The following is a 144,179-nucleotide window of genomic DNA, read 5'->3' on the forward strand; positions in this document are numbered from 1 at the left end:
GCATGCTTTACTGCATATACAGACTGATTTTGCTGTTGCCGGATGATTTTAATCATCATCTTCTTCTATATAGTATTCAATGTAGGGTCTTCACATACTGATAGCCAATCACCAAAACAGAAATTTAACATATTGCAGTTTACCAATACCTAGATGTAGTGGCTGCATTAGTGTGCTTTATTTTATTTTTTATTTTTTTTTTAGGCCTTTTTTCCCTTTATTTGTACCTGGTGATCCAGTCATTAACACACTTCTTGTCTTAGGGTGCCTCCACTCTAAACGGAAGAATAATAGAGACAATTTTGGACAGCAGCATTGTCAATATGGGAACAGGGTAATGTTAGATATACTAGCAGATTTAGATGGACTTGACTAACACATTAAAGTGGAACTCTAGCTAACACTTTTTAAGCAGCTTCAAAAACTATTAATTGTTTTCCCTTTTGGGAAAATGGTTTTATTTAAAGGAATACAAGCTGATCATTGTAAGCACCCCTGTCAATGTTAAATGGTTTGTCTCCTCCCTCACATCAACACTTTTTCATAACAGGTTAGCTTGTTCAAAAAAAGTTTTAAAACAGACTTGTAGGTAGGACGAGCAGGTAAAAATAAATGAAAAAAGCCTAAAATGATAAAACAAATGCAGCCACCACAGCTAAGAATTGGTAAGCTGCAAAATAATATTTTTTTGTTTTTGGGTTTAATACTAATTTAATGCATTGGTCAATTTTGTTACTGTTGTGTGGTGATCAGCCCTGGCAATCCCAAACAAGCACAATGCCCCCATTCTGTCACCTTGTATTGTCGGCTGCAGTTGCATAGGGCTATGACTGCTTAGTGAGCAGTATTCTATTATTGTAACATTCAAATGTGTTATGCAAGTATAAAAGCCAAAGAGTTGACATTACTGTGTAAAGCCTGTTAAATCCAAGCATCCCTCCCATGTTTCTTAGCCTGAATCAAGATATGCAAGAAACCAATGTCTTCGTATAATGACTTTTAATAATTTAAAAACAATTGTTTGTATTCTTTGTGAATGGGAAAACATAACAAACCTATAGAGGGGTTTTCTCAAATTTGACTGCAAAAGCGGAAATACCCAACTTTTGAACCATGTTACACCAGTATTTTATTATTATTTTTTTTTTCCTAAAAGATTGGCTTTGCCTTTATAAAGTTTTAACCAAAGATTAAAATGTGTAGTACCTAATGTGACCACAAGGTGTCACTTGTGATGTTTCTGTCTGGAGTGGACAGTATAATTATAAATTCCTCTCCGCAGCAACATTGCGATAGTGACATCTAGAGGCCATTTGAAATATTAGGCACAAATAAGACTACATAAATAACCTATCCTGAAATATATGGCACACAGTGTTAATTAAAATACTGTCCTAAGATTGGTATAAAAATCATTCAGCAATGCCTAATATTATACATGATAACATTTTCAACAATAGAGTAAAGCATATTTTTTTTTATATATTTATATATATATATATATATATATATATATATATATATATATATATATATATTTGTCAAAACTATTCTTGCAATCAGTTAACAGGTATTAAGAATAATGAACTGAACTTTTTCAGCATCTCTGTTTTTGTCAGACTGCATAATCTGGAGGGTCATAGGATGTTAATATATAGTGGAGCTAGAGAGTCATTGAAAGGATGAGCAGATGAGGGAGGGCTATTGCCTATTATTGTCTAGCTGCTTATCATTGGCACCTGCCTACAGTACAAGTTCACAGGGAGCAGTGGATGCTCATTCCATCTTCTCTGCTCTGACCTCTTGCACATCTTAAATCCCAAGGACCAGCAGGGAAATGCCAGGACCAGAAATATAGGAAAACCAGATTATGTTCTTTATATCTTAGTGACTTTCAAGAACACTTTTACTATCTGATGAAACTCTTCCTTCTGTACAGCCTTCACTGTTATAGTTTAAAAAGAGTAAGTAAGACTTGTTCTTGATGTTTTTACTTGATAGTCTACAAACAGCATATAGCTGTTAAATAATTGTAATGTGTCATTGATTACTCATTTATTGTCATGTTAGTGAGATATCTATCTATCTATCTATCCTTTGAGGATTTTTTTTTTTTTTTTTTTTTTTTTTTTTAGGAAAAGCTAAAATTTTGAATTAGGGATACAGAATAAATGCAAAACGTTCATTGCCTTTTTATTCTGAATACCAAAATATATATTTTTTCAATTGTTAAAGTAAAATCTGAACTTATCTTGTATTGTCTTTATTTTTTATCATGCTAAAAATATATTGGTAGAGTAATAATATTATTTGCCCTCACTTAATTCAACTTTTATTTCAGCAATTTTATGAAAAAGTATGTTTGTGCATTCTGCATAATGTATATTTTAATTTGCGTTGGATTTGTTTGTTGTGACTGTGCATACTTCAATGTAGAATAAATACAGTGTGGAACCCAGTAAGCGCTGCATGGGGTAGTGTTGGGGTCACTGGAATTGACAAATTCAGTCCCGCTTTATCACACTGAGCATCCTGCCTCTGTAACACTAACAGAAATAGACTTCTAAATTGCTGATTGATTTGCAAAATGTCAGCCTAGCATTTACCATTTTCTATATATATATATATATATATATATATTTTTTTTTTTTTTTTTAGATTTGCAATTCTATTGATACAAATATTTTAAGAGCTTTAGCAAGCTTATGTAAAAGCAGGTTCTTATCCTTCCAGCAGTGCTCAGAAGTCGCTGTCCATTTCTGGATGGTACTGAAACTTTTATTCAGCCTGTTCTAGGTGTTAAGCTTTAGATTCCCGAATGACTTTGCAAACTGTATCACGAGATCCTGATTTTATGTCTGCTATTATTACAAGAGAAGATCAGATTATTTTACAATTAATCTTGGCAGGACTTTAGAGTAAATTCTTCCCAGTACCTGCTGAAGTGGAGACCACTTTTCTTTTTATATATATAAAAAAATGCTTACAGGGTAGACATTTTGGTATTGTTTCTTTCTCACATATCTAGGTTCTTATGTCAGTGCTCTTGGTGTGCAGGTAGGCAACTGTTTAACCCTAACATACATAGTAATTGTTTACATAGAATTCATATTTACAGTTTTAGAGTTGTAAATTTAATTTGTGGAATTTGATAATAAACAGTAGTTATACTACAAAATAGTTGATCAGTGCAAAACTTGTAATTTTCCTCAGTTAAAAAAAAAATCAGTACACCACTGTTAATGTCTGATCATTCAGGAAAGAGAATACTCAGTTATCTCAAAGATTAAATACAATTTTGCTAGTCCCTCTTTTTTTTTCTTCTTTTTTTTTTTTTAGATGTTTTATTTATTATTTAGATTTTTTTAGATGTTATATTTATTATGAATTATTTTCATTTCATAACTATGTAGACATAATACAGTTTTAATGTTGCAGTTATATATCATACTCTTTTTTTGTACCTTCAGTCATGCAATGCCTAAAGCCTAAATTTATTTATTTTTAAATGCCAAACTGAAATATTTCACTCATGATGACCAGTGTATTAAAAGAGACTCCAGAGAAAGGCAGAGTAAACGGAACATTATTTTGCCCCTGTACAAATCATTAGTCAGACCTCATCTGGAATATGTAGTTCAGTTTTGGGCACCAGTTCTCAAAAAGCAATGAACTGGAGAAAGTGCAGAGAAGGGCAACCAAACTGATAAGAGGCATGAGGTAGATCAGATATGACAAAAGAGTAGATTTAGAACTTAATTTATAGAGAAGAGGTAATTAAGGGGGATATAATCAACATATATAAACAAATAAATGTTCTATATAGTGAACTCGGTTTAGAGTTTTTCACTTTTAGATCATTACAAAGGACAAGGGACACTTTTTACCTCTGGAGGAAAAGAGATTTATCTTCCACATACAGAAAGGCTTCTTCACAGTAAGAGCTGTAAAAACGTGAAACAGACTCCCTCAAAAACTAGTCCTGGTCAATTTAGTAGGTTGTTTTAAACATAGATGGATTAATTCCTAAATGCACAAAATATAATTGGATACTAACATTTATAGGTATTAGCACAAAGGATAGTTGATCCTGAGAATATTTTATTGCCCCCAGAGGATCAGGCAGAATTCTTTTCCCTACTGGATCACATTGGATCATACTTTATTGTTTTTCTTTTTTGTCTTCCTCTGGATCAACTGTGGGTATAGAATTGTGTATATGCATGTGTTATTTTTTCCTATTAGTTGTGCTAGATGGACTTTTTGTCTTTTTTCAATTATGTATAAAACACGTGTTATTTTTACATTTAATTACATCTTGCTTTCAGATATAGGCTGTCAGTGTGGCATACATGTAATTTGCTAGAACGGCTGGCATGTGTGTTGTGGTGCTAAGTCCTCTGGGCAATACAGCTCAAATTGCAAAATTCACAGCAGCATTGCTAGTGTAAAAGTGGTACCAAGTGAGCTTAAGTAATGGTATAATGGTATATACAAATGACACCTCAAGCTTAGCATATGCCAAAACTGTTGTCTGACCTCTTACTCAAAAAGCATATTTATAAAATGCACAGTCTACAATATGCAGGCTAACATTTCAGGGGTAATATAGGCTTTCTACTTTTTTGCATTTTTGAATATATATATATATATATATATATATATATATATATAAATATAAATAATATTCATTAACGGTGAGCCGCATGTAATGCAATTGTTTAGTGTCCGTGTTTCATCATTCACCAGACTCCACATACTGCTCTCTGTATATCCTACAGATAAAGAGGATGGAGTACCTTTTTTATGCTTCTTTTTATTGAAAATTCCATGTTACACAGAACTGAGAACAACAGTTTTGGGCAACATTGCATTTCATCAATTTCACAAGTAATCAAAAATACTAAAAACACATTTTATATCTATTCACACCAGAGCTGAAAGAACTCCCACAGCCTTGACTCATTACAGTGTTATATTATGGCTGTGGGTGTTCTTCCGGTGCTTCAGTAGTTCTTTATAGTGGCAAAATCCAAGCAATATTAGGTTGAAAATGGAATCTGTAACCGCTTTATAGAAAATGGAGAAAATCTTAGATTTTTGCTCTTGATGGCTTTCTGCTGGACTGTGGTAATCTAATGCATTTTTTATTGAAAAATGTCTACTCTAATGCCCTGTACACATAGTCGGACATTCCGACCACAAAATCCATTGGATTTTGGTCGAAACTTGTGTTGCATACACACGGTCAGACAAAGTTGTCGGAAAATCCGATCGTTCAGGTGACGTTCGTTGCATATGATGGGACTACGTAGAGGCTAGTAGCCAATAGCTTTGGTCTCGTAATTTAATCTGAACATGCGTGGCACTTTGTCCGTCGGAATTCTCTACAAACGATCGGAAAAAGTCTGATCGGAAAGTCCAATAGAGCCCACACACGATCGGATTTTCCGACACCATAATCCGATCGGACCTTTAACGTTGGAATTTCCAAACGTGTGTACAGGGCATAAGTGTTTGACTACTTTAGGGCAGCACAGTGGTGTAGTGGGTAGCGCTCTCACCTAGTAGTAAAAAGGGTCGCTGGTTTGAATCCTAACTACGACACTACCTGCCTGGAGTTTGCATGTTCTTCCTGTGCCTGTGTGGGTTTCCTCTGGGTACTCCAGTTTCCTCCCACACTCCAAAGACATACTGATAGGTTAATTGGCTTCTGTCCAAAATTGGCCCTAGTATATTAATGTGAGTTGGAGGACCTTGGATTGTGGGCTTCTTGGGTGTGGGGACCAATGTGTGTGTGGTGTGCTGTGTAAATTGACAGCAATATATGGGGACCTTAAATTCTATATATTATATATATTGGAGGAGCATCTTGATGAGACGCAATGTGCAGGGAGAGGGACAATTGTGGACACTCACTTAGGTTGAACTGGATGGACTGGTGTCTTTATTCAATATGTAAATATGCTGTGCAATGTTTTTAAACTATGCAAGCTTGGTCCGATGTGGAAACATATATAGGGAATGCAGTTCAAAAATACCATTTACTATAAGCCATCTATCTATGTATGACAGGTTATCATGAGATTTGGTAATGACAAATGAGCGAGTGGGTATGCAGACCTGAGGTTTACCAGATATCTAGTTGAACAGATACAGTTACAGGATAAATATATCTAATGATACATGCAAAACTAATCAAGAAATACATTGACATGCAAATGAAAGGAGTTACTGGGATGATGCTAAAATTATAAGGGTACATGCTTTACAACTTTACTGTCTAATCCTATATATAGTTTTAAAAATAGGTTAGTGGATTAAAAAATGCATTTTATTTTAATTAATTGGAATTATTCAATGTGACAGATGAGTAACTAAAAGAGTAATGCCACTGAATATCCAAAAATCATAAGCATGTATGATGATTTTTTTTTTTTTAGATCTAAAGATCAATGGCCCTTCAAGTTCATGGCTAGTGCAAACCATTGCTTTTTGTGTCTTGTTTTTATTTTTTGTAATATTATTGTATTTCCTTTCTCTGTAAAATTTGTGACATTTTTTTATGTTATTCCAAGCTAAACTGTTAATTTGTATTGTATGTATTGCATTTTCCTTTTTCGTAGTCTTCAATTTGTGGACTCTTCCAACACCACTGGATAACTGCAACAGAATCTCATGATTAAAGCTAGACCACCAGTGGGACAAATGTCTTCAGTGGTTGCACCAGCTAAAGAAACCAATGCAATGGGACCTAAAGATGTTGAACTTATACTTGTAAAGGAACAAAATGGAGTCCAGTTCACTAACTCGACACTGGTTAATCCATCCCAGACCAATACTGAAAATGAAGAAAGAGAGACCTGGAGTAAGAAGATTGATTTCCTTCTTTCTGTTATTGGGTTTGCAGTGGACTTAGCTAATGTTTGGAGGTTTCCATACCTGTGTTACAAAAATGGAGGAGGTAAGTTATTATTATTAATACAACAGATGAAGACATAGATAAAACTAACTGTGAATAAATGTATCTGCAAAAAAAGTTGAAGTTCTATTGCTCCATTAGCCAACCATTATAGGTTGTTCTTTTGAGCTATGCAGTGTGACACAAATTAAAGTCTGCAAACTCTTGTGTCACCTTCTAACCTTCTCTTTTAAGAGAAAGGGGAAAGGGTTATAACCCCTTTAAGGGTTTTTATTCTGGCTGTGTTCTTTTCAGTTATGGCACAGATAAATAAAGAAGGAATTTGGGACTTTAAATGAGACTAATTGAGATTGTGGAGATGGATTGGTAAAAGGACATATTTAATAACATGAAAAGATGCATATCAATAATACAAAACAAGTAAAAATTATTGATCATAAATGTATAAAGAATAAATATAATTAATCTAATATGGCACTAAACATGACAGGAAGAGGCAAATATGCCAGTCCTGGATACTTACCTATGATGAAATATAGTGGAGTATAGTGAGTGTGGGGTCAGGGCCAGAAGGGTAGTCTGTTCCGGGAGCTGAGGTAATTGGAGCCACGTGCTCATCGGGGCAGATCTATAGAGAATACATATAAATAATCTAATATGGCTCTAAACATGACAGGAAGAGGCAAATATGCCAGTCCTGGATACTTACATATGATGAAATATAGTGGAGTATAGTGAGTGTGGGGCCAGGGCCAAAAGGGTAGTCTGTCCCGGGAGCTGAGGTAATTGGAGCCACGTGCCAGCAGGGCGCACAAACAGAGCTTACCCAGAACACAGACAGCCAGTCTTCACAGTGGGTTTAAATGATGGACACGTGGTGACTGTCAGAGAGCCTAAGATAAATGAATAGGGTTTCAATGAACTACATGATGTTCATGAGAAAATCCAGTGATCCAAGATAAAAGATGACCAGTTGAAATGGTGAAGATAGTGATAAGTCAGTGAACGTAATGATATACCAAAAACACAGTTTAGCAAGAATAGGAATATAAAGAGAAATGTGTAGAGACATCAGGGATAGTCCCACATCACCAAGACCAGTTGGAGAGAGAAAAAAGTGACTGGCTAACCAAGAAATATGAGGGGTGATTATGGCACAGACAGCAATAAAAGCCCTTTCTGAGTAGAGCACCAAAGGGTTAGAAATTGGTCTGCCATGTTTTGCTGCTCATGTCCACATTGGGGAAATATTTGTATCTATGCCATAGTGGTCACTAGTCATCATGAAGGTAGCAAAAAAAAAAACCTGACAGAAGACCTTGTACTAAGATGGGAGTTCTGACAAGATGTCATTCACGTCAATGTTTTTTTCTTTTACCACTGAAGGCCAGCACTGAGAGTCTTGCTTCCTACAATGCATCACACACTTAGTTTTTGGTAGATGTTAGCACCCAGTCATTATGTTCTACAAAGGATTTTATTTCTCTATTTTATTTTAAACAAACAATACCATGGCAGAATCAATACTGTTTTTGAGTAGAGATATTTGTCTCTGTCTGTGAACAATTAACTATGCTGAGATACTGGGAGTATAAGCTGCCAATCCTTCAATCCTTACTTAACATTTTTTACTTGTGATTATTATATAACACTTGAGCAAATGCATGTATGTATTTGTATTATTTCATGTAATCTTTAAAACAAACATGCAACCTTATACCTTAACTGAAGGTATGTCTCATGTCTTATATTTTTAGGCGCTTTCTTGGTACCATATTTGTTTTTCATGATTATTGCTGGCATGCCTCTTTTCTATATGGAGTTGGCTATTGGACAGTTTAATCGAGAGGGAGCTGCTGGAGTGTGGAAGATATGCCCTATATTTAAAGGTAAATATTTTTAAAAACTTCACATTGCATTACATGCAATAGGTAATCCAACTATTTAAATATCACTGCCAATCCAAGTATTAAATATAATATATTACAGTCCAGAATTTCTGCTTTTATCCTCATGGTTGTACACCTTTATAATAAATATATTTTATATTTGGTTCTTACAAAATAAAAAGGAGAATTGTTAAGGAAAAGGTGCTTATTGGTGTCCTGAATTATAGCATGTTATAAGCATCCTCCTACTGGAAACCATTGAAGTTCAACAAGGTGGATATTCCCCCACCCTGCTTTGTAAATGATATTGAATGAATGAGAAAAAGTTTGAAAGTACATCTCCCAATATAAACATCCTCTGGGAGTAAACAGATAACATTTACAACCAATGGTTTTTGACATGGGTTGGTATAAATACCAGGAAGCATTTGGCGAGTTTATTTGTTTCACACATTATGGAGTGCTCTATACTTTTTTGTTTTTGCACTTTTTTATTGGTCACTACTGATGAAGCCACTGTAGTGGTGAAACATGTTGAGTTATGGCAGAAGCACACACAAATCCATAACTTCCCTTCAAAACTAGCCTCTCTTGTACATGTTCAACCCGGTTGCTGGCCATAGTAGTCCGCCCCCACGCTCCATTGAGAACATAGAAGAATGTCAGCTGCACTCCACTTAGCAGTATTTTTAATAGTCAATAAATTGACTGCATACAGTGAATTCTCCACCCAAAACCAGCCTTCCTTGACGCGTTTCACCGCTCCTGGCTTGCTCACTAAGATAGAGGAAGTCCTACCAATTTATTGAATAGTAAACAAAAATACCTCAAGAAGAGCTAAGTGGAGGGTGATGGACATTCTTTTATGTTGAGTTATGGGTCATGTTTGTCCATGTAATAAAGGAAGAAATAGTACTATAAAAGGGTAAGTAACCAGTGTGTTTAGAGTCCTCCAATATCCTCTACTCACTCCCTTGTGAAGGATTAAAGAAAAAGAGTAAAGTGCTATAATAAAATTACATCTAATTACACAAGTACTCCCTCCCACTTGGAGACTTGACTCACAACCACCTTTAGAACACCTTATTACACGACACGATGTATGTCACGCAAGCCATAGCATTTATTTTTAAATCTAATTCCACAATGGAGTGATTAAATGTTGGCACTGGCGAATCCACTGCCACATACACACCACCCAATCACCGCACAGCTGACTGCACATTCTATATAAGAAAAGGTAATGCATGAGGAGAGAGTAGCTTGTGTCCCTTTTCCATCCTTTGTACAATAATAAATATCAGTGAGCAAATCTTCAGAATTTGTATGATGGCTGCCAATTAGGTGTTTTTTAAGAAAAATTTACAATTCAAAGGTTATCAAAATTTAGGTATGGGGAATGGTTAGAACCCTGTCAGGTTTTTATTGCTGTGTCCCTACTGAAGAGATTCTCTCTCTCTATTTGTTCTGATCACCATTGTCACTGAGACTGAATGCAAGGGAAAATGTTTAATTCAAAACCTGAATAGGATAGAAATCTTCTAATAGAAACAATACCTCTAAGAGGAGATGTCCCTCTCTTTGGAGAGATTTCCTCTCACATTCTGTTATGGCTAAAAGACAGGAAGCATAGAGAAATCTCTCAAAGGCAGGGGTTTTCATTTTTCCCCAGTCTATCTAACACAAGGAAAAAATATTGGCTTAGATATACTGTAGGTTTTAGGCAGACCAGGGGTAGTTATGTAGTCTGCATGTCCGATTTTGACCCCAAGAAAAGCCAATTAACCTCTTTTTAAAAAAGCAGTATACATACATACACACAGTAGCAAGGCGGTTGGGCCTTAATGCCCCGCCACCTCATATATGTGTTGCTGCCTTGTTCTGTTGTACCATTGGTGTGTCCAGGACTTTGACTGAGCTGTTACCGACAGCTCACTGTCAACTATCAACAATTGTCTCTTACATTTCTAAACATTACCAGACTTTAGGAATTAACCACTTTCAGACCGGACCATTTTGTTGGCTTAAGACCAGACCACTTTTTGCGATTTGGCACTTCGTCGCTTTAACTGACAATTGCGTTGTCATCCAACGTGGCTCCCAAACAAAATTGACATCCTTTTTAGAGCTTTCTTTTGGTGGTATTTGATCACCCCTGCAGTTTTTATTTTTTGCGCTATAAACAAAAAAGAGTGACAATTTTGAAAAAAAATGATTATTTTTTACATTTTGCTATAATAAATATCCCCCAAAAATATATAAAAAAAAGTTTTTCCTCAGTTTGGGTCGATACGTATTCTTCTACATATTTTTGGTAAAAACAAAACACAATAAGCGATTATTGATTGGTTTGCGCAAAATTCATAGCGTTTACAAACTAGGGGATAGTTTTATGGCATTTTTATTAATAATTTTTTTTTTACTAGTAGTGGCGGTGATCAGCTATTTTTATTGTGACTGCGACATTATGGCGGACACATCGGACATTTTTGACATATTTTTGGGACCATTGTCATTTATACAGCAATCAGTTCTATACAAATGCACTGATTCCTGTGTAAATGACACTGGCAGTGAAGGGGTTAACCGGGGGGTGGCAGTGTAGGGGTTAAGTGTGTCCTAGGGGCATGTTACTAACTCTGGGGGGCTGGGCTGTGTGTTAGTGAACACTGATCCCTGTTTTAATAACAGGGAGTAGAGATTAGTGTCACTTATTGCTAAGCAGAATGGGGATGCTGTTTACTTTCGCATCTCCCCGTTTAGCCTCCCCGTGAGACAATCGCAGGTATCCCGCGGCGATCGAGTCCGCGGGACATGCGACTGGACTCACGGGGTCCCGATGGCACGGTGGAATTCTTAAAGGGGCGTACCTGTATGCCCATATGCCTGTCCGTGCCATTTTGCCGACGTACATCATTCGGGAAGTGGTTCTAAAGACTAAACATTTGTTACCTTAAAGAGAAAGTAGACCTTCCTGCATTCTTTGTATCTATAAGTAAGGCTAGAATAAGGCTTACCTATAGGTATTATAAATATCTCCTAAACGTGCGCTATTAAGGAGATATTCACTGTATACTGTGACAATGATGTCATCGGCGCATGAGCTCTGAAGGAACAGCTGCCCATGCCATTTCTTCAAAAGCCTGTGCTGTGATCAGTGGCTCCTGTGTGCATGCGCAGGAGTGACGTCACGTGTCTCCGGCCAGTCACGCAGCCGGAGTCCGCAGACCCGGAAGAGGCTTCCAATGGGGGTACTGGACAGAGAGGATAGGCCAGGAGTGCAAGCAGGGAACCTAAGAAGAGGAATTTTTGGGCAGCTCTGTGCAATTTCATTGAACAGAGCAGGTAAGTATAGATATGTTATTTTTTTTCCCTTTACAATCACTTTAACTTTATGTTTATGATACTATCAGTATACGGTACATCACTAGAGGGATCTAAGGAGTTTTCGTAAAACTCTCATTAAAAGTTAACTGTCCGAAGATGTTGCAGTAGTGTAAAAATTGCCAACAGCAAGACAATTTTATATGGAAATTTTGGGGCCAAATTGGCTAAATACAAAAAACACAGGTAGGGTTTTACTACAAGAAATAAGGTACTGCAGAGGATAAAGCAGTGTACAATTTTCCAGCAGCAGGATAATTTTACAAAGAAATTTTAGGGCCAAATTTGTTAGAGCCACGGGTAGTGTTTTGCTACAAGAAATAATATACTGCAGAGGATACAGCAGTGAAAAATTGTCCAGATATGGGACATTTTTATTCAGGGATAATAGACCCAACTGATGTATACCTAACTTTTATTTTATTTCTGGTGATAGGGAAGAGCTTTGAATGTAAGTGATCTAATGTAATGAGATTTAGGTGCACACTGTTCTTGTCCTTTTGTTATGGACAGTACAGCAGCTAAAAGTCACCAATGACTTTAATTCAACCACAAAATACAATTAAAGACAAACAACTCAACAATATTAATAGCAAAAAAGGAGCAAAAGTGTTGATTATCAAAAGAGCTAGCAATGAGAATTAAAGTACAGTTTTTAACTGACTCTTATGTTTTTATAAGCAATTTATCAGCTTTGCCCTTTTCATACAGCAGCCTCCCATACAATATATAATTCCAATTGGCTACTTTGTCCCCCCCCCCCCCCACCCTATAGTGAGAGGGCTAGCACATGAAAAAGCCTCCATTGTTAGCCCTTCTACATCAGCTGACCTAAGTTCAAAGGATCTTGCAGTGCAATCATGTTACAGTGAATTAGGACAGCCACATTCCTGCATTAGTTCACTGGGACTAATAATCTCAAACAGAATGGGTTTGCCTGAAACCCATGGTAGACCTGAACATAAAATTCATCCCTACTCACCCCTAAGACTATCAATATTTCTGTATTTTTAATTGTAATGAAATCTAAACCCAAATTCATTGTGAACATTGTGTAAAATTGGGAAACCTTCAAAATTGAAAACTGAGGATGCAGTCCTGCCAAATGCAATTTGAAAAGTCTGGTGACTCTAGAGGCAATGGATTATAAAAAAAGAAAAACACACTTTATTTTCTCTAAATTTGTTGGTTTACAATTGTAGGGTTCCGAATTTTCATTTTCCAAATAAAGCTGTGCTTAACCTAACAAAATTAAACATTAATAAATGTAAAATTTTTTAGAGCCAGCCGGCTCAAACACAGCAGCCTGTCCTTCAGGGAAGTACACGGTGGCGTCAGCACATCGCTCCGCATGATTTAGTACTGTGTGTATCTCATAAAATCTGTTTTATGGTTTAGATGAACAGTGCAGTTTTTCCATTTTTTATGAATTCGAATTTTTCATACTTGTTGCCTGATTTTTTTTCCCCCCCAAAAAATACCTTTTGTCTTTGTTTTGCAGGTGTTGGCTTTACAGTCATTCTGATATCATTATATGTGGGATTTTTTTACAACGTGATCATTGCTTGGGCATTGTATTATCTTTTTTCCTCATTTACATCAGAGCTTCCATGGATTCACTGCAACAATTCATGGAATAGTCCCAACTGTTCTGAGACAAAATATGATTTCAATGGCTCAGGCTACTCTTCTTTCAATGACACTTCCAAGGTCACTCCAGCTGCAGAATACTTTGAGTAAGTACTGAACAGTTACTCATCAAGGCATTGATGGTCTGTGAGTAAATAACAGCACTGGAAAATTTGTGTTTTCTAACCAGATTTGGTTTATTATCTAATGCAAAAAAAGGGTAGGGCAGCACTATAAAATGTAAACTAGTTCAAATACAATATGTATGAGTCCATATGAAATTGGGAACAACTACGAAAATATAATATTCAAAATTAATACCACAGTCCTTCACCCGAGGTGCGCTCTATGTGAATTATTCTTTCAAATTCTTCTTGTGACTAGTGCTCATCTGCCACCAGGTGAAAAACATGCTCACCTCTAATAAAAATAGGCTCATCTGGATCCTCCAATGGCTATTAATCTCCCAGGATAATAGACCTCCAGGCTGATCCCCTCAGACTTTGGATGGTAACACCTTCTCCTTCAACTTGTCTGGCATCCACCATATATTAAATAGGACAAAAGGGCAACAACATAGTGCTCTCTATATAAAACCTCTTAATTTATCCCCCACTTATTAAAACACAAGAAAGACAATCAAAAATCACTTTAAAACAAATCAGTCAGTCAGCTTACAACTACCCTCATTTATCCTGGGAGATTAATAGCCAGTGGAGGACACAGATGAGCCCATTTTTAATGTATTGGAGGTGTGCAGATTTTTTACCTGGTGGCAGATGAGCACAATTCACAAGAATAATTTGAAAGAATGAACCACATATAGAGCACTATCGGGACTGTGTTATTCATTTTGAAAATTGTATTTTTGTAGTTGTTCACATATTGTATATGAGCGTTTAATTGTTTTAGTTTTGGCTGCATGGATTGAATTAGTATTGATTTTATTCGATTTGGTTATTGCCGATATAAAATCCAACGCATAACTGCTGTTCCTTTGTATAATCAAATCGTAGTTTTATATTTAGGTCCTAAACACAGGCTTTATTTAAAGGGCCAGTCCACCCAAAATGGAGAATTTTGGTTTTGGTAGACGGTGGAGAGTTAACCAACTAGACAGTGTTCTTCATATATCGTAAATCTTGGGGTCTCAGTTAGTGAGACACCTTTACTTTGGTTCCTAAATCTGCACACCTTCTTTGGCCATTATTAGAGGTTCCCAGTTTTCGTTTTGGATTTTTACCATTTAGGTAAAATTATTGAGGATACAAGAAGAGATCTTGTAACAGTGATAAATGGGGACACTCAAAACTTCATGATGGGCATGAAAGAAGTCAGAAATTGTAGTAGGAAGATATTGCAGTTTGAGAATGCAAAACATAATAGAAACTGGGGCTGACTCAGCCATGCATACTTCGACTAAAATATTATAAACCCTTTACTGACTAACCCTTTACCATGTAAATTTTATTCTGCAGATTACCTGACCCTATATACATGAAAATGTTATGCTATAGAACAGGGATATGCAATTAGCGGACCTCCAGCTGTTGTAGAACTACAAGTCCCATGAGGCATTGCAAGACTCAGACAGCCACAAGCATGACACCCAGAGTCAGAGGCATGATGGGACTTGTAGTTTTGAAACAGCTGAAGGTCCGCTAATTGCATAGCCATGCTATAGAATGTCATATTCAGCAATCAATCACAAAGCCCTTACTAACCTTCGAAATGCCTGATCCCTAACCATTACATCACCCACACCTGTATATTCCTAATGGACCAGAGCAATTTGATCATCTCAGCTACGGGACTATTGATTTGGCAAGTACTTTGTCTTACTTATGGAAAAAAAGTAAAATATATTTTTTTCTTTCAGGATCATTAAGTCTTTCTTTTGGCAGTGCTGTCTTATAAAAACGATTTTATTTCTTGTGCAATGTAGAGCCAAAAAGACATAACAGAATGAAATGTCCTTTTTATTGTTTCACCAGTGATAGTTTTAAAACAACTTGTGTTACTATAGATAAAAATTGCACATTATTCAAAAATTTCTCCCATTTATAGTGACTACTATGTTATAATGTTTTTGGTCCATAGCAAAGTTTACTTATTTAAAAATGAAATATAGGCAAAAAGTTTTTTTTTTTTAATATAGAAACTTTACTTGTAAGGTTGCTTCAACCAATATTATGTGCAAATGTAAAGATACTCCTTTGATTTGCACCTCAAAGAAATAGCATAAATACAGTGTAAAAATAATATTGAATTTCGATGCTGCCTGGCTGGGAACATTGGGGGGATTTACTAAAGCTTGTGCACACAGAATCTGGTGACGCTGTACAGAGTAACCAATCAGCTTTTATTGTCAAAGCTTAATTGAACAGGCTGAAGTTAGAAGCTGATTGGTTACTATGCACATCTGTACCAAATTTTGTGTGCATCAGTTTTAGTAAATTTCCCTCATAGTTTACATAATTTAGATATTTTTCACAGTAACCGCTGCTGTGACTCCTGAAACACAAAGGGGGTTATTTACTAAAGGAAAACCCACTTTGCACTGCAAGTGCACTTGAAAGTACAGTCACTGAGAGGGACATGCAAGGAAAATAAAAAACAGCATTTTAGCTTGCACATGATTGGATGATAAAATCAGCAGAGCTTCCCCTCATTTCAGATCTTCCCTTTAGATCTACAGTGACTGCACTTCCAAGCGCACTTGGTAAATCAACCCCAAAGTTTCATTTTGACAGCTGGCATCTCAATAATAGCAGTAGAATGGCTGCTTTTAGTGAATAGGAACGTGTGGGGCTTAATCACTTTTGTGTTGCACTGCAAAGTAATGCATAAAGCAAGCATTAGCATGTTGCAGTGCTATTCATTTTCAATGTCACACCAATGTACTAAGGCAATGCAGTTGCAACTACAATGCATATTTGTTGTAGTGCACTACTGGATGATGGTGCACTGCGTCAAAAGGAAATTCTGCATGTACTTTTTCTGTCCATTCTGGTGCATTGGCAGCCCAATCTAAATGACTAAACAAGAAAGACTCGCCGCACCAAGTGAGATATAGTAGCCTACTGGAAGTGGTGGGTGCCTACCCCGGCTTGTCTTCTTAGACAATGAATAAAAATAAATGGTTGCACACCACAGTGATAATCCACAATCCTTTATTGGACATCCCAAGTAACACCACAGGACCAGAATGCCCGGTAGATGCATCTACCAGGCATTCTAGTCCTGTGTTGTTACTTGGGATGTCCAATAAAGGATCTTGGATCATTACTGTGGTGTGCAGCCATTTCTTTATTTCCAATCCAATCTAAATGACTGGGCTGCCTTAGCACAACACGTGGTAATGTAGGACACAACACACAAGAAGGCAAAAGTATAAATGGACCCTTACTCCCAAAGTCACCAACAGGTACCTCTTAGTTCTAGTCTGGGAGTGTGGAGTTAAGATCCTTAGGCCGCGTACACACGCGGGGACTGTTCGCTCAACTTTGTCCGCTGAACAGTGTTTCGGCGGACAGTCCGCTCGTGTGTGGGCTTTCAGCGGACAGTTTCAGCGGACAGTCTGCTGAACAAAGTTTTTCGGAAATTCCGAAAAACTGTCCGCTGAAACTCTGTTTCAGCGAACAGTCCCCTCGTGTGTAGGCTTGTTCGTCAAACTAAGTTCCGCGCATGCTCAGAAAGGATTTACACGCCAAAGTTTGCATTGCAGTGTATAGGACGTCGTATTTTTCGTCCCGTCGTACGTGCCGTTCACGTCATCGCGCACGGTTTCAGCGGACTGTTCGTTCGTCGTGTGTGGGCAAGTCCGTCCATGCTAATTTTGAGCGGACTGTCCGCTGAAACTGTTTGACAGACAAAGTTGAACGAACAGTCCCCGCGTGTGTACGCGGCCTAACTGTATTGCTAGTTGTAAATGGGTATTATCAGGCTTCAGCAAGCTTATTAGTATGATTGATAAAGTCCGCTAAAGCCTGTCAATGGACTGTTTAAATCTACAGCCATTATTCCCATTGTCATCTGTACACAGCTGAAGTAGAACTAAAAGGTGCTTCAAAACATCGAGAAAGCTTTAAAAATGCTGTCTGAGGTATTCAAAACCTTTTAAAGTTTTATTTTTTTAAGATAAGGTTAACACGTGGCTAAACACACACGTGTTTGAGGCCTAATGTTATTTTGTGTTATTGAAATTATTATTTATGCAGTTAATATGGATCAGTGGTTTATAAAGCATGGAAACGACTTTAGTAAAGATAAGTAGAACCCTATAAGAAGCTTTTGAAAATTACAATATGATGTTCTGTATGGTAGCCAGTTGCCCTTTCAAAGCTGAATATGCAGACAAAAAAATTCTCTCTGAGAGATGTTATGTGTATAGTAAAAATCATTAGGAAAATGAGGCAAAAGATATGATATTTATTCTCTGTATTTTGAAATTCTCCAAATAGTTTCCTGTCATGTAAAAATGTTCATTAATGTTGCTGGTACAACTGAGAATTTGCAGTGCACTAGTTTTGTGACAACTACAGTAAATGTCTCAGACCAATAATCAGCCAGTCAGCATGGTTCCCAACCAAATGAACACTGTGACAAATTAGCATGGTGACCACAGAAATTGTGTTACCAAATTAGCTGCATACAAACTTCTCTCTCATAAAATGTTAGTATCCCTCTTTGCCCATAGCAGAGCCTTTTCCTTTACGTTATGTCAATTTGCTTATTTATGACCTGAAACTGCAAACTTCTCCATTCTGGGCAACATAAGATTCCTGCTTTCCATTGACTTCTGTTTATCTTGTTCACCTTCAGCTGTTGACATTTAATATCTGCCTTGACTGTATTCCTATTTCTTTGTAAAGGTGATGAGAAAATAATAACAATACCCTTTCAAGATATACTAAAGCTTTTATTTATTCAAAAATATAAGGCAGTTACTCCATGTTTTTAACACCAAAGCTAGTTTGCCTATGTTAATCACACATGGGGTCTGTTTAAAAATAATAATAATAATAAAAAAAAAAAAAAAAAAAAAAATATATATATATATATATATATATATATATATATATATATATATATATATATATATATATACAGTATCTGACAAAAGTGAGTACACCCCTCACATTTTTGTAAATATTTTATTATATCTTTTCATGTGACAACACTGAAGAAATGAGCCTTTGCTACAATGTAAAGTAGTGAGTGTACAGCTTGGATAACAGTGTAAATTTGCTGTTCCCTCCCCACTGGGGAGGGAAAATAGCTAATTGGGCCCAATCTGGACATTTTCACTTAGGGGTGTACTCACTTTTGTTGCCAGCAGTTTAGACATTAATGGCTGTGTGTTGAGTTTTTTTGAGGGTTCAGCAAATTCACACTGTTATACAAGCTGTACACTCACTACTTTACATTGTAGCAAAGTGTCATTTTTTTCAGTGTTGTCACATGAAGAGATATAATAAAATATTTATGATAATGTGAGGGGTGTACACACTTTGTGAAATAATGTGCACACACACATATATATATATATATATATATATATATATATATATATAATATATACACAGCTATTTGTCCATTGAATCTGCTTGTACATTTGTTCTGTGTAAATTGTTCAAAAATAAATGTTTTTGAAGGCAGTTTTCTCCTCTGAGAGTGTCCTTTGATTATGGCCATTAGTCAAACACCACATCACAGCCACTAGATGGAGCAGAGGAGCAACGAATGTACTGTATATACATCTTTTTAACAAGAGATACAATGTAACAATACTAGGGAACGCTAGAGGGAATTATCAAATAAATACTGCCCATGATAAAATAATGATCATTTAAAGATGAAAACAACCTAACCATACATTTTTTCCCTATTTGAACACAAGTACATGCATAAAATAAGTATGTATCTGGATGTTTAATATAGACATTTTACCAGTGTTATTTTTGAAAAAATTACATGCGTGGATTTTTAGGAACTGGAATCGTGGGCCTTATATCTAAGCTATAGTAGTTGCGTTTGACATCTGGTCTTTCATGCTGAGACGATATCCTTTTGTTGTGCTAATCCTCTCTTGCAGCAGATGTTGCAGCTGTCGGGTTTTGATGTGTAGCTGCCACTTGTTTACCATCATGTCTGAGTTAGAAAGGTGGAGAAAGTCTTTTGAGGTATTAATGTTTTTTTCTCATTTTTGGCTGAAAGGTGTTTTGGCTTGATAGCCACTAAATATGTTGGTTTTGTGGCTGTATCTGCCAAAGTGAAAGAGCAATTAAGAGAACCTCTTTTAGTGAACTGAAAACAGTGCTGGAAAATGCGACACAGGTCAAAAACACACACACACACACACACACATATATATATATATATATATATATATATATATATATATATATATAAGTTTATTGGTCAAAACCCTTTTTCAGACTCAAGCTAACAGGGTATTAGGCAGTAGTCTCAAATTAATATTGTTTTAACTCTGTTATAAAGATAACCTCCACATAAACCCTTGTAATATGTACTTATAATCTGATATTTACAATACATGTACAATGACCAATTAAAGAGGAACTACAGTCGGCTCACATAATGAAAACATCTTTGCCATTCTGAAGCTTCCCTCCCATTACTTTGCATATTATTTTATATATACTGTGATTCTGTACTTGCCAAGTATGCTGCAGAAATCTCCCTCCACTAAGTCTGGCTGCAACTATTTTAACTGTGGGCAGCTGAATCTGCTGCCTGTTCACTTTCTGGATTTACACAGACACAAGTCCAGCTCTGCAGCCCTGCAGCTCTCATTGGCCCTCGTATGACTCATCACCCCTCTCTTCCTGGTAAACTCTCACGAGAAAGGCATTTTACCAGAAAAAGAAACAGGAAGTGGGATGTATAAGGTATTTACTGGCAGAATTTTTTTTTTACTATCCAAAGTTAAAACAACAAGGGCAGATTTAATAGATGGAAAGATGAAAAAATGACTAAAGTTCCGCTTTAAATATGCATTGCTAGTAGAATGTCGACGAAGCTTATTAGAACGTATAATAAACAACACTGGGAAGGAATTTAGGTCCCTGGTGTGAGAAGTAATGGTCTCATATGTTGCTATAATCTATATCTTTGAAATTCAGAGCTTAACCAAGGCTTAAAGCAGTGTTAAACTCAAAGACAAAAATTTAATATATTGCAGCTTTCTAGTCATTAGATGTGGTAGCTGCATTTGTTTTCTTTTGTTTTAGGCTGTTCTCCTTTGTTTTCACTTGGTAATCTAGCCAGTAATATGCCTTCTTTATTAGGATGCCTGCAATCTGGATGGAGGAGCAACAGAGACAAAAAAGGAAGGCGCACTGACCTAGTGCATTACCATAAAAAGAGCTTTATTGAAAACAGAACAAATAGCAAAATGGCTACTCACAAACGAGTATTGATCAAAGGCAAAATCAATACAATTGGATCCATCCCACCGAACATCGACATATCAACATGTCGATGTTCGGTGCGATGGATCCAATTTTATTGATTTTGTCTTTGATCAATACTCGTTTGTGAGTAGCCATTTTGCTATTTGTTCTGTTTTTAATAAAGCTCTTTTTATGGTAATGCACTAGGTCAGTGCGCCTTCCTTTTTTTGTTTTGTTTTTCTCCAGTATTTGAACACCCAATGTTCTAAAGGAGGGCTGCAAGACCTTGTTGACACTATCATCTTATACTGTCGGTATCACACTTCAAAGACCAAGACACCTGAGCACAGGAGAAGTTGTTGTTTTTTTTGAAGCAACAGAGACACCTTTGGGCAGCAGCATTGTCAGGCTAGCGGGAGGGGAGTGTTAGATGTACTAGAAAATAAACACATTAACAAGTTGAACCTGAACTCCAGCTAAGACTTTTTTAAGCAGTTATAGAAATAGTTTTGTTCCTTTTGGTATGAAGGTTTTACATATATAAATAAAAGCTGATTATTGTAAGCATACCGTAAATGGTTTGTTTCAACCCTCCAACTGCTAAATCTGCAGGACAGTTTTTTTTTTTTTTAAACATACCAGACTTACTGGCCAGATCACCAGGTGAAAGTAAAAGAAAGAGAGCCTAAAAATAAAATCAATGCAGCCATCACATCTAAGGTGTGATGAGCTACAATATAATAAATGTTTGCTTTGGGGTTTAATACCACTTTAACTGTGCCTACTAGAGGGGGTTTTGGAAACCCAACATTATTGATACTGATTTCTGATCATCATTCAAGTGTAAATTATGTACCGTCTTTGCATAGTAACGCTTCCTAGGTTTTTGTAAAATCCAATTATACCTACTTAGGTGCTCAAAGCTCAATTAAAGCCTAACATCTTCTACTTGTCAGGTTTCATACCAAGCCAAAGAGCTCAGTGGTCCGGTGCTCCAGCAGTCTGGATATTCAGCAGTCTGACACTCCCCATACATGGTGCTCCATTCAAAAATGCTGCCCAATGAGCATGGATGTTGTTGATTGGACCCTAAAAGTGATTTACTCAGATATTGTTTTGGCAGCATTTATTTTTGTATTTTTTACATACCTGCCATACTCCACTAGGTGGAATTGCTAAAGTTATGTCCTGTCCAGCTATATATTTTTCCAGCTATATTTCATGAAATAGACAAAGGGCAATGATCTTACCCTCCTCTAGATGCATATCCATATATTTTTCAATATTAAAGAAGTGCTAAATTCCCCTGTATTGGGGTGAGCTATCACCATAGTGTGCAAGGATGCACAGCATCATGGCACACTTCCATTTGATTCCACCACCATATTGCCCTATGCTTTTTCCGGGTCCTGCATCGGTTCTCTCCAGTCATTGGATGGTTGCTGTTAATGTAACTTCTGTTCATGGACACAGGAGAAACAGTGCAGTAAAACTTTGAGCCTGGTATTTATGATGCAGCTGCCCCAAGTAGCATGTTCATGACATTCTGGGCCCAGAAAAAATGAGTTTAGTGATACTAGCTGTCATTCAAATTGGAAGACCTAGGACACCTAGTGGCCAAAAAGAAGTACAGCAGAGGGGCAGCTCCAGACTGAAGGTGAGTATTAAAGCAAAATCTGCTTTAAAATACCACTTTTCTTTTATCTGCACTTTACCTATAGACAAACGATCTCCCTTAATTGTTGTATACACAACTTATGTACTAGATATTTAATTATTAAATACAGAGATTTTATAGATTAGCCACTAAAGAAAGTTCTCTTTGGTACATAGATTGTACCTTTTCTTAAAGTGGACCTGATATCAAAAAGTCAAAATATGCTTTAGGGAACATCTAGAACTATTACTTGTGCCTAAGTAGTAGCCTGAAAAGATTTAGTTTTAGTCTTAAATTCCTCCTGGAATTGATTGGCTGCCTCCACACAGGCACAGTGTGGAAAAAGGTATGGCTATTAAGTATTGGGGGAAAGATCAGCTGCAGGGGGCCTATAGGCAACACTGGTTACTAGTAGGGATGAGCTTCGTGTTCGAGTTGAATGTAAGTTTGACCTGAACAACGGCTGTTCGATTGTTTGCCGAAGATCGAATATTATGAGCCTTCGCGCCAAATTTGAGTGGCGCATCACAGCCCATAATGCACTGCGTCATCACAGTGGTGCGCTGGCTGATGATTGGCCAAGCATGCCCTAAGACCTGCATGCTTTGGCCAATCACAGCGCCGTAAGCAAACAGAGCCATAATTGGCCAAAGGCAGGGTGACTTTGGCCAATTATGGCTCAGGGGGTTAAGTACATACCCCACACTATATAAGGCCGCCTGCATGTTGACCCTGTGTAGTGTCTTGCTGGCGTTATAGAGCGATAGATAGAGAAAGAGAGTGTGTCATTTCATTTACTTTGAGCAGGCAGTTTATTCAGTTAGGTAGATCTCACTGTAGACTTTTCATGCTGCACTGTTTCTAATCTACTTCAGGCAGGCAGTTGATCCAGTTTAGCTAGATTTCACTGCAGACCGTTCCTATTGTTCTGTTCCTAATATACTACAGGCAGGCAGTTCATTCAGTTAGCTGCAGTATATTCAGTACTGCATTCTGTGCAGCTAGATCTCGCTGCAGACCGTTCCTATTGTTCTGTTCCTCATATACTACAGGTAGGCAGTTCTTCAGTTAGCTGCAGTATATATTGAGTACTGTATCCTGTGCAGCTAGATCTCACTGCAGACCATTCCTGTTGTTCTGTTCCTAATAAACTACAGGCAGGCAGTTCATTCAGTTAGCTGCAGTATAATCAGTATATTGTATCCAGTTTAGCTAGATCTTGCTGCAGACCCCTCCTGTTATTCTGTTCCTAATATACTACAGGCAGGCAGTTCATTCAGTTAGCTGCAGTATATTCAGTACTGTATCCTGTGCAGCTAGATCTTACTGCAGACCTTCCTGTTGTTATTCTCCTAATATACTACAGGCAGGCAGTTCTTCAGTTAGCTGCAGTATATATTGAGTACTGTATCCTGTGCAGCTAGATCTCACTGCAGACCATTCCTGTTGTTCTGTCCCTAATATACTACAGGCAGGCAGTTGATTCAGTTAGCTGCAGTATATTCAATACTGTACCCCTGTGCAGCTAGATTTCACTGCAGACTGTTCCTGTTGTTCTCTTCCTAATATACTACAGGCAGGCAGTTGATTCTGTTAGCTGCAGTATATTCAGTACTGTATGCTGTGCAGCTAGATCTCACTGCAGACCGTTCATGTTGTTCTGTGGATAATGACGACCGCACTCCGATGCTAAAACGATGCTTTATTCAAATAATATTTAGGACACAGCAAATGACATCACGAAAGATGCTAACAGCTGACACGTTTCGCACTAAGGCTAGTGCTTACTCATAGCTGGAACCAGAGTTCTGTCATTATCCACATTATCTGCATGCTGTGGCTCGTGCCCGGATCCCTTCACCTGGAGCAATTATCTCTGAGTTCCCAGGACCTGCCTTCGAGCGGTGGTGTATATCGTTCCTGTTGTTCTGTTCTGTATATTCAGTATTGTATCCTGTGCAGCTAGATCTCACTGCAGACCGTTCTTGTTGTTCTCCTCTTAATATAGTACAGGCAGGCAGTTGATTCAGTTATCTGAATTGATGATTGTCGTTGATGGCTCCAATATAAGCCCTATGCCCCAAATAAGCCCTAGTTAAAGTCATTGTAGGTCTTATTTTCAGGGTAGGGCTTATTTTCGGGGAAACAGGGTAGGGCTTATATGGGGGGTAGGGCTTATATTGCAGCCATCACGACATTCACGATAGGTCTTATTTTCGGGGAAACAGGGTGTATAGCAGCTACATCTCACTGCAGGCCATTCCTGTACCTATTCAAATACGTTACAAATAAATCAAATACAGTATGTTTGGAAGGCCAACAAGGAGAGACAGATGCTCACAGGCACCTAAAGAGGGGCAAGCAGTCTCTGTGTCTACAGCCAACATTGCTGGTCGTGGACACCGTGCATCCTCAGCATGTGGCTGTGGGGCATGATTGTCCTTTTTTTCGGCAGCTGGCCGTCTTGAGCCACAACATGCAGAAGAGTTGGTAGAGTGGATGACCAAGCCGTCCTCATCCTCCCCATCCTCTGTCACCCAAGCTCAGAGTATTTAACTGCCAAAGCAGCTGCCAAAGTGGCCTCTTCCCTCGTCTCAGTCACTCCTTCCCTAGCCCCACCATGTCCTGAAGAGTCCCCCGAACTGTTTGACCACAGTGTTGGGTCCATGCTGCAGGAGGATGTGCAGCGTTTTGAAGGCTCCGATGATGGTACCCAGATTGAGGAAGGCAGTAACGTGAAACCAGAGAGAGGGGGTGCCCAAGAAGCACAGCAAACTGGCAGTTCCCCCAGCTGCAGTATACTGTCAGGTTTGCTCCAGTGACAAGGAGGGAGGGCATGATGAGGTCACTGACTCTACGTGGGTGCCTGATAGGAGGAGGAGAAACATCTCCAATGAGGCAGGATGCCCTCCAGAGGCCAGCTTAAGGGCAGCCAACCGACTGCATCACAACGCAGAGCTCTGCATGTGCAGGGCGCTGCTGACGCCGCACGTTTTACCAAAAGTTCTTTGTTGTGGGCATTTTTTGATACGTGTGCAGCAGATCGCACCATTGCTGTTTGCAACATATGTCTGAAGCGTATCAAGCGTGGCCAAAACAACAGCCGCTTGGGCACCACATGCTTGACCAGACATATGTTGAACTCCCATGCAGTCTGTTGAAAAGCATACTTAAAAACCTACACCAAAGAACAATGTGGACTTCTCCTTGCTCCTCATCAGCTGGGATCTCCAACCCTACTATACCTTCAGTTCTCTCAGAAACCTGCACTGAGAGGAATAAAGGTGTAGAATTAGGTGTGCCAAGTACTTGTGGGCAATCTGCTATTGCTACACCTACATCCGATTGTATCAGGCACATTTCCCTACCCCAGTTGCTAAACCAGCAAAAGAAATTTGGTCCCAGCCATTCACATGCCCAGCGGCTGAATGCTAGCTTGGCTAAATTGCTAGCGGTAAGTTGCATATAACCGCTGGCTCATGGTCCAGCAAGCATGGACAGGGATGTTACCTATCTTTCATGGCGAACTAGGTGACCCTGCTGGCAGCTGGGAAGGATGCAGGACAGGGTGTAGTATTGTTGGAGCTTGTACCACACCTCCAAAATGCTACTAGTGGTGATTCTGACACACCTCTCTCCTCCACCCCCTCCTCTTCTTCCTCCATGGCCTCTTCCTCTATAGATTTGTCCTCGAAACAAGCAATGTTCCGTAGGCGTTCAAGGGGCTACGCAAACACTCAGGCAAAAAGATGCCAATGCGGTGCTTAGGCTGGTGTGCTTAGGAGACAGGAGCCACACTGGGGCAGAGATTCTGTCAGCTTTGAAGGGGCAGGCACACCAGCTTCAGGCAGGAATGGTGGTTTTTCGACAATGGCACCAACCTCCTCTCCACCCTCCGACAGGGACACTTCATCCATGTTCCCTGTTTGGCTCACATCCTTAATTTGGTGGTGCAGTGGTCCTTGTGCAGGTACCTGGGCTTACAGGATCTCCTGATGCAGGCCAGGAAAGTCTGTATGCATTTCCGCAGGTCATATAATGCCAGTGCTTGGCTGGCTTACCTCCAAAAGAAATTCAACCTGCCCAAGAACCGCCTAATCTGTGTCATGCCCACCAGATGGAGCTTAATGTTGGCCATGCTTCAGCGGCTGCACACGCAACAGAGGGCCATTAATGAGTACCTGTGCGACTATGGCACCAGGACAGGGTCAGGGGAGCTTGGCTTTTTATCGCCATGCCAGTGGCTCATGAGCAAGGATGCATGCACTGTCCTGTCACCATTTGAGGAGGACACGAGGATGGTGAGCAGTGACAGTGCATGCATCAGTGATACTGTACCTCTTGTCTACCTGTTGGAGCACACGCTGCGTGGAATAATGGACAGGGCACTTGAGGCAGAACTGAGGGAGGAAGAGGAGGACTTCCTCACCTCTCAAGGCCCCCTTTATCCAGACAGTGTTCCTGCGGACCCGCCGATCACACAGGAAGAAGAGGAGGAGGCGGAGGATTGTGTCAGCATGGAGGTGGAGCCTAGCACTCAGCATCAGCAGCAGTCTTCAAGGGATCGTTTACAGTCCCCAGAAACCCATGGACTTGTATGTGGTTGGTTTGGATGTGGCTGTGGATCAGGTCGTCCTTAGAGACCCAGAGGACTCTGGACCGAATGCCTCAGCAAACCTACGCTGCATGGCCTCCCTGATCCTGCAAAGCCTGCAAAAGGACCCTCGGATTCGTGGTATCAAGGAGAGGGATCAGTACTGGCTGGCAACCCTCCTTGATCCAAGTTACAAGGGTAAGGTTGCAGAACTTATCCAGCCGTCGCAGAGGGAGCAGAGGATGAAACATCTTCGGGAGGCCTTGCAGAAAGGTTTGTGCAATGCGTTTCCAGAGCCCGGGAGGTTACAAATTCCAGGTCTTGAATAACGTCTTGCTGAGGCTTCGGTCAGTCACAGAAGGAGCCGCCTGACAGATGCATTCAGACAATTTTTTAGTCCGCAGCCCCAAGATCTGATCGGTTCCAGCAACCATTGCCAGCGTCTGATTTACATGGTGCAGCAATATCTAGGGGCAAGATAAGACTTGAAGACCTTTCCAACTGAAAATCCTCTGGGTTACTGGGTCTTGAGGATGGATCACTGGCCAGAGCTTGCACAGTATGCAATTGAGCTACTGGCCTGTCCTGCATTAAGCATTCGTTTGGAATGCACATTCAGTGCTGCTGGAGGCTTTGTAACCGATCACAGAGTGCGCCTGTCCACCGACTCGGTTGATCGGCTGACCTTCATAAAAATGAATCAATCTTAGATCACCAGCTACCAAGCACCTGATGCTGATGTAACTGAATAATTTTTTTTTATGAATGTGAGATCCCTTCAAGACTGCCTATGCTGATGCTGAGTGACTATCCTATTCCTCCTCAATGTTCATGTTGATAGCTTGTAAGAAATTTTTTGGTTCTGGGCACCACCACCAGTGGCTAAGGATTATTTTTCTACCCCTGTTTAACAGGGACGTGTAATTACAATTTTTACTGTAATATTTTACAGCAGGGCCCATTCCTGCTTCCACCATGAGTAACTGTGAGGGCTTACAGTGTTCTGGCAACATCACTACACCACCACCAAGGGCCCAATTTTTCTGACCCTCTTCAACAGGGGCAGGTAATTACAATTCTTGATATAATATTTCATAGCAAGGCCTGTTCCACTGCCCACCAAGAGTAACTGTGAGGGCTTACAGTGTTCTGGTACCACCAACACCTAAGGCTCAAATTTCTGCAAAGTATATAGGGCAGGACCCTACTTTCAAACATCCGCCTTACAAATGACTCCTACTTACAAACGGAGGGAGACAACAGGAAGGGAGAGGAAATCTACCTCCTTTAAGAGTTAATATGGGAAAAAGGTGTCTTCTCCACTGATGCTTTATCACCAATCCTTGTTTCCCTAAAAACCCCAAATTTTCTAAATCCAATTGTCATTGGGACAGAAAGTGAGATGAAATCTTCTGAATAGGGGCACAGACAGCAAAACAAATGTTACAGGGGTGATGATAACCCTTCCCTATGTTTTCCAAAAAAATAGATTTTTTGGCTGGAGCTACACTTACAAAATGTACCTGTTCCAAAATACAAACAGATTAAACTTAAGAACAAACCTACAGTCCTTGCCTTTCTTGGGACCGCCTGTATACTGATGTTCAGAGTATATAGGGCCTGGGGGGCCCATGCCTTTTCTTTTTTTAATTTGGGTGTGGGGTTCCCCTTAATATCCATACAAGACCCAAAGGGCCTGGTAATGGGCTGAGGGGCTACCCATGCTATTTTTCTCAATAATTTTCATCAATATTGCCGGGACCCAATATTACACTACAGCCGCAAGCAGTTTTAAATTACTTTTATTCCTTTAGGAATGTCATTTTGTGCAGGGACTGTTCTAAACACGGGAAACAAGCGCCACTTTACAGGCATACTATAGACACTCCTCAGGTACGATATTTAAAGGAATATTTCACATTTATTTTTACCACTTTAAGCATCATTAAAATCCCTGCTCCTGAAAAAACGTCAGTTTTTAAAACTTTTTTTGCATTGATGCATGTCCCCAGGGGAAGGACCCGGGTCCCCAAACCCTTTTTAGAGCAATAACTTGCATATTAGCCTTTAAAATTCGCACTTTTGATTTCTCACGTTCGAGTCCCATAGACTTTAATGGTGTTCGAGAGTTTGCACAAACTTTTGCTCTGTTTACATGTTCTGTATGCGAACCGAACCGGGGGTGTTCGGCTCATCCCTAGTTACTAGTTCTTTGCTGGGTGCTTTTTTTTTTTCTTTTTGTGCTAAACTTCTACAGTACAGGTCCACTTTAATAACTGTTGAATTAGAATTTTACCCATACAGGGAACTGTTTTCAGTGAGTCAAAAAAACATAGCATTTTAGTGTGGGAATAGTATATATACAACTAATGTATAGCACTGTAAAGAAGAAAGAGGAGTCTGAGTATGTAATTAGAAGATAATGCAGCACCTGTTATATAAAGGAACTAGTATTTAAACACAATAACACACAGTGCTGAGACTATTAAAACTGAACTTTAAACATAAATAAAAGGCAAAAAATGCAGCTGTGTATTCATTAACCAATTCCAGACTGGCAGCCGCAGTTATACTGTGGCAGAATGGCTCCCATGGACGGGTCATCATAGCTGTACATTGGCCATGTAAGACGCTGTAGGAGGTGTGCGTGCATCCGCAGCATGTACACAGGGCTGATGTGAGTGCTCGGTGGGAACGATGACCGCCGGGGACCTGCAATCACTCATGACAGAGAACCGGTATTTGTGTTTGTGTAAACACACAAATCCTGGTTCTCTCAGGGGAGAGGAGAGAGATTGTGTGTTCATACTAAGTACGAACTCCGATCTCTCTCCTCCCCTAGTCAGTCCCACCCCCAGCAGTTAGAACACACCTAGGGAACACAGTTAACCCCATGATTGTCCCCTAGTGTTAATCCCTTCCCTGCCAGTGACATTTATACAGTAATCAGTGCATTTTTATAGCACTGATCGCTTTATAATTGTCAATGGTCCCAAGAATGTGTCAAAAGTGTCCAGTTTGTCCGCCGAAATATCGCAGTCCCAATAAAAATCACCATCATAACAAGTAAAAATAATAATAAAAAATGCCATAAATCTATCCCCTATTTTGTATAACTTTTGCGCAAACCAATCAATATACGCTTATTGCATTTTTCTTTACCAAAAATATGTAGAAGAATATATATCGACCTAAACTGAGGAAAAACATTTTTTTTTTGGTAATGATTATAGCAAAAAATAAAAGATATTGGGGGTTATTTACGAAAGGCAAATCCATTTTGCACTACAAGTGTACTGAAAGTGCAGTAGCTGTAAATCTGAGGTGAAGATCTGAAATGAGGGAAGGTCCTTGCTCTATATTCGTCCCCAACAGCAAAAATCAGTCAATGGTCTCCTGTCGGGTGCTTTCTCCATATCGAACAGCACACGCCAGGGATGCCCCCTATCCCCACTCATATTTGTGTTCACCCTAGAACCTCTACTCCGCAGACTTAGGGCCAACTCAGACATTAAAGGGGTTGAAATAAGGGGCTGGGAATACAAACTAGCGGCATATGCTGATGATACCTTACTATTCCTTACAGACCCCATCACCACAATACCCAACATACTGAAAGATTTCTCGCTTTTCAAATGGTTTTCCAATCTTCAAATCAACTTTCAAAATTCAGGGCATTAAACATATCCCTTCCCGCAGCCATTGTGACACTATGTCAGGCTAATTTTCCCTTTGGATGGGATCTCCACGCTATTACCTTTCTTGGTATCCAGCTCCCTGTAAAACTTACGGAACTGTACTCCCCGAATTGATCCCCAAATTGAAAGGCGTTATTGGACTTCCAGATGTTTACAAGTACTACTGGTCTTGCCACTTGACTAGAATAGTTGATTGGCATGTCCATGCAAACACTAAAGATTGGATTAGACTGGAAGAATCATTCTCCCACCTGACAATCTGCTACCTACCCTGGATAAGACCTAACATGTTGCCTAATGAAAGTGTGGTACACCCCCTATTAGTCCAACCTTACAGAACTTTCAGGCTGCATAAAAAAAGGGATGAATCTTGCCTCTTCACCAGGTCCCTTGAACCCTATTGGCTGAAACCCAGACTTTCCTCCAGGGCTAATGAAGCCCACCCCCCTTAGCCCACACACCAGAAAATCGCTAAGGGCAGAAACCTTCTTTGATAAAGAAAGCTCTTAAATTTCCAAAACCTCTCCTCCCAATATCCTGATCAAACCATCCCTTTTTTGCTAAGATCAGACACTTTCTAAATAGTTCCAAACCACTCTCCAAGTGGTATAGAGACCGTACTCCCTTTAAAATGATCTGCACATGCTCGGGGCCCCAGAGACACTTGATTTTGGACATATATTCTCTACTGTTCTCCGATAGCAATCCCAAAGAAAATGCAACTTTCCAGCAATGGGAAAAAGAACTCGCAATAGACCTGTCAAAGGAAGAGTGTGAGCAAATCCACACTCACATCCACAAAGAGTCAATCAACATTAACGCACAGGAAAATCTATACAAAATATACTCCAGGTGGTACAGGACCCCAGAATACACAAATATCATCCCAGTGTCTCCCCACATTGTTGGAGATGCAACACGGCTCGAGGTTCCCTTCTCAACATATGGAGGGATTGTGTAGAGAAACCTCCTTGTGAAAAGGCCTATTACCAGATAACCACTTTTATTCTTGCATATCTGTCTCACTATAATGGGAAAGTCCTCTCTTCCTCATTCCTGTATAATCGCTCCAAACCACAGTGAGATCGAGTAAAAACAGGAAGGGGTGGACATAGTGTAATCCCATTTAAAAAAAAACAACTTTAAAAACTGTTTCATATTACAATATCCCCTCAAGGATGTACACTTACAAAGTTAAAATTATGTAACAGCAATATTCGCTAATAAGCCAGCGTCTTGTCCACAGAACTAATGACGTCTCCTACTGCTCTCAATGGTGTCTGCAGCAGAGGTGTCGGCTGTGTACTCTGTGTCTGCTGGCATCACTACATCTGTATGGCTCCATGCGATGCATACTAGCTCATTATGCGTTTGCTTTACAGGTTTTTTTTGTTTGTGGGGGGTTTCTAAAGGCATATAACCGCTTTAAGGGGTCACTAGTAGGGATGAGACCACGGTTCATGGGAACATAAGTTCGACTCGAACATCGGGAGTTTGTTTGTTCTAAAACAAACCGACCATATGGGGCATTCGCGGGACCATATGGGGCATTCGAGCACTACGAAACGACCCATAATGCACTGCGAGATCACAGTGCGTTGCTGTATGATGATTGGGCAAAGCATGCACCTGACTTGCTGCTGACAGAGCCATAATTGGCCAAAGGCAGGGTGCCTTTGGCCAATCATGGCTCAGGGGGACTAAGTCCACACCTCACACTATATAAGGCTACTTACATAGCGGCTGTGTATAGTGTGTGGACGTAGATAGATTGAGCTAGATTATGCAGGCAGATTAGTTAGTGGCAGTGTATTTAATATATATATATATATATATATATATATATATTTTTTTTTTTTTTTTTTTTTTCTGCATACAGTGTAGCCTATATATTCAGTGTATACTCTATATTCAGTCAATGCAGGCAGTATAGTTTATATAGCACAGTATTGAAGTGGTTAAGGGGAACCCTGCGCCAAAATAAATAACAAATGGCATGGGGGTCCACTTCAAAATCCATACCAGGCCCTTCAGGTCTGGTATCGATTTTAAGGGGAACCCTGTGCCAAAATGTAAAAAAAAAAGTGGCGTGGGGGTCCCCCAAAATCCATACCAGACCCTTATCCGAGCATACAACCTGGCATACCAGGTATCCCCAATCACGTGCAAGGAAAATAATAAAAAAAAATCAGCATTTTTGCTTGCACATGATTGGATGATAGAAGTCAGTAGAGCTTCTGCTCATTTTATGGTGCAATTGCAAAGTGTATAGTCTATTTGCCTTTAGTAAATCAACCCCACTTTATCTTGTTTGTCAGTACTTGTTTAGTAACCATGCTCTTATTCCCAGTGATACTATAAGGTTGGTGTTTTTCTTCATATTTGTTGCAATGGTTTTTTCCACTGGATTTTTTCCACCTTTAATGTAACCTTTAAACGGTACAACTGTATAATTGAAAAACAAACTGAAATCTTTTAGGGGGGGGGGGGGGGTAAAATAATAATAATAATAATGTGGTTGCATAAGTGTGCACACCCTCTTATAACTGGGGATGTAGTGGTGTTTAAAATTAACTAATCACATTCAAACTCATATTAAATAGGAGTCAGTACACACCTGCCATAATTTAAAGTGCCTTTGATTAACCCCAAATAAAGTTCAGCTGTTCTACTAGGTCTTTCTTGACATTTTCTTAGTCACATCCAACCGCGAAAGCCATGGTCCGCAGAGAGCTTCCAAAGCATCAGAGGGACCTCATTGTTAAAAGGTATCAGTCAGGAGAAGGGTACAAAGAATTTCCAAGGCATTAGATATACAGGCGTACCCCACTTTTAAGTACACAATGGGGTTTATTTACTAAAGCTGGAAACTGCAAAATCAGGCTCACTTCTGCATAGAAACCAATGAGCTTCTAACCCCAGCTTGTTCAATTAAGCTTTGGTAATAAAACCTAAAAGCTCATTGGTAACTGTTGTCCCCATAACCTCCCACTGTATACTGTTCTTCCTTCCAATACTGATTGCTGGTTGACAGAATGACAATGTGATAATCTCTGTAAACCAATCAATCACTTCTCTGACTCATCATAGGGGTCATATTATCTGCATAAGGCATAGTGCTCCAATTTTTCTACATTATGAATGCTAAGTTGCAATGATTAGCTGCCCATGCACTCTTTATTATTTGCACCAGAGTGCCTTATTTACTAAAAATAACCAATCCACAGTCACACCTCTGCAATTTTGTGCATGTTGGTCGACGTGTGCCATTACATGACAAAAGGATTGCCATTGTTTTCTATGGGGTCTGTTCACATCTGTGAGCTTCTCTTCTGTGCATCGTTTTTGGTGCAAAAATGTGCATATTTGGCCCCATAGACATTAGTAAAAATGCATGAAAAGTCATAATATGCATGAAAACGAACAATGCATGGTAATGATGTAAGTGGGTATACACTCATTTACAGACACAAACAAATTTTCCCAAACAAGCAAGCTTTGTGTTTTGGAAAATACACCCGTACACTAGAGCTGCACAATTAATCGTCAAGAATCGTTATCGCGATCTTGACTAAAGTGTTTCACAATTCTTTCTATGCAAAGAATTCTCTCTGCTTTTCTGAAGCCACAGCCATCAAAAAAAAAAGAAGATAAAAACTGGGTAGGCTGCCAAGAATCAAAACATTCTTTATCATTGTAACAATTTGTCAATTGAATAGACTTTGTGTGTAAGTGAAAAAAGTTTAACCACTTAAACACTAAACCTTTTTCTGACATTTGTAGGTTTCACGTTAAAATTATTATTTTTTGCTAAAAAATTACTTAGAACCCCCATATATTATATATAATTTTTAGTAGACACCATAGAGAATAAAATGGTGGTTGTTGCAATACTTTGTCACACTGTATTTGTGCAGCGGCATTTCAAATGCAATTTTTTTTAATTACTTTAATAGATTAAAAAAACAAAACTAACCAGTAAAGTTAGCCCATTTTTTTTGTATAATGTGAAAGATTTTACGTTGCAAGAATCGTGATCTTTTTATTCTAAGCTAAAAAATCGTGATTCTCATTTTGGCCAGAATCATGCAGCTCTACCATACACTTGTGTCTGTAAATGCCAGTACTGTTGCACGTGCATACCGACGTAAAGCGTATTCTGCAGTTCAGACCATTTGGCAGAATTACAGAGTAGCTGGGGCTCCCTGGCACCACATATATGGGGGTATGTTATGCTGTAAGGCCATAGGCCTGTAAAAATGTCTAGGTGCACAAGACCTTTAAACACATCAACAAAAAATGCGTGAAAATGCAGGTGCACAAGTGCACAAGGGGCTGTAATGAGACCATAAATGTGTTAATGTTTCAAGACCACTGTTTCTATGTACAACCTGTGATTATATATTACTGGGAGCACTTGGGAAGCATTAGCAGTCTGTAACGACAGCTTTACAGTGTTTTAAACAGTACTTGAAATAGTTATAGTGTAGCGTAGAAGCATTACAAAACCATTAATAATTTACTTCTGAATGACTATTTAGCTACCATGCTTTATGATTACCATACTGGACGATGTGCCATGTTCTGTGCAAAGATAAATAATAATCCACTGCTCTATCACTCCTCTGAAAATAAGCATTGAATACATTATATATCTAGCACTAATTCACATCTCAGTAATAAATAACTTTGCACTGCATTAAATAACTGCAGAGTACTGTATATGGGTTACAATGTATACTTTTGAAAGAAAAACAATTTTTTTTCCTCTTTCTGTTTTTAAGACGAGGTGTTCTGCATCTTCATGAAAGCCAAGGAATCCATGATTTAGGACTTCCACGCTGGAAGCTGACATCCTGCCTGATTATTGTCATTGTATTCCTTTATTTCAGTCTATGGAAAGGGGTGAAAACTTCGGGGAAGGTATACTCATTCTTTCAATGTTTTTAATACCTTAACAAATTTTTTTATATCTTCGGGATATCACATGGAAGGTTGTTTGAAGATGAAAGCAAATAAAATGGAATAATAAAATAATAGTCTTTTAGTCTACATAGAGTTGTGTGAATTGCTGTATCCAAAGGTATAACTATAGTCCTACCAGTCCACATATCTGCTGTGGGACTAGTATACGGGGGGGGGGGGGGGGGGGTTGGGGGGCTCAGCAGGGCTGGGTGTGCAGGGTGAGCAGTTTGCCGGTACATTAAGTAACACTAAACTCTGGTTTTAAAAAAATTGGGCAGAAACTACTTTTTATCTTTTCTGCCCCATCATAAGCTTAGTTCTCCAACCCTTCCATCTTTCTTTCTTGTATGTGCTACTTATTACATAGTTACATAATTAGTCAGGTTGAAAAAAGACACATGTCCATCTAGTTCAACCAATAATTATTGATGATTAGCTTTTTGCCAAAGATGTGGCAATCACATTAAAACATGCCGAATATTGGGTTGTATCGGCTGGTTCAATAAAAAACAGGGCTCATGTCTATTGTAGCCAGGCAGAGCTTCTGTTGTAGGGACAAGACCGAAAAAGGCCTGTCGATCAGCATCCAATCGACGCTCTCGTACAATGGCTGCAAAGACTGACTGGTGTACCCCTGTCAGATCACAATATCTCAGCAGAGGAGATCACTGTACTAACTGATAGTTAGTACAGGATCTCCTGCTAGGCACTTCCATTTTCTTTCCTTTAACCCACTGGGTTAAAGCGAATAGTGTGTACTAGGCTTTTGGCTTCATTCACACTGGCACTGTCAAACCTGCATTTATATGCATTTAAGGGACATTTCTAAACACCTAAAAAATCCAGGTATAGATTGCTTAACCCCTTGGCGCCAACCGTAAACAAATTTGCGGCCTCTCGGTGCCTGGTCCTTAGCCCAGAGGGGCCACATATTTGTATGAATTGGTCCCAATACACCTGTGCTGAGAGTGCGCACGCTATGTGCGCCTGGCACAGTTACCATCACCTAACCAAAAGCTCCCACTCACTCCTTGTGTGAAAGCCAATCACGGCGGTCAACTGATCTTAAGCCACGTCCTGCCTCTCGGTGTCAAAAACCTCTTAAAGGGCCGGGAGATACCGGTGTTAAGAGGTTAATAGTGTCATTCAAAGTCAGCCTTTTACCTGTGCTTAGGTGCTGTCAGGTTAAGTTTCTTTAGAGGAAATGGAATTCTGTGCATCCAGAGCCCATTAGAAGCTTTAAATGTGGCTAAATGTCATTTCTTGCTCGCTCTCTCTCCCTCTCTCTCTCTACACATGGCAAACTCTCCAGGAAAGTCCTTTTCTCTGTAGCACTGACCCCCGAAGGAGCGGCTGATTTGATTTGGGCCTGCACTCTAGTAACAAAACCCCACTAACTTGCCTCAGTCCCCTTGACACAGCTGTGGTGCAATACAATACAGTACAATATAATATATCACAATATACCTGTATTGTCCTCTCGGGATCCACTGGCTCCACCTGCTGGGGGAAAACAATACTCCACACAATGAGGTACTTAACCAAAGTATATTTTACTATATATATTTGTAAATAGGTGATTACAGCAAATGTACTGTCATCCAACATAGATTGACAGGACAATGAACTTTGATAAAACCGTTACAAACAATAGATATATATATGGGAGATCCCCCTACTTTTATAGCTATGTGTGAGATCTCACTTAAAGTACTCAGTCTTTATCTTCTGATCTTCGCTAGCAATGATAACTCCTTATAAATTTGTAATCCAAGGTTAAAGCAGTTAAAGTTGAATTAAGGATGATCCTAGTGTTGCTTCTGCAAATATAATACAATGCTTGAAGTGTGACAGTAAGTAGGCCTTATGCCTGCCTAGTGTCAGTTGCTATATTCCTCCTCCGTGGGACTAAGTATCCCAGCGAGGCCTGTATATAAGTCTGACTAGGTGCACTGGTTTAGAAAATGGTGGTTAGCAACCCGCTCACCAACTGGATCTGAAACTTGGTATGGTGACTTTGGTCCGGTGGTTGCAGCTTGCTTCTGCATCAGCCAGCTCCGTCACTCCGTCCCGTTCCATCAGGTGGACCTGGTCTTCCGATGCTCAAACGAGTGTCTCTGGATCCTCTCAATCCGATCACTGTGTCTCTGGCACTTCAGATCACTCACATAACCGAGCAGGGTTGCGTTCCGCAGGGGCAGTAGGCCGCTTTCTCCGGGAGGCCTCCGCATAGGTGCGTTCCCTCTGAGACCCAAGATTGCCGCTTAGAGTCCTTTTATATCCTACCCAGCATGCAGTGCAAGAGGGGGTGTCCATGGGTAGGTCACCCGGAATCCTGGGTAAAAGGGTCAACTCCCCAATGTAAATAACAGTCACTTCCTGTCAATATTTCAATGCTTGAAAGCCAAAAATCATTTACGTTCACATTCAGTATTTGGCCACTAGATGGCGCCAAACACTAAGCTATAGAACCGTCCATAGACTTTCATTATAATTGCTAATACACATCAGAAGACAAGGATACCAGTGCTACATCTCTATAACCAGAACAGGCTCTCTTTGAACTGCACCTTACTGTATCTGAGCACCACAAACCAAAAACACTATTTCATTTATTTATAATATTCAAAGCAAATGCTCATCTATTCTTGTCTCTATGGTTTATTTTGTCACTTTGAAAAACAACACCCAAGAATTTCTAGCCGTGGCCATCTTCAGTAAAGGCAAATAATTCATGTAGTATTTAGTTCCTTGAATCCATTTGCCCTTAGCTCAGGTTGGAAAGAGTGCTTAGCTAAGTTGAAAGAAAAAAAATGCCCATGAAGACTCCTGGGATGTATGGCATAATTTCGACCTGTAAAAAAAAAAAAAAAGGTTAAAAACCATAAAATATAATATACAGTACCTTCCTATCTGTTTACTAACAGAAGCAGCATAATGATTAAAAATAATGTTGATTGAGAAAGTAAAGTTCCACTTTGAATCCCTCTTGCTCTCTCCTACACACAAACACATACACACACACCCAAAACACACTAGTGCAGCCTACTTTCTCTCTCTCATAAGCAGTCTCTGTACATGGCAAATGCTCCATGGCAGCCCTTCTTTCTCAAACCCGAAGCATGCTGTCCCTTTTACCAGGGCAATCCCTATCTCACACCAGTTCAATTTTCTCTCTACTGTCTCTCTCTTTTACTCTGCCTCTCAGACAGTCTTTTTACATATGGCAGTACTTCTTTCACTGTCCAAAGCATGATCTCTCTTTCTCGCCAAGACAGTTTAGTAATAGTATTGCATTGTCATTTTATGAAATGTACCAATTGTATTGTCATTTAATTTTTTTTCCAGGTAGTATGGATTACAGCGACGATGCCTTATGTTGTCCTGACCGCATTGCTGCTTCGTGGTATAACACTTCCCGGTGCCATTGATGGCATCAAAGCCTACTTAAGTGTTGATTTTCTCCGTCTTTGTGAGGCATCGGTAAGTTTAAATATACCCTACAATTAAATTAATCTGGCTGTAGTTGACTCTGGTTCTTTCCACTGGGTTGTCAACAAGCTCAACATTTACATTTTCCCTGTTAAATACTAGCCTTGGTCTCTCTAACATTTAGTGACTTCACCTCCTTCTGACATGTGTGTTGTTTGAGCAGCACCTGAGGGTACTTAAAGACACCTTACTTCTTACAAAGCTGTTTATTGTGTGGATGTTTCTGCATCCCACCCTGTACATCTTGCAGCTACTACATCTGGATTAGGGGAAAGCTGAAAGGTGAGCAGAAGAGGAGTCTGCCTTGGGTGCATCAATGGAGGCAAGCATCAACAGGACCGGGTTCCTGCGTCATCATTTTGCCCAACTGGCAGCTGCTAAGTCCTTCTCTGGCTATCATTCCTGATCCCCTGTGCCAATCTACTTTTTATAGTTTCTGTCCCATCATGGGCTTATTTCTCCTACCCTTCCATCTTCCTTTCCTGTATGTGCTACTTATTACATAGTTAGTCAAGTTGAAAAAAGACACATGTCCATCTAGTTCAACCAATAATTATTGATGGTTTGCTTTTGCCAAAGATGTGGCAATCACATAAAAAATTCTCCAGTGGTGTAAGGGGGTAGGTGAGCTTCTTTGTCTTTGTGTTTCCTATTTTAATACAGTCTGTGATTGATTCCTAATTTTGGATGACTACTTGCTTTGGCACTTGACACATGGTTCTCTAGCCCTCTCAATATTTTCCTGCATATGGTTATTCTAACGTCTGTTTAAAGAGTTTGAAACTCCAAAATCTCTGGCCTGTATCCACTTGCAATAGCATGTGAATGTGAAGGAAAGTCTTTATAATATTATTTCCTAATAGATGGAAAATATTTTCTGGATGCCAAAGTTTCACTGACTATGGTCTTGTATCGAGCTACAGTAGCAGTTAAGGCACATGTGCCTAAGGGCTACTAAAATGGGCTCTCAGTATCATGTATCAGTTTAGTTTTCCTGAAGTGTTTATTAGCAAACCTCTAGCATCTTGATGAATTAGAGTCCAAGTGTGTCCATAAGATCAAAGAAACTTTATATCTGAACTAAATACACAACAACCATCATGTAGCTGAGAGCACAGACACTAACATCCATGCCCCCAGCTACTTCATAACGCTATGCAAATATTGCTCTTGTTCCTCTCTATACCTCAGTGCACAGACAGACATCACTTTTGTTTGTGACACTGCTCAATAGCTCAAGTTCAAATCGACACAAGCAATTAAATGAATCAGAGGAGTGACTCATTCAATTTTCAGGTGGCTCTGGTTTAATTTTTTAGTCAAAGCCGGCCGTAAGACAGGCTTTCTCTGCTGTGTTATCCCTTTAGAGAACCCATAGTGCTTTGGGAATTCTTTGTCATGTATTAAATGTTTATTTTTAAAACGAAGACTGTACACATATAGCTATAAAAAGTAAATGTTTCCATTGCTATGTAGTACACTTTCCTTTTAACTGAAGATGATTAGATCCAAATCTTGATTAGACTTCTGTCTGCTGGTAGGTTCCACTCAAATGATATACAGAGCCTACTTTGACAATCCCCTTTTTTGGTAATTTCTCCCTAAGTTGTTTTCTTCTGTCTGATTAAACTTATTTAATGTCTGCAGTAGCTGATAGGCCTATATTTGTGTAAATTTGCATAGGATTGTACCTCGAATCAGAGCTTTTTTTTTTATTACAGAGTCAAAAGCTAGGTTCAACACCTCAATACCGGGCCATAGTAAAAATACATCCTGATTTTTGGGGGGGGGGGGGGGGATATCTGAATGATGCCTGCAGCTAGAGGCATCATTCAGATATCATTCTTTGCAGCCAGCGATTCTGTGCACAATACAAATGATCATAGTGGCAGTTCCGCCACTTGATCGTTCTTATAGGCCACGGGAGGGGACACCCCCCTCCCGCCGCCATCTGGTGCTTCTCCCATGCCATCAGGGGCCCAGAAAAAGAATTGGCCGGTGCCGGATGAGGACGATAGGCACTGTCTGAGGCCCGGGCGTGACATCATAACCCGGAAATAAACAAAGCCACAATCGCGGCTGTCAGCATGAGATTGGTGATTTTTTTTCCTGATCTCATGCTTTCCAGCCTGGAGGAGAAATGTGAGGTCTTATTGATCCCGCATCTCTCTATAAAGAGGACCTGTCACATAGATTGCTATTACAAGGGATGTTTACATTCCTTGTAATAGGAATAAAAGTGATAAAAAAATGTAAAAAAAAGTGTAAAAATAAAAAAATTAAGTAAAAAAAAATTAAATAACATTTTTTTTTTAAAACACCCGGTCCCCGGTAGCTCGTGCACAGAAGCAAACGCACACGTAAGTCCCACCCACATATGTAAACGCCGTTCAAACCACACATGTGAGGTATCACCGCATGTGTTAGAGCATGTGCAATAATTCTAGCACTATACCTCCTCTGTAACTATGAACTTGCAATCTGTAAACATTTTTAAAGTGTCGCCTATGGAGATTTTTAAGTAAGGAAGTTTGGTGCCATTCCACGATTGTGCACAATTTTCAAGCGTGACATGTTAGGTATCTATTTAACAACATATTTCACATTATACAAAAAAAATTGAGCTAACTTTACTGTTTTGTTAATCTCTAATTCATGAAACAATTTTTTTCCCCAAAAAAGTGTTAAAAAAATTATCACGCAAATACTGTGTGAGATAAAACGTTGCAATGACCGCCATTTTATTCCCTAGGGTGTCTGCTAAAAAAAAATCATATATATATATATATATATATATATATATATATATATATATATATATATATATATATATATAATGTTTGGGGGTTCTGAGTAATATTCTAGCAAAAAATTATGGTTTTTACATGAAGGAGAGAAGTGCCAGAATAGGCCCAGTGATTACATTTCCGTATCCTGATTCAGCATTGACTGTTCTCCTTGTGAATGGCCGCAATAAATGTACACAGATCAACCATATCATTGTGACCACTAACAGGTAAAGGAATAAAATGGATTATTTTGTTACAATGACGCCTAAAAGTTGATGGGATATAATAGGCAGTAAGTGAACATGTTGTCTCTGATATGTTGAAAGCAGAAGAAAATGGGCAAGTGTAATGATTTAAGCTACTTTGACAAGGACCAAATTGTAATGGCCAGGGCAACTCCAAATCTGCAGCTGTTGTTGTTGATCAGGACCTGCCAAAAGTGGTTCAAGGAGGGAAACCTGTGAACCAGCGACAGGTACACGGGAGGCCAAGACTCACTAATGCAAGTGGGGAATGAAGGCTGGCCTGTGTACTCTGTTCCAGAAGAAGAGCTACTGTAGTTTAAATTGTTGAAAAGGTTTATTCTGGTTCCAATAGTAAGATGTCAGGGCACACAGTGCATCAGTTTGTTGCGTACAGGGCAGGTTGTCCATGTTGACCCGTGTGCACAGCCAAAAATGCCTACAATTGGCACGTAAACATCAGAACTGGAGTACAGAGCAATGGAAGAAGGTGGCCTAGTCTGATGAATCCTGTTTCTTTTACATCATAGGGGCATGTGCTTTGCTTACCTAGGGAGGAGATGGCACCAGGATACAGTATGGGAAGAAGACAAACCAGTAGAGGCAGCCTGATGCTTTGGGCAATGTTCTGTTGGTAAACCTTGGGTTCTGCCATGTGAATGTTACTTTGGAGTCCTTACCTTGAAAAGTCAAGGCATGAACCTACTTAATATTAGGTCAAGGGGGACCTACTCAGTATTAGGTGGGTGGTCATATTGTTATGGCTGATCGATGTAGATTTCTAAAGGATGTTTCATTTAGGCAGATTGACAAGAATACCATATTCTTTTTAATGTGTTGGTCTTCATATACCCACATTTGGGAAAGTCTGTGTTACCTTGCACATAATTCACTTACGATTTATAGAATAGAAATTTATATATATTTGGATTAATGGAACAATCATTTATTTAACAAACGCACCATCACAGGTTCCTGACATAAATTTAATGAAAGAAACAATGCAGCTACTGAGTTCATTTTTTTAATTTGCGATCAATCTGAGCTAATATTTTATTTTCCATAATAAAGAGCAACGGTGGGGCATAATTTCCCTCTTTGCTAGCTCACGACTTGACAACTCAAAGCAATAATCTGAGAAATTGGAATTGGGCTCAGTAATTGGTGAAATTACCTTGTATTCAACACTATCTTTCATCTTTATGCTGAATGAGTTTCCTGCAATTATCTCTAATAACAGCTCTCCCTCTCTCCCTCCTCCTTCCACCATTCTTTGTCTGCCTGTTTCTGGGGACTGTTTAAAGGTTTGGATTGATGCTGCCACTCAGATCTGCTTCTCACTCGGTGTTGGGTTTGGTGTGCTAATTGCTTTCTCCAGTTACAATAAGTTTACAAACAACTGCTATAGGTAAGTAATAAAAGCAATGTTATGATACACTACAGTATAGTAATGCTATCTAATATGTTAAATAAATTAAATCCATAATTAAAATAAAGTTAATCAAAATGCTGACATTATTTGCAATCTATATATCGCTTTTTATATTAAAATGCAGATACCATACTAGTATATCTAAAGCCACAACTGTTTTACGTAATGTACATTGTATTTTAAACAACCAATGTGACAATGCATTATTTTTTATAATGGTGCACAATGTCCATTCTGCCCTTTCATTAGTTGACAGGTGGATCTATAATGAAAACTAGGTTTATCATTATGGTAATATCCAGCCTGATAAAATTAAAATCCAACTAAATACGCTTAAGCGTGACTATTTTGCTATAGTAATGGCAAAATCTGCATTCTTCTGGTGCCTGCTCATATGACTATTTCAAAAGCATCTGTCATGAGGTCTCTTCTGTTGAATGGACCACTCTGCCTTAATTGACTCACGATGTCTGTTCTGTAGGGAGTCCCCAAATAAAGAGACTGTACTGGGCCCAGATGTATGCACAGTTCCCATTCTTCAAAAAAAAAAAATGTTTTTAGTTTACTTATAGCCTACATGCTTAATATCAAAATAACTATGGGTTTATTTTTATTTTTACTACAGGTCTGTTTAAGCCAACCCTTACCACTTTAGCAAATCCCAGTTTTGTTAAAAAAAAAAAAAAAGGAATCCTGGGTAAACAATATCCATAGATTTTAAAAGATTTTTCAGATGGTATGGACAATCTTTACCTACTGTACTCTATTTCTATAGATGCTAAGTTAGACTATGAAGTATGTTAACAGAAATATTTTGAAAGTTAGAGGGAAGTACATTTGATCAGTACAGTGCTGTGTTGTAATAAGAAACAATGCACTATCATTCCATAAGTGTGGTCATTTATGAGAAAGGAAAGTCCCAATGCATTAAACCAAAAGATTTTTCCTGGCATGGCACATTTGACGTTTTTAAGTAACTAGTAATTTAACCTCAAGTTTTGAGTACATATCATGAAAGTGAATCTATTACAGAAGCAGGAAGGTGAGAATATCTTTCTACAGACTAATTACCATACTTCTCAACTTTTGAACTTGACAAAGGAGGACAATTTTTAAAAGGGGAAGAATGTGGTGCAAAAAGTGGGCATGGGTGCATGGGTGTGGTTTACACATATTCCTGCAGCAGCTTTGATAAAAATCCCACCTGGCAGTGGAAGATTTATCATAATAAGGAAAGAGACACATCCCACCAAGAAGGTGGTGTTCATTAATAAAATATTTTTATTAGCTAGCACAGGAGCGCATCATGCACAGAGAACAACTAATAAATTACCCCTTCCTGTCAGTAAAAATCCCCTTAAGATCATATCCTACCCGGTACAGCCCTAACTTCCCCTCAGCTCAGACCCCCTTACAGACCATTTATGTACAGACCCCTCCAGTACAGACCACCCCCACAGCACAGACGCCCCCTCCCAACCCCTTCTCAGTAAAAACCCACCAGTACAGACCTCCCCCACAGCACATACCCCCTCCAAGCCCCTAATCAGTACAAACTGCTCTACAGTACAGATCCCCTTACACCCCACCAGTACAGACCCCTCTTTAGTTCAAAAGCCCTCCATCCACACCAGTACAGACTCATCCTCCATTAAAGACCTCCTCCCACCCCACCAGTACAGACACCCTCTAGTACAGATCTCCTCCCTCCCCACCAATACAAACCCCCTTCAGTGTAGAAGCCCTCTCCAGAACTAAACCACTTTCTCCCCACCAGTACCAAATCCCACTCTAATACAGGATCCCTCTAGTACTGACCTCCCGCCTTTCATTAGAGAGCCCCCCCTTCAGTACAGGCCCCCTCCCTCTCCAGCAGTACTGACCTCCCTTCTTTCAGGGCAGTGCCAAAATACAGGATGGTCCTGCATTATGCACTGTGCTGTACTGCCTCCTGTCAATAGCCTCTTGGATCAACTTTCGCACTAGGTGCCAGTCCCAGAAAAGAACACATTCCATTCCATATAGATCCTGTAGTACAAAAGAAACTTGAGGCAACACTTAGTTCACTCTTTGGTTTATTCCAAATCACTGGCTTTTGCGCAGGTCCCCTCCCTTAGTCACGCAAAACAGAATAAAAATAAAATGGTGACAATTTAAAATTGTGTGCTTTGGGAGCCTTTATAGCTCCAATTATTGTTTGTATCATATAGTTACATGCAGCACTCCTCCTGCATTTGAGGAGAGAGAGTGGACTCACATCCTAGCAATTACCTCAGGGTAGATCTACGGTCACACTAGAGAACATTACATGGTGAGGAAGGGCACCAGTCACTTTAGGATTTTGAGGTTTTATTGCTCTGGCTCACAGGAAGAGAGGGTTAGGGTTAGGTCTACAATATAAACCAGGCTTCCAGACTCTATTAATCCAAAGTAGTGCCAGGATTCTCAGGGAGCAGACATTCCAGTCCCCCTTCAGCAGACATACATCAGGTAAAATAAGGTACAGAACTCTCTGAGAGCAAAGGCCAGGAAAACGGGAGAGCTCGCCAAGCCACTCCCTGAGCTTTTATAAGCTCCCTCAGCACGCACCACTATAGGAAGACTACTAGTGGGAGCCAGAAGTGACATAAAAGCTTAAAAGTAAAAGACTTGCCAAGTCCCATAACTATTGCCCTAGGTGTCTGTGACACTTGCTGATGACAATAGGGTACCACAGCAACTCTAAAATGTAAGCGAGAGATCAAATGAGCAGCTAACATTTGTTCAAGGCTAGTTACCACCCAGAAAAGATACTTTTAGACACCCAACAAAGTACAGGGTGGCTTCATACATATCTGTGGGACTGATGTAGAAGAGGAGAATCACAGTAGTAGTTGCCGATACTACAGTGATTTCTGTGGTCTTCCAGGTCCTGTTTCAGGAGGAAATTATTTGACATGGCTGCCATTCAGTGAATGCCATGCATTTTTATCAATGAATGCAAAGAATTCTCTGATTGGACGAGATGGTGAATGGAGATCATGATGACACCAACCCTCCTCTCCACCTTGTCCAATCTGAGAACACTTTGCATAACTTGAGGAAAATGCAGGGAGTTCTTTGAATTTCAGCATGGAATCTGGAAAGCTGCAGTGATCACTGCAGCAGCGGTTACTACTCCACTTCCACAGCAGTTCAACAGGTATGAAATACGTATGCTTACTGTGTAATATAAACCATATCACAAAAAGGATATTAAGGAACTGAAGAAAGTGCAGAGAAGGGCAACAAAACTGATAAAAGGCATGGAGGAGCTCAGCTATGAGGAAATTAGATGAACTGAATTTATTCTATCTTGAGAAGAGAAGATTAAGGGGGGGTATGATCACTGTGTATAAATACATAAATACATACATGTAAATGGTCCATATAGTGAACTTGGTGTTGAGTTATTCACTTTAAAAAAGCATTTGTTAACCCCCCCCCCCCCAAAAAAAAAAACTGATAATTTTCCCTTAAAGCATGTTATACATGTTATACAGCACAGTGCTTGTGCTGTGTCATTTGGCCCCCTGTAACACCTAAAAAACCTGAAAGGTATATAAAGTGGTGTTGCGCTCCTATTGTAATGGTATTAATAAATACTGTAATAGAATAAAAATTAGTTTTAAATCCAAAAGAAGAGGGTTCTACAGTATAAAGTGAATAGTGCTACTACATAAAGTGCTAATGTGCTAATAAATAACCACAATATTCACAGTGACTGTGTAAAAATAAGAATAAAAAATTGTGAAATCAATAATCAAACAAATACATAGAGATATCAGCATTAATAAAAATAAATAAAACCTGTAAATAAACATGCGTGGCACACTAATATAAATAGAGTCCGTGGCGCATTAAAATACATATAGCAAAATCCAAAGTGCAAAATGCTACTAAAGTGAAAGTTTTTATATAGTGAAAAAGTCTTCAAAAAGTGAAACCAGTGAAAAATCACAAACAGGTGGCAAATGGTGTTCAAAAACACTGGTGATTCTTTGGTGTCCACAGAGCCTGTAGGTGTGCTAAATAATTACCTTACTGTTGTAAGGTGAACAGCATAAAGCAATTAAATCCTCAAGATAGGCTGGCTCCTACATTTACTTCTCCTGTCCAGACCACCTTCTTTTTGCCCAAGGTAAGTATCGAGGATAACTTGAAAATACTCGTAAAACAAAATATGGGGCCTGCTATGGTGTAGTATTTTCCATATTCCAAAGTTCATTAAAAAGATAAAAATTCTTCTCACATTTAATAGGATGAAATCGCACAATACATAAATACGAGCGGCGCGCTTGTGTGAGAACGTCACTTCCGGTGTCCGTCTGCTTTTCTTTTGAAAATAAAAAAAGTTTGCCTATTGCTCTTCTTTAACATATTAAATGCAGTTATCAATAGTATAGGTGCCACCCAACCATAATTGTGGAGGGATGGTTAGTGTGGGTTAATTTTGCAAAAATTACACTAGATTGACTCAGCTCAGAGTAATCATTTTAGTTTCAGGATTTGACTGTTCTCTCTTGTGGTTTCCGAATGTATTTATTAGGCTGTCTCTACCCTGCTCTTTTGTTTTGTTTTCACAGAGATGCAATTATTACAACCTCAGTCAATTCCCTGACAAGCTTTTTTTCTGGATTTGTCATCTTCTCCTTCCTTGGATACATGTCTCAAAAGCATAATGTACCTATTGGTGATGTTGCCAAGGATGGTAAGTATACTGATTGATACAATGTTCAAAAAAAAATGAAAGCAACACTTTAAAAACACATCAGATATTAAAGGGAAAAAATATCATGCTGGATATCTATACTGATATGGACTGGGTAATGTGTTAGGAATGAAAGGATGCCACATCGTTTGATGGAAATTACAATTTTTCAACCTACAGAGGGCTGAATTCAAAGACACCCCAAAAATCAAAGAGAAAAAGTGATGCAGCAGACTAGTCCATTTTGCTGAAAATTCATTCAAAATGGTACTCAGCAGTTTGTATGGCCCCCATGTGCTTGTATGCATGCCTGACAATGTCGGGGCATACTTCTAATGAGATGGATGGTGTCCTGGGGTATTTCCTCCCTCATTTGGACCAGGGAATCACTGAGCTCCTGAACAGAGTGAGGTGCAACCTGGCAACGTCTGATGGACGGAAACATAAGATCCCATTGAATTTAGGTAAGGCGAACTTGGGGGTCATTCAATTGTATCAATTCCTTCATCTCCGGGAACTGGCTGCATACTCTCGTCACATGAGGCCAGGCATTGTCATGCACCAGGAGGAACCCAGGACCCACTGCACCTGCGTAGGGTCCAATAATGGGTCCAAGGATTTCATCCCGATACCTAATGGCAGTCGGGGTGCCATTGTCTAGCCTGTAGAGGTCTCTAGACCCTTTCACATCTGTCACATGTGCTCAGGGTGAACCTGCTGTTATCTGTGAAAAGCACAGGGTCCCAGTGATGGACCTGGCAATTCTGGTGTTCAATGGCAAATGTCAATTGGGCTCCATGGTACTGGACAGTGAGCACAGGGCTCACTAGAGGATGTCAGGCCCTCAGGCTACCCTCATGAAGTTTGTTTCTGATTGTTTGGTCAGAGACATTGACACCAGCGGCCTGCTGGAGGTCATTTTGTTGGGCTCTGGCAGTGCTCATCCTGTTCCTCCTTGCACAAAGAAGCAGATATAGGTCCTGCTGATGGTTTAATGACCTTCTATGGCCCTGTCAGCTCTCCTAGAGTAACTGCCTATCTCCTGGAATCTCCTCCATGCTTTTGAGACCTTCTTGCAATGGCACATATTGATGTGCCATCCTGGAGGTGTTGGACTGCCTGTGCAACCTCTATAGGGTCCAGGTATTGCCTCATGCTACCAGTAGTGACACTGACCCTACCCAAATGAAAAACTCGTGAAAAACAGTCAGAAAATTGGTGTAGGGAAAAAAATGTCAGTGGCCTCCACCTGTAAAACCATTCCTGTTTTGGAGGTCATCTGATTGTTGCCCATCTAGTGCACCTGTTAATCAGTTTCAGCTGCTTTGGTGTTAATGAAATTAACAACCCGCTCTGCTACTTAACCACTTAAGCCCCGGACCATTTTGCTGGCCAAAGACCAGAGTACTTTTTTACTTTTTTAACCCCCCAAGAAAATTGATTTCCTGGTCCCTTAAAGCAGATTAAACAGCACAGTGCTTGTGCTGTGTAATCTGCCCCCTCTAAAACCTGCCTGAACACTCCACTTCCTGTATGTCCTCTCTATAAAGACCACAAAAATCAGGGCTACAGAGCTATGACCACCGTGGTCTGAGTGTGTCTCTTCGTCATAGGATGCTGTCCTCTCCCCCCCTCACCCCCTTCTTCCTGTCTGTCAGCTTGTATCTATGTGTCTCCATCTCCGCCCCCCCCAGACAGGCCAGGGCTACTGCAGGAAAGGCTTAGCGGCCACGTGATCTCCCCAGCTGACGTTAGAGGGAGATCATGGCCCCTCCCGCAGAAGTCATCCATTGGATGTATACATCTGCCACGAGTCATGTGACTGGCCTGAAAATCATTGTAAATCAGTATTTACAGCACTCATTTTTATAAAAGACTAATGTAGTGTGCTCTGCCAGGCTCTAATAGAGGATCTGGCAGTGTTTCTCTTATATGGCCTAACAAACACTTTAACTGACCAGATAAACATCCCAGGAGTTTAATTGACTTCATGCTGTACTATGATTAAAAAGTGTTTTGAGCAGTTTATATAGATTTATGACCCTTAACCTCTTGTATACTTTGGGTGACCTGAAAAACGTCAACAATGTGCATAGGGTATACGCCTTACACCCTGTCCTTCTCTCCCACTACTGCTGCTCCCTACACAACTATTGTCAGCAGATCCAAGCCAACAAAATGGCAGAAGAGACTTGCTCTCTATCACAGCATGGCTGCAGCCACTGGTGTGTATAATGGATTTTCTGAATTGTGTGAACATAACTTGATTTGAAAGTTTACCATGACCTTTTATCTTGACATAAGGTTTTCTGTTAATATGACTGTGTGTATATTATATTTTGTGTAACTTTCTCATTCCAAACAGCAACATGAATGAATATCATTTATCTTTAGAGGAATGATTGAATGTATGATCTAACCTTAAAACCAAAATTCAGTATAACTTTATATTATTTATTATGCAGTACAGTTTATATTTACTTTAATATGTAACTTCCTAGATTTCTTCAACTCTTTCCTTTCCCTTGCCACCCATTCCTTCCTGTAATTGGTAGTTGAAAGTTTTAATATTAATGGATTATTTTCTTTATTCCCACCAGGGCCTGGGCTGATATTTATCATATATCCAGAGGCTATTGCTACCCTTCCACTTTCTTCAGTGTGGGCTGTTATTTTCTTTATCATGCTTCTCACTCTGGGAATTGACAGTGCAGTAAGTAAAACCATCTCGGTGCTGCTGATTGCCAGCATCCTTTTTACAGCCACTTCACATCTACATGCATGAACTACAGAAAGGAGAAATCACAAGGCACATTACATCACAAGTGGACCATGCTTCAATAATTTTTGTTGAAATAATCATTTATCGTTTCCATCAGAAGCCTGTGTGACATTGTAACAACACAGGAGTATAATGGGGAGACAGAACAGGGAGTAAGGCCCCTTTCACATGGGACGGATCCGTGATGATCCGCCCCGTGAACATCCGCTTGCTCAGAGGAGATCGCTACGTTTATCCCCGCTGAGCCGGCGGATGACAGGGTGGTCCCTGCGCACTGTGCAGGGTCCGCCCTGTCAGATCTCCGCTCTCCTCTATGAGGGATCGGATGAACAGGGACTGTCTGTCCGTGTTCATCTGATCCGCTCTGCAGATGGATAGAAAAATAGGATTTTCCTCCGTCTGCAGAATCAGACCATAGCGGAGACAGATGATATCGGGTGTCAGCGATGTTCATCCGCTGACACCCGCTATCCCATAGGGATGCATGTATGTCCGTATTTCATCTGAAAACGGATGGATGATATACGGACATACAGTCTGCACGTGTAAAAGGGGCCTAACAGGAAGTGTCTGGCCAAGGACCTACATGGCATAATCACTCAGAATCAGAATGTTTACATTGGCTGGTCGGTGCTGCTGCCAGCATTGAGTTTAAGGGAACCTGGCAGTGTAGCCTTTCGGTTTCACGGCTGGGTCCCGACTGTGCATGCGCTCTCACGCTGGCCTGGCAGAAGGGGAGGGAGGAGGAAGGGGGCTGAGCTACTGAAGTAATTCGCAGCAGCCCGGCCTTCCGGAAGTGGGGACAGGGTACCTGTAAAAAACAGGTACTCGCTTCCTCCTTCCCCACAAAAAGTGCCAAACCAGATAAGCGGGAGTTCCGCTTTTGGGTGGAACTCCACTTTAAGCAGTAATACAAATGGCTGATCATTGAGGACAAAAAAGAGAATACCGCCTTGGGGGAAGTGACTTACTTACATTGTATAACCGCTCCTGTAATTGGGCAGAGGGCATTCGTGTATGCTGTCATGCTCGTGTTAGGAAAAGCACATTGGGCATGCAAGTGTCAAACACCAATGTTTTTTTTTGTATAAAAATGTCAGCAAAAAAGATAAAAATAACATATTGTCTATACGGATGAGCCATTTTTTCCCCTTTATGCTTGTAATCTCTGTAGTTATATAATAAGGTTGTTCAGCTTTGGTCATTCATGCCAATTTCCTAGTATTAAACATATTTCTTTATCATACATCACGGTACACAGATCCATAGTAATAACTATGTGGGTTATATGGGCCACCTATAGGTGATGGACACTGGCACACCCTAAGACAGGAAGTTTACTCCCTATATAACCCCTCCCATTACCAGGAGTACCTCTGTTTTTTTGCCAGTGTCTTAGGTGTTGGTCAAGAGTAAAGATGTGCTATGCTAAAGCTCCGCTGGGGTAATCCTTGCTGGGGCAAGCTATGCAGCCAGATCCATTCAAAGTGCCATTAAGGCCAAATTGGATGGTACCCGGGCCTCGTGGCGGAAGAAACAAGGTTTAGCCCGTACTGTTTCTCTTTGAGAGCTGGACCCTGGCATCTAGTGCTTTGGTTTTTTTAGCCATAAAGCTTCCTGGCAGGGTGCTATAAGGGTTCAAGGAAGTGGAACCCCGATAAAAAAACTTTAAGGACCAGGTCCCTTTTTAACGGCGGCAGCTGTGAGGGGTGAAAATTGGGTCTGTTTGGTTTTACCACAGAATTCTGCGGCAGGATAAGGTAAGTGGAGATTCCTAAGGAATTTTAAATTTTCTTATGGATTTTCTCCTTTAAAGTAAATGTTGTCATGCCTAAAAGTCGCCACCGTGGGCTGTAAAGAGCACATACCTGGTTTGCTCTGTGTCAGCAGCAGCTGCAGACTTCCTCCAGCTAAGCAGTCCTAAGCCTCTGGTAAGATGTTGAAGGGGGATTTTCTTACAGGATCGGAGGCCAGCACGCGTGCAAGCACGAAACTGAGAGTCAAACCTTTTCATGGTTACCAAATCAAATGGAGATGTTAGACCCATTCTAGAGCTCAAAGATCTAAACCGATTCCTGAATCAATCTGATCAGTTGTCTCCATCCTACAAGGAGGAGAACTTCTGGTGTCAACTGACATCAAGGATGCATCCCTGCATGTGCCTATTTTCCCTGCTCGTCATAAATATCTACGCTTTGAGGTATAAAAGCTCAATTTTCAGTTTGTAGCCTTGCCTTTCGGTCTAGCTACTGCACCCGACTGTTTACAAAAGTTCTGGCCCCTCCTCTGACCAAATTAAGGGCTCAAGGTATAACAATTATAGCATACCTAGATGACCTGCTCTTGATAGACCGGACGATAGCCCACTTAGACCAAAGCATGGTCACCACAGTCAACTAGCTGGAATACCTAGGTTGGTTCCTCAACCCACAGAAATCTTCTTTAAAACCATTAAGAAGACTAGAGTACTTGGGTCTGGTCATAGATACAGCCCAGGAAAGGGTGTTTTTGCCCCAGGCAAAGATCAGTGCCCTAAAAGAGCTGGTTCAGGTGGTCGAGACTGCTGCGAAACAGTATCCTATCTGCTTGGAACAAGAAGTTCCAAGCTCTAAATTTGCCAATGAGTCTGTCTCCAAAGGTGTGCCAGAGCCTCAAGGAAAATCCTTCATACCAGGCACCTGGAAGGTGGTAAAAACAGATACCAGCCTTTCAGGTTGGGGAGCCATACGAAAGGCTGTGAGGGGACTGTCCAAGGGAAATGGTCCAGAACTGAAAGGACCTTGCCTATCAACATTCTAGAGAGCCTGGACATTCAGGTTGCGGAATTGTCCTGTCAGGATCCAATCCGACAGTGCTACAGCAGTGGCCTATATCAATCACAAAGGGGGCACCAAAAGTCATGCAGCCCAGGGACAGGTGACTCATATCCTAGCCTGGGCAGAAAAGCATGTGCCATGCATATCGGCAATCTTCATTCCAGGGATAGAGAATTGGCAGGCAGACTACTTGAGTTGCCAGCAGTTGTTCCCGGAGGAATGGTCCCTTCACCCTGACATCTTCCTGGCTATATGCCAAAGATGGGGGGGGGGGGGTCCCGGATGTATATCTGTCTGCGTCCAGGTTCAACAGCAAAGTCAACAACTTTGTGTCAAGAATGAGGGATCCACTTGCATACGGAATGGATGCCTTAGTAATCCTGTGGGATCGGTTTTCACTAATTTATGCATTCCCTCCTAGTCTGCTGCTACCATGACTTCTGTGCAGAGATCGTAAAGTTGGCGGCAGGGGACCCATGGACCCTACCACAACTTCCATATTCTGAAGAATCATGGGCTTTCAGGGTCAGTAATATCTACCTTGGTTAATGCAAGGAAGCCAGCTTCCAGAGTCATTTATTTTAGAGTCTGGAGTGAATCCAGGGGTTGGCATCCCCAAAGGCAATATCAGCTTTTCATATAAACCAGGATATTGTTCTACCTTAATTTTTTCCAGAACCTTGTTCTACGGAAGAAAAGTCGCTACATTCTCTGGATGTAGTGAGAGCTGTCAAAGTCTACTTGAAGGCGACTGCTCAGATTCGAAAAATGGATGTTCTGTTGCCAGAAGGTCCTAGAAAAGGACAGGCAGCATCGAAATCTACTATTTCAAAGTGGATTTGGCAAGTAATTGTTCAAGCTTATGTTTGAGGCGAAGATTCCACCTTTTCAAATCAAAGCACACTCCACCAGGGCTGTTAGTGCTTCATGGGCAGTGCATCACCAAGCCTCCATGGCTCAAATCTGCAAGGCCACAACTTGGTCTTCAGCCCATACATTCACCAGATTCTATCAGGTGGATGTAAAAAGGCATACGGATATCGCATTTGGGCGCAGTGTGCTGTAGGCAGCAGTATAGGTTTTCAGGTTTGATAGTGCCCTACATTTGTTTGAGTCTCCCTCCCCTCAGATAGCATTGCTCTGGAACATCCCACATAGTTATTACTATGGTTCTGTGTCCTGTGATGTACGATAAAGAAGATACGATTTTTATAACAGCTTACCTCTAAAATCCTTTTCTTGGAGTACATCACAGAACATAGAGGTCCCTCCCCTCTTTGGAAACACGTATATTGCGTTGATACAAAAACTAAGGTACTCCCAGTAATGGGAGGAGTTATATAGGGGGTATAAACAAAAAATAAACAAAAATATTGTGCTTGGGGCAAAACCTAAAAGCTGCAACTAAAAACCATCAAATTATGGATCAAATCAGAAAAAATTATACATAAAGTTGCGCTGAATATACGTGAAATCTATAGTGTAAAAAGTAATAAAACTCAATATAGATTAAATATAAAAAACATGAATCGAAAAAAAAACACCATATAAGAAATTCAATCAAAAAAAGTCCTTATACAAAAGAAATCCTGGTTCTAACTAAAGTCCCCAAAAAATTGTGAACAGGGAAATCAGTCCTTCCTGGGTTTGCCAATATCACTTCCAGACCGGAAAAAAATTGGACTCTTACCGCAATGGATGGACTCCAAACCAACGGAGTCGTTAGCGCTGGCAGACAACCCTCTGCAGGGATCACAGATGCGTACTCCGTTCTCACACGCCACTGAGGGCGTGAGTACGTACGAATCCTCCGAAGATTACCGACACGAGCCAAAGAATTCCGGAACCAGCCGATCGTCCTGCTTTTCCTCTTGGTCGACACGAAGCAAATAGGCAAGGTGGCCGTCCAATCACTGTGAGTTTCTGGAGTTATACAAAGCTCTCCAATAGGCTTTCATATACAAAGGTTTTTCAGTGAACAAACCTGTAGTAAGACATAAAACACTCGGCCACTCGGCCACGAGCGAAGGGAAGGGGAAAACAAAAGTGGACTCTGATCGTGAACAGAGGCGTAAGGGGGGCGTAAGGTACTACGAAACATGTCGGGCTGTTTGTGCTGATACCACCACGCTAACGACTCCGTTGGTTTGGAGTCCATCCATTGCGGTAAGAGTCCAACTTTTTTCCGGTCTGGAAGTGATATTGGCAAACCCAGGAAGGTCTCATCAAACTTTTGAGAAGGACTGATTTCCCTGTTCACAATTTTTTGGGGACTTTAGTTAGAACCAGGATTTCTTTTGTATAAGGACTTTTTTTGATTGAATTTCTTATATGGTGTTTTTTTTCGATTCATGTTTTTTATATATAATCTATATTGAGTTTTATTACTTTTTACACTATAGATTTCACGTATATTCAGTGCACCTTAATGTATTTTTTTTATATATAGGGAGTAAACTTCCTGTCTTAGGGTGTGCCAGTGTCCATCACCTAAAGGTGGCCTATATAACTCACATAGTTATTACTATGGCTCTGTGTCTCGTGATGTACTCCTAGAAAAGGATTTTACAGGTAAGCTGCAAAATCCTATTTTGTATGTCTTCCATTAAGATGTCTTCAAATAATTTACACACCACAGAAGTCAGGCTTACTGGTCTGGTTCTAGCTTTTCTATCTTTTAAAATAATGGTACGAAATATGCTGTATCCCATTTTTATGATACTACTTTAGTTAAAAAGGGAGTCTAAAAAATAGGGTATTGCGTTTTGTCAGTTACTGAGTGTAATTCTTTCAGTATACAGGTAAAGATGCTATCTGGGCCAAGTGTATCTTAATTTAATCTGGGCATAAGCACACCCTTTCTTAAATTAAAGAGTTTAAAAAAAAATTAAAAATTAAAAGTCAGCAGCTGCAAACACTGCTGCTGCTGACTTAATAAGCACACTTACCTGTCCAGGGCGCCCGCGATGTCGGCCGCCTGAGGCCGACCCGTCCCTCAGCTCTCGGGTCCCGGCGCCGCCATTCCTTCTAAGAGAAACAGACAGTGGAGCCTTACGGCTTCACTGCCCGCTTCCTACTGCGCATGCGCGAGTCGCGCATCGCTTTCTGAATGGGACGCGCTGTGTTCTGCGACACACAGTTCCCAGAACACAGCGCGACCCATTACCCAGAAGACAATGCGACGAGGAGAGAAGAAAGAAGATCTCAGCGGAGGAGGAAGAGGAAGATTAGGATTATGTGCCTAGCAACAGGCATTTCTGGTAAGTAAAAAAAAAATTTTTTTTTCATTTTTTTTAGATTTTTTTTGTCATTTTTAATATTTTTTTTTTCAGGGTGGCCCTCCACTTTAAGATGACCATACGCAAATAATAAGACTGAGATGCATACATTTTTGTCAGTTTTATACCACCAACCCAGAGGTGGTTTGAAAATGATAGGTTGCGTGAATTTAGGACATGAAAGAAGGATCAATATTTTTTTATATATAAATTGTTAGCTTCTTTGTTTGAATACTTCTTAAGCTGATGAGCAGCAATGTAAAATATCTTAGTTAATTTAATTTAAAAAATAGTTTTTCAATGGAGTAGACTAAGGTTATTTTTTTTTTTTATTACAGATGGGAGGAATGGAGTCTGTAATCACTGGCCTGATTGATGAATTTAAGTTTCTGCATAAACATCGGGAGCTCTTTACACTCTTCATTGTGCTGTGTACTTTCTTCATATCTCTCTCCTGTGTAACCAACGTATGTTATTTGTGTGTCCTTAGAAACATAGAATAGTGATGGCAGAAAAAAGACCATCAAGTCTGCCCTATTTATTTCTTGTCTGAGTATAGATCAAAAGTAAAAAAAAAAAAATATATATATATATTACAATACATTGGTAATAATTAGAAATGGCAATACTCAAGATAACTTGTAGAGTTTTTTAAAACTTTAAAGATTATAGTTATAGACATTTTATAAAAAGAAACTTGAAGCAGATGTATTCCATTTGCTCCATTAAAACAAATAAAATATATGACCCTATTTGTAACAATATATATTGCATTCCTAAAGTAGACCCCCTTCACATTTTTCAATTTTGTTATGTCATAGCGTGATACTACAGTTTACATTAAAAAAAAAATCTCATTAATCTGCACACTGTATCCCATAAAGACAAAGTGAAAACATAATTTTAGAAATATCTGTGAAATTATTAAAAAGAAAAACTGAACTATTACACATACTTAACCACTACAATACAGGGCACTTTCACCCCCTTCCTTCCCAGCCCAATTTTCAGCTTTCAGCGCTCTAGCGCTTTCAGTGACAATTGCGCGGTCATGCTACACTGTTCCCAAATGAAATTGTTATCATTTTGTTCGCACAAATAGAGCTTTATTTTGGTGTTATTTATTCACGACTCCGTTTTTTTTTTTTGCGATATAAGCGCAAAAATAGCGGAAATTTGGAAAAAAAACAATATTTTCTTTTTTCTATTTGAAAAGAAATCCAATAAAATCAAATTTTGTCATAAATTTAAGCCAAAATGTATTCTGCTACATGTTTTTGGTAAAAAAAATTCCGTTAAGTGTATAATAATTGGTTTGTGTGATCACGGACATATGTACGCAAATGATCATGTACATATGTGTGCAGGTGATCACGTACATATGTGTGCAGATAATCATTGGGACATGTGATTTTAGTGGGACATATGTGGGGGACATGCTTTTATTATTAGGGACATGTGTTTTTATTATTTGGGGACATGTATGTTTTGGGGACATGTGTGTTTTGGGGACATATGTGGGGACTGTGTTTGTACTGTGTGGTGTGTTGTGTGTTTACACTACACTGATGATCAGTGAGTAAAAAGCTGTAAAAAGCAGCCCATACTCACTGATCATCAGCCGGCTGCAGCGTTCTGCTCTCCTCTCCTCAGCGGTGACTTCCGTGTGAGGAGAGGAGAGCCGATTGCCTAGCAACCGGCTGTTTGTTTACATCACATGACGGCCATGATTGGACACGGCCGTCATGTGATCAGGAGGGCCAATCACAGAGCCCTCCTGCCGATCTGAGATGTGCCGTGTCCGGGTGACACGAGCACATCGGGATCGCGCCGCTGCGCGGGCGCGCGCGCGCGATCCCGCTACTCCTGAAGGACGTTCCTGAACGTCCTACCAGGAGTAGACAGCTCCCACCCGGCCGTATATATGCATTGGCCGGGTGGGAAGTGGTTAAGCATTCAGACCCTTTACTCAGTATTTTGTTGAAGCACCTATGACAGCAGTTACAGCCTTGTGTCTTTTTGGGTATGACACTTTGCACACCTGGATTGGAGGATTTTCTGCCATTCTTCTTTGCAAATCCTTTCAAGCTCAGTCAGGTTGGATGGGGAGTTTTTCAGGTCTCTCCAGAGATGTTCAATAGGGTTCAAGTCAGATCTTTGGCTGGGCCACTTTAGGACATTCACAGAGTTGTCCCTGAGCCACTCCTGTGCTGTCTTGGCTGTGTGCTGAGGATCGTTGTCATATTGAAAGGTGAACCTCTGGCCAAGTCTGAGGTCCTGAATGCTGTGGAACTGGTTTTTATGGAAGATAACTGTACTTTACTCCATTCAGCTTTCCCTCAATCCTGAATAGTCAACCAGTCTGCTGAAAAACACCCCCACAGCATGATACTGCCACCTCCATGTTTCACTGGGATGGTATTGGGAAGGTGATGAGTGGTGCCTGGTTGCCTCCAAACATAATGTTTGAAATTGAAGCCAACCAGTTCAATCTTGGCTCCATTAGACCCGAGAATATTGTTCCTCACAGTCTGAGACTTTTTTTCAAACTCCAAGCAGGCGTTGAGGAGAGGCTTAGCCCTAGCCACTTTGCCATACAGCCCAGATCTTTGGAGGGCTGCAGTGATGGTTGTACTTCTAGAACTCTGTCCCATTTCCACACGGGATCTCTGGAGCTCAGTCAGAGTGACCATCAGGTTCTTGGTCACCTCTCTTACCAAGGCTCTTCTCCCCCAATTGCTCAGTTTGGCTGGGGCAACCAGGTCTTGAAGGTGTCCTGGTTATGCCAAACTTCGTCCATTTGAGAATTATGGAGGCCAGTGTTCTCCTGGTAACCTTCAATACAGCATTAAAAAACTTTTGTAGCTTTCTCCAGATCTGTGCCTTGCAATATTTCTGCCTCTAAACTCTGCTGGGAGTTCCTTTTGACCTCATGGTTTTTGCTCTAATACAGTATGCATGGTCAACTGTGAGTCCTTTTATAGAGAGGTGTGTGCCTTTCCAAATCATGTTCAATCAATTTACGTAATTTACGACAGGTGGACTCCAATCAAGGTGTAGAAACATCTCAGCAATGATCAAGAAAATGAGAGTGAGCTAAATTTCAAGTGTTGCTACAAAGGGTCTGAATACTTATGCCAGTTTTTGACAGGATACTTATGCCAGTATTTCAGGTTTTCCTTTTTCATACATTTTTAAACATTTCTAAAATTCTATTTTCACTTTGTCAAGTGGTGGAAGTAAATCCTCCTATAATTTTCAGCCAAGGAAGCTGCCATATAGGCCTATGTTTATTTTATTCTTTTGCCATGATGCTGCACATGTGATTAGTAATAACACCAGTAATTGGATGGTTTGACAGTTTGGTTGAGAGCACAACCAACGTGACAGTAACATTCCCAGCACTTGCTGGAAATGTAGGATACTGAGTATAGATTAATGAGAAAAAAAATTATTTAAACCGCTGTGGTATCAGGCTGCAATATAACTAAATTGAAAAAATTGTAACAATGATTAGACACCTTTTAAAAACACTTTGACAATATTTATAGGTTTTGCTCTTTTCATTTCTCCTCATGTAATAAAATAAAAAACAATCAGCAACATTGTTAGAGGCTATACAATACAGGATGTGGAACTGATTTATGAAAAACTGAGGTATTGCCTATAGGGTCTAATAAGAAAAAAGAGACCACTGGAATATACTTTTTTTTCACTAAAATCTTGTAAAAAAAACCTTGTGAAGTTGTTTAGATAGCCGAGTTCCAAGCACTCAGTATATGTGACAGTATATGCGCTTTGGGTCCCCATCAGTAAATAATTCTCCACTTCTTTTCTTTGTTTAGCAAATAAGGTATATACATTTGCGTGGTTAAAATGTATTTAAATGTTTCTGAACTTTGACAAAACATTTTACATATTAATAATACGTATTAATTGTACGTTTCAGTGTAACATACTCTAAACTAGCTAATGCAGTTTGTCCTGTTTGTATTTTCCAGAAAATATTTAAAAATAACACAAAATATACAGTTTGTTTCTAAAAATATTTAAAAATATAATAAAAAACACTGATAAAGATACCTCTTGCCCAATGCAAATGTGGCAAGTTGTAATTCTGGGTTTATCTTAAAGCTAAAATCTGGATAAAATCATGTTGGCCACTTTGGTCTAGACAATTTTACTTACCACATCCTTTGTCCCCCTGGCAGCCAGTGTCCTCATTTTTTCTCTGACACTTTGGGTTGTGGGCGGGCCCTCAGGGTTCTGGACTGTTGGTCTAGCATTGTATGTGATTACATAAGAATGTCTGTGCCTGATGGACCTTCTTTGGGGACTGATTGTACAGCTGGGAGGAAGTCTGCTGTAGCAACCAGTAGAGTTTGCAAAACTGATTTTTATGTTCTCCTGGGACAAAAACAAGTATTTTACCCTTTTACGCTTTTATTGTTGGGGAAGCCCTACTGAAAAGGTAAGTGATTTTACCCATAGTTCAGCTTTAAGTTAAAGCTGTAAAGCACATTAACAGTAAAAGTTTTGATATAAAACTTTGTCAGTTAAACTGAGAAAGCATTTTAACTTTGGCATAGTTTATAATATATAATAATGTATAATATAAAGAGAAATGGTTATCTTTTCTGCCAGGAGTACTGGGTGTCGGTGATTTCTGCTCTATATACTCAGGAAACATGCACCATCTTTCTCTCTGCTCTCCTCTTCCCTACTTTCCCTACTTTCCCCCACCTTTTCATCCTTAGTATTACACTCCCTTTCAGTGTGGCCTCTCAACCTTAGCTATCATCTCCTGCCTGTTTGAATGTCTGTGATTCCCTGCTTACGTATGTTCCCATAGCTATTTTTTTTTTTTCTCTGTCTGCTCTCGCCCTTCTCCTAAGTGTTTTCTTGCAGCTTGCCATAAAATGGCGGTGATTGTTATAGATAACAGTCTCGGGGTTCAGAATAATATTTATCCATTGCACATCCAAGGGTATATAAAAGTCACCCCACCTGCATTGCATGCACCATGAAGATCCCATTTTAAGGCTCGGTTCACACTGATACCACAATCACTCTGACTTTGGAGCACTTGTCGCATCAGAAGTCGGACCCCATTCTTTGCAATGGATCCATTCTAATCGGGGCGACTTGAGTTGCGAAAAAGGTTCCTGCACTAATTTTAGTCTGACACTGTTAAAGAAGTCGCATTCAAGTCATGGCAAATTCGCACTGGGGTCTGACTTTGAAGTCGTGGGCAGTGTGAATCTACGGGACTTATACCAACTTCTCAGAGTATCATAGCTCACGCTGTCTAAAACATTATTCATCGCCTGTAACAGAACCTTGAAGCAATGGGCTCTTTGCCCAGTAACTATTTGTGCCATGTAGAAATGTCCTATTGAAAACTTTTACTTCAGACACTTTTGGTTCACACACAAGGTTCCAACTCCTCCTGGTACTGCCTTGGATGAAGGAAGGAGGGCTTTAAGACCTCCCTTCACCACCTACAAAGAAAGTGCATGTAAATTCTGAGAAGTCCAGAAGTGCTGCAAAAGGTCACTGCAACCCTCTTCAGCTGTTCCTCTACAATTCATAGTTACATAGTTACATAGTTAGTAAGGTTGAATAAAGACACCAGTCCATCCAGCTCAACCTGAGTGAGTGTCTACAATTGTCCCTATCCCTGTACATGGCACACTCACATCAGTCCCTACCCTCAAGGAGCCCCCCTTCCAAGGTCCCCATTCATATACCAGGGCCAATTTTGGACAGAAGCCAATTAACCTACCTGCATGTCTTTGGATTGTGGGAGGAAACCGGAGTACCCGGAGGAAACCCACGCAGGCACAGGGAGAACATGCAAACTCCAAGCAGGTAGTGTCGTGGTTGGGATTTGAACCAGCGACCCTTCTTACTGCTAGGTGAGAGTGCTAACCACTACACCACTGTGCCGCCCTCAATGTACACCATCCTGAACACCCGCAGAGGTGCCCGCTATACAAAGAGGACAGCCCTGCACTCATGTTCCTAGTTCTCAAAGTTCTCAGTGCCCTTAGTCCAGTTTTTTTAGGAGCATTGCTCTCTCAATATCCACTATAACTGCTCTCATCTTTCATTTGATCTATAATGGTTCTGAGTCTTTTGAATCAAACTTTTAGTACATGATGATTCTGCATGCCCAAGTACATGTATGAAGTGCCTTAAGCCACTGCACATCTGCGTGTGGGCAGCTCCTGGATGTCACATGGGAAACAAACTCCTTACTACAAGTAAAATATAATGGTGTCCAGCTAGCACTAAGTTCTTCTCCTTGTCCTTCAGTCACAACCCATATATAATAATGCGCTGGCTGGTGCAGAAAACTATCCCTCAATTTCACATAAGTGGAAAAGGCAATGAACTGTTGTTTCTGCCCACTGAGGACAGGAACTGGAGTTCCTGCATGCATCCAAAGAGCTTATTTTGGCAATTATTCTCTTGCCTCCTCTTCCCCCCTTATGTCTAAAATCTATGCCTGTTGCTTCTACTTTCCATCTTCTCAGCCATGATCTGTTCCCAAAGATGGCTCCTTTCCCACTGTCTATGATCTGTTATATTCTCTCTCCTTCCTTAAAGCCACTATATGGTCCCCTATACTACACTCTTGTCCCAACTGATATGTTTGCTCATATCATAACATTTTGTAACTGCCTGGAGATAAGCTTTTATTCCTATTTCCTACCTCCCATCATCATTAGCCTCCATCAGCTCCCATCGCCCACTCCTCCACTATCAGCTACCACTCCTTTCTCCACCACCAGCTTTTTCTACCGAAACACTGTACGCATTCATAATAATGAGAATAAAACACAATTTTGGAGAAACTCTATATGAGTAACAGCACTTGACATACATGTTAAAATACAGTTGTAGCACTAAAAAATTGAATTATATGATTTGATAAGTTTAAATGTTTTTCAGATGTTATATTGCAAAGGAAGCATTCGGACAGGCTGGGAAGTTTCAGATTGCTTTGTATAATTTGAATTTTTTCTATCCAGTCATTTATAATATGCAAATAAATCAAACAAATGAAAATCATTCACAATTATGATTGGTATTTGAAAGAGTTAGCAAACATAGTTGGAGCATATTAAGGAAAAATCTTCCAAATGATAGGAACATTTTATCCCCCTAAAAATTTGATGCAAAATAAAGTGGTATGAAACCCAAAAGTAAACAAATAATCTATTGCAGCTTACCAATGCGTAAATGTGGTGGTACGTTTTCTTTTTTTTTTTTTTACTCTTTTTTTTCCCCCTTATCTTGGCCTATTGATCCAGCCAGTAACACACTTCCTGTCTTAGGGTGGCTCCTCAATTTATGGTATGGGGGAGCAATTGTGCCACCCTTGCACAGCAGCACTGTTTGGAGAGGGTAGTATTAGACGGACTTGTAGAACTAAATGAGCTATACATAAGTGAATAGAAAATTAAAGCCTAACTCCAGATAACACTATTTAAGCACTTACAGTAATAGTTATGTTTCCTTTTTGAATAAAGGTTGTAACTCAATGAAAGAGGCTGACCGTTGTAAACACCCCTGTTAGTTTTAAATGGTTTGTCTCAACCATTTGTTGCACAGCTTGGTGTGTTAAAGGAAGTTAAAAAAAACAGCAGGATCAACACGTAAAAACAAAATTACGGGGGGGAGAACAAGACTGATTTCTTAATGCTAGTGACAGACTGCATCATATATGTCATTTTTATTGCACCAATTTAAGCTTAAGGCAGGTATTTTTCACTAGTAGGAAAATAAACCTGCACCCAAATATTTGGAGAGGTAATTATGCCGTACATTTTTTTAAAGTTTGGAATAGGTGGAGCCAATGACCATTCCACCTGATAAAGTAAACCATGAGAGAAATCTAAATAACCTAACCACTGGTAATTAGTTCCTTTACTAATGTTCTAGAGAGTGAGACAGCATAAATAACCAAAGAAAACATGTAATAACTTCTGTCCAACTTCAGATTTGGCTTTCCATGTTTGACGCACATGTTTTATGCTGTCCATTAAAATAGCTTTAATTTTTTTCTTCTTTCTTGTAATATTTTCTAGGGTGGAATCTATGTTTTTACACTACTTGACCATTTTGCTGCAGGTACATCAATTCTTTTTGGGGTTCTCTTTGAAGCTATTGGAATTGCATGGTTTTATGGTAAGAAATATAAGTATTGACAGAATATTCTGTTGTACCCTTTTTTAGGTAAATGTTGTTATTCAGAATAATATTTTCAAAATACATATATATGTATATGTTAGAAAACAGCAGGTAAAAAAAATTAAAGTTCTCCTCAGTAAGTTTACAAAAAACATAAACCAACTTTTTAAACATTTTTTACATTTAGTACAAGATGTATTCCTCTCTTCTGTCCCAGGAATGCTATTGTATCGTAATTAATATAAGGCATGCCCTGTAAGTGGTATGATGGATGTGAAATGCTTGATTCCCAGTATGGGATGCTACAAGACATATGACTTTACTACTTTATTACCTGTAAGAATTAAAAGACAAGTATATTTTTTATGTAGATATATAATTTCAGAACTTTTTCCACCTTTAACCTCCCTGGTGGTATTCCCGAGTCTGACTCAGGCTGGGATTTCAGTGCCACGAGCGGTAACCCCGAGCCAGACTCGGGATCGCATTGCTGGATATAGGGAGACTTACTTACCTTGTCCCCTGGATCCAGCGATGTCCCCCCACTGTGTGTGCGAGCTCCTCCGCTCGATTCACACAGTGCACGAGTGCCGCCGAGCTCCATTCCCTGTAACATTCTGACGCACGGGAGCGGAGATCGGCGCCAAATTCAAAAAAGTAAAATTACACAATACACATACAGTACTGTAATCTTACAGATTAAAGTACTGTATAAAAAAATACACATCCCCTTTGACCCTAGTGGTCTGTCCAGTGCCCTGCATGCACTTTTATATTATAAATACAGTTTTTTTCTGCCTGGAATTTGGAGATTGTCCATAGCAACCAAAAAGTGTCCCTTTATGTCAAAAGTGATTTTAGACCAGCTAGAAAACAGCGATAATAAATTAGAATCACTTGCACAATTGAGCGATAGCGACTTGTGGGGAGATCCGTCATCAAACACTAAATCTAATGACAGCGACAATTCTGCAAATGAGCAAATTTCAGTGTTTTTGGATTTGATTACATTATTGAATCATTTTTATTATTATATGTTATCATTATTTATAGTTATTTATTATATTATAAACTTTATCATACCCGGGATGTCTACTAGACTCTGGTTTGAACAGATTTAAGAGAGTTATTCCTAAGAATTGCAGGCCTACAATATAAAACGCCAAATTTCCATGCAAAATAATTGTACCGCTTTCAGCACCTAAAATCAGAAATAATCATACCGCCAGGGTGGTTAATGTGATGTATTTACCTCTTATTTTTACTTTTGGTTTGTGTATTTGGAGATAACATTGTCATTACCTACAATAACAACCTAATACATATATTGTTTTTTTCTATGCAATTTATGGACAAAAAAATGTAAAGAACGGAAAAAAAGAACACTTTCTCTTACTTTGATGAGTGTCAGTTTTAAAAGAAAATAGTACTACAGTAGATAAAAAGTATACATTTTATTTTACAGTTTGTCCTGTGTATAATAACATTAAATGTATTTTCTGGTATAAAGCATTTCAAAATTGTTTAATAGTGAAGCAAAGGCTTTTTTTAAGTCTTGCAAAACTCTTTACAAGTAAAAACGGAATAATAAAAAAAAAAAATTAAGTGGTTCAATCAATATCAGCCTGTATCAGCATTGCAGGTATTGAAAACATCACTTCCGTGGTAGGGAAGTGGTTGAAAAATTAAAATAGAGAAAGTAAGCAGAAAAATAATGATTAATAGTAGAAGTGGGTAAGTGAGGGTTAAAAAACTGACATAATATGCTTATCAAAGCAGTTTATTCAATTTGCATATGTATAAAGCATATAAATACAATGTAACAACAAAGTGACACTTTATTTCTGATTATTGTACCTAAACAGTTTACAAAAAAATGTTTAAAAGTTCAGTTATTCATTACAGATGCTGCTACTGAAATACTTAGCACGTCCTGCCCTTTGACAACCATTAATTGTTGGCAAGAATGGCAGGGGGAGCAGCAACAGGGGCAGAGGGACAGGATTTGTTATGCATGCCCTGTATAAGTTTTGTGGGTGTATATGCCCAGGGTATGTTAACTAATATATAATTATAATCATTGAAGCAAAATAGACAAAGGATTTTCGGGACTTTGAATGAGGCTGGCACTAAAGAAATGCCTGCCTCCATCCCTATCAATAGTATATGAGAGGAGAGAACAGAATTGGGACTTTAAATGAAGCACACATCAGTAAGAGAATAAGTCAAGTGACTATAATAAATATTTATTTTGTATAGTCCATGATATGTCATACAAACATTTTGGGCGTCAACCTCTAAAATGCTCTGGGCATACAGCCTCCACACAATGAATCATGGACTAATATTTCATAATAATTTACAATTCAAAAAACATTCACATAAGACACAAAGAACAGTATGCATGTATATACGTTGCTTGCTATGGTTGAACCCAAAATGGCCAAGATAACCATGGTAACTAAATAATAAATAAAAAATCGATTAAAAATGCCTAAATGATCATTTATAAATCAGAAAGGATCATATGAATCTTGATTTTCCATGATTGAGATAGATGATAATGGCTAAAAGCTAAACTACACAGCCAAGTAGTCATTTACTAAGAGGTAGCAAAATATCACAACTTCCTACTGATTATTAAATAATTCGGGCTAGTAGTGCTAAGGAAAATGCATTGGTGTCAGTTGGACTTTAAATGGCTCCTGAGGGCTGTGTAAGCGCCTTTCAAACTTGATTCCCAACCTGCCCATGTGCCAGAATTCTCCCCTCATTAATTTCGTACATGATAGTAGGTATCGAGGAACAAAGAAATCTAAAACCATGTTTTTTATTTTATTCTTTAAACTGTTATTTTTTACTGAGTGTCAACTTATTTAAGAAAAGTATTCTTTTCTGGGTGGACAGGAAAAGTAAGGTAATTAGTATTTTTTTTTAAAAATACGTCAGCAGTGGTGGCCCTTCCTATCTCACCCATCAAGGGTTGTTGGTGAAAATGAGACTTGGCACCAATGTTGTTGAATACAAAAGTGATCCATAAGTCTGGTATATTTCTTTGATGTTTTGCAAACAATTTTGTTTTAAAAATATGTACAATTACTTATAGCTTTCTTTACTTTCATCCAGGTGTAGATCGATTCAGTGATGACATAGAGGAGATGATTGGAAAACGACCAGGATTATACTGGAGACTTTGCTGGAAGTTTGTCAGTCCCTGTTTTCTCCTGGTAAGTTGAATAACACAATTATAGTTGAAAAACCCTAGGCTAGATTGTTCTTACTATTGAACCTCCTTGACATTTTTCCTTGCAGTGATTTAAAGTGGCCCTCTGTCACAATTACTTAGGGCCCATGGTCCACTGAAGGTACCTCCTCACTATTGATCTGACTCTGAATATGTACTATAAACTATGTGTGCTTTATTAACTTACTTACTTGGTGCTATATTACAAACTGTATTTCAAACTAAATTGTTGTCTGTATCTAGGGCCACCTAAATGTTGTCTTTAGTGGGGACTCTCTATCTTCAGGCATTATACAACAGCTTGCACTTAGTTTTTACATGATGGCATTTGACTACTTGATGCCATGGTCTAAATATTATCAGATTAACCTCTCTAACTCAGTCTAGTTATATAAATCATACACATGGAGGTGGAATTAATCAATTGGTCATATAATATTTCTTCTAAGATGTTACATATGGATAAACACACAGCTTTGGTATATTGTAAGTAGTCTTCAGCACTGCTGAAACACTAACCCCTGCAATAACTGGAATATCAAATGCTGGCAGGATTTCTGCAGTGTAGACTCCCAATATGATGCATGGGTCAAGCCCTTCATTCATTGTGTATTGTCAGATATAATTATACAAATAAGGCTATTTGTTGAGCAATCTCCTTTAACCGCTTCCTGACCGCCTTGTGCCGATATACGTCGGCAGAAGGGCACGTACAGGCAAAATCACGTACCTGTACATTGCCCTTTAAGAGGCGGGAGCGCGCACCCGCGGGAAGCTCCGTGAGTCCGGTCGCGGGTCCCGTGGAGTCGATCGCCACGGGGATACCCGTGATCGCCTCATGGAGAGGAAGAATGGGGAGATGCCGTTGTAAACAGCATCTCCCCGTTCTGCCTAGCAACAAGTGACACTGATCTCTGCTCCCTGTGATTGGAGCAGAGATCAGTGATCTGTAAAACATAGCCACGCCCCTAATACACACTTAACCCCTACACTGCCACCTAGTGGTTAACCACTTCACTGCCAGGAATCGCTGTGGATTGCTGTATAAATGACAATGGTCCCAAAAATGTGTCAACAATGAGCGATGTGTCCACCATAATTTCGCAGTCATGATAAAAATCGCTGATCGCCGCTATATAAAAAAAAATTACTAAAAATTCCATAAAACTATCCCCTATTTTGTAAACGCTATAACTTTTGCGAAAACCAATCAATAATCGCTTGTCAGTTAAAGCGACGCAGTGCCGAACCGCAAAAAGTGCTCTGGTCAGGAACGGAGTAAATTCTTCTTGGGCTGAAGTGGTTAATGTCTCCTTTTTTTGGTGGTCCTGGGGAGAGCACCTTACAAGGTATTATGATGTCAGTTTGCTAACAAATCTGAAGGATGCAGTGAATACATATTTAGCTGTAGCTCAGCATAAAGAGGGAGGAAAACTACTCAGCCTGGAAGAAGGAAGGGGGTGTAGGAAAACACATGGGGAAGGCATATGTTTCAGAAGAGAGAGAATAGACACAATTGTTGCTTAGGGAAGAGGAAGAGTGAGCACATAGGTTGTCTAGTGGGAAAGGACAGAGGACAGTCACAAAGATTGCCAGAATGAAGGGAGGACCGAAGCATAGTTAAAGGGGAGTGAAGGGAGGCGAACGCATGGCATAGCCAGCTTGACAATGGATGTTTCCATTTTTAGGGTAAAGTTTATAGGAAACACAAAGAATGGCATTAGAGTCAAGAAGTTTCAGTATGAATTCCTTTGACAGAGGATGCACTGGATAGTAGGGATGGAAGCTGTATGCAATGGACTGGAGGTATCAGTTATGCCGCATACACACGACTGGACTTTCCATCAGAATAAACTCTGAAGGTCTTTCCGACGGAGTTCCGACCGAATGGACTTGCCTACACACGATCACACCAAAGTCTATTTGTTTCAAACGTGATGACGTACAACAGGACAAGAATAAGAAGTTTAATAGCCAGTAGCCAGTACCTGCCCTTGCATCGTATTTGGTCCATCGGACTAGCATACAAACAAATGTTTTTTCCGATAGGAATTGATTCCATTGGAAAGATTTAAAACATGTTCTATTTCTAGGTTCGTCAACGTTTTGAAAAAAAGTCAGCTGAAGCCCACACACGATCGGAATATCCGATGAAATTATTCCATCTGACCTTTTCTGCTGGAAAGTCCGGTTGTGTGCACGTGGCATAACAGTAGTAAATGGAATATAGTGTTTTGAATAATGCAAATGTATTGCAGATTTAAACAAAAGGCCCCCCAAACCTTTTATTTTCTACCCCTAGTTAGGCAGCTTTGCAGCACAAACCCAAAAGTCATTTACATCTGAGCCACATCTTCATGATTTTACATGACAACTTCCCTTTTACCTTGTTACAGCCTATAGCATATCTCAATGTTTTGATCTAATATTACCTGTACACACTTTTTGCTAATAGCTTTTTGCTGTTATATAGTATAGTATATATAGTATTTAATGCAGCAAACATGCACAATCATTTTCTTGCATGATTATGGGGATCTTTTCTGCAGCATGTTTTAAATGATATGCATACATACAGATTTTTTTCACAAATCTTTTTAACAACAGGTTATGGTATTCATATAATGTTCTAGATCAATTTTTGTTTAAGTGTGTAAAAATGTGTATAGAAAATGTTGTTTTGATTTTTTTCCTTTCCATATTCTAATTCATGATTGGTTTCACAATTTGTAGGGGATTTAGAAAGACAAACAGCAATGTACACTAGCCCATAGTAGCCAACTATAGTTTACATTGTGCTGATGATGTTATTGTATCAAATTTGATTGGTTGCCATTGGTTACTTTTTTTTAAGATATTATATTAAAAATGAATGTCTACAGATATACTGAAACAAGTTAATATGATATATTTTTTTCTAGTTTGTGGTCGTTGTCAGTATTGTTACATATAGATCGCCAAAATATGGAAACTACACATTCCCGGAATGGGCAAATGTTATTGGCTGGTTAGTTGCCCTATCATCCATGGCCTTGGTTCCCATTTATGCCATATATAAATTTTGTAGAATTCCTGGATCCTTTCGTAAGGTGTGTATAACATCATTTATTACACTAAAACTGTTTATGACTATAGATTTATAGATTTTACATGAATATTTATGAATTTTTTATTTCAGAAAATTGCATATTCAATAACCCCTGAAAAAGATTATGAGCTGATAGAAAGTGGAGAAGTACGCCAGTTTACTGTAAGTCTTTTACCGCACATCATATTACCAGTAAAATGTTCTTCTAAATGTATGCATTGACTTGTTTTCTTAAATTTAAGCAGTAAAAATGGAAAGATTAGGAAATGGAATTTAAACTTTTAGATTTACTAAAATGGACCAAGATTAGACCTTGATTATCTTGATTCACTTCATGCTGATAGCTCAAATGACTGTTCAATGCTTTCCCACATTGCTTGCTTACATTGATTTTTGCTACAGCTTCACAACTTCCTAACTGGACAGTGAAACTCCAATGTGATTATGTTTGACAACTTTTTTTTAAATGTAAAGTAAATGTTGCAACTATAACCCTGTTTTTTGGTGGGGGTGGAGATTACCAATTCTGGCAATTTACTTTCTCTCTGTACCTGGGTAAGCTCTTAGCCTCTGCATAAGTGGAAGATCGATTTCCTGAATTATCTTTAGTATAGATCCTCCACTCAGAAGGTCCTTGATTTTTCAAATGTGATCTTCTTCTGAAAATACCTTGTCTCATAGCATTTCACTCTTTTTTTTTGCTGCAATGCACATCCATTGCTTAGGTAACCTTTCAAATGCTTAATTAAAGCTTGAAATGGAGGAATGAGAAGGTGTAACATGAAAAATCGATTTACTTACTAACATGGCTATTCAGTGCTGACAGTCTCTAGACAGGTTTCAACTACAGGGGCACACAGCTACCACAAACAAAACTTTTCACACATCTTGAGGTAGTCTGACATAGCTCCAGCTCACTTAGCCCCTATACACACTATTCGATTTTCTGCAGATTTTTGTCTTCAGATTTACTAAAGCCATATAATATGAGGTCAAACTTTAAGAGTTTCAATTTGTATACAATTAGGCAGGCCCTTGCAGTACATGGTTTTGGTAAATACGAAGACTAAACTCTGCAGAAAATTGAATAATGTGTATGGGGCCTTACTTTTGATCAGAGCACAGCTTTTCCAAAAAGAGAGGTCATCTAATTCCAAGTCACATAGCCTGTCTTTTTTTAGGAACACAGACCAATTTTTTCAAGCAGAAGCTTACAAACAGAAAAGGACCCTAGTTAGGAAAAGGACCCCGTTAGAATTGTTCCAAACTCCATATTACAAACACATCAAGAATTGGCCAGCCAACAAACCAGGCAGAGTTCTCCACATCATACCTGTGTCAGAGCACTCCGCAGCCTACTAAATTATGTAGCACAAAGAACTGACTCTTGGACACTGCAATCTGAAATAGACCTTTGAAAACCAGCAAAAGGTAATGGGGTTTTGAAAAAAAAAAACATTCCTACATATATCAAAGTCAAAGTTTGTAATTTTGGGGAAATTTTTGGAGGGATTTTAAGGTCTATCCATAACCCAAGCAGCACTGGAGAATCTGTGTAGGGAATATGGTTGAGAAGGATGTACTAACAGTATGAGTCAAATACCTCAAGCCTGCTTCAAAAGTACAGTGTTAGCAAGGCCAAGGTGTTTGCATCCTGTCAAGTGATAAATTTTTTCTGTATCATACTTCTTTGAGTGTCAATCATCTGGGCTCATCCAGTTCTCACTGGTTCTTCTCACCTACCTTCACACCATTACTGTGTCCTACTGTGTCCTACAGTGATATTGAAAACTAAGGTAGTGAACAGGGAACCCCTTCCAATATTTGTTTCCTTGAGGACTTTGGAGAAAAGGGTGAACTGGCAAAGATTAGTATTTACGGTCTTTTTTTTTTTTTTTTTTAACAGGTAAAGAGGTCTGTTTTTTTCACTGCAGGGTAGTTTTTTTTTCTTAACACCTAGTAATGATTTTTACATAGATTTTATTATGGCAGTAGACTTTGCCCATGAGGTCACAGTAATGTGAATCATTTTTGAACTGTATATTATACTGCCAAATTGTCTTCTCACAAAGTAACTTTTTTGTTTACGTTAGCTCTCCGTTTAGCACGTAATTATGCCATTTATGTTTTGTTAACACTGATATTACAAAATGTTTTCAAGGACAACAATTAATAGAACACATGATAAGTTAAAAAAGAAAGAATACATTAAAGCATAGTTTTGTTTGGTTTTTCATTAGACTTACATTGTCATTCAATGACCCAGTGGAGCATGCTAATGATAGTTCTAACAATATAATTAAGAAAGCATGCTACTGCCGGCCACATGCCTAATCAGGACATTCACCCTGTTATTGCCTTCATTGTAATGCCACATTTAATAGCCCAAATAACATTGCACATGGGGAGCTGCTCAGCGTGCATTCAGTATATTGAGAAACATTGTGAAAGTTTTGAAAAAATAAATTTGATGCAATTTTGTGTGTTCGCGAGCCACTGTAAATACAATGACCTCAAACATTAGGACATTATTAGGACATTTATTAGGTAGAAGTATTTATAAAACATAAATACATTTACATAATCAATAGACAGTAGATATGATAGTTATGAATCCCAAAAATAAAGTACAGTATGTACACATAGGGTTTAACATTTTTGTATATACAGTTTGCAAATGGTACCTATTGTATGTGAGAATAATTTTTTAATCAATGTTTAAGTAGATATATTTGTTCACTATTTATAGATACATAGGCGCAGATGAAGAGTACCCTTTGTGATGCCCTGAACTCTATCATAGTTCATAATATACAACTGAGGTCAGACAGAGGACACAAAAAAAAATCCCAATAAGCGTATTATGATTGGTTTGTGCAAAAAAGTTATAGCGTCTACAAACTATGGGATATTTTTATTTATCTATTTTTTACTAGTAATGGTGGCGATCAGCGACTTATAGCAGGACTGCGATATTGCAGCGGACAAATCAGACACCTAACTGACACTTTTGACACTTTTTGGGGACCAGTGACACTAATACAGTAATCAGTGCTAAAAACGTATGCACTGTCACTGTACTAATGACGCTGACAGGGAAGGGATTAACATCAGGGGCTACAAAAGGGTTAAATGTATGCCTAGGTTGTGCTCACTCACTGTGAGGGAGGTGCTTTGACTAGGGGAAGGCATATATCCGTGTTACTGCTGTGCAGAAACACAGGATCAAAGCCTTCCCCGACAGTGAAAAATTATTTAAAACCATGCGCCAAAATGCCTAATGTGTGATACAATCAAGTGGTATTAATAATTACCTTAGTGCTAATATAAACCATTAAGCAAAAAGATAGTGACAGCTGCTGACCCTCGTGCTAGACAAACCTTCTAGATAAATGTGAAAAAAATGTGTAATAAAGGGCACTGAATATTGAATAGGGATGAGCCGAACACCCCCCGGTTCGGTTCGCACCAGAACTTTCGAACGGACCGAAAATTCGTACGAACTTTAGAAATCCATTAAAGTCTATGGGACTCGAACGTTCAAAATCAAAAGTGATAATTTTAATGGCTAATATGCAAGATATTGTCCTAAAAAGGGTTTGGGGACCTGGCTCCTGCCCCAGGGGACATCGCTCAATCCCCAATTTTTTTTTAAAACTGTTTTTTCGGGAGCACTGATTTTAATGATGATTAAAGTGGAAAAAAAGTGAAATATTCCTTTAAATATCGTGCCTGGGAGGTGTCTATAGTATGCCTGTGAAGTGGCACGTGTTTCCTGTGTTTAGAACAGTCCCTGCACAAAATGACATTTAATGGAAACAAAGTCATTTAAAACTGCTTGCGGTTTTAATGTCATGTCTGGTTCCGGCAATACAGATGAAAATCATTGAGAAAAATGGCATGGGTAGCCCCCCTGCCCAGTACCAGCCCCTTTGGGTCTTGTATGGATAATAATGGGAACCCTGTAGCCAAATTAAAAAAAGGAAAGGCGTGGGGCCCCCAGGCCCTATATACTCAGAACAGCAGTATACAGGTTGTGCAAACAAGACAGGAACTGTGTACGTTTGTTGTGTTAAGTAGAATCTGTTTGTAATTTTGAACTGGTACATTTTTAAAGTGTAGCTCCAGTCAAAGAATCAATTTTTAAGCTTTTTGGAAAACATAGGGAAGGGTTATCACCCCTGCTTTTTCATCTCTCTTCCTGTTGTCTCCTTCCGTTTGCAAGTAGGAGACGTTTGTAAGTTGGATGTTTGAAAGTAGGGGCCTGCACTATATGCTATGCAGAAATGTGGGCCTAAGGTGTTGGTGTTGCCACAACACTGTAAGCCCCCAAAGTGACTCTTGGTGGGTGCTGGAGCATTAACTGCTGTTAACGATTATATCAAGAATTGTAATTACATGCCATTGTTGAACAGTGGTAGAAAGATTGGGCGGTTGTGGTTGTGGTGGTGCCACAACACTATAAGTCCTCACAGTTATTTTCGGTGGGTGCAGGAACGGGCCCTGCTGTGAAATATTATATCAAGAATTGTAATTACATGCCCCAACAGGGGCTGAAAAATTGGGCCTTAGGCACTGGTGCTGGTGCCATGACACCGCAACCTCTCCCAGATACTCTAGTTGGAATGCAGGAATGAGCCCTGCTGCAAAGCATTACATCAAAAATTGTAATTACATGCCCCTGTTAAACAGGGGCTGAAAAATTGGGCCTTAACCACTGGTGGCATCACCCAGAACCAAAAATGTTCTTTTAAGCTATCAGCAGGATCATTGAGGAGGAAGAGGATAGTCAGTTAACATAACAGGACAATCACTCAGCATCAGCATAGGCAGTCTTTAAGGGATGTGACATTTAAAAAAAAATTATTCGGTTACATCAGCTTCAGGTGCTTGGTAGCTGGTGGTTGTCCAAGACTGATTCATCTTTATGAAGGTCAGTCGATCAACCGAGTCGGTGGACAGGCACAACCTGTGATCGGTGACAAAGCCACCAGCAGCACTGAAGGTGCGTTCCAAAAGAACACTGGATGCAGGACAGGCCAGTAGCTCAATTGCATACTGTGCAAGCTCTGGCCAGTGATCCATCCTCAAGACTCAGTAAGCCAGAGGATTTTTGGTGGAAAAGGTGTCCAAGTCTGACCTTGCCCCTAGGTATTCCTGCACCATGTAAATCAGACGCTGGTGATGGTTGCTGGAACCAATCATACCTTGGGGCTGCGGACTAAAAAATTGTCTGAATGTATCGGTCAAACGGCCACCTTCTCCACCGCTCTTTCTGTGACTGACCAAAGCCTCAGCAACACGTTGTCCAGGACCAGGAGTTTGTAACCTCCCAGTCTCTGGGAACGCGTTGCACAGACCTTTCTGCAAGCCCTCCCAGAGATATCTCATCCTCTGCTCCCTCTGCGATAGCAAGATAAGGTCCGCAACCTTACTCTTGTACCGTGGATCAAGGAGAGTGGCCAGCCAGTAATGGTCCCTCTCCTTGATCTGAAGAATATGAGGATCCTTCCGCGGGCTTTGCAGGATCAGGGAGGCCATGCAGCGTAGGTTAGCTGAGGCATTCGGTCCGGAGTCCTCTGGGTCACAAAGGAGAACATGATCCGCAGCCACCTTCTCCCAGCCACGTACAAGTCCACGGGTTTCTTAGGTCTGTAAATCATCCCTAAAAGACTGCTGATGCTGAGTGCCAGGCTCCATCTCCATGCTGACACAATCCTCCTCATCCTCTTCCTGTGTGATGGGTGGGACAGCAGGAACACTGTCTGGATAAAGGGGGCCTTGAGAGGCAAGGAAGTCCTCCTCTTCCTGTCTCTGTTCTGCCTCAAGAGCCCTGTCCATTATTCCACTCAGCGTATGCTCCAACAGGTGGACAAGAGGTACAGTGTCACTGATGCATGCACTGTCACAGCTCACCATCCTCGTGGCCTTCTCAAATGGTGACAGGACAGTGCATGCATCCCTGATCATGCCCCACTGGTGTGGTGAAAAAAACCGAGCTCCCCTGACCCTGTCCTGGTGCCATAGTCACGCAGGTACTCATTGATGGCCCTCTGCTGCGTGTGCAGCTGCTGCAGCATGGCCAACGTTGAGTTCCACCTAGTGGGCATGTCACATATAAGGCGGTTCTTGGGCAGGTTCAACTCCGTTTGGAGCTCAGCCAGCTGAGCACTGGCATTATATGATTGGCAGAAATGCACACAGACTTTCCTGGCCTGCTTCAGGACATCCTGTAAGCCCGGGTACATTCCCAAGAACCGCTGCACCACCAGGTTAAGGACGTGAGCCACACAGGGCACATGGGTCAGTTGTCCCTGCCGGAGGGCAGAGAGGAGGTTGGTGCCATTGTCGCAAACCCCTATTCCTGGCTTAAGCTGGCGTGGTATCAACCACCTCTCGGCATGCCCCTGCAGAGCTGACAAAATATCTGACAAAATATCTGACCCAGCGTGGCTCCTGTCCCCCAAACAAGCATCTTTTTTGCCTGCGTACTTGCATAGCCCCTTGAATGGCTATGGAGCACTGCTGGTTCCAAGGACAAAGCACTGGAAGAGGCCATGGAGGAAGAAGAAGAGGAGGGGGTGGAGGAGAGAGGTGTGTCACAACCAGTAGTAGCATTTTGGAGGCGTGGTGGCGAAACAACTTCAACACTACTGCACCTTGTCCTGAATCCTTCCCAGCTGGCAGAAGATAGACCAAATGGGCCGTGAAAGATAGGTAACATCCTTGTCCATGCCTGCTGGAACATAAGTCAGTAATATGCACCTTACCGCTGACTGCTCTGTCCAGCGAGGCATGGACATTGCCTTCCACGAGATGGAATCGCCTTCCGTGAGAAAAAGTGGCGTTTGGGAACCTGCCACTGAGGAACCGCACATTGCCGAGTCTACCAACTGAAAAGGCAGCAGTTGAAGTGCTAGCAATTTAGCCAAGCTAGTATTCAACAGCTGGGCATGTGGATGGCTGGGAGTGAACTTCTTTCTACGGTCCAGCAGCTGGGGCAGGGAAATTTTCCTGCTACAATCGGACGGCGGTGTACTGTTAGCAGAGTGCCCGCAAGTACTTGGCTGTGACACATCTAATTCTATACCTTCATTCTTCTCAGTGCAGGTTTCTGAGAGGACTGAAGGTCTAGTGGGGTTGAAGATCCCAGCTGATGAGGAGCAAGGAGAGGTCCGCTTTGTTCTTTGGTGTGGGTCTTTAAGGTATGCTTGCCAACAAGCTGCATGGCAGGTCAACATATGTCTGGTCAAGCATGTGGTGCCCAAGCGGCTGATATTTTGGCCACACGAGATACGCTTGAGACATATTTTGCAAATAGCAGCGGTGTGATCTGATGCACTCGTCTCAAAAAAGGCCCACACCAAAGAACTTTTGGAATAACGCGCAGAGGCAGCGCCCTGCACAGGAGGAGCTTTGCGGTTTGATTCAGTCGGAGTGCTGCCCCTAAGCTGGCCCCAGGAGGGCATCCTGCCTCATTGGAGATGTACCTCCTCCTCCTCTCTCCTATCAGGCCCCACGTGGAGTCAGTGACCTCATCATCCCCTTCCTCTTGATCACTGGAGCAAACCTTGCAGTATGCTGCCGCTGATGGAACATGACTGCCAGATTGCTCTCCTTCTTGAGCATCCCCTCTCTCTGCGCTCACGCTACTGCCTTCCTCTAGCTGGGTATCGTCATCAGAGCCTTCGAAACGCTGGGCATTCTCCTGGAGCATGTACCCAACACTGTGCTCAAACAGTTCGGGGGGACATGGTGGGTCTAGGGAAGAAGTGACTGATGACATTGAAATGAGGGAAGAGGACGCGTTGGCAGCTGCTTTGCTAGTACCCTGAGCCTGGGTGAGAGAGGATGAGGAGGATGAGGAGGGCTTGGTCATCCACTCTACCAAGTCTTCGGCATTATGCGGCTCAACACGTCCAGCTGCCAAAAATAAGGGCAAGCGTGTCCAATGGCCACGTGCTGATGACGATACACCGCGTCCACGACAGCACTGTTGTCTCTAGACACAGAGCCTGTTTGCCCTCTTTTATTGGCTCGTGACTGTCTGCCTCTCCTTGTTGGCCTTCCAGACATAGTAATGGCCTGCAGGGAGATGGGAAAACCAGCAACTGGGTAGCTTTAGGTGCACACTGAGCAGATGACACAGTACAACGACTAATTACTGCAGCTGCCTGCCTGTGTTACGGAAACAGAACAACACCAGCAATAAGGGGTAGCTTCAGGTGTATACTCTGCAGGAGGCACACAACACCCACTTTAACTGCTGCAGATGCCTGTATTACAGAAACAGAACACCAGCAATAAGGGGTATCTTCATTTGTATACTGTGCAGGAGGAACACAACACCCACTCTAACTTCTGCAGATGCCTGTATTACGGAAACAGAACACTAGCAATAAAGGGTAGCTTCAGGTGTATACTCTGCAGGAGGCACACAACACCCACTTTAACTGTTGCAGATGCCTGTATTACAGAAACAGAACACCAGCAATAAGGGGTATCTTCAGGTGTATACTGTGCAGGAGGCACACAACACCCACTCAAACTGATGCAGATGCCTGTATTACAGAAACAGAACACCAGTAATAAAGGGTAGCTTCAGGTGTATACTGTGCAGGAGGCACACAACACCCACTCTAACTTCTGCACTGCAGATGCCTGTATTGCAGAAATAGAACACCAGTAATAAAGGGTAGCTTCAGGTGTATACTGTGCAGGAGGCACACAACACCCACTGTAACAGCGCTAGGTTCCCAAGCAGTAAAGACACTGTCCCTGCCTATCGCCCTCTTTCCCTGACCGCCACAACACACTACACAAGGCCGCCGTGCTGGCGACCTTATATAGTGTGGGGCGTGTACTAAACCCTCCTGAGCTATAATTGACCACAAGCATCCTGCCTGTGGCCAATTATGGCTCTCCCCGCTGCCGGCGCTGTGATTGGCCAAGCATGCAGGGTCACAGTGCATGCTTGACCAATCATGAGCCAGCAATCTACTGCAATGGCGCAGTGCATTGTGGGCCATGAGCACCACACGAATATAGCGTGAATGACCCAGAGAGTTCTGGCTTCACCGAACTCGAACAGCCGGTGTTCGAGTCGAACATGCTTTCGACTTGAACACCGAGCTCATCCCTAATATTGAACACTAATAATACCTAGCCGTTGGAACTATGGCTAAGTATGCGTGCAAAATTTTTTTTTAAAAACAAAATACAATATGAAAAAATTTACCTATAATCACCAATCACATCTACACAAAAAATCCCAACGTGAAAATAGTGCCATTAAACATAAAAGTCCAATCATAAATAAAGTCCGAAAAAATGCAATAAGGTACATAAAATCTGTGCAATCCTAAAAAGAGATATACAGTGGTGTGAAAAAGTGTTTGCCCCCTTCCTCATTTCCTGTTCCTTTGCATGTTTGTCACACTTAAGTGTTTCGGAACATCAAACCAATTTAAACAATAGTCAAGGACAACACAAGTAAACACAAAATGCAATTTGTAAATGAAGGTGTTTATTATTAAAGGTGAAAAAAAATCCAAACCATCATGGCCCTGTGTGAAAAAGTAATTTGCCCCCTAAACCTAATAACTGGTTGGGCCACCCTTAGCAGCAACAACTGCAACCAAGCGTTTGCGATAACGTGCAATGAGGCTTTTACAGCGTCCTGGAGGAATTTTGGCCCACTCATCTTTGCAGAATTGTCCTAATTCAGTTACATTAGAGGGTTTTCGAGCATGAACGGCCTTTTTAAGGTCATACCACAACATCTCAATAGGATTCAGGTCAGGACTTTGGCTAGGCCACTCCAAAGTCTTCATTTTGTTTTTCTTCAGCCATTCGGTGGTGGACTTGCTGGTGTGTTTAGGATCATTGTCCTGCTGCAGAACCCAAGTTCGTTTCAGCTTGAGTACACGAACAGATGGTCGGACATTCTCCTTCAGGATCTCTTGGTAGACAGCAGAATTCATAGTTCCTTTTATCACGGCAAGTCTTCCAGGTCCTGAAGCAGCAAAACAGCCCCAGACCATCACACTACCACCACCATATTTTACTGTTGGTATAATGTTCTTTTTATGAAATGCAGTGTTCCTTCTACGCCAGATATACTTGGACACACACCTTCCAAAGAGTTCCACTTTTGTCTCATCGGTCCACAGAATGTTGTTCCAAAAGTCTTGGGGATCATCAAGATGTGTTGTGGAGAAATTGAGACGAGCTTTGATGTTCTTTTTGCTCAGCAGTGGTTTTCTTCTTGGAACTCTGCCATGCAGGCCATTTTTGCCCAGTATTTTCCTGATGGTGGAGGCATGAACGCTGACCTTAACTGAGGCAAGTGAGGCCTGCAGTTCCTTGGACGTTGTTGTGGGGTCTTTTGTGACCTCTTGGATGAGTCGTCGCTGCGCTCTTGGGGTAATTTTGGGCGGCCGGCCACTCCTGGGAAGGTTCACCACTGTTCCATGTCTTCGCCATTTGTGGATAATGGCTCTCACTGTGGTTCACTGGATTCCCAAAGCTTTGGAAATGGCTTTATAACCCTTTCCAGACTGATAGATCTCAATTACTTTCTTTCTCAATTGTTCCTGAATTTCTTTGGGTCTCGGCATGATGTGTAGCTTTTAAGGATCTTCTGGTGGACCTTACTGTGTCAAGCAGCTCCTATTTAAGTGATGCCTTGATTGTGAACAGGTGTGGCAATAATCAGGCCTGGGTGTGGCTAGAGAAATTGAACTCAGGTGTGGACAACCACAGTTATAGTATGTTTTAACAAGGGGGGCAATCACTTTTTCACACAGGGCCATGATGGTTTGGATTTTTTTTCACCTTTAATAATAAACACCTTCATTTACAAATTGCATTTTGTGTTTACTTGAGTTGTCCTTGACTATTGTTTAAATTGGTTTGATGTTCCGAAACACTTAAGTGTGACAAACATGCAAAGGAACAGGAAATGAGGAACGGGGCAAACACTTTTTCACACCACTGTATATATATAAATGTCCTCTGTGCTGATTCCAATCCAATCTGTTTGTGATCATGCATAGAAATTACTTCCACTGTGCAGATGAAACCACCTTCATCAACTGTAACTCACACCCAAATATGCTCAAAGTATGGATGTCTCCTTACCAGCAGATGTTGACCTTAATGGTTAGAAAAAGGTCAAATCTGCTTTCTGCAAGTGTTACTTGCTGTCTCAACCTATCATTGTCCCATGCAGAGTTTATGCACCTCCTCTCCACCAGTATTTGCCAGCCGGGGTGTTTATGCAAAGAAATCAGGCAGCAACATAGTGTAATCCCATTTTAATAAAACATATGATAAAAACTAGATGCCAAATGGCCACTTACTTTTGATGGTGCCAGCACCCGGCACTGGAGCTAACGAGCGTGTACAATAATGGAGAAACCGATCTGTATCTGTATTCTGCTACAACGTCCGTTCCAGCGCTGACAGCCAGAGGGGCCGGAAGAAGAAAGATAGACTTGCTTAACCAGGCACGCCTTGACGTACGTTTCGATGCGTTTAGATGCGTTTGGTGATTATAGGTAAATTTTTCCATATCGTATTTTGTTTTTTAAAAAAAAATTTTGAACGCATACTTAGCCATAGTTCCAACGGCTAGGTATTATTAGTGTTCAATTTTCAGCGCCCCTCATTACACATTTTTCTCAAAGCCTTCCCCGCTGACAGAAGAACAATCTGCCTTGTTTACATAGGCAGACTGCTGTTCTGCTTGTGTCCTGAACGATCGGTGGGTCACGGCAGACACAGAGCGCCCCTGACCCAGAACTTTCAGGTGATGTACTAGGTATGTGATCTGGTGCAGAGCGGCCACCCTGCCACAGTAAATGTAGGTGGGGTGGTTGCTAAGTGGTTAAAGTGGTTGTAAACCTCAGTCATGGAATCTGAGCAAAGCACATACACGTGTCATATTTACTTATCTCTCGCCAAAGCTCTAAGTGTAGTTTCTCCCTGGTGCTTCATTCTTCTGTTATCAGCATGAGTCACTTTCCTGACACATGAGATTCATTTGTGTTAGGAGGGAGGGGGGAGGGGGAGCTCAGCAGACAGCTTGTCTATTCAGAACTGATTGGAGTGGAGGGTGGGGGATGCCTTTAAGTGAAGAGTGCCTTCTGTTTCTCACCTTTCATAGCAGTACTTAAGCAGTGCTTAGGTCTTCATGACAGCAAGAGGAGGTCCCAACATCCATCCTGCCCACACAGAGTATAAACAGGATCCTAACTTCTAGAGGGCCCTTGTGCAGCTGTGTAGTCTGCAAAAATAGTGTGTCTACACTTATATATATTGTATATAGTAAATTATTGAGCAGAGGTACATATTACTACATACCAGTCTTTAGAAGGGTAGCTAGTTTAATACATGATTAGAGAGTGCCACATCACATCTCCACAGAAGGGAGGTGGCTAGTGGCTAGAGGGGAAAGTAGGCATACTAGACATTGCAAATTCTACAATTACTCACAGGTTTTTAATATTTCTCAGGGCTCTGGGGGTAAAATTTCTGCAACAGAATTTACAGCTCCACTCATATATCTTGCAAGGTTTGACAGTAGTTACAGTCCATGGCACGAATTAGCCAATATAGTGGCAGTAAGATCTTACGAATAGAAATCCAGAGAGATGCATCGCCTGCCTTTCTTTGTGGGGTAGCTCTGTTCAGTTTGCATCCAATGTCATTATATAAACCTAAATTTTAAGTAAACCCCCCTACCGTTTTCAAGGAAGCTGCCATTGTTGCCTCTGTTTAATCTACAACTGCCATGATGCTGCACATCAGTTATGACACCAGCCATTGGATGGTTTGACAGTTTGGTTGAGAGCACAACCAATGGGAGTGTTACATTTCCGGCACGTGCCAGAAATGAAACTTCTATGGGTGGGTTTACTTCTGCTTTCAAGATGTTCTTACTCTCTTTAGTGTCATCAAATGTATACATTTCATTATATGCCAAGGGACAATGTAAAAATGTGACTGAAGCAATGCTGAAATTCTTAACCTGCTTATATAACATTATCTCAATGTTTGCTTTACTGTGTCAATGTTATTGGCATGATTCAATTATTTTTTATTTTCAGCTCCATCATTGGCTTAGTGTATAGGAACACTGGACAAGTTAATGGAAGACATACAAGACAAATAGGAAGAAAAAAATAATCGTTAATATATTCAGTTCTTGAGTGGTGGATTTGTTTAACACACATTGAGAAAGATTTTCCCATTCCAAATACCTTCTGAGTATACTTGGGAATACAAGTGTCATGACTGCCTTGTATGGTGTTATTCTGTTTTTCCTCTATTTTTCATTTCTTTGTTAAGTTGTTGATGGAAGCAATCGTGTTTCCTATTGTACATCCTAGCACCTTATGCCATGGAAAAGTATAAATAGAACTTTTCAGTAAAATCAACTTTGAATGATGCCATTGATAAAAACAAATGAGCATATTATCAGAGGCAGAGGTTATTGCTAGCCAGCTATTAATCCATTTTTAATGTGCATTATTATGTAATTTCAATGTGCTAATGACTGTTCAAAGATATAGATATAAAATGGAGATATATTTTATTTTATCAAGGGTATGTGATATTGTTTGAATGTAAGGGTTAGTATGCCCTATATACATTTCCAATAGCAGTGCTAAAAAATTGCAGTGGTGAAAAAATATTGGACTAAAGAGGTGCTGTCAAATCCAAACTTGTGTTACAGTGTCTTACATCCACATTCTTGAAAAGCTTAAGGCATAGCAATGTTCTTGATAAAGGAGGCTGCAGAGTCTTTATTCTATCCATTGTCTCCCTACTCCTTCTGCAGGTTTTCCACTAGTGAATTATATTGGTCGGATAACAGTGACAAGGATAGTTAGAATTATGCTAGTGTACAATGATTTTAGCATTATACATGCAGCATTTTTTATGACTGAGCACACCACAAGGTACTGTATTGCTATACTCTGTGTTGTGGTGTGTTGCAATGCATATGCATTAGTGCTGGGTTGCCTTATTGCATTGGGATGCATCACAACTCAAAATAATGATTCAGGCCTGACAGGGGTGATTACAATGGTCAGTTTTTATTAGAAACATTTAAACTATAAAAAAAAAAAAAAAAAAAAAAAAGTTGCTGTAACTGCTTAAATTGTGTTAACCGCGGTTGAGCTTAATTTTCTTGTTTCTTACTTAAAGGCCATTTAAAACTATGTCCATCCAATACTACTCTGTAAGCAGTGTGACAATGCTGTAGCAATTTAACTGCAGAAGAAACTGTGTTCTCAAACCTATTAAATTAAGTAAAAATTGAATGGCTCCACTGGCAGGATCAACCAGAGAATGTTACAAAGAGATTGAGAAAAATGACTGATTTAATGCCCCTGACAGCAATTTTAGAAATTGGGAAAATGATCCTACTGAGATGCCCCTTCACTGAGGATTTTATGTTAAATTATAATGTGATTTCCTTGTGTTTGTAATCCATCATCAAAATAAGCATAACAGATACTAAGATATGAACAGACCTTTTGGCAGAGGTTGTAATTATATATAGTCTGTTTGATAATACGACAAAGATTGTCACACATTTCCTGCTTTACCTCGCATAAAGGACTTATACAGGCAGCATGCTGCGTTTAGACATGTATTTTATGCATGAAAGAAAAGTACAGACACAGCTGTGTGTATGGCTCATTAATTTCCATAATGCTGCTTTTAGATACATACAAAACTATCCACTGTATGCATCTAAACGATGAAATGAGTGCAAATGAGTTCAAATGTGACAATACTGTATAAGCTTGTTTTTACACCTGACCAGAGTGTATTCCTGGTGATTTTGAAGCTTTTCTTTTCAGGCATTTTCAGGCAGATTGCAGGTGTTTTACAAGCATTTTTACCCATGTATTATAGTGGTTGTTAAGCCCCAAGTTTTTTTTACCATAACGCATTCTATGGTGACAAACCTTCTGTGCTACAGCTTCCCCCAGGCCACCATTTTTCTTGAAAAGATAGAGCCACCCACTGCATAACAGTGATGAATCTGCACAGTTGATTAAAATTAATGATTGTAATAGTCCTTGTTGTAGGTAATGTTGTTCATGACAACTAGGGGCAAATTAATAGTTAGTTCAAGTGCCAGCCATCCCAAGAGCATATCCAGAAACTCTGCAGGAAATATGAAGGGAGGAAAAGAGGGAGGCGCACCTAAGTGTAGTATTTAAAACATAGTTTAATGCACAAGAAATTTCACTTACAGGATAGAAGAATTCATAGGTATATCTGTAATAAATGCATCTTCCTCAAGGGGTGCCTGCTATCTGGTGTGTCCTGGCATACAGATGGTTTAAGGAGGCTGAGCAGAACCCTGAACCCAAACAGAAGTGCAGGGGATCTCAAGCTGGCAGGCGTGGACCGCACGGAGGGAAATTATGTTACCCATTGGGCAGGCCTCGATGGAGGGAAAGACAGGAAACTAGACTAAGCGCTCGAAGCACACAGCTCCTTCTACTGGCCTAACACATTGCAAGCAATAGCAGCTTAAATAGATGCCCAGGACCTGACTGTGGTCGTGGAACTAGAAGGACCAGCGGACCAGGAACATGTAGAAATAAGTTGAATATATATTAAATACACATATACCTATATAAAATGTACAGGTATACGATATAGATATAAAAAACCAACGAATTACCGGCGCAAAAGGTTTCAACAGATTATATGTTAGTTTGCTGCAATAAGGTATAAATGTCACTATATAAGTAGACACATTTAATGTAAAATGTGCATATAATATGGATTGCGCTAACTACCACCACAACTATTTAGTGTCATATATCACTTCCACAATATTTTGTACAAAACCACATAAAGTGCCGTGCCTTAATTAAGTTCCTCACTTTGCTCTCATCCCCCTATATAAAGTGCAATTAATATAGACAATGTGTATAAAAAATCCAAGCATAAAAAATATGTATCCAATATATAAAGATAGAAAAAATAAAAACAATTTCAGTGCCACATGAATATCCTAAGTTAGTGATCACTCCAGTGTCACTAAATTCCTCCTATTTAAAGTGATTCTTCTATAAAGTGCTTCTTCTATTGATTGGTAAATAGAAGAAGCACTTTATAGAAGAAGCACTTTAAATGCTTGGATTTTTTTATGCACATTGTCTATATTAATTGCACTTTATATAGGGGGATGAGAGCAAAGTGAGGAACTTAATTAAGACACGGCACTTTATGTGGTTTTGTACAAAATATTGTGGAAGTGATATATGACACTAAATAGTTGTGGTGGTAGTTAGCGCAATCCATATTATATGCACATTATACGATATAGATACAAGTTTTATATATGTGTACATCTTATATATATATATATATATATATATATATATATATATCTATATATATATATATATATATATATATATATATATATATATATATGTGTATGTACATATATATACAGGCATATCCCACTTTTAAGTACACAATGGGGTTTATTTACTAAAGCTGGAAACTCATTGGCTTCTATGCAGAAGTGAGCCTTATTTTGCACTTTCCAGCTTTAGTAAATAAACCCTATTGCGTACTTAAAAGTGGGGTATGTCTGTATATATATATCTATATATATATATATATATATATATATATATATATATATATATACACACATATATATATATTTTTTTTCTCCTCTCCCACTTCTTCTCCTCCCTTTTTCCCCTCTCCCCAATCCCCCCCCCCCCCCCAGTTTTTTTCACCCTCCTTTTTTTTCTCACCACGTATCAATATTCCACATATATATATATATATATATATATATATATATATATATATATATATATATATATATATATATATATTATTCATGAATGATTTTTTCTATTCATTTTTATTAGTGCTTTTATATATATATATATATATATATATATATATATATATATATATATATATATATATATATATATATATATATTCAATAATTTATACTTAATGAATTTAATTTATAGCCATTCATCAGCTATGATTTATTGCTATTATTATCATATTATTATCATATATCATATCATATATCATAATGTCAACATTATGTTTTTTGATAATTTAATATGTTTGCGACATATTCCTGGTCTGCTGGGCCTTCTAGTTCTACAGCCGCGGCCAGGTCCTGGCATGTATTTAAGCTGCTATTGCTTGCTGTTAGGCCAGTAGAAGGAGCTGTGTGCACGAGCGCGTAGCCTAATTTCCTGTCTTTCCCTTCATCGAGGCCCACCCACGGAGTGACGTCATTTCCTTCCGTGTGGTCCACGCCTGGCAGCTTGAGATCCCCTGCACTTCCTGTTTGGGTTCAGCATTCTGCTCAGCCCCCTGACATCATCTGGACGCCAGGACACTCCGGATAGCAGGCACCCCTCGAGGAGGACATATTTATTACAGATATGCCTATGAATTCTTCTATCCTGTAAGTGCAATTCCTTGTGCATTAAGCTATGTTTTAAATACTGCACTTAGGTGCACCTCCCTCCCCCCCTTTTTCTTACCTGAGCCCAATCCAATCCAGCTACAGCAGCTGTCTCTCTCCTCATTGGACAGATTAATAGCAGCAGGAACCAGTGTCAATCAAATCCAGTGACGTGGGTGGGAGGGGCAGGGCTGAGTTCCGCCGTGTGTGTCATTGGATGCAGATGAAGAGGAGGGGCCTAGAGCACCAGTGGGGCACCCCAGAAGAAGAAGATCGGGGCTGCTCTATGTAAAACGATTGCACAGAACAGGTAAGTATAGGCATGTTTGTTATTTTTATTTTAAAAAAAATGAGGGTTTACAACCCCTTTGAAATTCAGGAGTTTGGAGTCTGGGCAGGGCAAGGAGAAGAGAGCAAAGCTATTGTATATAAATAGAGGAACTCTTTAGGTGTAAAAATGCACGCAAAAATGAACATACCATGCATTTGCAGGGGCTCCCATTGAAGTCTATGGGACCAAACATGCCTGAATACTCTACAAAAAGAGGTAATGTACTTTTTTGAGCGTAGTATGTAGGGTGACTGAGTGAACAGGGGCAATTAGAAAGAATGGTATTCTGCGTAGCCAGGCATAGGGAAACAGAAAAATGCTCAAGTGTGAATAGGGGCTAAAATCCAGGGAATACCGAAACACAACACTTACTGCATGGAATATACAAATCTGATGCAAAGCAGGAAAAGTAGCATTTTCCTTTGACTGTATATTCCTTATACATTTTATTATCTGGTGTTTGAGTTTGTAGTGGGCTTAAAATGAAAATTTGTTTAATGAAGACAACATGAAACGTGAATATCTTAAATAAATTTACTGTATTTTTTCTAAAAATGTTAGCTAATATTCCTCAACAACAACCTCAATGTATTTTTTAAAGCAGTTGCAAAGAGTTTGCAAATTGTTTACAACCAGGATCACTGCCAATCTTAGAAAATGTTCTAACTTTGCTGTTCTATGGGAAACATTATTCCCTTCAATTGCAAAGTGGAAGATCTACAGCTAACAAATGTTAATGGAATAAGATGAGTGTAAACAAGGATATTTAGCCTGGGAGAGACGGGGGACACTGCAGTCATCAGGATCAAGAGGCACAGACATGGAATAAGTATGCAAGTCAAAAAAGTCAGAAAGCTTACTTGTTCTGGGTCATTGATAAAAAAAAAAAAAAAGTAATAGCAGCCTCTGTCACGTAACAAAAAGAACAAGCCTTTCGTATGGTCGCTCTCAACTAGTGATACGCTGGATGTGCTCGAGTTTGGTTTAATGGAAGTTTGCTGAACAGTTAAAAATAGTTCAGAAATTCCGAACGTTTCCCAAATACAATTAAAGTCTATGGGGGACGAAAACCATTTGGTTTGTTTTGGTTTGATCTCATACAAATAACATGCTTGAAGATGCGCTATAGCTGCCTGTGGGTGGTGCACCTGTATGATGTGCTAAAGCAAAAAATATATTTCCAAAAATGTAATAAATGAAACTTAAATTGAAGAGAAAAAAAAAAATTTCCCGGCAACTTCTTTCTATTTGGCTGGGGATTCCCTTCAACATTCTAGATACCCTAACCAAAAAACTGTGCAAGTGTCCCCCCCCCCCCCCCCCCAATGCATACACGACCCTTATCTAAGCATGAAAAAAGGGGGAGGGGTGTATCGAGTGTGCACCTCCTGAACCATACTAGGCCACATGCCCTCAACACAGAGAGGATTTGTTTCTGGGGGGGGGTAAACTCTGGTAAAGCACCCTTTTCCCACGTTGAAGAGGACAAATGCCTCTTCCCCACATCTTACCTTGTGAGTCAGCACCTGTTCCCAGCTAGTCCTGTCCTCTCTCTTATGGGTTGATAGCATTGCTTCTGATGCTGAAATTCTCTCACTATGAGCTGCAGTGAGCTGCAGTGTCTGGGACAGTTACAGACAGACACAGATAAGAATTGGGTTAGATGGGGAAAGTAAATTAATTTTTTTGTTTACTTTTTGAGGCTCACGCATCACATAGCAACTTGATTTGGTATTTGTTTGGACAAGTATACAGGAGCATTTGGTTGTACTGAAGTATTCAAATATCTTTATTTGTATTTTTTGTAAGTACCTGAATTTGTTATGGCATCAGCCCTCTGTTTTCCCCTGCATAGCAGCACTTGGAATGTGAGAGGAAGGTGCAGCACTTAGAGCCATTTAGGGGTACAGGTCATGTGTGCTGACAAAAAATATATTGACAATAGGAGAGAGAAAAGAGCTCACCTTATCAGTCTTCTGCTACCTCTTCACAGATTGGAACCAGGGAGGTGTCCAAGCTGTCTGTATTTGAGAAAGTGTGGGCCATTCCCTGACTATACTATCTGGTAGAGTTATGTAAATTTCAATACTGGTTTTGCAGAATTACATATCCCTTGGTGGGTAAAATAGATTACATACATGTGTTTCAACTGTGTGCCTGTAGTTCAGCTTTATTAATTTTGCAAATAGCAGAACCTGTTTCAAAAAATATATAATTATGCTTGTTTATCAAACTTCAGCAGTAACCATGTAGGTGCTTCCATTTTCTAAATGTGACTGTTATTAAACCTGGGATAAAAGGGGCTATGTAGGGACCACCTGCCAATGTGTGTAATAGAGAAACTGTAGTGGTGCTTGGTCAGTTTTATTATTTTTTTCTTTTACATTTGTACTTTTATAAACTATTATTTTATACCTTTATATTTATAATTTAAATACAATACTTATTTTGCAAAATAAAACATTTAACACCAGGTGCTGCCACCTCAGATCAGCTCTACACACAGACCCACTATGCCTATTTGTCCATAGTGGCCCTAGCTGTATTATCATAAATTCTACAGGTACTGAACTGTAGTGAGCAGACTTTGCAACTCATCCTCTAGGGTTTTTGGTTGTCCATGCAAGGTCATCAATTTTATTTCAAGAGTTATGTGATTCATCTGGCATTGTGTGCGTTAACTAGTTATGTAGGCTATAACAACCAAGCATGAGTGCATGTCTTCAGACTGCCTATAAAAAGTATGTATTTATATTTTAATTAAGAGGAGCAGGAGACAGTGAGTAGGAGACCAGGACCTGCTTGGGGGAGGTCAATGTACATATTTACCAGCACACACCGTGGACCTTCAAATACCATCCAAGGTTTTTATTCATAGTGATCACAATACAGTGTGCAACATTTCGGGACCGCACAGGACCCCTTCAATCAGGGGTCCTTCAAAGGGATCCTGTGGACCAGCAGTGTTGCACTCTTCCTCTGTGATGTGATCACTTTGAATAGAACCGTTGAACGTTATTTGAAGATCAGTGATGTTCTGGCAGATATGTTTATTGAGCTGTGAAGTTTCAAGTCTCCAGCTGGCTCTTGCTGTAGCACTGGCTATTCTTAAACCTACTCAAGGAACATGTGCAATGGGAATATTTACATAGCTTGAGGGTAGGAGGACAGAACAATGATCAACTAATCTGTCCAATAATTACTTTCCTATCAGAGTGGCTGATCAGAAGAGTAAAGGAGTCACCCATAAACATAACATGTCTCCCACTGTTCTCCCAATAACTGTCATCTTATGTCTAAGGCTGCCTTTTGAAGCCAGTATTATCACTTGCTACCATCATTTTGGAAACATCTCTGCAACAGACTCTTAATTTTTTTACAGTTTCATATAAAAAGGTATATTTGTTTTACTAGAACCCCCCCAAAAAAAAAAATGCCAGGAGAGGAACATTTTCAGAAGAAGGTCAGCAATTGCAGCCCCCATATTTTGGGAAGTTCACTTGATGACCAAGACAGGGAGAAAACTGTGGCAAAGTAGAGGCTTTCAGAGATTTTCAGTGCGGCTGCAGTTGTTATGTCAGTTACCTGGTTTTACGCAAAAGGGTTAATTTACTAAAGACAAAAGGCACTTGACAAGGGAATTTACTCCAAAGTAATAAGGTAAAGCATCACTTTGCAAGGAGTACCCAATTACATGCCAGAAAAATTATAACAAGCTTGCACATGATTGGATGATGGAAGTTAGTAGAGCTTGCTAAGTTCTGGAACAATAGCCCTTACAGAGTGCAACTGCACTTGCAAAGAGCACAGTCTATTTGTCTTTAGTAAATCAACCCCAATGTGTTCATAGGACATATTTCATCATAGTAATGCAGATGAACATATGAACCTGATGAGAGGGGGTTATGGATGGCCTCTATGATGGGCCCATGACAAGCAGGCCAAAGAAACATGAATAGTTGACCACACTCCAAGGTATATAGAGAAATGCAATGCAGTTTTATTTTAAATTAAAATCCATGTGAATAACATCAAATATAGACACAGGAGAGGTTGATCTGTTTCACAAATCATATTTGCTTAATCATAATCATAAATAAGACTAGGTTTATACAAATTTGATTAGTGAAACATGTCAATCTCGGCTGTGTCTGTATTGATGTTATCCATTTTAATTTAAAAAAGGCTTCATATTATTTCTCTATACAGTCTATATTGTCTCTATGTGGTCAACTCTTCATGATTCTTTGGCTAAACAGAACGTGGACTAGACCGGCACCTGATGGTTTGAGGAAGGATTGCTCTCACAGCCCTGCTCTCTTGTTGGATACCATGCAGGCACCTGTTTTTGCTGCTGGTAACTCATTGTTAAGGGGTTTGGTTCTACAACTATCAATTTAAACTAATGCAAGACTTAATCATTTTAATTAGGCAGATGTGGCACACACATGCTTTTCCACCAGTAAGCTAGGTGTGGGGTTGTAGCTATATACAGGGCTGGACTGGGACAGAAATTTGGCCCTGGACTTCATCCAGACCGGCCCACTTACATTTTGAGTGTCCCATCAGCACCCACTTACATCAGAGTGTCCCATCACCAGCCCCCTTACATCAGAGTGTCCCATCAGCACCCACTTACATCAGAGTGTCCCATCACCAGTCCCCCTTACAACAGAGTGTCCCATCAGCACCATCTTACATCAGAGTGTCCCATTACCAGCCCCCTTACATCAGAGTGGCCCACTGAGCCATCGGCCCACCGGGAAACTCCCGGTAGTCCTAATGGCCAGTACATGCCTGGCTATATAAAAGGTGTACATTACATCATACTCTCTGCTTTAAAGGATTGCTGATTCTGGGTGTCTCTGGCTCTAACTAGGTTCCCTGGGCTACAGGTTTAGGCAAGACTGAGTTGACTACTGAGTCTATGTTATATTTATGTACTATAGCTGCATTACAAATGAAATAAGTCTGTTCTGGCTGACTTGGCTATCAGTAGGCCTGGAAGCTGCAAAGGTAATTTAATTGCAGTGTAAGTTAATAAACTCTGTTGGGTGGTTATTGGCTTAATTACAATTTATCAAAAGTGTTGTTTAATACCATGGTCACAGTCTCATCAGGAGATGATAACAAAAAATAATATGACTGCAACTCCTATCCTAATTGAGGTTTGAACGGGGAGCATCTCTACTCAAGGGCAGGAGCTCAACATAAGCTTTTATACTGGTCTAGAGCAGTGTTTCTCAACTCCGGTTCTCAAGGCACCCCAACAGATTATGTTTTCAGGCTCTCCGTTATTTTTGCACAGGTGATTTGATCAGTTTCACTGCCTTAGTAATTACCATAGCCATTTCATCTGAGGGAAATCCTGAAAACATGACCTGTTGGGGCACCTTGAGGACTGGAGTTGAGAAACACTGGTATAGAGAGCAAAAGCCCCCTTTTCCCTAGCACAGTACTACCTGCTTTAAAACCTCTAAAAACATTGGCTATTTTGCACTTGGCCCTCCCTGTAGATAAAACAAAAGCTAATAGCTTTGCGCCATATTTACACTTAGGCTATTTTCACACTGAGGCGATTTACAGGCGCTACAGCGCTAAAAATAACGCCTGTATTACACCTCTCCTGTGTCTCCAGTGTGAAAGCCTGAGGGCTTTCACACTGGAGCGGTGCGCTTACAGGACAGTCAAAAAAGTCCTGCAAGCCGCATCTTTGCAGTGCTATAGGAGCAGTGTATTCACCGCTCCTAAAGCACCCCTTCCCATTGAAAACAATGGAGCAGCGCCGATTTGCGGGAGGTTTTAACTCTTTTTGGCCGCTAGCGGGGGTTAATACTGCAAACGCTAGCGGCTCAATAGTGCCGCTAAAACGCTGGTAAAGCGGCGCTAAATAGTGCCGCTTTACCGCAGGCGCCCGTCCCAGTGTGAAATTAGCCCTAGACTGCTTTCACATTGGGGCGGATGGGTGTTGATGGTAAAGCACAGCTAGTTTTAGCGGTGCTTTACTGTGATTTTAGCAGCGCTATTCAGCCACTAGCAGGGTGCGTTTAACCCCTGCAAGCAGCCGAATACAGGGTTAAATGCTCCAGTGCAGGCGCTTCAGCAGCGGTTCATTTTTAATGGGCAGGATTGGTGTATACACCGCTCCTTCACCGCCCCTGCTTGCAGGACATTTTTTAACGTCCTGCCAGTGCATCGCCCCAGTGTAAAAGCACTCTGGCTTTCACACTGGGACTGCAGGGAGGTGTTTTTCAGGCTCTATTGTTATCCCAAAAAGATAACATCATAAAATGTGTGAAAGGATTTGGGTTTTCATTAAAGCACAGGGCTAATAAAGCAACATCAATGCAGCAATCGGTCTTGTTGTACAGTGGTGTGAAAAAGTGTTTGCCCCCTTCCTCATTTCCTGTTCCTTTGCATGTTTGTCACACTTAAGTGTTTCGGAACATCAAACCAATTTAAACAATAGTCAAGGACAACACAAGTAAACACAAAATGCAATTTGTAAATGAAGGTGTTTATTATTAAAGGTGAAAAAAAATCCAAACCATCATGGCCCTGTGTGAAAAAGTGATTGCCCCCCTTGTTAAAACATACTATAACTGTGGTTGTCCACACCTGAGTTCAATTTCTCTAGCCACACCCAGGCCTGATTATTGCCACACCTGTTCACAATCAAGGCATCACTTAAATAGGAGCTGCTTGACACAGTAAGGTCCACCAGAAGATCCTTAAAAGCTACACATCATGCAGAGACCCAAAGAAATTCAGGAACAATTGAGAAAGAAAGTAATTGAGATCTATCAGTCTGGAAAGGGTTATAAAGCCATTTCCAAAGCTTTGGGAATCCAGCGAACCACAGTGAGAGCCATTATCCACAAATGGCGAAGACATGGAACAGTGGTGAACCTTCCCAGGAGTGGCCGGCCGCCCAAAATTACCCCAAGAGCGCAGCGACGACTCATCCAAGAGGTCACAAAAGACCCCACAACAACGTCCAAGGAACTGCAGGCCTCACTTGCTTCAGTTAAGGTCAGCGTTCATGGCTCCACCATCAGGAAAAGACTGGGCAAAAATGGCCTGCATGGCAGAGTTCCAAGGAGAAAACCACTGCTGAGCAAAAAGAACATCAAAGCTCGTCTCAATTTCTCCACAACACATCTTGATGATCCCCAAGACTTTTGGGACAACATTCTGTGGACCGATGAGACAAAAGTGGAACTCTTTGGAAGGTGTGTGTCCAAGTATATCTGGCGTAGAAGGAACACTGCATTTCATAAAAAGAACATTATACCAACAGTAAAATATGGTGGTGGTAGTGTGATGGTCTGGGGCTGTTTTGCTGCTTCAGGACCTGGAAGACTTGCCGTGATAAAAGGAACTATGAATTCTGCTGTCTACCAAGAGATCTTGAAGGAGAATGTCCGACCATCTGTTCGTGTACTCAAGCTGAAACGAACTTGGGTTCTGCAGCAGGACAATGATCCTAAACACACCAGCAAGTCCACCACCGAATGGCTGAAGAAAAACAAAATGAAGACTTTGGAGTGGCCTAGCCAAAGTCCTGACCTGAATCCTATTGAGATGTTGTGGTATGACCTTAAAAAGGCCGTTCATGCTCGAAAACCCTCTAATGTAACTGAATTAGGACAATTCTGCAAAGATGAGTGGGCCAAAATTCCTCCAGGACGCTGTAAAAGCCTCATTGCACGTTATCGCAAACGCTTGGTTGCAGTTGTTGCTGCTAAGGGTGGCCCAACCAGTTATTAGGTTTAGGGGGCAATCACTTTTTCACACAGGGCCATGATGGTTTGGATTTTTTTTCACCTTTAATAATAAACACCTTCATTTACAAATTGCATTTTGTGTTTACTTGTGTTGTCCTTGACTATTGTTTAAATTGGTTTGATGTTCTGAAACACTTAAGTGTGACAAACATGCAAAGGAACAGGAAATGAGGAAGGGGGCAAACACTTTTTCACACCACTGTATATTGTAATTTGTAACTAAAAGAAAGTCATTTAGAAACAGTGTCCCATATGAGATTATGTATTCTACCTGACTAAATACAGGATTATAATGGCTGAAATTCATCTTTAGTCCTTCATTTTCCAGTATTTTTAATGTAGTCATTTCCAGCTGAATGTATGCTGTATTAAATTGTACATATAATATTAACACCATACAGTGTTCATTTTTATACTTTGGCAATATGCCCAGTCATGTTAACTGATGTGCTAAAAGACAAAATGCAACGTACATAAACGTTTTTGACTACTGTACGCATTCTTTCCTGTGCTGTAAATTGTAAATGCATGGTATTTTGTAGCTATACCAAGAGCCTATAACAAAGAAACACAATATATGTTATATAACAAAATGTTTTATATTATATAGTAAAAAAGTATAAATTATATATTGCCTTACCTTAAGTAAATGAAGGTACTGCAGCTATTTCATTTATGTTTGATTTACAAAATAAAAGCTAAATGTACACAACATGTTTTAATATGATCACCAAAAGTACCTGCGCTGGAGGTTTAACGCCTGTTCACATTTGTATGGAAATGTGCAATCAAGAACTTATAAAGGAACCCTTTGGAGGACTTTGTGTGCCAATGATAGTTGTGTTAAGTGTACACAATACTGCTCCTGCCACTAGTAAGTGTTTGGAACTGTTACATGACTGATGATTTTTATCCAAATACCGAATCAGACATGACTGTATATGTATTCATATAATGGGATTATAGGCAGCAGGGCAGAAAAAAAACCTAAATAACTAAAGACCAAATAAAATAATTTATCCAATCAGACTTAAGCCCCATACACACTATTAGTTTTTGATTCAAGTTTACCAAAACCATGTAGTGCAAGGGCCTACCTGATTGCATACAACTTGAAAATCCTAAAGTTTGACTTCATATTATATGGTTTTGGTAAATCTGAAGGAAAAACTCAGTGGAAAAACTGATAGTGTGTATGGGGCTTTAAACATCAGTTAACCATCACCCAGCCCAGTCACCATCAGTCAGGCTGGATATAACATAGGAGATTTACTGAAATTGTCCCTCTTTACTAAGAATGGTGTCACATAATAATGGCTGCCATTAGGGCGGTAGGATGGAGAACTCACTGACAGGGCCTTGATGATTGATAACCTGAGCCTGTAATCTGGGCTTTATGTAGGGACCTAAACCCCTTCTAGAAGGATCCTAAATGTCAGCTGACGGGTCTGACTGGAAAGGGGAGCAGTGAAACTGCCAGTTGCCATAATCCCATAAGGGGTAGGGGGGCGCTAAGCTTAAAACAGGCACCCCCTTTCCCTCCATTCATATAACACTTTCAACAATGAATGTTGTATTTTGCCTGCTATTCACTTACAAAAGAACACAAATATACAGCACAATGCAGGAAAGATATGTGAGTTTAGCAGCTGCTTTAAGGCTGAATACCAGGTATAGATTTTTTTGCATACTTACATTGGACTAACTTGGACCAATGTAACCATACATGATCCATATCTGAATGATCCCTTTGGAAGCTGGAAATTACTGTAGTATGCACTGCTGCTATATTGATCACCACTAGCTTCCAGGTTTCATGTTGAGCCGCTGCCCTGCTGCTTTGAAAAGAACACAGAAGGGTGCTCACAAAGCATTGGCACTAAATCAATTAATCCAAAGTGTTCTCTGATTGGAGCAGCTGGAGATGCAAAAATATCCATGCCTGGACTTCAGCTTTAAAGTGTTTGTAAACTTTAGACATGATGAATGAACAAAGCACATCCCACTATTGTATGTATTAACCTGACTCCAGAGCACCAAGTGTGGCTCCTCTTTGATCTCTCCTCTATCTGCATGACTCACTCCTAATAGATTAAGCCCAGGATTAGATTAAGCTCAGGATCCCGGGAGATGCCCCTCCTCCAGCACACAGCAGATGACTCACACACTCAATTCTATGTTTCTCTGAGCCTGTAAAGATAGGAATGTGCCACTTTTTTTATTTGGTTAAACTAGATGGGCTTGTGTCTTTTTTATCCAGACTAACTATGTAACTAAGTAACTTTCTTCCAAATCAGCTCTGATTACACTCAGCTCTGTACTCTAGCTCCACAGTGTATGAGACATCAGATCCCTGCCCTCTGCTTTCTGCTGCTGATAGATGCTGCGTAAAATGTGTGTGTTTGGAAGACTGTAAAGAACAGGTGGCCACAGATAAACAGGTACAACTTATGCAGAGGATTTGTTTCATCTCTGTATATCACCTGAGGCTAATCATTTCACTGGCTATATGTAAGGGTTTATAACCACGTTACATGTATCTTGCTAATGTACAAGTTATTACCTATAAGTCTGGAAAAAATTAACTTGAATGTTACACTGCTGCACAACTGACTGTTACCCTTTATGTGATCAGGTATATTTAGATTGTACTTTTCTGTGCACTACTCTAATGTCCTATTCTTACTATAAGTATTTGTGTAATGTGTAAATCAATTTATGTCAGTATTCAGTAAGCTATATTTCAGAATATATTTTTAAAATGTCATTATTATTTTTCTTTTTAATATATAGTAACCTAATTCCTCAATAAATACTATACAATCATTGACTAAAGCTAGTGCCAGGCTTCTCACAGTTTGCCAACAGCATATTTCATATGAGTATAGCTAAATGATTTTTACATTTCTGGAACATGGTATGACTAAACAGGATAAATGAAAAACATGTAATTTATGAACAAATTGACATAAAAAGACCAGTAATCCTTAACAAGAATTCTGTATATATAAGATCAATTCTGCTTAACCACTTTCAGACCGGACCAATTTGCTGGTCAAAGACCAGACCACTTTTTGCGATTCGGCACTGCGTCGCTTTAACTGACAATTGCGCGGTCGTGCGACGTGGCTCCCAAACAAAATTAACGTCCTTTTTTTCCCACAAATAGAGCTTTCTTTTGGTGGTATTTGATCACCCCTGCGGTTTTTATTTTTTGCGCTATAGACAAAAATAGAGCGATAATTTTGAAAAAAACGCATTATTTTTTACTTTTTGTAATAATAAATATCCCCCAAAAATATATAAAATAATTTTTTTTCCCTCAGTTTAGGCCGATACGTATTCTTCTACATATTTTTGGTAAAAAAAATCGCAATAAGCGATTATTGATTGGTTTGCGCAAAAGTTATAGCGTTTACAAAATAGGGATAGTTTTATAGCATTTTTATTAATAATTTTTTATTATTTTTTTTTTTACTAGTAATGGCGGCGATCTGCGATTTTTATTGTAACTGCGACATTGTGGGGGACCCATCGGACATTTTTGACACATTTTTGGGACCATTGTCATTTATACAGTAATCACTGCTATATAAATGCAGTGATTCCTGTGTAAATGACACTGGCAGTGAAAGGGTTAACCAGTGGGTGGCAGTGTAGGGGTTAAGTGTTCCTAGGGGTGTGTTACTAACTGTGGGGGGGTTGGGCTTTCATTTAGTGTACACTGATCTCTGCTCCAATCACATGGAGCAGAGATCAGCGTCACTAGTTGCTAGGCAGAATGGAAAAATGTTGTTTATACAGCATTTCCTCCATTCGGCCGCTCCGTGAGACGATCGCGGGGATGCCCGCGGCGATCGAGTCTGCGGGTCCCGCGACCGGACTCACGGGGGTCCCGACCAGCGCGGGAGCGCGCCGCCGGCGGCGCGCTCCCGATGGCACGGCGGGAAACGAATATTGGACGTACATGTACGCCAATATGCCTGCCCGTGCCATTCTGTCGACGTACATCGTCGTGCGCTGGTCGGGAAGTGGTTAATGTCTTAAAGAAAAAAATAGATTTTTTTCAAGTGCTTTGATATATGTGCCCCTTTATTAATTAACTTTGAGGGCCCATTTACACTATGCGTTAATGTTTGTTGCGTTAGGACATCTCTTTTAATTTAAATGCTAGAAAAACATAACAGGCCAAATTTTTTTAAAGCACAGTACCCCACAATGCATGGTATGTGTGGTGTCGTGCGCTGCCATGCATTGCTTGTTGCAATTTACTGTACAGTGTGTTGGGATGCCATTCATGAGGATTGCCACCACAACTCAACACACATAGAGCAGGTGCATCCCAACACGTATTTTAATGTGAATGGGCCTTAGGATATATGCTGTCAATAATTGTACTATTAAAGTAGGACTAAAGGCAAAACATTTTGGATAGTGTAATGGATGTATATTAATAAGTATTGCAAGGTTGAATGGAAATTCCCTCAAGGGTTTTTTTTAGCAGCAAAAGGATAATTGGGCAAACAACAATAGTTTAAAATAAATTTTTTCTTTATTAAAGTTATAGTATCAATTTTTTTTGTTGATACTATAACTTTAATAAAGAAAAAATAAATGTTAAACTATTGTTGTTTGCCAAATTATCCTTTTGCTGCTAAAAAAAAAAAAAAACCCTTGAGGGAATTTCCATTCAATCTATTGAATTGGGATGTGCAGCCCCAACAACTCATACCTTTGTGTTATCTATTCTAAGTATTGCAAGGTTTTCTTTCTCTTTTTGGTCACCAGGGCTACCAGAACTAGCGTCCCCATTGAAATATTTCCATTTTATTCCTGTTGACAACCCAAAACTTTGCATTTTATTTCATTTGCACTCTCGGTAACAGGTATTCTATTTCCTATTCATTCTATCCAAAACCAATTAGAAAAAAAATAAGTTTTACCTTTAGTTATACTTTAATGAGTAGGAAACAATTACACATGCCCCTTATGCTTTGAAACCTGTTAACACAGATCTACACCTAAGAACAATAACCAAATATATTGCAGCTCCCCAGTTCTTAGAAGTTGTGGCTCCAATTGTTTTATTTTATTTTTCCCTTTAGTTTCATCTGATGATCCTGTCAGTGACATACTTTCTGTCCTAAAGTAATAACGCTCGCTCACTATACTATATGCATGGAGAAGCAGCGTTTTGACCCAATGGGCAGGAAGTGTGCTGGGACCACAAAACACCATTGTTCACTACACAAAATTTTATGAGCACACTGGATTTCTGGCAGGATAATAAGGTATTTTTATGTACTTGCAAAAAGGGAAACAAATGCAGCCCCCACATCTGAGGCTTAATAGGACACAATATTTTATTTTATATTATTAGTTTTTTAGATTACATATACTTTAGGTGTTGGCGGTAATGAATGAATGTCGATATGTTTCATGTGTTATTGTTTGGATACACGCATGACATATCATAAAGCCACACTGAGACTGAAAATTATGTTTTAGATTATTTGTTAACATATTTACAAATTGGGGTTGATTTACTAAAGTTAAATAGACTATTCACGTTACAAGGAAGTTGCATTTTGCAAGGGAATCGCCCCCAGAGCTTAGTGAAAGAAATTACACTTTTCTGACTTCCATCATCAAATCATGTACTGGCAAAAATGCTGTTTTTTATTTCTCTTGTCCATGATTGGGTATTCTTTGCAAAGTCATCAGGGCTGTTTAAGGTTCTTAGATCAGAAATACATATGCCACAATCAGAAGTTTAGGGTAGGCTAATGGATACAGATTTGTTGTTAAGGGTTACTGCATGTAATTTGAACTTGCATTATTTTGGTTTACAAATAAAATGTGTATTCAATTGTGGTTTAGAATAGTCTGGGAACAGAAATGGATGAATATGCATTATGTTATTAAGTAAAATAAATTATCCTTATATAGGGGGTTATTTACTAAAGTTGCAGAGTGCAAAATCAGTCTCGCTTCTGCATAGAAACCAATCAGCTTCAAGTTTTTATTGCCAAAGCTTAATTTGCAGAAGTGAGACAGATTTTGCACTCTCCAGCTTTAGTAAATAAACCCCCATACTGACATATACCTAAATGGTGTGAACTATGTATTCAACTCTTCAACATGAGGAATAAGTCTAGCTACATACTAAAAAGTACATTTATATCTTCTGTTCTGTAAATGTGATATGTGTGAATACTTTTACTAAATTGAATGTTTATATAAAGGTCAATTTTATTGTGTTAAAAATACAATGTACTGATAAAATGCTGTCATTTTATTTAAAGTAATATTCAATAAAAATCTAGTTTTCTCGAACCCAAGTCTTGCATTTTATTAAGCTGCATGTAAATCTATTTTATTTCTGTTTGTTTGCCACTTTTACTAATGTGAAATGCAGATTTTACTCAAACCACTTATAAAAAGCAATGGTGGTGTTGCAACCAAGCCTTTTTTGTTCAGGAAACTGGCAAGATAGGTGCTGAAACGGCAAGTAACACCCACTAAACAAATAAGCATTGATAAATATGTACTGATCATCTTACAATGTGAAGCACATAAAGAAAACCAGACCATATTTCATTGTTAACTTCCTCTGAAAATAATATGAGCTTGATAATAATGGGAAGGATCATTCTACTACCCCATTATTTCACTGGCTAAGTTTGTTATAATCTATATTATTTTGCAATGAAAATGTGCCTGATAGAGGGATTCTCTTACATGGTGTCAAAGGAAAAGCCTGTATGTGATATAGAAAAAAAGCCAAAAATTATTAATTGTTTCAAATATCAATCATCTCTGAGATCTCTATATAAGGTGACTAGGCCAAAATAAAATAAATAAATAAATATGCAGTATATTTCTACAATACCTGCACATTTTCCAAAGTTTTAACCTTGCAAACACCCTAAAAGTACTCAAATGCCAATCTGCATCAAAGATACACTTAGCTTTTATGTCCTGTTATTAGCTGAGAACATAAAACATTCCTATGACCTGCATTGTTTCAGCCCGTCCAGTTATATTTGCTTAACTACTCAAATCCTCCCACCTTTTCATGTTTGCAACATAGACAGGAATAATTCTGAAGTTCTGTTGGAGGGCTAAATGCATTGAGATAATACAAGAGGATGTGTACAAGACACAGGACAGCTCTGAATTCTGGTCATAATTAGGAGCTCATTTACACATGCGATTGAGAGGTGCTAAAAATAGAAAGTCGATTAGCATTTTTACTACCCCACATTCATACGACTAAAAATGTGGTAACTTTTTACACTAGAGTAATAAGAAACAATAATGTAGTTCATGTTTCATATCAATAAAAACAAATATACATACGCAAGAAAACGAATTAACTGAATGTAATAGCAAAACAACACACTCTCTGTATCACCCACAGAAATAAACAGTACAATCAGTCAATGGAACCAGAAACAGTTTTCTCCACTGGGTCAGTGCAATGCCCTCTTGGTAGATGCACTAACCCAGTGAAGAAAATGGTTTCTGGGTTCTTTGATTAAGCTTGGCCAGACCTTCTGTATTTAAGGAGTCCCGGCAGCAAGGGACGTAACATGTAAGCGCAGAGCCTACTAGGGGATGTCATGTCCAGCCACTCGACTTTGGATGGATAGCAGCGCTTCCTATATCTGGCTAGCGATATATTCTATGTGAGTAGATTGGATTGCTTATTTGGTGAATAAAGTATTTAAATAAAGAGCACTAGATCTGGTTTTATTGTTTTTGAAGAAGTCACGTGTTGACGCAACGCGTAGGGAGTGGCCGTACGTCGTACTGGAAGTGAAGTAGGACTGGCGGAAGACGCCGTATCTCCATTTTACTTCTTGTGCTGTTGTTTATTTTGCTTAATGTGAGAGTCTGATACTTATTTCTTCTATTAAAACGTTATTTTTTAACCCAATACTACACTATCAGAGCCTTCCCTCTCTCTCCATGTTTTTTATTATTTATTTGAGCCGCATACCTCTGTGAAGGTCTTCCTGGCTACTACAGTATCGTTTACATGCATTATATGGCCCCCTTGTGGCCCGGTGTGGAGAACATCGCTTTTTAGCTTACTGCAGTGGAGGACCCCCTTCGTGGCTGGAGACAAGGAGTGGATTTGGCCAGTTTCTTTTCCGATGTGCCTGTTCTTCTATTGTGAGGTGAGAGTTCTGAGAGCCTATAATCCTGGGACTTTATTACTGCTTTCATCCACCATTTTTTCATCACTAGTGCCTGTTTACTACATTATATGGACTTTTATATATTTTTGCTTTATATATATATATTTTTTAGATATATTATATTTTGTATTTTTCACTAGCACTTAGCACTTTTAAAGGACTCTTTTGGTAGATTTGCGCAGGACTATTTATTCACTGTAAGTGTAGGAAGAGGTGTTAACAAGCAGAAGCTCACAATGTATGCACCAATTATAGAAGAGTAATAAACTATTATGTAATTTTTTTAGATTCACAGACTTTTTCACATGGTGGTGGATATTTTCATATGGTGGATTTTTTTTCATATGTTGGTTTTTGTGAATATGGTTTAGGTATGGTAGTTTTCATATATTTTTTCATATGGTTTATAATATAGTTCATACATATTTATGGTTTCTATAAAGACTTCACATTTTCCACTTTTAAATAATTTATTTAGTTTTTTTAGTGCTACACATAATTACTCAATTAGGCATACCCCACTTTTAAGTACACAATGGGGTTTATTTACTAAAGCTGAAAAGTGCAAAATCAGGCTCACTTCTGCATAGAATCCAATGAGCTTGTTCAATTAAGCTTTTGAAATAAAACATGGAAGCTCATTGGTTTCTGTGCAGAAGTGAGCCTGATTTTGTAAAAGTGGGGTATGCCTGTACATTACAACAAGCAAATAACCCCTCCAGCGCTCAAAGGACTCTCACCAAATCAAGTAACTGTGTGGCATCTATACTTCTAGGAGAATGCTTCATCAATGCACCCCTCCCCGGATGGGGTAATCCAAAAAACACGAACAGAAGGGCGCAAACACCTAGCGCATTACCCAAGGTTTATTAATACAAAGAAACAAAAACAAATGGATATTCATGAAAGACTGAAGTAACAAGCATGACAACATATCCAGTCATTAACCAGTGTGAGATTGAGTGAACTGACGCGTTTAAGGGACCCTTCCTAATATGTGCAAAGGCACCCTAAAGCTTCAACCCCCCCCCTCAGGTGGGGTTTCGCAGCATCAGACTGGGTCAAAGGTTGTCATAGCAAAAAATCCATAGACATTGATAGAAAAAATAAATAGTAAAAAAAATAGATCAGAGCTATAAGAAATGCCTAAACTGCCCAATATTACTGGTGCCACATCCCGGGAAAGGCAAAGGAACATGACTATGGGAGGGATTTTGGAGACACCAATACAAGCAAATAATGTAATAAAATATACAAACGTTTATTGCACATTCAAATAAAAAACATTTGTTTTTTCTACTTTATTTGTTGATTGTTACTTTGTTTCAAAAGAATTCCCTGAAGAAGACTCATAGAGATCTCTTTGCTTTTCACATTGATTGTGTATCTGTTGTTCATAAGAATTTTTATTCAGACTTTGGTTTTTAATTGAATATGCAATACGCTTTTTTATATTTTATTCAATTATTTGCTTATATTGGTGCCTCCAAAATCCCTCTCATAGTAGAAAAAAAATATCTAACCTATTAAACTATATGTTTATCTGAGGAATTATTCAGAGGACCAAAAAAAGACCAGCTCTTTGACTAGACATGGACTCTCAGGAACAAGAATATTTAAAATTAAACAATTCAGCACACCACTTTTAGAATAATGTTATTTTTTACCATGAAAGTGTTCATTGCCTTCAATATTTACTAGCTGTATTTTCTGCATAAGCCTCTTTTAAATGATGAGTTTTAGTTATAAAACAAGGGTTGCAACCTTGGAGTGATGGAGATTTATCTGAACAACATGGGAGAACTCAAAGATCACTGTGCACAACGCACTATTTTTGGGAGCTAACCTAGCAAGGCAATTAAATGCTAAGGCAGTTTTGAAGAAAACTTGGAGTCAATTCCCCCCCGGGATCACTACGGCTCATTTGAATGGGCTGCAAATAACACTGGAATGCAGAAAAAGTAAAGCATGCATGAATTTTAAAAGCACGCTGCAGCAAAAGGCATGGTACTCTGGAACCATGCGATATGGTGCCCAGAAATGCACTGCATTTGCAATCTGCATTTTGGGTGATATTACATTACATTGGCACCTGCATTCAGATTGCAAAGGAGGTGTGCTCAACGGCAGTGCAGGAAACATGCATGGAATGCACGTTTCCTGCACCACATTCTTTTATGAACTGACCCTTAGAAAACTATAATAATACAAGTCAGGTCAGGAGTATATAGCCCAGCATTACCAGATCAGGAGTATATAGCTCAGCGTTAACAGGTCAGAAGTATATAGCCCAGAATTCACAGATCAGGAGTATATAGCTCAGCATTCACAGATAAGGAGTACAGGGCCCAGAATTAACAGATCAGGAGTATATAGCCCAGAATTAACAGATCAGGAGTATATAGCTCAGCATTAACAGATCAGGAGTATATAGCTCAACATTATAAGATCAGGAGTTTTCAGCCCGGTATTAACAGATGAGGAGTATATAGCCCAGCATTAACAGATCAGGAGTATATAGCTCAGCATTAACAGATCAGGAGTATATACACCAGCATTAACAGATCAGGAGTATACAGCCCAGCATCAACAGATCAGGAATATATAACCCAGCATTAACAGATCAGTATACAGTCTGGCATTAACAGATAAGTTATATAGCTCAGCATTAACAGATCAGGAGTATAAAGCCCAGCATTAACAGATTAGGAGTATAAAGCCCAGCATTAACAGGTCAGGATTATAAAGGCCAGCATTAACAGGTCAGGGAGTATATAGCCCACTACTGTTTGCCCTTCCTTAATGATCAGTTCCGACATACTGCCAGAGGATGCTGGGACTGTGACATCATAATGGGCGGGGACATCATCCGGCGATGTCCCTATATAAGTTGCTGCATGCCGCGTTCCTGTCATTGTGACCAGAGACAGCGACGAGGCAACAGCTCAATAAGAGAAGAGAAGAACAGAAGACAGCGGTGACAGAAGACTGGGCCACCGCTTGTAAAAGAGCTAGAAGAAGGTGCGGTGGCCCAGCATGAAGAACCGAAGAGGGGGGACAAGACCCCTGAAGAGGGGGACAAGACCCCCGAAGAGGGGGACAAGACCCCCGAAGTCCGAAGAAGAGGGCGGCGGCGAAGAAGAAAGCCGGGCTCCTCTGCTAGTAAAAGAGCTAGCAGAAGATAGCGGAGGAGTCCGGCGAGAAGACCCCCGAAGATGGAAGAAGACCGGATTCACGGATTCCGATAAGCCCCCCGCCCACAGACCCCGACAACCAACGGCCAGGGTTGTCGGGAAGAGGTCCTTGTCCTCATCAACATGGGGACAAGGTGCTTTGGGGTGGGGGGGCCGCGCTGCACTCCCCATGTTGACGGCCTGGTACGGCTCAGCAGGGGCGCTCACTCGTCCCCACCCCCTTTCCTGGCCAGCAGGGTAGCGTGCTCGGATAAGGGTCTTATATGGACCTGGGGGGACCCCCATGACGTTTTTTCAGCGTAGAGATTCCCCTTTGAGTCCATACCAGGTGATGGGGCCAGCGACGCCTCCTTCGCTGGTCCCGGCTACCTGGAGCCGCACTCAAAATGAGCGGACTTTCCTCCGGGCAGGAAAAGTCAGTTCATTTCAAAAGTACGGCGGACTACCACACACACAGCCGTATTTTCTCCCAAAATTGGAGTCTGGCGGACAGATTAATGTGCAAAACTACAATCTTAGTCCGCCGGACTTTTGGGTAAAAAAAAGTCTGCCGGAGCCCACACACGGGCGGATTGTCTTGACTTTTTTACCGGATTGTTTGATCCTGTGTAAGGGGCTTTAGACTGGGAGGGAATATTGGCATCGATGGACACAGAACAGAAATGGGAATTCTTTAAAAAGACTGCATACAAACTCACTGCTAAGTATTTTCCCATGGGCAATAAGTTTGGCTTATGGCCAAAGTTAAAAAGCTATATATATATATATATATATATATATATATATATATATAATAACTAAAGACCTTTTATAAAATATAAAAATGAAGGAACACTATCATCATTTAAATGTTACAAATAATATAACAGAATATGTAAAAAGGAATTCAAGGCCGCAAAAATTCAAAACGAATGACAGATTGCAAACGATAGTAGGATAAACCCCCAAAAATACTTAAAAATATATTAATAGTAAAAAGGTCAGGTGTGAGCATTTAGACCCTTTAAAAATATTCTAGAGTGGGTGACTGGGGGCAAAGAGAAGGCACATTTATGAAATACCTTCTTCAGCTCTGTGTATACAAAGAAGCATGGGGCAGCTCATGTCCATAATGGTGATGGTATTGACATAGCCCAAAATGAACCACTAAGGCTCAAATTTGATATGGTCCCACAATATTTAGTCAGAATAAAGGCAAATAAAGGGCCCGGACCAAATGGCATACACCCACAGATCCTAAAAGAAGAGAGCTCTGTCATTTGAAAGACATTGTTTCTATTTTTAGGGACTCTTTAATGACAGGCATAGTACCACTGGATTGGCATAAGGCCAATGTGGTGCCTATATTTAAAAATTAATCAAAGTCTTTAACAAGTAATGTTAGTTTAACTTCTATAGTTGGGAAGATATTGGAGAGTTTAAAAAAGACCACATAGATGGGTGCTTGCTAGAACACAAATAGTTTAAACAACAGGCAGCATGGATTTATGAAAGACAGAAGCTGTCAAACAAATCTGATTTTGTTTTATCTTGGAAAGAGGTGTGGCTGTGGATGTGGTATACTTGGATTTTGCAGAAGCATTTGACACAGTTCCCCACACATGGCTAATGTGTAAGGTAAAGTCTACAGGCTTGGGAAGATCAGTTTGTAAATGGATAGAAAACTGGCTAAAAGACTAAATTCAGAGAGTAGTGGTTAATGATTTATACTCTAAATGGTCTAAGGTTATGAGTGGTGTACCCCAAGGTTAAGTGTTGGGACCCTTACTTTTTTATATATATATTTATAAATGTTATAGGGTCTGGGATTAAAAAGTACCATTTCAATCTTTGCAGATGACAATAAGCTATGCAGTGGAACAACGTCCTTACAGGATGTCAATTTACAAGCTGACTTCAATGTTTAATTGGGCAACTATGCGACAGATGAGGTTTAATGTTGATAAATGTAACATAACATAACATAACAATACATAACAGGGGGAGTTCAACTGGGGAAATCAATGGTGTAGAAGGATCTGAGTGTTTTGGTAGATCATAAGCTTAAAAATAGCATGTGATGCCAAGTGCTGGTTTCCAAAGCTAGCAAAGTCCTTTCTTGTATTAAGAGAGGTATGGACTCCAGAGAGAGAGATATCATTTTACCCCTGTAAAAATTATTAGTAAGACCTCATCTGGAATATGCAGTTCAGTTTTGGGCACCTGTTCACAAAAAGGATATTGGGGAACTGGAGAAAGTGCAGAGAAGGGCAACCAAGCTGATAAGAGGCATGGAGGAGCCCAGCTATGAGAAAAGATTAGAGGAACTGAATTTATTCAATCTCGAGAAGAGGAGATTGAGGGGGGATATGATCAACATGTATAAATACATAAGTGGTCCATATAATGAAATGGGTGGTGAGGTATTCACTTTAAGGTCATCACAAAGGACAAGGGGGCACTCTTTACATCTAGAGGAAAAGATCTCCAAACATGGAAAGGTTTCTTCACAGTAAGGCCGCGTACACACGCGGGGACTGTTCGCTCAACTTTGTCCGCTGAACAGTGTTTCAGCGGACAGTCCGCTCGTGTGTGGGCTTCAGCGGACAGTTTCAGCGGACAGTCTGACGAACAAAGTTTTTCGGAAATTCCGAAAAACTGTCCGCTGAAACTTGGTTTGAGCGGACAGTCCGCCCGTGTGTAGGCTTGTTCGTCAAACTAAGTCTCGCGCATGCTCAGAAAGAATTTACACGCCGAAGGTTGCATTGCAGTGTATAGGACGTCGTTTTCTAGTCCCGTCGTACGTGCCGTTCACGTCATCGCGCACGGTTTCAGCGGACTGTTCGTTCGTCGTGTGTGGGCAAGTCCGTCCATGCTAATTTTGAGCGGAGTGTCCGCTGAAACTGTTTGACGAACAAAGTTGAGCGAATAGTCCCCGCGTCTGTACGCGGCCTAAGAGTTGGGAAAATGTGGAACAGACTCCTGCAAGAGCTGGTTCTGACTAGTGATGGCCGAACGGTTCGCCCGGCGGTCGTTTCGCGGCGAATTTCCGACATTCGCGGTCCGCACGTTCGAACGCCTTTTTCCGTCGTTCGCCGCGGCGGACTTACGTGTTTAATGTATACAAGAACTTTAACCTTTGGTGACACGTTTATCATGTGATACAGGACAGCCAATTGAGACATGACAGCACATGGACACTTGTACATTCCCCCTAACCTATAAATACACCCGATCCGGTGGCCATTTTACATTCTTTCTTCTGTTACGATAGGGACAGGTTCCTGTGTGGAGTAGGGAGAGATAAACCACTAGCTATTTGGTACACAAAAGTTCTTTTCAGGACTGGTATAGGTGTTAGGTGTTGATAGGTTTGCTGTGCTGCTGATTCTTGCAGCAGCCTGAGTGTCTTTTGTTAGTTTAGAGAAAGGGAAAGGACGGTGTATGCTACAGGGACAGCCAGATTAGTCTTTCATCATCATCATCATCATCATCATCATTAGCTGTTACTATCAAGGTCCACAAAAGAGCTGTTCCAGTAACCACTAATCGTTCTCTTTTTTTGCCAATTTGTATAGGGACAGGAAGGAAGCAGTGTTGTCAGGCAGTGAGGGTAATTTTAAAGACTTGCTGTTATTATTAGTTCCACAAAGGTTCTTTTCAGGACTGGTATCAGTGGTACAGTAATAGGCTTGTACATGTATAATATTCTTTCTTCCAAATATAGAAAGGATATTATACTTGACTGCTGCCCTTCTGCTGCAGTCTGCTAAACATTCACAACTCACTTGTTCCACAAAAGTTCTTATAAGGACTGGTAACTTGGTATAGGGTGCTACGGTACATAGGCTTGAGTGCGGTACAGTCTGCTGTTCTGTAAGGACCGCTATCGGTCCACAATAGATAGGGTTGACGTGCACCACTGCTGACCGCTCACCTATACTGCAGCAGTCCTTCAGCGGTATAGGGACTGACGTACAGTCTGCTAATCACTAACACACAACCTGCTTGTTCCACAAAAGTTCTTATAAGGACTGGTAACTTGGTATAGGGTGCTACGGTACATAGGCTTGAGTGCGGTACAGTCTGCTGTTCTGTAAGGACCGCTATCGGTCCACAATAGATAGGGTTGACGTGCACCACTGCTGACCGCTGCCCTATACTGCAGCAGTCCTTCAGCGGTATAGGGACTGACGTACAGTCTGCTAAACACTAATACACAACCTGCTTGGTCCACAAAAGTTCTTATAAGGACTGGTAACTTGGTATAGGGTGCTACGGTACATAGGCTTGAGTGCGGTACAGTCTGCTGTTCTGTAAGGACCGCTATCGGTCCACAATAGATAGGGTTGACGTGCACCACTGCTGACCGCTGCCCTATACTGCAGCAGTCCTTCAGCGGTATAGGGACTGACGTACAGTCTGCTAATCACTAACACACAACCTGCTTGTTCCACAAAAGTTCTTATAAGGACTGGTAACTTGGTATAGGGTGCTACGGTACATAGGCTTGAGTGCGGTACAGTCTGCTGTTCTGTAAGGACCGCTATCGGTCCACAATAGATAGGGTTGACGTGCACCACTGCTGACCGCTGCCCTATACTGCAGCAGTCCTTCAGCGGTATAGGGACTGACGTACAGTCTGCTAAACACTAATACACAACCTGCTTGGTCCACAAAAGTTCTTATAAGGACTGGTAACTTGGTATAGGGTGCTACGGTACATAGGCTTGAGTGCGGTACAGTCTGCTGTTCTGTAAGGACCGCTATCGGTCCACAATAGATAGGGTTGACGTGCACCACTGCTGACCGCTGCCCTATACTGCAGCAGTCCTTCAGCGGTATAGGGACTGACGTACAGTCTGCTAATCACTAACACACAACCTGCTTGTTCCACAAAAGTTCTTATAAGGACTGGTAACTTGGTATAGGGTGCTACGGTACATAGGCTTGAGTGCGGTACAGTCTGCTGTTCTGTAAGGACCGCTATCGGTCCACAATAGATAGGGTTGACGTGCACCACTGCTGACCGCTGCCCTATACTGCAGCAGTCCTTCAGCGGTATAGGGACTGACGTACAGTCTGCTAAACACTAATACACAACCTGCTTGGTCCACAAAAGTTCTTATAAGGACTGGTAACTTGGTATAGGGTGCTACGGTACATAGGCTTGAGTGCGGTACAGTCTGCTGTTCTGTAAGGACCGCTATCGGTCCACAATAGATAGGGTTGACGTGCACCACTGCTGACCGCTGCCCTATACTGCAGCAGTCCTTCAGCGGTATAGGGACTGACGTACAGTCTGCTAATCACTAACACACAACCTGCTTGTTCCACAAAAGTTCTTATAAGGACTGGTAACTTGGTATAGGGTGCTACGGTACATAGGCTTGAGTGCGGTACAGTCTGCTGTTCTGTAAGGACCGCTATCGGTCCACAATAGATAGGGTTGACGTGCACCACTGCTGACCGCTGCCCTATACTGCAGCAGTCCTTCAGCGGTATAGGGACTGACGTACAGTCTGCTAAACACTAATACACAACCTGCTTGGTCCACAAAAGTTCTTATAAGGACTGGTAACTTGGTATAGGGTGCTACGGTACATAGGCTTGAGTGCGGTACAGTCTGCTGTTCTGTAAGGACCGCTATCGGTCCACAATAGATAGGGTTGACGTGCACCACTGCTGACCGCTCACCTATACTGCAGCAGTCCTTCAGCGGTATAGGGACTGACGTACAGTCTGCTAATCACTAACACACAACCTGCTTGTTCCACAAAAGTTCTTATAAGGACTGGTAACTTGGTATAGGGTGCTACGGTACATAGGCTTGAGTGCGGTACAGTCTGCTGTTCTGTAAGGACCGCTATCGGTCCACAATAGATAGGGTTGACGTGCACCACTGCTGACCGCTGCCCTATACTGCAGCAGTCCTTCAGCGGTATAGGGACTGACGTACAGTCTGCTAAACACTAATACACAACCTGCTTGGTCCACAAAAGTTCTTATAAGGACTGGTAACTTGGTATAGGGTGCTACGGTACATAGGCTTGAGTGCGGTACAGTCTGCTGTTCTGTAAGGACCGCTATCGGTCCACAATAGATAGGGTTGACGTGCACCACTGCTGACCGCTCACCTATACTGCAGCAGTCCTTCAGCGGTATAGGGACTGACGTACAGTCTGCTAATCACTAACACACAACCTGCTTGTTCCACAAAAGTTCTTATAAGGACTGGTAACTTGGTATAGGGTGCTACGGTACATAGGCTTGAGTGCGGTACAGTCTGCTGTTCTGTAAGGACCGCTATCGGTCCACAATAGATAGGGTTGACGTGCACCACTGCTGACCGCTGCCCTATACTGCAGCAGTCCTTCAGCGGTATAGGGACTGACGTACAGTCTGCTAAACACTAATACACAACCTGCTTGGTCCACAAAAGTTCTTATAAGGACTGGTAACTTGGTATAGGGTGCTACGGTACATAGGCTTGAGTGCGGTACAGTCTGCTGTTCTGTAAGGACCGCTATCGGTCCACAATAGATAGGGTTGACGTGCACCACTGCTGACCGCTGCCCTATACTGCAGCAGTCCTTCAGCGGTATAGGGACTGACGTACAGTCTGCTAAACACTAACACACAACCTGCTTGGTCCACAAAAGTTCTTATAAGGACTGGTAACTTGGTATAGGGTGCTACGGTACATAGGCTTGAGTGCGGTACAGTCTGCTGTTCTGTAAGGACCGCTATAGGTCCACAATAGATAGGGTTGACGTGCACCACTGCTGACCGCTCACCTATACTGCAGCAGTCCTTCAGCGGTATAGGGACTGACGTACAGTCTGCTAATCACTAACACACAACCTGCTTGTTCCACAAAAGTTCTTATAAGGACTGGTAACTTGGTATAGGGTGCTACGGTACATAGGCTTGAGTGCGGTACAGTCTGCTGTTCTGTAAGGACCGCTATCGGTCCACAATAGATAGGGTTGACGTGCACCACTGCTGACCGCTGCCCTATACTGCAGCAGTCCTTCAGCGGTATAGGGACTAAGAGTTTTGTCACAGGGTCATTTAAAAAATGACAGGCAGAGGAAGAGGCAGGCCCTTCCGCAGGGGTGGTAGGGGTAGGGCAGGAGCAACAGGCTTGAGCCAAAGTGGGAAGTTGCAGAAGGTGCGTTCAATTACTTTAAAGGATGCACCAGACTTGGTTGAGTGGCTCGCTCAGCCTTACTCTTCTGCACCCTCCTCATCCTCTCGATCTGCACCCTCTTCTTCACTCTCTGCTATGTGCACCCCCAAAGACACTACCACCAACAACACGACCACCACCACCACCACCACATACCTTCCGCTTGAGTCACTGGAATTATTTTCCGATCCATATCAAGAGGACATTTCTGATGCGCAGCCACTCTTGGTATTGGATCAGGAAGAGGAGGTAGCAACAAGCGCTACTCAGCAGTCTGACGCCAGTACCCAGATCAGCCCAAGGAGGAGGTTGGTCCCCGGTGTTGCTGCCTACTCCGAGATCTCTACTTATAGCGGTGGGGAAGGTGACGTTGATGATGACGTGTCTAGTGATGTCACGTGGGTGCCCACAAGAGAGGAAGAGGAGGGGAGTTCAGAGGGAGATATGGACCAGCAGATAGGGAGGAGAAGCAGCAATGACTTACATTGCACAGCAGGGACAAAGCAGACTGCAAATGTATCAGGAGCGAGTCATCGACCATGTACGGTCACATCTGGCGCTCCCAGGACACCGGCACATGGCTCCGCAGTGTGGGCTTTTTTTAACGTGTCCGCTGCTGACAATAGCGTTGCCATCTGCAATCTTTGCAGTCAACGCGTTAGTCGCGGTAAGCCCAATACTCACCTAGGGACGACCGCCTTAAGAAGGCACATGAGCAGCCATCACCGAGCCCAGTGGGAGCAACGGAACACACAAAGCCACACTGCAGGCTCTCACCGTCCAGCCTCGTCTTCTACTTCTCCTTCTCCTCTCTCCTCACAATTGTCCTCCACTCCACCTTCCATCACGCCAAGCTCACATTTTTCTGCAAAAAGGCAGGCTTCCGTGGGCCTAATGTTTGAGCGTAAAAAAATGATGACGCCGGATAACCCTCTTGCCCAACGGTTGGCGGCTGGCTTGTCAGAACTCATAGCCCGCCAACTACTGCCATATAAACTGGTGGACTCGGAGGCCTTTCGCAAATTTGTGGCCATTGGAACACCACAATGGAAGGTCCCAGGAAGGAAGTATTTCTCAGAGAAGGGCATCCCAGAGCTATATGGCCATGTTCAGCGGCAAGTGAATGTATCTCTGGCACACAGTGTCGGTGCCAAGATACATCTGACCACAGACACGTGGTCTAGCAAACACGGGCAGGGAAGGTATATCAGTTTTACTGCCCACTGGGTGAACCTTCTGACGGCCGTCAAGCATGTAACCCGTGGCACCCGTGTAGATTTGGTTTTACCGCCACGGATTGCATGCAGGCCTGACTCTTCTTCTCCTCCTCCTACTCCATCCTCCTCCCTCTCCTCCTCAGCTGCCTCCTCCTTTTCCGCTGCTAGCGTCTCTTCCACTGCACCGCCCAAGCTCCCCAGAACCTATTCCACATGCCAGGTGAGACGTTGCCATGCCGTGCTGCGTCTGTTGTGCCTGGAAGCAAAGAGCCACACTGGCCCGGCACTCCTTTCAGCTTTGCGTTCACAGGCAGATGAGTGGCTAACACCGCTCAATTTGACAGTTGGTAAAGTGGTGTGTGACAACGGTGCCAATCTGCTTAGCGCATTGAAACAGGGCAAAATCACGCACGTGCCGTGCATGGCACACGTCTTAAACTTGGTCGTGCAGCGATTCCTTGTCAAATACCCTGGGGTCCAGGACATCTTGCGGCAGGCAAGGAAAATCTCGGCCCATTTCAGAAGATCTTACACGGCCATGGCTCGCCTTGCTGACATTCAGCGGCGACACCATCTGCCGGTCAGACGTCTTATTTGCGATTGCCCGACGCGATGGAACTCAACCTTCTATATGCTTGATAGGCTGCTCCAGCAGAAACGTGCAGTTAACGTCTACCTGTATGAACTCTGCGAAAGAAACGGTTCTGGGGAGCTGGGTTTTTTTTCACCGCGCCAGTGGCTGCTCATGCGCGACACATGCAGACTTCTGCGGCCATTTGAGGAGATCACCAAACTGGTCAGTCGCAGCCATGGCGCCATCAGTGACATGGTACCTTATGCCTTCTTTCTGGAGCGTGCATTGCGTCGTGTCATTGATCAGGCTGTGGAGGAGCAGGAGCGGGAAGATGAGGAAGTCGCAATGCTGGATGAATTCCCAGGGGGGGCTACTCTATCTGAGACAAGTCAACAACAGGAGTCTGATGAGGAGTCAGAGGAGGATGGTGCCGGGGCGGATGAGCAGGAGCAAGAAGAGCATGCTTTAAACCTTTCTGGGATCCCTGTTGTGCGAGGATGGGGAGAGGAGAATGAAGAGGACGACATTATCCTGGATGATGAGCAGGAGCCAGGCCACCACACCGCTTCCACTTTAGTGCAAATGGGGGCCTTCATGCTCCAGTGTTTTAATAGGGACCCCCGTATAAAAAGCATGAGGGTCAAGGACCAGTACTGGGTGGCAACGTACTTAGACCCCCGGTACAAACACAAAATGGCGGAAATGTTACCGCCGTCGCAGAGGGCTGTCAGAATGCAGCACTTCCAGGCCTTGCTTCGAGAAATGCTGCATTCTGCTTTTGCGTGCGCTGGCAGAGGAGCAATTCCCACTCCCAGAGAAGGATTTGCGGGTACCAATCCAACAGCGCCTGCAAGAAGAGGCCGGTTTGAAGATGTGTTGGTGACTTCGGATATGAGGTCATTCTTTCAGCCGACCCATCGACAGGTGTCATCCGGATCCAGCATCAGGGAACGCCTAGACCGTCAGGTGTCCGACTACATTGGGTTAACGGCCGATGTGGACGCTCTGAGGAGTGATGAACCCCTAGACTACTGGGTGGGCAGGCTTGACCTCTGGCCAGAGCTTGCCCAATTTGCAATCGAACTGTTGGCTTGCCCCTCATCCAGTGTCCTGTCCGAAAGGACGTTCAGCGCAGCAGGGGGGATTGTGACCGATAAGCGTACTCGCCTAGCTCACCACAGTGTTAACTACCTCACATTTCTAAAAATGAATGAGGCATGGATCTCGGAGGAATTCAACACATGTGACCAGTAGACCATGTATATGTCTATAAACTATTTTTTTAATCAAGCACACAGACCTTCTTAATTCATTTGGCTCACTTCCTTGACCCAAAAAAGCACACCGTACTATATGCCCCTACCCTCCTCTTTGAAGAGGTTGAGCGGTGTCATATTTCTACTGGGGCTGCTTATGATATCCCTGTGCTGTGCTGACTTCCTCCTGGGGGTTCTTATTATGAAGGGATCACACTATCCCTGTGCTGTGCTGACTTCCTCCTGGGGGTTCTTATTATGAGGGGATCACACCATCCCTGTGCTGTGCTGACTTCCTCCTGGGGCTGCTTACGGTGCTGCTGTCAGCGCTGTATGTCACGGTGCTGCTGTCAGCGCTGTATGTCACGGTGCTGCTGTCAGCGCTGTATGTCACGGTGCTGCTGTCAGCGCTGTATGTCACGGTGCTGCTGTCAGCGCTGTATGTCACGGTGCTGCTGTCAGCGCTGTATGTCACGGTGCTGCTGTCAGTGCTCTGTATTACGGTGCTGCTGTCAGATGCCTCTATCACGGTGCATGTGTCATTCCGGTATGTCACGCTGCTGGTGATCATCTCCTGCACCCTCTTCTTTGCCTACCCTGGTCCCTGACCTTCCCTCTCCTCCATTGCCTTCATTAGCTCCATAGTCCTGAATTGTTAGAACAATTTCCCAAATAAAATAAAAATGCTTGTAGTTATCGATCCCAAATTCACCTCATACATGTATTATGTCATTGTCCAGATGGTGGGACTACGTTTTACCCCCTAATAATTACCACGTGGCCGCAAATTCGACATGAAGGTTTGCAAAGTTCGCCTCCCATTGAAGTCAATGGGGCCCGCGGCGAACGTTCGGTTTCGCGAACGTTTGGGTCCGTTCGCATTTCGCGTTCGCGAAACGTCCCGTCGGAAGTTCGTCCATCACTAGTTCTGACCAGCTCAGTAGATTGCTTTAACCCTGTTCTGACCGCGCAGTAGCAGAATGGTGGCTACAGCCTGGCCAGCTAGTTCTGGGAGGCCGTCTCTGTGATCGCAGTGTCCCCTGGTCACTTATGATCACAGACTGAGGTAAAGAGCTAATTGAGGTAAAGAGATAATCGGCAAGACACTGAGGGTTTGGCTGGCTTGAAACAGGTTTGGTCTCCACTCAGAGGCTGGCTAAATCACAAGTGGACAGGCAGACATGAAGAATACAGCTCAGCCAAAACCAGGATGCTGGAATGAGCCTAGCAGCTGTAAGCTGTTACACACTCCTGAAAATCATTGGTTCTTCTAGGCTCACTTGAACACAGGTAGGTTGTTTCAAACATCTTGCAGAACTAACTACATGTCTGTGGATGTAGGCTACCTCAAATCCTTCTATCTTCATGTAATCCCAGACTTGATGATGTTGAGATCAAGGCTTTGTGGGGGAAAATCATAACTTCCAGGACTCCTTGTTCGTATGCTGAAGATAGTTTTTAATGAAATTAGCTGTATGTTTGGAGTCACTGTGTTGCTGCAGAATAAATTGGGGGCTAATCACATACCTAACTGATGGTATGACAGGATGGATACATATCTACCTATGTTTCTCAGCATTGAGAACACCATTGATCCTGACCAAATTTCCATTTGCAGAAAAGTAGCCCCAAATTTTCAAAAAACCTCCACCATGCTTTGCTGTTGCCTGCAAACACTAATTATTGTACAGCTCTCCAGCCCTTCGGTGAACAAACTGCCTCCTGCTACGGGCAAATATTTCAAATTTTTTTTTTTATGTTATTTCTTTTTAGACTTCACGTTTCACGTTTCAGTAGTTTTAGCGGTGCTAGCACCTGGGGACTTCATTAGCTGATTAGAATATTTCAAATTTTTAAGTGGCTGTGAAGGCTGATCAGATGTCAATCGGCTGATTTTTTTTGGTATGCCAGTTCAACAGAAGCCAGACACCCAGCCTGCTTCTGTTGGACAGGCTGCTGTACACACAGTCTGAATGTCGGCCAGTTTCTGTTAAACAGGCTTTAAGGAGCTTTCAAACTAAGATCCGTATCTTACATGCACACACATACTAATAGTGATGGCTGAACGGTTCGCCCGGCGGTCGTTTTGTGGCGAATTTCGGCTGTTTGCGATTCGCCCGATCGGCGGACTATTGCCGCCGTTCGCCCGGCGGACTTCCGTGTTTTTACTGTGTAAAATAACTTTGACCTATGATGACACATCCATCATGGGGTACAGGACAGCCAATTGAGACATTACAGCACATGGACACTTGGACATTCCCCCTAACTTATAAATACACCCGATCCGGCGGCCATTTTACATTCTTTCTTCTGTCACTATAGGGAGAGGTTGCTGTGTGGAGCAGGGAGAGATTGCAGTGTGTGAGGCAGTGAGGGTCAGTTTAATCAGTAGCTGTTACTATTAGTTCCACAAAGGTTCTTTTCAGGACTGGTATGGTAATAGGCTTGTACACGTATAATATTCTTTCTTCCAAATATAGAAAGAATATTATACTTGACTGCTGCCCTTCTTCTGAAGTCTGCTAATCATTCAAACCTACTTGTTCCACAAAGGTCCTTTATAAGGACTGGTAATAACCTGGTGTAGGGTTCTACAGTACATAGGGTTGAGTGAGGTACAGTCTGCCATTCTATAAGGACTGGTATAGGTCCACAATACATAGGGTTGAGGTGCACTACTGCTGACCGCTGCCCTATACTGCAGCAGTCCTTCATCCGTATAGGGACTGACGTACAGTCTGCTAATCACTCACAACTTACTTGTTAACTTGGTCTGTCTAGGGTTCTATACTGCAGCAGTCCTTCATCAGTATAGGGACTGACGTACAGTCTGCTAATCACTCACAACCTACTTGTTCCACAAAGGTCCTTATAAGGACTGGTAACTTGGTCTGTCTAGGGTTCTACAGTACATAGGGTTGAGTGAGGTACAGTCTGCCATTCTATAAGGACTGGTATAGGTCCACAATACATAGGGTTGAGGTGCACTACTGCTGACCACTGCCCTATACTGCAGCAGTCCTTCATCGGTATAGGGACTGACGTACAGTCTGCTAATCACTCACAACCTACTTGTTAACTTGGTCTGTCTAGGGTTCTATACTGCAGCAGCCCTTCATCAGTATAGGGACTGACGTACAGTCTGCTAATCACTCACAACCTACTTGTTCCACAAAGGTCCTTATAAGGACTGGTAACTTGGTCTGTCTAGGGTTCTACAGTACATAGGGTTGAGTGAGGTACAGTCTGCCATTCTATAAGGACTGGTATAGGTCCACAATACATAGGGTTGAGGTGCACTACTGCTGACCGCTGCCCTATACTGCCGCAGTCCTTCATCGGTATAGGGACTGACGTACAGTCTGCTAATCACTCACAACTTACTTGTTAACTTGGTCTGTCTAGGGTTCTATACTGCAGCAGTCCTTCATCGGTATAGGGACTGACGTACAGTCTGCTAATCACTCACAACCTACTTGTTCCACAAAGGTCCTTATAAGGACTGGTAACTTGGTCTGTCTAGGGTTCTACGGTACATAGGGTTGAGTGAGGTACAGTCTGCCATTCTATAAGGACTGGTATAGGTCCACAATACATAGGGTTGAGGTGCACTACTGCTGACCGCTGCCCTATACTGCAGCAGTCCTTCATCGGTATAGGGACTGAGAGTTTTGTCACAGGGTCATTTAAAAAATGACAGGCAGAAGACGAGGCAGGCCCTTCCGCAGGGGTGGTAGGGGTAGGGCAGGAGCAACAGGCTTGAGTCAAAGTGGGAAGTTGCAGAAGGTGCGTTCAATTACTTTAAAGGACGCACCAGACTTGATTGAGTGGCTCGCTCAACCTTACTCTTCTGCACCCTCCTCATCCTCTCGATCTGCACCCTCTTCTTCACTCTCTGCTATGTGCACCCCCAAAGACACTACCACCAACAATACCACCACCACCACCACCACCACATACCTTCCGCTTGAGTCACAGGAATTATTTTCCGATCCATATCAAGAAGACATTTCTGATGCGCAGCCACTCTTGGTATTGGATCAGGAAGAGGAGGTAGCAACAACCGCTACTCAGCAGTCTGACGACAGTACCCAGATCAGCCCAAGGAGGAGGTTGGTCCCCGGTGTTGCTGCCTACTCCGAGATCTCTACTTATAGCGGTGGGGAAGGTGACGTTGATGATGACGTGTCTAGTGATGTCACGTGGGTGCCCACAAGAGAGGAAGAGGAGGGGAGTTCAGAGGGAGATATGGACCAGCAGATAGGGAGGAGAAGCAGGAATAACTTACATTGCACAGGAGGGACAAAGCAGACTGCAAATGTATCAGGAGCGAGTCATCGACCATGTACGGTCACATCTGGCGCTCCCAGGACACCGGCACATGGCTCCGCAGTGTGGGCTTTTTTTAACGTGTCCGCTGCTGACAATAGCGTTGCCATCTGCAATCTTTGCAGTCAACGCATTAGTCGCGGTAAGCCCAACACTCACCTAGGGACGACCGCCTTAAGAAGGCACATGAGCAGCCATCACCGAGCCGAGTGGGAGCAACGGAACACACAAAGCCACACTCCAGGCTCTCACCGTCCAGCCTCGTCTTCTACTTCTCCTTCTCCTCTCTCCTCACAATTGTCCTCCACTCCACCTTCCATCACGACAAGCTCACGTTTTTCTGCAAAAAGGCCGGCTTCCGTGGGCTTAATGTTCGAGCGTAAAAAAAATGATGACGCCGGATAACCCTCTTGCCCAACGGTTGAAGGCTGGCTTGTCAGAACTCATAGCCCGCCAACTACTGCCATATAAACTGGTGGACTCGGAGGCCTTTTGCAAATTTGTGGCCATTGGAACACCACAATGGAAGGTCCCAGGAAGGAAGTATTTCTCAGAGAAGGGCATCCCAGTGCTATATGGCCATGTTCAGCGGCAAGTGAATGTATCTCTGGCACACAGTGACGGTGCCAAGATACATCTGACCACAGACACGTGGTCTAGCAAACACAGGCAGGGAAGGTATATCACTTTTACTGCCCACTGGGTGAACTTTCTGACGGCCTTCAAGCATGTAACCCGTGGCATCCGTGTAGATTTGGTTTTACCGCCACGGATTGCATGCAGGCCTGTCCCTTCTTCTCCTCCTCCTCCTACTCCATCCTCCTCCCTCTCCTCCTCGGCTGACTCCTTTTCCGCTGCTAGCGTCTCTTCCGCTGCGTCGCCCAAGCTCCCCAGAACCTATTCGACATGCCAGGTGAGACGTTGCCATGCCGTGCTGCATCTGTTGTGCTTGGAAGCCAAGAGCCACACTGGCCCGGCACTCCTTTCAGCTTTGCGTTCACAGGCAGATCAGTGGCTAACACCGCTCAATTTGACAGTTGGTAGTGGTGTGTGACAACGGTGCCAATCTGCTTAGTGCATTGAAACAGGGCAAAATCACACACGTGCCATGCATGGCACACGTCTTAAACTTGGTCGTGCAGCGATTCGTTGTCAAATACCCTGGGGTCCAGGACATCTTGCGGCAGGCAAGGAAAATCTCGGCCCATTTCAGAAGATCTTACACGGCCATGGCTCACCTTACTGACATTCAGCGGTGACACAATCTTCCGGTCAGACGTCTTATTTGCGATTGCCCGACGCGATGGAACTCAACCTTCTATATGCTTTATAGTCTGCTCCAGCAGAAACGTGCAGTTAACGTCTACCTGTATGAACTGCGGCAGAACAGGGTCTGGGGAGCTGTTTTTTTTTTTCACCGCGCCAGTGGCTGCTCATGCGCGACGAATGCAGACTTCTGCGGCCATTTGAGGAGATCACCAAACTGGTCAGTCGCAGCCATGGCGCCATCAGTGACATGGTACCTTATGCCTTCTTTATGGAGCGTGCATTGCGTCGTGTCATTGATCAAGCTGTAGAGAAGCAGGAGCGGGAAGATGAGGAAGTCGCAATGCTGGATGAATTCCCAGGGGGGCTACTCTATCTGAGACAAGTCAACAACAGGAGTCTGAAGGGGAGTCAGGGGAGGATGGCGCCGGGGCAGATGAGGAGGAGCAAGAAGAGCATGCTTTAAACCTTTCTGGGACCCCTGTTGTTGTGGGGAGAGGAGAATGAAGAGGATGACATTATCCTGGATGATGAGCAGGAGCCAGGCCACCACACCGCTTCCAGTTTAGTGCAAATGGGGGCCTTCATGCTCCGGTGTTTTAATAGGGACCCCCGTATAAAAAGCATAAGGGTCAAGGACCAGTACTGGGTGGCAACGTACTTAGACCCCCGGTACAAACACAAAATGGCGGAAATGTTACCGCCGTCACAGAGGGCTGGCAGAATGGAGCACTTCCAGGCCTTGCTTCGAAAAATGCTGCATTCTGCTTTTGCGTGCGCTGGCAGAGGAGCAATTCCCACTCCCAGAGAAGGAGTTGCGGGGTACCAATCCAACAGCGCCTGCAAGAAGAGGCCGGTTTGAAGATGTGTTGGTGACTTCGGATATGAGGTAATTCTTTCAGCCGACCCATCGACAGGTGTCATCCGGATCCAGCATCGGGGAACGCCTAGACCGTCAGGTGTCCGACTACATCGGGTTAACGGCCAATGTGGACGCTCTGAGGAGTGATGAACCCCTGGACTACTGGGTGGGCAGGCTTGACCTATGGCCAGAGCTTGCCCAATTTGCAATGGAACTGTTGGCTTGCCCCTCATCCAGTGTCCTGTCCGAAAGGACGTTCAGCGCAGCAGGGGGGATCGTGACCGATAAGCGTACTCGCCTAGCTCACGACAGTGTTAACTACCTCACATTTCTAAAAATGAATGAGGCATGGATCTCGGAGGAATTCAACACATGTGACCAGTAGACCATGTATATGTCTATAAACAATTTTTTTAATCGAGCACACAGACCTTCTTTCTTGATTTGGCTCACTTCCTTGTCCAAAAAAAGCACACCGTACTATATGCCTGTACCCTCCTCTTTGAAGAGGTTGAGCGGTGTCATATTTCTACTGGGGCTGCTTATTATGAGGGGCTCCCACCATCCCTGTGCTGTGCTGACATCCTCCTGGGGCTGTACCTCTGCTGTGCATATTATGAGGGGCTCCCACCATCCCTGTGCTATGCTCATTATGAGGGGCTCCCACCATCCCTGTGCTGTGCTGACTTCCTCCTGGGGCTGCTTATTATGAGGGGCTCCCAGCCTCCCCCCATCCCTGTGCTGTGCTGACTTCCTCCTGGGGCTGCTTATTATGAGGGGCTCCCACCATCCCTGTGCTGTGCTGACTTCCTCCTGGGGCTGCTTATTATGAGGGGCTCCCACCATCCCTGTGCTATGCTCATTATGAGGGGCTCCCACCATCCCTGTGCTATGCTCATTATGAGGGGCTCCCACCATCCCTGTGCTATGCTCATTATGAGGGGCTCCCATCATCTCTGTGCTATGCTGACTTCCTCCTGGGGCTGCTTACGGTGCAGGTGTCAGTGATGTATATCACGCTGCTGATGTCAGTGCTCTCTATCACGGTGCTGCTGTCAGTGCTGTATATCACGGTGCTGGTGTTAGTGCTTTATGTAACGCTGCTGATGTCAGTGCTCTCTATCACGGTGCTGTTGTCAGATGACTCTATCACGGTGCAGGTGTCATTGCTGTATGTCACGCTGCTGATGTCAGTGCTCTCTATCACGGTGCTGGTGTCAGATGACTCTATCACGGTGCAGGTGTCATTGCTGTATGTCACGCTGCTGGTGATCATCTCCTGCACCCTCTTCTTTACCTACCCTGGTCCCTGACCTTCCATCTCCTCCATTGCCTTCATGCGCTCCACAGTCCTGAATTGTCACAACAATTTCCCATATAAAAAAAGAATGCTTGTAGTTGTCGATCCCAGATTCACCTCATACATGTGTTATGTCATTGGCCATGTGGTGGGACTATGTTTGCACAGCTATTAATTATTTTGTGGCTGCAAATTTGACCTGTAGGTTTGGGAAGTTCGCCTCCCATTGAAGTCAATGGGGCCCGCCGCGAACGTTCCGGTTCGCGAACTATCGGCCGCGTTCGCGGTCCGCGTTCGCGAAACGTCCCGTCGGAAGTTCGTCCATCACTACATACTATCACATGCTGAGGGATAGTCTTATAGTTGCAAACATTGACAGATAATGTACAGTATGCCTATTGGCACATTTTGTGTTTTGGTGTTTGTTAGTAGGAACATAAGAGTTATACAGAGAATTGAGGTGTTTATAATAATTATTTGGTGCAGGAACAGCATATATGAAGAAGGGCAACTAGCAATATTCCTCAAAATAATAACAGTGGGAACCTGGATTTGTTTTCTCTGGATCAACACTGGGCTGCATGACAGTGCTCTTACACAGCATATTTTGTTTTATCCATGAAGAGACTCTATTACAGGACTCTTGTAATTGGATGAACCTGTAATTGATGTACATCAAGACAATACATACAGTATATAGCTACCCTAATAGTACTTCACTTCACGTGATGATTATTTGATTCCCCCATCAACACAGTCAGGGTTTATGGGGGAATCCCTCCTGTTGAGCTATTGTGTTCTGACGGTCCCTGCTGAACCATCTATGGCTGGTGTCCTATCATATTATGTCCCCCATCGGATAGTGTCCGCTGTGTACTGCGCATGCTGCTGTAAAAATGCAGGGTCTATCCCGGGGCTATGTTATCTCCTTGTGTTGACGTCAGCCCAGAGATAATGTGATACTGCTTACTACTACATCTGCCTTTTTAAGCTTTTCCTTGACCCCTTGCGGCCTCTCTCTAATGCGCATGCGCAAGATTATGGATAGGGAAACGTACCGAGGGCAGAAATACAGTGTTAGTTTGATGGGGAAAACAGGAGTTGAAATGGTGGTGTCTAATACCAAGCGAGAGCGTTTAGAAAATACTTAATTATGGCACTAAGAAATATTTTAGAGCATCCTATCCCATGGAGATTGAATATGTCTAGTGGAAAATTTATATTGTTTACATTTTGTATCCTTAGCTGTGTTTACTATGTTTTTAAGAAAAATCTAACTTAAAAGTTTGGATTTTTTTCCTTCTATCTACTTGATTGAATGGAAAACGGTAAAATACTAAAATTATGATAGAAGTAAAAATGTGACAAAAAGTGACAGAGGTAAGCAAAAAACATAGTTTCCTTTTCACCATTTATTAGATATTGTTTGTGTTATTTATTGTGATGACTCAACAGAAAAAACACTGCACAGTAAACCCACAACACAGTGAAACATTATGAAGTTTTCTGTGGAAATAAAAAAATGAAAGACGTTTTTTGATAGCATCCCATGAAAAAAGCCTAAAACCCCTTTCACACTGAGGCCCTTTACAGGTGCTATAGCACTAAAAATAGCACCTACAAAGCGCCTGTAAAGTGCCTCTCCTGTCACTCCAATGTGAATGCCCGAGGGCCTTCACACTGGAGCAGTGCGCTGGCAGGATGCAAAAAAAGACCTGCGAACAGCTTCTTTGAGGCACTTTAGGAGTGGTATATACACCGCTCCTAAAACGTCCCTGCCCATTGAAATCAATGGACAGTGGTATTGAAGCGGCAGTAAAGCGCCGCTGCAGCAGTGCTTAGTGGGAGCTTTTAACCCCTTTTCGGTTAAAAGTGCCCCGCTAGCGTCCGAAAAGCAGTGCAAAAATTACAGTAAATGAAAAAAAGGTGCTTTACCGCGATGCCCGGGCGCTATGTGTGTGACAGTGGCCTTAGACAAATAAATAAAAACATTTGATAAAAGTAAAAGATACCATAAGCAGCGGCTTACAATCTCCTGAGCTAGACAGGAGGCACACTTTGAATTAAAGCATAATACACTACTATAGGTGAGGTAAAATAACACACTGCTATAGATAATATAAAATGGAAGTATAAATATACTGGCAGATAAAATCAAATTATTGCACAGAAATAATTATTTGGGCATCTCCATTGGGCAATTAATCATTTTAAGGGATGTAAACAGTCACAAGATATAACCTTTGTGGCACCAGTGCAACAGAATCTGGATTGATTCCTTTTCTGATTTCCCCTTTGAATAAAGCCAACTGAATGATAACAAGTCTTCCAGTAGGTATTCTACTATTATTAAAAACATTGTTGACCATTCAAAAATTTGCTTACGCATTTGAACACTTTTTATGCTTTCTAAGAAAATACAGTATCTCACAAAAGTGAGTACACCCTCACATAGATATTTTATTATTTATTATATATTTTCATGTGACAACACTAAAGAAATGCTACAATGTAAAGTAGTGAGTGCACAGCTTGAATAACAGTGTAAATTTGCTGTCCCCTCAAAATAACTCAACACAGCCATTAATGTCTAAACTGCTGGCAACAAAAGTCAGTACACTCCTAAGTGAAAATGTCCAAATTGGGCCCAAAGTGTCAATATTGTATGGCCACCATTATTATCCAGCAATGCCTTAACCCTCTTGGGCATGGAGTTCACCAGAGCTTCACAGGTTGCCACTGGATTCCTTATCCACTCCTCCATGATCACATCTTAAAGCTGGTGGATGTTAGAGACCCTGCGTTCCCCCACCTTCCATTTGAGGATGTCCCACAGATTTTCAATAGGGTTTAAGTCTGAAGACATGCTTGGCCAGTCCATCACCTTGGGCCCACTTTGGACATTTTTACTTAGGGGTGTACTCAGTTTAGACATTAATGGCTGTGTGTCAAGTTATTTTGAGGGGACAGCAAATGTACACTGTTATACAAGCTGTACACTCACTATTTTACATTGTAGCACAGTATTGTCACATGAAAAGGTATAATAAAATATTTACAAAAATGTGAGTGGTGTACTCACTTGTGAGATACTGTATATTCATATAGCAGTTGTAGTGTAAAAAAAAACTAAAAGTTATTAGCAAAATTACCTAGGATATACTGTACAACTGCAAGACAAATTCTACTTAATGCCATTCAAATAATTTATTACACTCAGTTCACACAAAATCTATTTAGTAAAAACTTGCTTATTAAAGCGGAGTTTCACACAAAATTGGAACTTCCACTTTTAGTACTGGTGACCCCCTGACATGCCACAATTTTGACAGGTACCCAGCGGAGAGGAGGGGGAGAGGAGTGACACTTCATGCACCTGCATCGCTGGACCATGGGACAGATGTGTGTCTGTTTATTAAAAGTCAGTAGCTACTCTTTTTATAGCTGCTGACTTTTAACTGGGTGGAACTTAGTTTTAAGCAGTTGTATATGTATCTCTTATTGGTAAGTGTTAGGGATGAGGAAATATTGGGCTCTGGAAGGAGGCTCTGGACCCCTTATTCTTGTGTAAGACCAATTAGGGTTTTTTAACTACTTCCCACCTGGCCGTATATATAGGGTGGGTGAGCTCTCTCCTTCTGACTGGACGTTCCTGAACGTCCTTCAGAAGGAGGGGGATTGCGCACGCTCATGCCCACGCAGCGGCGCGATACCGATGCGCTCGTGTCACCCGGACACGGCACATCTCAGATTGGCAGAAGGGCTCTGTGATTGGCCCTTCTGATCACATGACGGCTGTGTTCAATCACAGCCGTCATGTGATGTAAACAAACAGCCGGTTATTAGGTAATCAGCTCTCCTCTCCTCACACGAAAGTCGTCGATGAGGAGAGGAGAGCGGATCGCTGCAGCCGGCTGGTGATCGGTGAGTATGAGCTGTTTTTTTTACAGCTTTTTACTCACTGATCACCAACCTAGTGTACAACACAGTATAAACACACATGTCCCCAAAACACACATGTCCCCAAATAATAAAAACACATGTCCCCCACATATGTCCCACTAAAATCACATGTCCCAATGATTATCTGCACACATATGTCTGTGATCACATGCATACATCTGTACATGATCATATGCATACACATAGGGTGTATGAGGGACTAGTGACATGCTTAGGAGTTCAGGAGTGGCTTCTGCTTTGGTGGGGGTGTATGAGGGAGGAAGTGCTTTGGTGATAGGAAGTGCTGGTTACTTTCTTTCCTATATGCTTGCAAATCCCACATAAAATGTGAGTGTATTTTTATTGGGTTTATGGAATAAAATTTCTTGCATTTTTATGGTATTTGCGCAATAAGATTATTTTTTTCATCCCTGCATATGGCCATTAAAATATTATTTGGGAATATATCTGTTGGAGTGTGGTGGAGCTAAGATCTATGTACGTGCCACTTGATGATATATTGTGGATTGGATTGCTGAGTGAGGATAAGGAGGAGATCGGGGAATTTGATTGTCCAGGAATGTGCCCTATGTGCATATATAATATGCACTGATGGTAAGAGTCAGTGTTGTTGGGTGCTGGTGATGGTTTCCTTTTCTCACTTCTTTGGACTGACACAGATGAATTTTTTCTTCATTTGAAGATTACGCCATATAATAATAATAATATTTATGAACTTTGTATCTATTTAAGCGCTACACTTTTATATGCATACATATGTCCGTGATCACACAAACCAATTATTATACACTTAACGGAAATTTATTTATGTAGCAGAATACATTTTGGCTTAAATTTATGACAAAAGCCTATTTTATTGCATTTCTTTTAAAAATAGAAAGAAGAAAATCTTGTTTTTTTCCAAATTCCCGCATTTTTTTCCGCTTATATTGCAAAAAAAAAAAAACCGGAGTCGTGAATAAATATCACCAAAATAAAGCTCTATTTGTGCAAACAAAATGATAAAAATTTCATTTGGGTACAGTGTAGCATGACAGCGGAATTGTCATTGAAAGTGCGAGAGCACTGAAGGGCTAAAAAATGGGCTGGGAAGGAAGGGGGACGAAAGTGCCCTGTATTGTAGTGGTTAAAGGACAAGGTGGCCAACTTGGGCACACACCTCATCCCTTTAAACCGGAACCAGAACACATATTAATTATACAGGTTCTGTGGCTGATTAAGGTGGTAATTAAACTCACTTGGTGCCTTAGGCCGCGTACACACGGGCGGATTGTCTGCCCAACTTAGTCCGCTGAACCGTGTTTCAGCGGACAATCCGCTCATGTGTGGGCTTCAGCGGACTTTTTCAGCGGACAGTCTGACGGACTTTGTCTTTCGGAATTTCCATAATTTTGTCCGTCCAAACTTGGTTTTGTCCGTCCAAACTTGGTTTCAGAGGACAGTCCGCTCGTGTGTAGGCAAGTTGGACGGACTAAGTATGGCGCATGCTCAGAAAGGATTTACACGGCCGAAGGTTGCATTGCAGTGTATTGGACGTCGTTTTTCTAGTCCCGTCGTACGTGCTGTACACGTCATCCCGCAAGTTTTCAGCGGACTGTCTGTTCATCGTGTGTGGTCAAGTCCGTTCATTCAAAATTTGGACGGACTGTCTGTTGGATTGTCTGACGAACTTAGTTGGGCAGACAATCCGCCCATGTGTACGCGGCCTTATTTGCATTAAATTGGCCTCAAAACCTGTGTAATTAGTATGTGTTCTGGTTTAAAGGGATGAGGTGGCAACTCTACACACACACAGAGGTGATAGCAACATGGAAAGCAACCTTGTGAGTAAGAGTCGAAAGAACAATGTCTCTGAAGGGTTCAAAAGGTAGTCTTTAAAGAAGCAAGAAAAACAGATTTAAATCACTGTAGTCACAGGTGGCTGCACAGCATGAGTCACATGAGGGGCACCCTGTACAAAAATCTTGATCTTGATCATTTGTTCAACGAATGATCTGCCTATTTCCAGGTCGTGGTGCTTTCGACAGCCGATTCCCGTTTTTCATCAGACAAAAGCTGGATGTGCAGACTATTACATTTGTTGTACGTGAACTCCAACATCCACTTTTCATTTAATTAGTATGGTTTTCATACAAAAGAAATTGTAAGCGGAAGTATAGGCATGATCAGAAGCTAAAGAATACATAGACAGGTGATCAATGCATGACGTCACTTCTGAAGTTGTATTCTGTCGTAGAATTTCCGTATGGTAACCTCTTCACTTTCAACATGAGACTAGCATGCAACAAAAAAACAGATGTTCGGTCGTTCGAAAATCTGATCGTGTGTATGAGGCTTTACAGTCTTTGTAATGGTATGTGGATTTCTGGCCAGACTGGAAAGCTTGATACCCCTCTTTCTATGACAAGACTTCCAGAGCATTCCTGGTTTATGATGTATGCCACTGCTGTGGCATTGTCCAACTAGATCTGGATGACCCTCCAGTTTGGATGACTAGTGTTGCAGGGAAAACCAAATGGCTCAGAGCTCCAGAATGTTGATTGGGACTGGAGGCAAGATTCTTTTGTTGACTAATTCTGCGTACACACGACCGGACTTTCCAGCAGACTAGGTCCGATGGTCTTCCCGACGGACTTTCCGAATGAACGGACTTGGCCACACATGACCGGACTAAGTCGGTTCGAAAGTACGTTAGTTTTGAACATGATGACGTAAATGGGACTAAACAAGGAAGTTCAATAGCCAGTAGGCAATAGCTGCCCTTGCGTCATATTTGATCCGTTGGACTAGCACACAGAAGAATGGTTTTCCCGATTTTAGTCCGTCGGAATTGAGTCCGTCGGATAGATTTGAAACATGTTCTATTTCTAGGTCCATCTGATTTTTATTTATTTTTTTAAAGGATCGGACTAGCCCACACACGATCGGATTGCCCAATGGACTAATCCCTGTGAACTTAGTCTGCCGGAAAGTCCGGTCGTGTGTACGTGATGTGGCATAAGTCCCCTGCACTAAAAAGGTGTTTAGGACTCCATTGATACTGCTGCAGTCCTCGCCTCTATCCTTAATGACAGATTACAGTTATTGCTCCATAATATTACCCGTAATATTACAGTTGAGGTGGGTGAGACCGCACAGCAGCTGAGGGGAGATTGCTCTGCTGGAGGAACGCATGGACCACCTGGATTTATAGTTTGACAAACTTGTGCAATATGTTTATGTTCTAGAGGAGAAAAACCTATAGTTGTGCTCATAAGTTTACACACCCTGGCGGAATTTTAACACAAAAAACTTTTCTTTCACTCATGGTTAGTGTTTGGCTGAAGCCATTTATTATCAATCAACTGTGTTTACTCTTTTTAACCACTACAATACAGGGCACTTTCGCCCCCTTCCTTCCCAGCCCAATTTTCAGCTTTCATCGCTCTAGCGCTTTCAGTGACAATTGCGCAGTCATGCTACACTGTACCCAAATGAAATTTTTATCATTTTGTTCGCACAAATAGAGCTTTATTTTGGTGGTATTTATTCACGACTCCGTTTTTTATTTTTTGCGATATAAGCGCAAAAAAGCGGAAATTTGGAAAAAAAACTATATTTTCTTTTTTCTATTTTAAAAGAAATCCAATAAAATCAAATTTTGTCATAAATTTAAGCCAAAATTTATTCTGCTACATGTTTTTGGTAAAAAAAATTCCGTTAAGTGTATAATAATTGGTTTGTGTGATCACGGACATATGTACGCAAATGATCATGTACATATGTGTGCAGGTGATCACGTACATATGTGTGCACATAATCATTGGGACAAGTGATTTTAGTGGGACATATGTGGGGGACATGTTTTTATTATTAGGGACATGTGTTTTTATTTTTTGGGGACATGTATGTTTTGGGGACGTGTGTTATGGGGACATATGTGGGGACTGTGTTTACACTGTGTGGTGTGTTGTGTGTTTACACTAGACTGAAGATCAGTGAGTAAAAAGCTGTAAAAAACAGCTCATACTCACTGATCATCAGCCGGCTGCAGCAATCTGCTCTCCTCTCCTCAGCGATGACTTCTGTGTGAGGAGAGGAGGAGCCGATTGCCTAGCAACCGGCTGTTTGTTTACATCACATGACGGCCGTGATTGGACACGGCCGTCATGTGATCAGGAGGGCCAATCACAGAGCCCTCTTGCCGATCTGAGATGCGCCGTGTCCCGGTGACACGGGCGCATCGGGATCGCGCCGCTGCGCGGGCACGATCCCGCTCCTCCTGATGGACGTTCCTGAACGTCCTATCAGGAGTAGACGGCTCCCACCCGGCCGTATATGTGCATTGGCCGGGTGGGAAGTGGTTAAATCATAATCACAACCAGTGGAAGCTGGTGCTCAAAAATTTTGGGGCGCAAACAAACTGAAAACATTTTGAAAAAAAAATAATCAATTGCAGCTACTGTGCCATCAAACGCAGCCACTGTGCTATCAAACGCAGATACTGTGCCCATCAAACGCAGACACTGTGCCCATCAAACGCAGACACTGTGCCATCAAATGCAGCCATTGGGCCATCAAATGCAACTATTGTGCCAAACGCTGCCACTGTGCCCATCAAACATTGCCACTGTGCCCATCAAACATTGCCACTGTGCCATCAAATGCAGCTACTGTGCTAAATGCTGCCACTGTGCCCATCAAATGCCGTAAGTGTGCCCATCATATGCTCTCAGTATGCCCATCATATGCTGTCAGTGTGCCCAACTGCCCATCATATGCTGCCAGTGTGCCCATCAAACGTTGCCAGTGTGCCCAACTGCCCATCAAATGCTGCCAGTGGGCCCAATTGTCCATCATATACTGCCAGTGTGCCCATCAAATGCTGCCAGTGTGCCCAACTGTCCAACATATGCTGCCAGTGTTAATCAAACGCTGACAGTGTGCCCATCAAATGCTGCCCGTATGCCCATTAAATGCTACCAGTGTGCCCATTAAATGTTGCTAGTGTGCCCCCTGCCCGCTCGCCATCTGCCCGGCACTTACCCTGTGTCTGTGGGGCAGTGGGGGACAGCAACGAGCTTCATGCGTCTCCTGCCTCCTAATAGGCAACCAGTAGTGGCACCTGTCGTTTCAGCCAATCAGGTGACAGTTAACAGACCCGAGCACCTGATTGGCAGAGAGGCGGTTCAGTGTTAGGAAAGCGAATAGTCATTCGCTTTCCTAACACAGCTGAGTGGACTCTGAGCGCCAAGCATGGCACTAGCAGTTCACCTATTTTGCAGTCTTACTTACCAGCTCCGCTCGGGCCGTGCGTTCCATTGAGCTTTTGATGTCACGGTTTTCCTCTGGCACAGGGAAACCGGAAGTAACGTCTTAACTCAAAGAACAAAGCACTCGCCTGTAGTAATACTACGGGTGGAAGTTGTTTTGGCGTGATGGAATGCACCACAAAGCAGGTAAAAATCCTGAAAATGAAGCGCCTCATCTGCAATCTCATAATTGCATTGACGTAGCGCTTCCCATAGTGCACTGTGTCCGGCGCCCGAACAGAGTGCACTTAAAGGAGATTTATTTCTATTTTTTTATGGACCTTTTTTAAAAAAATGTTTTTATTTATTTATTTTTTTACTGCTGGGGGGCAGCGCCCGTGCACCCCCTATGGACGGACCGGCACTAATCACAACAGAAACTACCCAAATAACCCTGATCAAAAGTTTACATCTCCTGATGTGCCACTCCCGTCATATTTACTGGGCTCTGCTGTCTAGGCTTGTGCAATTCGTTTCGTAACGAATCGAAATTCGGCCGAATGTCCGAATAAAAAAATAACGAATACGAAAGAAATATAACGAATGAATACGAATGAATTCGACATGATTCGAAATTATTTCAACCGCATTCGAAATTATTTCAACATGATTCGACATTATTTCAACCGCATTCGAAAATATTTTGTGACCCGACTTTAGGGCCATGTATCTCGGGGTCACTTGGTGCTAGACACTTAAAATTTGGATATGTTGTAGTGCTAGTATTATTGTGTTTGCATACTAAATTTGGGGTTTCTAGCTATAAGTGACCCCGAGATATGTGGCCCCACATATGCGACCCGATTTTGGGGCCACATATCTCGGGGTCACTTATAGCTAGAAACCCCAAATTTGGTATGCAAACACAATAATACTAGCTCTACAACATATCCAAATTTGAAGTGTCTAGCACCAAGTAACCCTGAGATACATGGCCCTAAAGTCGGGTCACAAAATATTTTCGAATGTGGTTGAAATAATGTCGAATCATGTTGAAATCATTTCGAATCCGGTAGAAAGATTTTCGAATTTCATTGAAATATTTTCGAATGTGGCCGATTTTTCGAATTCGGTAGAAAACTAAACGAAATCCGAAAACGAATTTAAGGAAGTTAACGAATATAACTAAACGAAATTAATGAATTAACGAATTAAAACGAAACAAAACTAAACTAATTTTTTCCTTTTGCACATGTCTACTGCTGTCCCAGCTGCAGGCCTGATGCAGTCATGGTGGGTGTTTCTGGGAAGGGCATCAGAAGCTCAATGGATATTCATCCAGTGAGCCCCTTTACTGTGCACAGACCAGGAAGTGACATTTACGACATCACTTCCAGGACCGGTGCTGTCATTTGCTGGTATCCGTGCCTGGGTGATGTGTGTTCCATCAGCTGCAGTGGAGTACAGGGGGAAGTTCCGATGTCTCATAAGTAAGGTGACCAGATTTTTAAAATGAAATTCAGGGACATATTATTTTTTTGCTAGTATTGACAACAATCGGACACTAAGTGTCACTTTTGACACTTTGAGGGAATCAGTGATCAGTGCTAAAAATATGCACTATCACTGTACCATTGACACTGATTGGGATGGGGTTAACATCTAGGGCAATCAAAGGGTTAAATGTGTGCCTGATAAGTGTTTTCTAACTGTGGGGGAGATGCTTTTACTAGGGGAAGGCATAGATCCCTGTCCCTGCTTAGCAGGAACACAGAATCAATGTCTTCCATACTGACTGAACGGCAATCTGCCTTGATTACATAGGCAGTGTCTGTGTACAGAACGATTGGTGGAAAACGGTGGACATCGAATCTGCTGGACCCGCTGATCGGCTCTGATACCCAAAAATGCAAGATCATATGTATATACAGTAAATCTGCTATGGGAGCAGTCAGCAACTGATTAAGATCCTCAGCATTATGATAACACAAAGGCATTAGGCACCCATGACTCTGGCTGGCTCTGTCACAGTGTGTCACATAACATGGCTGCTGGGTGCTGATACTTATGACCAATAAGTAAAAAAAATCAGCACCCATTAGCCATGTTATGTGAAACCCTGTTACAGTGCACTGCCAGCCACAGCCATGCTAGAGTGCCTGCTGCCTGTGAGTTATGATACCATCCATTATGCCAGAGAGACAGACACAGTGCAATGTAGTCTATTCACAGACACCCCCAAAGCACACCTGTGTTGAAGCCATGAAAGGCACTGGCAGCCCCACGATCTGATCCACTTCCCCTCTGTTCCTGCTGCTGGACACTGTCAGCTGAACCCAGCTGCCTCTCTCTGCCTGCCTTGGCTACTACTCAGTGGGGAGCGGAGCTGAGCGGAGGAAGATCATTCCCCCGAGGAAGGCAAGGAGCAGGCGGGCGGCTGGCTTGGACTTGAGCCAAGGCAGAAAAACATGCGAACGGGAGCAGAATGGGCAAAATACACCCCCTCTAAGCTAGTTGGAGCGGCAGAGTGGGGGTTTGTAATCAAGATTTTTTTAATTCTGCACTGACTGTCTTTGAAATTGCTCGGGCCCCTGTTCAGATCCAACAAGGGACAAAACCGGGGACAGACTTGGTCCAGGGACATCTGATCACCCTAACCTAACTATCAGTGCACAGTGGTCTGGAAATTGCCATAAGCAGAGCCTAGTGTTCAAAGATCGCAGTTGACTCACTGCAGTTACACTCCAGCAGGGTTTGGTTTAGCCCAAAGTTATAGCTAAGGATATGACCATCCAGAAGATAACTGTATAAACATCCCAGCATGCACTGTAGATAAAGTCACAATTAAAGAAAAAAATTATCTAAAAAAAAGAAAAAGAGAAAATGGCTAGTTAAAATGATTAAACTTTTCTCAAAAAAAAAAAATCCTTCCATGCTCCCAAGACACTAGCAAAAAAAATTAAATATGATGAGTGTAAGAGGTGTTATACCTGGCTGGCTATTTTTTGTTTGCCAGTGTCTAATTCCTCCTGAAGGCAATGGTATAACTCAGGTGTCTCCAAATAACTAAATCCTATGTGCCTCAATGAATGAAAAGGAAAATTCTTTGAATCCTGTATTATAAAGAAATTAATACTTTCTGTGATCCCTTTTTTATTTGCACTAACAGTTACATTTTCAGGATCAGCTTTTAAATTGTTACGTTAGTCTTGATCCAAGCAGTACTGAACTGCTCCATACTCAGTACTACATCAGTACTACCTGGACTGAGATGAAGGTACACCCCAAAAGCTTGTCCTGAAAAGGTTATTCAGTGCAAATAAAAAAAGTATAAAGGAAATACAATGTTTTCTTCCAAGTGTGTTAAAACAGCTACAACCAAAATGATGTATAATAGATATTTAGCAGTGTAATATTGTGTGTCTTTATAACTTTGTGAGGTTCAGTTTGCTTTATAGGTAAAAATTAGATTATTAGATTAACATCTATGCTGTATTGTGCCTGACCGAATACAAACTAAATGAATTGTTAAGGTAGCTCTTTGTCGGGTTTAGTGTGATGTGAAATAGATCTGGACAATTTCTCATTATAGGTTATTGTGTAGTGAAATAGACTTTCTGTACAAAAAATCCTAGGTGACTACTGGGGAACAGGAGAGATTTTTGGTCATACACTAGTAGATCAAGAATCACTCTTAGTTCTTGTACACACGGTCGGACATTCCGACAACAAAATCCATCGGATTTTGTCCGACGGATTTTATCCGAAACTGGTGTTGCATACACACGGTCGGACAAAGTTGTCGGAAAATCCAATCATTCGTAACGTGATGATGTTATTTTGTTACGACGGGACTACGTACAGGCTAGTAGCCAATAGCTTTGGTCTAGGAATTTGATATGAGCATGCGTGGCACTTTGTCCGATCGGAATTCTCTACAAACGATCGGACAAAGTCCGATCGGATTATGTTGTCGGAAAATTTTATAGCCCAGCTCTAAAACTTTATCGGTCGGATATTCCGACGGAAACAGTCCGATGGAGCCCACACACGGTCAGATTATCCGACAACAAGGTCCGATCGGACATATTCCGTCGGAATGTCCGACTGTGTGTACAAGGGCTTATAGTTGAGGTCTCAATAAAAGCAAATGTTGCATACATATTTAAATTGGATTCTTGGTTAGAATTCTATTATTCTGAAGAATATTATCTTAAATCTAGTATATTAAAAACTATGGAAATAATGGCATTAAGATAATTATTCCATACTTAATATAACTAAACATTTCATCCTGAAATTGGGTTTCAATTGGGTGAGAGTTTTTCTTAGTGAAATCTTGGGATAGAACAGTATCATAGAATAATAGTTTAAGTACAAACATAACACAATTACTTATATTATTTGGACTATAAAAAACTACACAGATCTGCAGTCATAGGGGCTGCAAACAATGGAAAGGACAATGCAGACAATTTGACATTTACTGGAAAGTAATTTCTTTTTATTGTAATACCCTATTTTAAAACTTGAAATATAAAAAAGAAATATTTTATGGGGGCAAACATTTTACAAATGATATAAACATACTTTTTTATGAATATAATTTCCGCAAGCCCAGTTCACTTGCATAGCATTCTAAGATTCTAGATGCTTACTTTGGAAACGGTAACATTTACAAGCAACAAAATATGTTCACTGTTTCCTGTTTGATAGTTGCATAGATTTTTCTTTTGTATCCTAAACACATATTGTGTGTTGTTCAAGTGCTAGGCCTCCCTGATTAATAGAACCAATATCTTATCTGAGAATGAGGCATGATCCAGTAAAAATAAATAGTTTGCAACATGATCCTCACTTTCATTTTGTCAGTCTTCCAATATATAAGGGCCAAACTCGCTTTGGTTATTAGTAATAGATGTATTTGTTGAGTCTGGCAGAGGAGAGAGTACGCCTTTGGCTTCAAGTCCAAGTGATTATCTGATTTCATGAAAGCCAGCATGCCTGTGCAAACAATGTAGTGATAACACTTAAAGTGAAATATAATACAGAGGTGGGAAAATCTACACATCCTCCTTTTGTACACAATTGTCTAAATCTTAGGAAGAAAGAAAGCTGTCTGTAAATTTTACAAGATTGGATAATCAATTGAAGCAAATGCACAGCTGTGCTAAAGCAATAATTAGCAATTACAATATAATTGTACTAACACATCCCTCTAAAATCCTCAGTACGTTAAATCAATATGCCAATAGAAAATACAGTTTTGCAATTACTATTTTTCATTTCCTTTATATGTGTATTATAAAAAAAAACGCAATATTATATTTACAATTATTAAGGTGTATTTAAACAAAAAAATATTAAATATATTTCAGCATACCAGTCATTAGGCATGGTGGCTGCATTATTATTTTTTTTCTCCAGGCCTTTTGTCTTAATTAGACTTAATTTTCACCAGCAAATAACATATTTTCTGATGCTGCATGTCTACACTAATCACTCCATTGTATCTATAGAGGGATCTATGGCTGTTGATTTCAAACATGCCTACTTTTGTTCATCTAAACTATATGGGGGTAATGGGATTAGTCATTCATAGAAGAAAGATAACATTGTTTTCTCTTTCTGTTCAGCTCAGACGAGATGACAAAGACATTACATTTTTGACAGGGTTACCAGGTATTTACTATACTGAATATACTGAAAATGATTGTAATTAAATAAATTATTTTCTTTTTTTTAACATCAGCATAGCAATACAAATAATCGTTATGTAGTACCACCTCTGAAGCAGCCGCTGGTTAAGATGGGTCCTCTGTTTTTTACCTCGACTCCTCAAGGGCCAGTGCCCCTCAAACACACCAGGTTGAGCATAAAAGCAAGTAAACACAGTGAAACATGGGAAATAATTCCTATCATCCAATATTAGTACTATCTTGAAAGCAGGCACCAAAGCAGTTTTTTTTCATTTTTTTTTAAAACCAATGGCATGTGAAACACACTCAAAAACTTCACCCGGTGCCAAAAAAATGTGCACACACATAAGGAGGTGACAAAAAAAAGTGCAACGGGTACACAAGCCCTCTTAAATCAGAGGGCCTTGCCCAGAATCCCCCTGACGAGGTCAAGGGTACTTACACTTGGCCCATCTGGCCAAAACCAGATGGGCCCCTTTCTCTGGAGGGTCTGCTGAAACAGACCCACCCAAGTACTCGGTGGGGCTCCCCCGAAGGGAGACCCCATGAGAGAGGGTCCACCCCCTCCCAAGACACTGGTGAGCAACGTTTTTGAGCGTTTATCGATGTTTATCAGCATCAGAGCGTTTTTACAGCTGAAAAACATCTCTCAGAACCCACTAGTCTAGAGGGTTTTTTTACTGCTCAAAAACACCACTGCCCAAAATTTCTGATAACAGCCTATGTGTGGATGGACACATAGGATAACATGATGGAGAGTTTACTGACTGTAGAAAAAAAACAACCTACAGCCAAAAATAGCTGCTGTAAAAATGTCAAAAAATGTCCAGTGCGCACGAGGCTTTAAAGTTGATCTTCTGCCAGCTAACATTGGGGCTCTTTATATGAGCGTTAGTGCACTTATGATAGCCCTTTAAACTTGCATTCAGATGGCAAAGGGTGCAATACAGTTCAGTGTAAAGTGGAATAGATGTGGGTTGGAGACAGTAATAATGCAATAAAATCACTGCTTAAAGTTAATAATAGTACAGTAGGAACTTAAAGGTACTGAGATACAGAATTGGCACAAGGGGTGTGGATTGGATGCTGTAATTGTCCTGCTCCCTATTACTAGTGCTAATAGTAGAAAGCGGGCCAGTAGCCCTCTCACTGACTTCAGGAGGATGCTATAGGCTCTTGCAGGGAAACGGGCCATTTCAGTCCTGTTTCAGTGGCTGTGACTCAAACGGCTAAAGTGAAGAATTTGTAGAATGCTTTGATGTCTTGGCAGCAATCCCACAAGGTAAACAAGGCTGACAGTGCTGCTGAATCTCTGGACTTATATCATTCTTAGCCTCAGGCTTTTTAGGGCTGGCTCTGTATTCTGCTCACCCTCCCAGGATTTCAGGCCCTCTGCATTGAAGTCTAGGGGTTCGCTTGACTTGGATCTCCCCCTGCTGGCCGGAGGAAGGTCGCACTGGTACCTTGCTGCTGTAAGCAGTGATTCCTGTACTGACTCCACCTCCTGAAGCTCCACCTTTCGGCACTTCTGTAGTTCAGGAGGCTGGCTCTGTAAATTGTCAGCAGTGTCTACTCACAGGACCTAGTGAATCTATGTCACAGAATTCAAGAAAGTAAATGTGTGAGGATCTTCAAAAAGTAAGTGTACAAGCTTTAGAACAGTTCAGATTAATAAGAGTTGACTAGAAATAATTGAAATACATGAAATAATGTGAAACTGAATCTATGACATTAAATTCTGACCATAGATACACTTTAACCTGAAGAAAAAAGAAAATGCAGCCAGCATATCTTAGAACTGGTAAGCTGCAATATATCATCTTTTTGATTTTGAGTTTAAATGTTCTAATTAACATTATGTATGTTTTGAAAATGTAGCATTGAAATAACCTGTACATAGTATACTTAGCATCCACAGAATAGTGGATGGGGTGATTCTGTTTTTTATTTAATTGCTTAGCACTTTTTTAAGAACCACAGATGAAATAATATGTTAATAAAAGTATACCTGTTGTGCGGAAATAAGTACTAAGCTAGTAGTACTAAGC

General features: G+C 41.1%; 1 protein-coding gene across 1 annotated transcript; it reads left to right on the forward strand.

Annotated features, from left to right (window-relative positions):
* Positions 1-6,633: 6,633 nt before the first annotated feature.
* On the forward strand, positions 6,634-87,466 carry SLC6A3 (solute carrier family 6 member 3). Its single transcript, XM_077492014.1, has 14 exons — positions 6,634-6,964; positions 8,680-8,811; positions 13,697-13,931; positions 35,976-36,114; positions 39,505-39,639; positions 43,984-44,087; positions 48,716-48,840; positions 51,441-51,553; positions 58,055-58,183; positions 65,813-65,912; positions 69,042-69,142; positions 72,081-72,248; positions 72,338-72,409; positions 85,360-87,466. Exons 1-14 carry the CDS (start codon positions 6,679-6,681, stop codon positions 85,381-85,383), a joined length of 1,863 nt encoding a protein of 620 aa, XP_077348140.1. The 5' UTR covers positions 6,634-6,678; the 3' UTR covers positions 85,384-87,466.
* Positions 87,467-144,179: the final 56,713 nt, after the last annotated feature.

Source organism: Lithobates pipiens, unplaced genomic scaffold (genome assembly GCF_037356315.1).
Source record: "Lithobates pipiens isolate NorthernLeopardFrog02 unplaced genomic scaffold, aLitPip1_a1.2 Scaffold_19, whole genome shotgun sequence".
Taxonomy (NCBI): domain Eukaryota; kingdom Metazoa; phylum Chordata; class Amphibia; order Anura; family Ranidae; genus Lithobates; species Lithobates pipiens.

What these genes read in the sequence shown, in the direction of transcription:
- SLC6A3 (XM_077492014.1), top strand. Translation starts at nt 6,679, where the DNA reads ATGATTAAAGCTAGACCACCAGTGGGACAAATGTCTTCAGTGGTTGCA. An exon ending in GATATGCCCTATATTTAAAG is followed by an intron (nt 8,812 to 13,696) that starts GTAAATATTTTT and finishes TTTGTTTTGCAG; the next exon opens with GTGTTGGCTTTACAGTCATT. An exon ending in GAGAAGTACGCCAGTTTACT is followed by an intron (nt 72,410 to 85,359) that starts GTAAGTCTTTTA and finishes TTTTATTTTCAG; the next exon opens with CTCCATCATTGGCTTAGTGT.